This window comes from Anastrepha obliqua, chromosome 1, assembly GCF_027943255.1.
Source record: "Anastrepha obliqua isolate idAnaObli1 chromosome 1, idAnaObli1_1.0, whole genome shotgun sequence".
Taxonomy (NCBI): domain Eukaryota; kingdom Metazoa; phylum Arthropoda; class Insecta; order Diptera; family Tephritidae; genus Anastrepha; species Anastrepha obliqua.
This window is the reverse complement of record NC_072892.1, coordinates 129,591,373-129,735,551: the sequence shown is the minus strand read 5'-3', so window position 1 is coordinate 129,735,551 and position 144,179 is coordinate 129,591,373. Positions and strand designations below refer to the sequence as shown.

The window sequence follows — 144,179 nt, the reverse complement described above, 5'->3', positions numbered from 1 at the left end:
TGACACTCAATCCAGCGAGTGAGTAGAGAGCGCCAAATGAACCAGGACCAAAAATCACGTCATTTTCAGAGAAAGAGGTGCTCTCGGTTTTTATGGATTACAACGTTATTGTACACCTAAAATATTTTCCAAAAGATCAGACAGTTAATAAATATCATTATTTTTGCATTCTGCGACGTTTACGTGAAGCAATTCGCCAGAAAAAGAAAGGATTTGTGAGAAAGCAACTCGTGGAGTTGAACCATAAAAACGCACAGTCGCGCCATTATTATCCGTGAATTTTTGCCCAGAACGAAATGAATACTAGCCATCGAATACACCTGATTTGGCTCTCTGAGATTTTTTTTTTCGTTTTTTCTGTTTGATCGAGTCAAAAAAGCACTGCCGGGAACGCGTTTTAACAGCCGAAAGAAAGGGCTGGAAAAATTGAAGATGGCCGTGATGGCTGTAACGAAAGTAGGTATAGGACACTCGGTGACTATGTCCTCTACCACTCGCTGAATGTCAAGCTCAGTGCCTTTCCTTGAACACCCATCCACTCTTTCATTTACCTCCACTTCAGAGTGGCCGTGGACCAAACAAATACCGAAAATAGAGCACCAGAAATGTTTCCAGAGCTTGATGATACGCTGGCACAAGTGTGTTGCAGTTAATGGAGACTACTTTTAGGGCCACTTTTCGACTTTTCGTTATTTCTATCGCAGCTCAAAGTGCAACCAGGTTAAAGGAGATTGACCTCTGGAGGCAATCTCTCAAGGGACATGGTAGAATTTTCAGGCAGTTAACAGCGTATTTCTCCGAACTTCGAACAGATCTTTCTATCTCTAACTAGAGTTCAGGGTCATGCCAGGGCAATCTTTCCAAATAGGGAGGATTTTTTCAGGCAAATAGGATTTCTCTAAATCAGCCAATTTACCTATCTCCTTTAAGCTGCCGAATACTGCTTAGGGAACGCGGGAGCGAGGGAGATATTAACATTTTCTCCGATAGCCAAGTCGCGATCAAGGCTCTGACAATGTTATGGTGCAGATCCAAAATAGTCAACTCCTGTAAGGAGGAGATAAAATATATTAGGTGTACAGGTAACATTTCTCCGATCTGGGTTCCAGGATGTAGGAACATACAAGGAAATGAAATTGCTGAAGAGCTTGCCAAGAAGGGGACTGAATCGGCCTCAGAGACCTTCTACCCCTGGCAGCTGCTAAAGAGGAACTGCACAAATTATTTCTCGGGGAAGCCCTAATACGATATACGAAAGACTGCTCGCCATTCAATTTCCAAGCTCATAGCTGTGTTTACCGGTCACTGGACGATCGGCACACACGCGGAAAAGCTAAGGTTACCATTTAACCCATTTAACCCCTATTGCAGAAGCTTTGGGGACCTTTCAGAGAAGGAGACTGTAGAGCACTTTCTCTGTAAATGTTCGGGTTTGGCAGCTAAGGTTACCATTTAACCCATTTAACCCCCATTGCAGAAGCTGTGGGGACCTTTCAGAGAAGGAGACTGTAGAGCACTTTCTCTGTAAATGTCCGGGTTTGGCAGCTAGACGACTAAGGTCACTGAGTGATCCTTTCTAAAGGACCTAAATCCTTTCAATCTTCTCCATTATATCAACAGTTCTGGCTGGCTGTTGATATCTGTCTGTTGGAGGTCTCATAATGGTATTTAAACGGCGCTTTAGCGCTACTTGAGGAGTGCCAGACCGGCACTTCAACCACTTCACCTACCTACCTACCAATAACCAACTGCGAGAATTGTGGACATGCCAGTCGATATTCTGGCTTTGCTGAACTCAGATAAATGCTCTGCCTAAACTTGGTTTATCTGACCTTTTTTATCTATAAAGTAGCCTTCGGTTTAATATTTTAAAAATAAGTCTGAAAGAACAAAAAGGAGAGTTGCAGGGCATATTCTAAAAACATAAAACAAAATTGTTAGTTTGTGACGGAAATTTGTTAATACAACTCAAGCAAATTAAGTTACGAGCACAATTTTATTATCGGTCTTCCCAAAAGTCTCCATCTAACTATAACAAATAAAAAAATTCCTACATTTCTCATTCGATTGTAATCACGCTTGGCAATTATACGAAATTAGCCCGTTCAGCACTGCGGCTACAGCGCTTTCTTGACCCTACCAGTTGCCAACATGGAACTATCTGGTCACTGTCTGTCTGGCGGCAACATATTCATGATGAATGATGTCGTAGACAAAAAATGCCTTCAGTAGCGACCTGGGCTTCGTTGGCCGCTCACCATCCTTTTTCAACAACTGCTGACTTTGTTTCTCATCTCCAGTGGCTACCCAAGTCATACAATTTCTCGTCGCTCTGATCCTTACAGATCGATTTCAACGCTCCTCGACTTCAAATTTCAACCGAAACTAAAGGACGGTGGCCTTTTTCCAGACACTTACAAGCTGGCAGTGTTGCTTGTTCCCGAGTTAAAACAAAATTTCCAGAGCTTTAATTGTCACACCTCGTATATTCAGCCACGCTATGCGCAATGCGCTGATTTATTTTGCATATAAAGTTTTGATGATGGTCTCTATAAAGTACTAGAATATTTTTCTGTTTTAGCATTTTGCTTGTAATGAGCAAATATGTATGAATGTATACTTAGACATATACAATAAAATAATATCTATCTTATTTCATATCTGCTTTCTAACTAAAAACCCCTTTTGTAAGAGCATTAAATATAAACAGACAAAAAATGAAACAAAGGAAAATTTTACAAAACAAAATAGCAAAGAAGTCTTAAAAAATAAAAAAACGCTGCAGTAGACAGGTAATTCAATGATACTCTAACCTTATGCTTCTGTTGCGCGCAATCTTTTTCGGCTTACAAAAAATCTTTCGTTCAATAGCTACTAGCGGCCTAACAGGTTGGTTGTAAAGTATGAAAGCAAAAATAAAAAAGTGTGAAATTTTAAATGAAATTTATTGTTTTATTCGATATAATCTCCCTCTTAAATAAATAAAATAAAAAAAAAATCAGCAATCGGCTGTTTCAGAGCGGCACAATCCTTCTGAGCAACTCTCATACGAATATGTGCCATGTAAGCTCCAATACTCGTTCATCAGAAATGTCTATGGTATCAGCAATTTCCGACTAAATCAAAATAATTTGTAGCTTTGTTGCACTTTACGTGGTTCATCTCCAACGTTTCTACCGTCACGTTTATATTCTAAAACCCATCGAGACACAGTTGGAAATGATGAAGCAAATTATTTAAAGACTTTCACCGTTTCTTACGAATATCTGTTGTTGATAACTCTTCTAAAGCCAAGAATTTTATCACTAGGCGATATTAGATCCTTTCCATTGCAAATACATAATACACTGACCCGCCACCTTCAAGTAACTCGTAATTCTTTTTTGCCAAGTTTTCTTTTTAAGAGTGTTATTACTGTACTTTTTTTGTTTATTCTTGGCTTGGCTAACTCGACTTGCTAACTGCATTTATTATTGTGCGGTTAAAACGCAATCGCAATCGCGATATCGTTTGAAGATTTTAATGAAATTTTTACGTCCACTGTTTTGTTCAAGAGATCACTGAAAGTTGCTCAGTCTGCATTGTGATTATGCGGCATTTTACACAAAGTGTGCTGTGAAAGGCTTTGGGGTGTCAGCGAAATTGGTGAGTGGTCAAATGATAACTGGAAGCATGATTTAATTTTCATTGGTCCACTGTGAAATTATTTAAAAATAAGAAAGTCAATTACCTATGAATTGGCAATTATTTTCTTTTATTCCGTCAAGTAAATCTTTGTCTTGAAATTTTTTCTCTTATAGCGGTCGCCCCTCGACAGGCATGGGCAAACCTCCGAGTGTATTTCTGCCATGAATTTGTCTTAAATTTTGTGTTTTGACGGGATTTCGTGTGCCAATTTCTTGAAAATGTTACAGAAAGCCTATGGCGAGTGTGCTTAATCAAAACACGAAAAACACGGATCTAGGATAATGGATATAAGGCTTTTGCAGAGGGCCGAGAAGTCGTGGAAGATTTGCCCCAATCTGGTCGCCCATCAACGTCGTCAACGGATGAAAATGTCGACCAAAACTAAAAGTCAAGGAAATGATGCTGGAAACCATCATTTGGGCATGAGACGTGTGGCTGCGCGACTCGTTCCAAGAGTGTTGAATTTCTTTCAAAAAATGCATCAGAAGAATGTGGCTGAAGACTTGCTTGAGGAAGTGAATTCAGACCCAAGGTTTATCCAGCGCATCATAACAGGTGATAAGTCGTGGGTATATAAGTTTGACATGCAAACCAGTGAACAGGCGGCTGAATGGCGCTATCCACGTGAGCCGAGACACAAAAAACCACGACAAAGTCTGTCAAACGTGAAAGCTCGTTTTCTTTGATTATCATGGTGTTGTGCCCTCGGAATTCATGGTCCGAATGGAAACGGACCAATTTGTGGAAAAAAAACTCAGGAACTTGCACCATGATAACGCACCGCCTCACAAGGCTCATATTGTGAACACTTTTTGACCAAAAACTCGACAAATCGACAAATATCATCGAAAAATCACCGTATTCACCGGTGGTAGTCACAGGGGACTTTTTCCTTTTCCCAAAACTTAAATTGCCACGCCGTGGACGCCGCTTTGAGTCGATAGACGCCATTAAGGAGAATTCGCTGAAGGAGCTGAAGAAGAGCTCTTCAAATGTGTTTAAAAGGAGCTTTGATGACTGGACTAAGCGTTCGCAAATGTGTGTTGCTTCGAATGGAGCCTATTTTGAAGACGACAAAATAAATTTTAATGATTAAACAATTATTTTGCGTTTTATTGAACAATTTCCGGTATTTTTTTACAGAATGTATATATAGCCAACAATTACAACAAATTTATAGCAAACATTCATGAATTTTAAGCAATTATTTTCCGTGAACGTAGCCTGTCTAATTTCTGACGGTGGTGGGGTCTTCGACGAAAAAGAAAGCATAGGCACTGAGGTGTATAGAGCGTCAACTACTCCTCTTCGCCAACGAACACGGTTATGTGCTAGCGACCCCACTTCGTTCCATGTTAGGCCGATAGATTTCATTTCTGCGAGCGTCGCTACGTAGTGCGCCAATTCCTCGACCGGCTGGCTGAAAAGATTCCAGCGCAGAGCCTGTTTAGCAACGTTGTCGTCGTTCTTTCTGAACGTGTAGCCGATCTACTGCCATTTCCTTTGCCGTCCTTCGGTTGCTATACCGCTTTCCTCAACAAATCCACATTGGTTATTGTTCGCAGCCAGAAAACTCGTGTGAAGCGCCGAAGGCTGCGGTTAATAAATGTTTGCAATCGTTTCGTGATCGTCGCAGTTACTTTCGAAGTGGTGCAGCTATACAGAAGCACTGAGTTAACATTGGAGTTGAATATGCGCAGCTTTTGGCGAAGATCGAGGCTCCTGTTTTACCATATTGAAAGGAAGGCGTGCTTTGCTTTGCTAATTCTTCATTCAACATCTGCTTCAGAACCATCGTCTGCAGTAGCCATGCAGCCAAGGTAGCAAAATTTGTCAACGTTTTTAAACTTCTGCGCAACCACTACCAACGGCTTCGGTACAGTATCATTAAGGTATAGTGACTCAAAGGCCTTTTCAAAGTTGATAAATAGTAGGTTTTGAATTAAATCCGACGCACTGCTCGATGGTAATCCTGAGTGTAACACATGGCAACAAAAAAAAAAAAAAAATCTGCGGCAATAATTTTGTTAATGGTTTTCATTAGCACTTGTATTATATATATTGAGTATGAAATGACATTTTTTGAATTGACTCTGGTTCTTGAGATAAACGCAAAATTAAAAATTACTAAAAAAAATTGAAGTGCCCTTCTACAGTTGCACTAATTTGATTAAACCTAACAACGGTTTCGTTATCTGTTTGCATATTTAGGTACAACACTTTCACTTATTTGCTGTTAGACTCAGAAGTTATCAGTTAGTGTCATTTTTCAGTTTTAAAGAAATTGTTGTCTCGAAAATATGAGTTCGTCACGAAAACCTTGTGTTAACGATTGCAACAGTTTTTGTTATATATGTGGAAAATTTTGTTCGCAAAAGCAAAGAAAACAGATCACAGAGTTTGTGAAAACAACCTACCAAGCATACTTTGGGATAAAGTATGTACAAAATAATAAATATTGGGTGCCCAATATTGTGTGTAAGTCTTGTGTAGAATCTTTGCGATACTGAAGCCAAGGAGGACGTAAAGGGTTTCAATTCGGAGTACCGATGATGTGGAATGAGCCAACGAATCATTTTAATGACTGTTAATATATTTCTGTGCAGTAAAAGTGAAAGGTACAAACCGTTTTAAGAAACGGAATTGGGTTTATCCTAATATTAAATCAGTTAGACCCCCAGTATTGCACAGTGACAATTTACCAATTCCTGTGTTTACAGGTACATCTTCTGCTAACTGTAATGACATTGAAATGTTAGAGAATTCTGACAATCAAGCAAGCAGCAGTGAAAGCGAGTTCGAAGAAAGTAGTTGTATGAAACAAGGATTTTCGCAAGCAGAGCTTAGCGAATTGGTTCGTGATTTAAATTTATCAAAAAAATCTGCCGAAATTCTTGCTTCAAGACTAAAAGAAAAACAATGTCTTCAACCTGGCGTTACCATCACATTCTTTAGGACCAGAGAGCAAGAACTTCTTCCTTTCTTTCAAGAAGAATACAAGCTTGTATTTTGTAACAATGTTTCTGGTCTGTTAAATTGTATGGGGCATCCTGAATATAATCCTGAACAGTGGAGATTTTTTATAGATAGCTCAAAAAGAAGTCTGAAATGTGTATTGCTGCACAATGGAAATAAATTTGCTTCGGTTCCAATTGGTCATTCAACGAAACTGAAAGAAGAATACCAAAATATTAAAATTGTTTTAGAAAAGATTTCATACGCACAACATCAATGGTCAGTATGTGTGGACTTAAAGATGGTGAATTTTTTATTAGGTCAGCAAGGTGGGTATACTAAATACCCCTGTTTCATATGTCTATGGGATAGTCGCGCAAAAAAAGAACATTGGACTAGAAAGGTTTGGCCATTGAGAGAAAATATGGAAGTAGAAAAAGCAAATGTGGTTCATGAACCACTGATAAGCCGAGAAAATATTCTTCTTCCACCACTTCACATCAAGCTTGGGCTAATGAAACAGTTTATCAATGCCCTTGATAAGACCGGTGACTTTTAAATATGTGTGTCAAAAATTTCCGTCTTTAAGTATGGAAAAATTAAAAGCAGGTGTCTTTGATGGGCCGCAGATCCGTACTCTTATAAAAGACATTGAATTTATAAACCATATGTCACAAATTGAATCTAAAGCATGGCTAAGCTTTGTCTTAGTAGTCAAAAATTTTTTGGGGAATCATAAGGCACCAGATTACCAAAAACTAGTTGATGAAATGCTTCGAAATTTCTGCAGTTTAGGAGCTAATATGAGCATTAAATTGCATTTCATAGCCATTTGGACAAATTCCCGAAAAACTTGGGCGATTATAGTGAGGAACAGGGAGAACGGTTCCACCAGGATATAAAAATAATGGAAGAAAGGTACCAAGGTCGATGGGACTGCCACATGATGGCAGACTACTGCTGGACCTTATTAAGGAATTTTCCTAAGCAAAACCATAACAGAAAAGCCAACAGAAAAACTTTTTTGTAATGTTTTTAAATTATTTAAGTTAACTGCAAATATATATTTTTGTTTTTGTATAATTTTTCATGAAATATATTAATAAAAATATTTTTTTTAGTGCATATTGGTATTTTAATACTGTTTTTTTCAGTGAAATAGATAATAGGCTTTATCTCAAAAACTAGAGTCAATTTGAGAAATTTAAAATTTTTCTAGTATTCAGCACACTAGTCTCACACAGAATTGACTTAAACCAACCCTGCCGCAAAATGACTGTTCCCCAGTGTAATTATTTGGTCGGCACAAGAGAACCCACTGCAAAAACCAGCCTGGCAGGAGTTGATTGATGCTTCTAGATGGTATTTTAACTGGTTTAGGATTATTCAGGCTATGAGCTTTACTATCATAGGAAGCATACAGATACCCCTCCAATTGTATTAGTTTTTAACATCGCCTTTTTAGCAAGCTTTACTATGATGGCCTTTTTCTATTCTCGCGGGAATGATTCTTTCCCCCATACAGATGTTATTATAGGAGACACAATTCCCCCAGAGATCAGCAGTTATACAATTTATAACGACCGCCCTTCTATTCGGAAGTTGTTGGTTTTTTTCCTTGTTCACTCTTCTCGGGAGCATAGGGCCCTCGACAACACTCTTCCATCTTGCACGGTTCTGTGCTATGCACCGTCCCATGAGATGTTGGCATCTGTTAGTTCGCGCAGCATCGACCTTCGCCAAGTGTTTTTTGGTCGACCTCTGCTCCCTTGCGGGCTCCAGTCAAGTGCCATCCTCGTGCTGCTATCTGGTGGTTTTCTCAGTGTGTGAGCTATCCATCGCCTCTTTCTGCGTTTGATTTGCCGTAGAAAGGGTTCCTCGTTCGTTAATCTCCACAGTGCATCGTTACTAATGCTGTTTGAGCAGAATATTCTGCACATGATGCGGAGGCATTTGTTGATGAAGGACTCTAGCCTCTGAGATGTTTTTATCCTCGAGTTCATTTCGACGGTATTGCTACATTGTTAAGCACAGCCGAGAAGTGCTCTTTCCACCGCCTTATTTGTTCTTCTTCGGTGGTTTCGCTTGTTTCTCTTATGGGATGCAACAATGCTTCTGTCAACATCCTTTTGAGTAACCTTGAAGAGCGTGCGGTGGTCACCCTCATCCAACAATGAGAGGCATAAAAAGGTCGAACAAGTTTATGAACCGATGATATTCAGAGTGAATTAAAAATCCCCTTCCTCTCACACCAGTTATGCTTAAGCTTGAATGGAATGTTACAAGCGTAAGGAGGCTTCAAACCACCCCAAGAGTAGGCATTTTTTTTAATTTTAGCCGAACATGATTGTGTATCTACTCATAATTACTGGTGAACTTTTCTGGAATACGATATCCTAATATTTTAGCCTCATTTGATTTCGTTATTGTGTGGAACCTTACCTTTTTTTTTTTTAAATAGTAAGCACAAATTTTAATTTCATTTGAATTAAAGTTTTACTTAATCGTACATATAAAAGACGAATTTGGAGCAAAGGTTTAGTGTTTTGCTCTCGTTTTACAGTTGCTTATTTTTTTCGCTGTTTGATTTAAATGAAAATTACATTTTAGCCAAAGGTCGGCGACTGCATGGCGCGCATTCATTTGTCCTTGCCGTATATCCACAAACAACTTTACCCCACACTTACGCCCAGGTACACACCCGCAGTCATTGACTTACAGTTATTATATCGTATTCACTGCCCCTTCTTACATTGTGTTGGGTTGCTTTGCATTAATCCGTTCTTCCAACGATTCTAGCGCGAATTCAGAGAAGTTCAAAAATTCATTTTAGCTACCACATTTCAAATGATTTTAATAATTTTTTTTTACTAATATATTTAACATCAGTAGCTTATTTTGCTTGCTGTGTACGTATGAGTTGGTTCTTGTTTTATTCGCGAGTGTGCTTGACTTGCAACAGTTTCCCACAAGTTCATTGTCTCCCCTAACGAAATGAAATGTAGTAATGAAAATGTCAAGGGAAAACTCATCAAAAAATGTAATAAATTTTTGAAAGCTCGAAATGCGTAAAGAACTTAAGATGTTGATGCATTGAAAAGTCAACGTTTCTTCATCTGTCACTGGCGTAGTAACGAGTTTGTAGATTTATTTTTGGAAAAAGGAGAAAAATAATGATAGATTTTACCTGATGGTATGGAGCGTGAAAGCTTAACTGGGAAAATTTTCCTATATGGCCGTTGTTTGGTGGAGGGAAAGACAGCGTGACACTGGGGCATGAACTGACATTTCCGAAAATGTTACGCCTAACCAACTAGGCTCCTTATAAGTCACTCCGAGTTCCTTAGAATAAAAGCCGAATTTCCCAATTTTCACTCACGTTTTCACTTGTTTTGAAACACTTGAAATTTATCTGAAATATACTCGTTGTTTGAAAAGTCCGTCAGAGAGATGGCTCTATTGGCGGGTACTGAGGTTGTGACTACTTGGAAGAGCACATACCAAATTTCAGTTAGATCTGTATATTTCCTTGTATTTGGCATTCGTTTGAATCGAGAAAGTCGAGTGATTCTCCTCGTCCATCACGCAAATGCACCAGCTGACACCTCAGCAGTTGTGGTCGAAAAAGTAGTGGAAATAGATTACAACTCGTTTCACATCCCTCCTGATGTCCAGACTTGACTCTCTCAGATCCCTCGGACTACTATTTGTTCGCCAATTTGAAGAAATTGCTGGCGGGAAAAATATTTTATTCAAACGAAGAGGTGATTGCAGAAACAAAAAGCTATTTTTCAGACTTGGGCAAAACCTATTATTCGAAAGGTATCAATAGCGTTTGAAGAAGTGTGCAAGCCTAAAAGGAGAATAGAAAGGGTTTATCCCAAACAATGAAGTAGTTTTTATTTTTGAATGCAGATTTCGAACGACCCTTGTATATGGGACTTTACGGTGTGCCATCCCACCGAAACCCGACGAAGTACAACGACAAGGTGGATATCACCTTCAACGGTTGTACTTCGTCGGTTCCGAAGAGATGCGCGAGCTACTTTAGATGGCAATTTATTCTGCATCCTCCGGCCGAAAGATCCAAACGTAGTGCTACCAGACGGCTGCACAAACTGACATACAACAATGCGGCACTTGCTTCCTCCAGCGATGAAGTTCAGGGGGCCATCAATCACATGAAACCATCTAAAGCCATTGGCCCTGACGGACTAAACATGTTGATTCTGAAAAAGCTGGGTCCATTGGGAGTAGAATACCTCACCAAGGTCTTCAATTTGTCTATGGCCACTCTCATCATTCCTGATAAGTGTAAATTGGGGAGAGTGGTCCCACTACTGAAGTCTGGGAAACCCACCAACCAATAGGAGACCTATCGTCCGATAACTCTCCTTTCCCCAGTAGTGAAGACTCTTGAAGCCCTTCAACTCCCACTCTTTACGAAATACCTGACCCCAGTCTCACACCAGCATGGTCTCCGAAGAGTACATAGCACCTCCACGGCACTCACCGTCATTAACACCCGGGTAAATCGCGGACTTAACCAAAACCGCCCCTGCAAGAAGACTGTCCTATTAGCATTAGATCTAAAAAAGGCTTTCGATATAGTCAGCCACGCAACGCTACTAGATGACATTTTACAGTCGACACTCCCGCCAGGGCTGAAGAGGTGGACCGCGAACTACCTGAGTGGTCGTCATTCGTCGGTGTTATTTCGAGATAAAGCATCCAAACAGAGGAAAATAAAACAAGGATTTCCGAAGGGTGGTATTCTTTCACCCTTGATTTTCCATTTCTAAATCTCGAAGTTCTCCCAGCCCCCAGAGGGAGTCTCCCTAATCTTCTACCCCGACGACTGCACGATAATGGCGTCGGGCAATGACATTGATGGCCTATGCTCCAAGGTAAACGACTACCTCGCCCGCCTTTCTCGCTTCTTCACTGCGAGGAACTTACAACTTTCCCCCACTAAATCCACGGCGACCCTCTTCACCACCTGGACAAAGGAGCTCAAGGTGCAACTTGAGGTAAAAGTCGACGACACTCCAATTCCGACGGTTAACAACCCCAAAATATTGGGAGTTACCTTTGACAGCTTGCTCTCCTTCTCAGCGCATACAACCGCTATTGCAAGCAAAGTACAGGATCGCAACAAGGTCCTCAAGTCGCTTGCCGGCAGCACTTGGGACAAAGACAAGGAAATGTTGCCGTCGACTTTCAAGGCAATAGACCAAGCGGTTCTAAAAACCGCAGGCCTCACCCATGCAGACACCTGCTTGAGCCCGAGCCACCTCCTAGGCACGTCAGGAGGCATTTCTTCAATTACGCGGACGAGATCCCAGACCAAGCAGACAGACAGCTACTGGATCGGACAGTGTACAGACTGACCATAAACAACATTCATCGGGAGACCATTACCACATTCTTAAGCTCCCGACCCTCGACCCCCGAATGTCGTTATCGGAGTCCAACCACCACCAATCGCAGACGAAGAGCTCCAACTTACCCGAGAGTCCCGCGTAACCTTGGCACAACAACGTTCTGGATACTGCAGCAGGTTAAATTCCTACTTATTCAGAATCGACCCGACATACCAAACATATATCCACATTCCCCATCAAACCCACTGATCTAACACCCCTCTCCCTCTGGACCCAAGCTGTCGAAACAGCTAGTTTCCTGGGCCTACCGTTAGATGAGCTAGACGAAGACGACCGGTGATTACACAGGGCAAAGTTACTGCTACAACAACAACAGCTACAGCGGTCGATCAAATAACCAGGAAAAAATACATCTACAATAATTGTTCCGCATGGCATGAAATTATAATGCAAACTCGCATGTGATTGCTCATCGCAAATGGAGATGTGGGATTAGATGGAGATACGTCGATCAAAAAAGCACATTCAAATTAGATTAAGATTTAAAAAGTTACAATTAAGGGATTTAGTTAATAAAACTATATATTTAAGCAAAAAAAATACTTTATACAACTCCCTATTCTTAAATATATTCCATACATTCCAGAGCATTTACTATTAGAAAAGGTGGAGGCATGAATTAAAATTCACTCGAAAAGCACCAACTTCGAACCAATCGATTTCCGGTAGGGCAATTTCAATCACACCAAAGTAGTTCACGTATTCCCGTAATCACACACCAGCTGTCCCCATTTATCTGCATCAATGTTGCTATTGTATGATTGTGAGGATGGGGAGAATGTGCGACCGTTGTATATTTTTTTGACGGTAAACAAGTATTTATAAATAACTACAAATGTTACACCCTCCCATGCGGCCCATTTGGGGACTTATTGCCATTGTTGTTACAGATTTGTAATAAACACACAGCGGTGAACCAACAATCGTTTGCTCTAATTGGGCAATTTTATTGTCATATGTAGCGAAACTAATTTTGCTTTACAAACACAGAAAATAATTCAGTCAAGTGGTGAATGCGATGCCAGAAAATTCTAGCATTACACTGTGGAACAAATTCAGGTTAGCAAAAGTTAGGTCCATTCTGAGAGTGGCGGGTGAAAATAGAGGCGAAATTAGAAGACCCGTATCGCGGCGTTTGTTTATGTTAGTTCGAATTTTTTTTTAATCGGCCTTCGAAGTTTGCAGTCAAATGCCGATTTTCAGTATATTGTTTATATGGTTTTTTGGCTATAACTCGTCGACTAATTGATATTTTTTCAATCTGTAAAAGCCAAATTATTGCTAGAGACCTGTGCAATAATTACAATTTTTGAAAAAATTGATTTCGAAAATTTTTATGGTACTTATGAGGCAAAATGTTGGAAAAATTATTTTTTTTTCATGTTTTTTGAAAATATTTTCAACAAAACTAAGTCTTTTTTACATTTTGTGTGGTCTATAATATGCTTCTCAGTTTCTTAAATAAATGTAATTTGAAAAAAAATTGTCTTAGTCGACAATTTGCGCTTTAGGCATACAGTCATAATACAAAACTTGCGTTTTTTGAGCTTAATATTAATTTATTTCTCATTTTTTATTTACCAATTTTGTTCAGTGTTGGTTTTGAAGAAACATAGAAAAAGAAAATATAAAAATATGGAAAAAATATAATTTTGAAATGTTAATAATGAAAAGTTTTAAGTAGAAAAATAAAATAAATTAAATTAATAATTTGGCCAGCTGCCGTTTAGCAGGCGGCTGTGGATCAACATCACTGCTCTCTCTAATGTCTTGGTCATCGTCATCATCATCAGAGAGATCGATTATTTCGTCCAACAGATATTCTGGATTTTCATCTGTGTCTTCCCCTTCTTCCTCTGTTTCCTCGTCTTCCTCTTCTTCAAAGGTGTTTTTATACCACCAACAAATTTCAGCGAGTATCGCATCTGGAGATTTCTTTCCTCTGTACCTGAAACGAAAATAGTTTTCAATCGTTAACATGTTTAAATTGTGCACTCTGACCAAGATATTAGAAAAATCTAGGAATTCAAAATATGCACACTCTATAGTTACCTTATTTCAAATGGAAGCGCAGTTTGGTGATGACGTTCGCCTTGCTCATCAGATTCAGTTGGCAACTGTTGAACGAGTTTTTCAAGATGCTGATGCAAGAGATGAATTTTGTATGACATATTAACCCCAATTTCAGCGAAAGCTGCCAACATGTTTGCAACAGATTGCCTGTAGTTTTCTTCACGTTCTTTACCCAAAAGTCCTTTGATGACTGCTTTCAATGCGAGCCATCCATTTAATTCTCGGTCTGTCAGAACTTGCTCAAAATCTTGACGACTCATTAGTTTCCGTATGTCGGGACCATTAACAACCCCTTCCTGAATTTTGGCCTTACTTAGTCTTGGGAAAATATCTTTCAAGCGGTTGAATACTGCTGGTCTTTTTGCGATACATTTCAAAAAATTTTTAGCAATGCCAAGTTTAATGTGGAGCAACGGCAACAAAATTTTCATTTCAGGAACAAGACTTTCGTGTAGCCTATTGTCATTAGGCCATTTTCGCCCAATTCGACTACTCCAGTTATGTTGTTTGTACTGGTTTCTTCCTTTAATACCTTCTCCGTATCGTGAATCCCAATCGCACAAAAAACACGGATATTTTGGACGGCCAGATGCTGTTAAGCCTGTAATCAAGGAAACTACTTTGAGGTCGCAGCAAATGCGCCATTGGTGTTCGTTATATTCGACTACTTCCAGAATGTCTTTCAATTTATCGAAAGTTTCACTAGTGTCAGTGCTATACGCAATCGGAACAGAAGGCATTCTATTTGTCTTGTGCAAAAGCACAACTTTTAAGCTGATTAGTGAACTATCGATAAAGAGACGCCAATCATCTTTTTTATAGGTTAACCCTATCGCCTCCATTAACTTTTCAATATCGTTGCAATAAGCGAAATTTTTTGCATCATTGACATTGAAGAACTTTTGTAACTCTTTTTGGCGTTTTCGATATGCTGTTACTTTTGTACCTTTCGTCAGCAAATTATTTCCTTTCAAAAATGACGCCAGTCGTTCTGATTTTTTCTGAGTCAAACACAAATTTGCAACAATTCCATCCAATTGGTTTTGTGTTATTAGGATTGGGTCCTTTGATGTTTTATTTGATGTACCTTCACCAGGGTTGAATTCTGAGGAGAAATCCATGGGTGTGGCAGGGGTGGTTGTAGTACTGATACCTGTTTGAAGATCAGTACTTCGGTATGTTGGTACTGGAACGAATTCTGAGTGCGGTAATGGTAATTGGACACTTGACACTGCTACATAAGTTTTATTCTTTGTTTTCCTTCTATTCAAAGTTTTATTGTAGTTGGTACATCCATAGCAATTTTCTTCTTGATGTGGGCTATTATCTGACCAAATCATTGGTACACCAAAAGGCATAGCCTTCTTCTTTTCACTTTTCCATTGCATAAGAATTGAATAGCAATTAAAGCAAACTTTTTTAGGGGCATAGTTTACGTCATTGATAAACTCTTGCGAGAAATATTGTCTATAGATTTCCAAAAAAGAATCAGTCACATTGCCGCATTTTTCATCGCTTACTATGAAACGTCCACAAATATTACAAAAATGGTTCATTTTACATGTTGGTTCCGACATTTTTAATACAATATATATTATAGATTGTTTTTTTTTGTTAATTTTATGAAACTGATACACTTAACTTAAATCACTCAATAAATGAAATAGGTTCCAAAAGAATGAATAGCAAATTTTATCACGACCGAGCGAAAATTAAAAGACATCAGCTTCGGCTGAGTTTCGAGTCTTAACTGAATCTTTATTTTTAAAATTAGTTCGCATGCAACACAAATGTTTACAAATATTATTTTAATAGCTATTGATTGTTCCTGGAAATTCCCTTTCTTAATTGTATTCTGGGAATTTCCTTTTCCTTAATTATTTTTGGAGCATGCTTTCTTCTCGGAAAATCCCTTTTTTAATCCATACTTAGCATTTCCTTTTCTTTAATTGTTTTTGGAATGTTCCTAATTCTTGAAACTTCTCTTTTTAATTACTTCTACCGAAATCGATATTTATTTAATGGTTTTGGGGATTTTTAATTACTATGTGTTTACTAGGAATTTTGGGTTTTTTTACATTAGTTTTATGTAATGAATGTGTGTATATCGCACAAATTTTCGACTGATACTATATTTTTTTCCATGATATTTATGTCATGGATTGAAAACTATATTTTAGATAAGAAAAAAAGCGAAAAAAATGAGTTGCTTGCCAGATATTAAGAAATAATAAGGAAAACGTTAATTTTTCGAACATTTTGTGACTTTCGTCAAAGTAGCTGCCAAAGTATTTAATCCCGTAATTCTCTTTTCAAATTACATTTATTGAAGAAACTGAAAAGCATATTATAGACCACACAAAATGTAAAAAAGACTTAGTTTTGTTGAAAATATTTTCAAAAAACATGAAAAAAAAATAATTTTTCCAACATTTTGCCTCATAAGTACCATAAAAATTTTCGAAATCAATTTTTTCAAAAATTGTAATTATTGCACAGGTCTCTAGCAATAATTTGGCTTTTACAGATTGAAAAAATATCAATTAGTCGACGAGTTATAGCCAAAAAACCATATAAACAATATACTGAAAATCGGCATTTGACTGCAAACTTCGAAGGCCGATTAAAAAAAAATTCGAACTAACATAAACAAACGCCGCGATACGGGTCTTCTAATTTCGCCTCTATTTTCACCCGCCACTCTCAGAATGGACCTAACTTTTGCTAACCTGAATTTGTTCCACAGTGTTATCGCAATGTTTCTGTGGTAACCCAACATATAACCAAATTATGCGCAATTTATTTGCGGGAATATCGATTGAAAGGTCACGAAAAAAAGTCCTTACACAATCGACTATTGAACTTTCACTAACTGCTTAATTAAAACTTACAACTGCAGTCATTAAATTGCGGTTGAACAATAGAGATGAGCGAGAGAGTCGGGCGAAAGAGATGGCGAAATATTCCCTAAGTGGAAATGTTACTAAATTTTGTGTGAAATTAACTTTAGCTAGTTCAGAATTAAGTTAAAGCTTTGTGAAGGGAAAAATAGCAATTTTAATGTAATAATGAAAGTAAAAATATAGCAGATAATAAAGGAAATTGTACTATAGCAGCTGATTTTTAATCGCACCGTTAGTTCTGTTGTAGAAGAAAGCGAAGCGAAAGGGTTTGAAATATCCCTCTCATCAAGATATCAGCCAGCATACTCGAGTTCCGCTACCGGATCACAGTAGAGAATTCTAGTTTTGGAATTGAACGTAGAATCTTCTTAGCCAAGGTAGGCTAATTTAAGCTAGCAAGGAAATTCTCAAATTCCAACTTCAATGTACAGTATGTGTCAGAAGAAAATAACCGTTGTTTTTCTTGTAACTGCAAAACATATAATATTTCTGCTTTTTACTGCGTAATAGTCCCACTGAAGGACTACGACGCCGTTCGAAACTTTCCCGTAAACGCAACCAAACAAAAACCAAGTACGCGAAGCGTTTTGAGGCGGTAATTTTATGCATGCATTCGAAAGGGTCGAAATTATCTTGCGCCGTGGCTGCAAAAGTGATTAAAAAATCAAAAACGTTTGTTGTGATGTGGAATCAGCAGTATAAGGTGTACAAAAATGTTGTTGACTTTTCCGGGCGCGGCTTGAAGCGAGTGGCGACAAAAAAGCAGGATAAAGTGATCGCCCAACTTTTTAAGCGGGACCCTTCTTTTTGACTACGCCAAACACAATCAAATAAAAAGGGAATCGATGTGAGTATCAACACTATCGAACGTCGACTGAAGGAGGCAAATATATCCTACCGAACATCATCAAAGCCTGCTCTCAGAAAAACACATTGAGAAACAACAAAACAAGAAAATGACGTCACAGTATTGGGCTGGCTTTCACAGTCCCTAGACGTCAAGCCCATTGAACATGTGTGGGGAACTATGAAAACGCATCTTGCCGGAAGGCCAGCCCAGGATTTGAAGTAACTCGTGCGTTAAGTTCGCAAAATCGAGTCCTGGTTGTTGACGAACTACGCAGAAAAGCTGGTTCAAAGCATGCCGAGAAGATGCCAGGCTATACTCGACAACGGCCTATTGAGTAATTGCGACTCGTAATTTTGATATTTTCTTTGACACTTCATGAATAATCGCGGTTCCTTTTTTCTGACACAAACTGTATCATTTAATATCCTACAGAAGAACGTCTGGAGTCCATAGCAGAAATTCAACAATTAAACTGGAGACCGATTCGGAAATCATTTTTAACTACTATTTTAAAGGTTCAAAAACATTGGCAAACAGACTACGTGCATTCAAGCTAAGTTTCACTATTTTTCAGCACCCTTTTTACGCGTAAGAAATCATCAATTCAAAAGTTATCCTGTACCGCACAAGTAGAACAAAAAAACCACGAGTAGTTTTTCCACACCCTCAGCCTTTTGCACTCTACATTCTCTCAAATGCTTTACTATCACAGGTGATAAGTGAGGAATTGAAAAATATTGTTGGCAATATTTCAGTCGCAAGTCGTTTAAATTTAGAGATTCCGCACACTTTTTGAGTAGAAGTTATAGTATATTAATATATGTATTTTGACATTTTAAATTTGGTAGTCAATGTGTGAATAATAAGCAGATACAAATATTTTTTTTTCTTTTTATCGAAATGTTTAAAAAAGTCAATTTTGTTACGACAAAAGAGTGAGATTCCAAGTTTTAGGTGAGGAAAGGAAGACTCAAGTTGGTATTGCCAATTTGGTGGGATGTTCGCGGTGCGTAGTTAAGTGTTTTATTGAGCGATTTGCAGAGACAAAATTCCTCCATAACAAATAAAAAAGTGGAAGAAAACGCCTCTTTAATGTACGAGAAGACCGTAAACTTATGCGCAAGTCTGTCAAGGATCTCTTCTAACCTTGCAGCTGCCCTTTCGGAGGAATTATAAAATCCTTAAGGAAACAGTAAGATGGAGGCTTCTGGAAGCAGATTTAAAAGAATGCAAAGCCTGAAAGAAGTCTTGGATTTCAGAAAAAAAGTCAGAAAAGCATTTAGAATAGGCTCTCCGATACAACATTTTACGAAGGAAGATTGGTCGAATGTTCTGTAGTCTATTGAATCGGACTTTGAGGGAGGCTTAATATACGTCATTTAAAAATACAACATTTAAAAATATCAACAACCATAGATAGCATTTCACCCTAGTCAAAATTCGAAGACATAAAACTAATCTTATAAAACGATTTTGTTTCTTTTTCTACAGGTATTTGGAACACCTGGTGTGACATTCGTGAGGCGACGGATTGGCAAGGAATACCATCCAAGGAATACCACCCAGATCCGCATGGGGGAGGCAGCATTATGATCTGCCACTGTATGGCAGCTGATGAGATCGGCGAAATGTCGGGAAGCAGGGACAGTCAAAAGTACATAATTGTATTCGGAATTGCTTTCGTTAACGCGCATTTTCGGCAACACTAATTTAGATGGAACTCAATTCCAACAACACAAGCCCCTTGCTACAAATCAGCGGCTACGGTGCGTTGGCTTAGAGACATTGTTTTGTTATATTGGCCTCACAATTTCCAGATCTAAGCCCCATAGACCACAATTGGACTATTCGTCAAACGCAAGATAAAGGAATATAGCATATCCTCGCAAACAGTCCGGAAAAATGCTTTAAGGGGGAACGCTACTGTGGGGGGTCAAGAAATAGTCGATTTTTGGGCATTTTTTTGTAAGTAGGAATGATTATTCGAGGATCGGATAGAAGGCAATTTATTATACATATATGTATTACACTATGTTGATGTAAATTTTTATTAAAAAATATTGAAAATTGACAAATTTATGTAAATAAACCTAATGAGTTAAAAAAAATAACGTCATCTGTTGGCAGCGATACAGCAATGAATAATCATCTGAAATCAAAAAACCAACAAGTTACAATATTGGCTATCGTTGTACGTAGCCGTTTCTTTTTTTTTCATTTCGATGTGTGTTTTTCACCATTTTTTTGATACAACGATAGCCAATATTGTAAATTGTTGGTTTTTTGATTTCAGATGATTATTCATTGCTACTTTTTTGCTATTATTTGTACATGAAGTCGCTCGTGCAAGTAATGACAATCATTTTGAACCCAGAATCATTAAAGTCGGTTCATTTTATGAGCATTAAAAAAATATAATGAAAAAAATCGATTTTGAGTCGAAAAACAAAAGTGCCGATAAATCTTGAAAAAAATTTTTTTCGCGTGAACAAAATAATACGTGTCTCATTATTTTGACCAGAGAGCAACATATTTGAGTTAATATTAAGTGATATTTTTTCATCGTCCCATAAAGAAGGAAATTGGCAAAAGAAAAAAAACTACGAATATCATTGATTAATAAAACAAAAAGCAAGAGACCCTATATATTATACTTCCTTGAGGTACACCAGAGGATGCAGGAGCCGACAAGGCGCCATCAATAGAAACTACATAATGCCTATTACATAAGTAAGATCACAGCCAATCTCGAAAAGCTGAGTGAAAGCCCAGAAATAAAAGCTTATCTTTTCAAATTGTACGAGTATGCGACACGTATGCGTACGCTTTTAAAAAATCAGTATAGATACAGTCCACATGATGCCCTGCTGAGAAAACCGTAATACAGTATTCAGTCAAAACGGACAAATTGGAAACCGTAGACCTACCTACCACAAAACCATGCTGATATAGTGATATAACACTTTTAGTTACAAAATACATATTTTCTTTGACAATATTCTGAAATATTTTAGAGACTGACGAGAGCTTCAAGATTGGTCTGTAATTACGGATATCATTTTTTTCCACTTTTAAAAATTAGAGTCACAACTGTCGTTTTCCAGTCGTCAATAAAGACACCAGAAGCCAACGATTTATTAAAAATGAACTTGAGAGGCAAAGCAAGAGCTGAACAATGTTTTAAAAGAGCAACTGAGAGACCATCCGCATCCGTTTTTGTGGAGGGTTTTAGAGTTAAAGTACCCTTCTCAACATCTTCCAAAGACCAGTTGAAATACCCAAAGTTAAGATACGAGGCAGCATCCACAGGAAAGACCCAGTCTGAACCAAGTGGTCACTAATTTACCATCCAGAAAAACAGCAGATGGAACGCCAGAAGTGGACTTCTTAAATGTGATGTATTGCCAAGAAAACATCGGACTGGATTTGATGTTGTTTTCCACACTTAAAATATAATTATTATATGGAAATTTATTTAAGCAACTATATTTTTTAACTGGAAAGAAAAAACTTATGGTCATGACAGTCTACTATTGCGACAAACTCAGTTAACCTCGATAAGAACTGACTACATCGTCCAGACGGTAACGTTCAAATTGAATTTTGCCACTCTCTTTCCATCTAATGAGGAATGTAATAAGGGATTCTCACTAAATAACTTCGACACTACAGTCCACACAGACGGCTCTAAAATGGATTGTGGTGTTGGAGCTGGTATATATTCTCATAGACTTAAAATTGAAAAATCCGTGCGTCTCCCCAATGCCTGCAGTGTCTTCCAGGCGAAAGTATTGGCAATTGGGGAAGCTTGTAGGCTACTAATCGGAGATTTCGCTCTTAAGGGCAAGATCGCTATTCCTTTGGATAGCCAAGCTGCAATCCAAGCACTGGATTCAGCTACAATAACCTCTATGATGGTGGAACAAAGTAGGAATAGCATTTCCACCTTGTGCGAAAACCATAATGTTACCTTAATGTGGGTCTCAGGAATATTGAAGGTAACGAAAAAGCTGATGAACTGGTAAGAGGGGGATCTGCCATGAATAACGCTCTTGCAGAATCGGTATTCACACCATTAGATGCAGTCAAGAGTACAATTTCCCAAAAATACCTCCGAATTGCGGAATTTGCACAAACAAACGTCACCATTGACAAACAGGAAATGACGGGACGCCTGGGCACTCACGGCAGTCATAACTGGCTTTTAAGGTTCCTTAACCGCACAGACTGGATGTAGTCTTGCTGTAAATAACTGTTAAACAAGTTGGTAACGAGGATGTGGCAACAAAATGGTTCGGAAGCGCTAGTAGGATTCTGGATGAATCACCACTCTAACCAACCAACCAACAACTATTTAAGTCACATGAAAAACCAATAGTCAGGTAATTCAGAACAAAAGAGTTTGACTGCAGGGATTTTAGAGAATGTGAAATGCAACTAATCTGAGCGTTTAATGTTTATTTATAGTAAATATGAACCGCAGCTATTTTCAATTCTGAACTATGCGAATATTTATATATATTATCCTGTGTGTGTGTGTGTATATTTTTGATGACATCCACAGGTAAGTTAGAGCTTCACCCCACAATCCCCTCCGCTCACAATGATGCCTTCATTCACCTCTTTCACACGCAAAATCAATGAGGGTCATGAAATCGTTTGGGTGTGGCACAGGGCTATGTTGCGTTGTCGAATGCGCATTTTATAACGCGTGTGTGTGTGCGCGAGCAGAAAATGATATTCGTCTGTTGCAACGTGCAACGTAGTACACAATTTAATCTTATTTAAGTTGTCGTACATAAGTTTAATGGATTTTTTTTTTTTCATAGGGTGGACTTTCACGCCAAAGTCGATTCACGGCATCCATTCACCATTGTAAGCTCACAACAAAGTACATATGTATGTATAGTAGGGACACAGTACAACACATACACATACATATACATTTACTTATACTATTTTTTCAGTGCAACATTTCTCAGAAAAAAAAACGAAAGAAATTATAATGTAAGGACTGCGAAAATGCATTGTGGGAAACATGAAAAGGGCTGTTCGCCATTGTCAATTCTCTCCCAGTATATACATATGTATGTCTATACATATACACACACATAAGTATACATTTCTGATTTCGCATGCACACTGAATTCGGCGTTGAAGTGCAGATGCAGATCACTGGAATGGTGGTCATTTACCTCATAATCAAATATTAGCAAGTGGCAAAAATAGCAGAGTACGTTACACTAAAAAATTAATATTAAATTTCAATTTTAAATAATTTGTTTGATGATATTTTTTTATGAGGAGCTTTTTCATGGCCGAAATACACTCGGAGGCTTCCCATTGTCTGCCGAGGGGCGACCGCTATTAGAAACAACTTTTTCTTCATTTTGGTCTTTCATCGAGATTCAAACCTACGTTCTCTCTTTCCATCTACAGTCTGATTTCCACCCGAAAAACATACCTTTTTTTCAAAAATCCGCCATTTTGTTATTTTTCCAAATAATTTTCCCATTGTAGCACCTGTCTGAATGACAAGCCTGCAGAATAATAATCAGTTTAACTTTTTCGTTTCAGATGTCCTGAAGAGCCAAAATCCTGTTGACAAGCCACCTATCTTTTTATAAGACGCTTACATTGGTGCCACACTACTACAACAAAATATGTCAAAAAAAAAATTGTATTTGATATAAATAATAACATACTATAAAATCAAAACGATCGCATTTTATTTTGTTAAAAAAAAATCCTAAAAACTATCTATAAAAAATGAGTATTTGGCCAGACTACTACCTTAAGCAGCGATACTAATAAAAATTTAATTTCCAAAACATTTTCCTAAACAAAATTTAAATAGTAAACAGTTCGCATGGGAAAAGTGTGCATTTATCCGTTTCTCCCCTCCAGGGAATTTCTATATAGATGGCTCCAGGCTAGACGATAAGGTTGGCTATGGAGTTGAACTATCCGTTCTACTACCAGACTATTGCCACGCCTATCATACAAAAGTTCTAGCTATAAAAGAAGTGGCTAAGTATCTAAATACGTAACAAAAACAACAGCAAATATATTATCGGATTTTTTTTTTTTTGTTTTTTTTTTTGTGTAAATATTTTATTTGCAATCTATCTTAATACAATGATATTCAGCAAATTAGGTCTTATAATCTAATAGCAGCGGTAGTATTTGCACAAATGCGAAATTACATATAAAATTACGATATTTGTTCAAATCTTATATCTTAAATGTATTAAATTTCATTTGTATTATACTAATGAGTTACTTATCTTCTTCTTATAGGAACTTATGTATTTTGTTTTTTATTTAGTGTTGATTAAATAATTTAATTCAGCAAAATTAGAGAAATGGCAAATCTAAGATATGATTACGCTTTAGGCGTATTGTTTCATTACTTGAGTCTAATAAGCATATAGCATTCGTATTTACATGGTTTGACAGCCGTGCAAGATATCTGTTAGAAAAGTTTGGAATTTCATTCTTTACAAATGGGATATCTAAGTCCTTGTGTATTGCTTCATTTGTGACAAACCAAGGGGCGTTAACAAGAGCACGCAAAGTTTTTGATTGGTAGCGTTGCAGGATTTCTATATTCGATTTGCTAGCAGTTCCCCAAAGCTGTATACCGTAGGTCCATACATGCTTCAAAATAGCTTTATATAGTCTTATTTTGTTTTCTAAACTAAGCTGAGATTTGCAACCAAGCAGCCACTGCATTCGCTTGGTTTTATTTTTAAGCTGCTCTTGTTTGGCCTTAATATGGGATTTCCAAGTAAGGCGTCGATCTAAATGCATTCCTAAATATGTCACTTTGGTATTCGTTGGTATTACAGCATTATTTAAAAATATTCTAGGGCAGTTATCTTTTCTTAACGTAAAGGTGACATGGGTAGACTTGTCGGAGTTAACTTTGATCCTCCATTTATCAAGCCAAATTTCTAAAATATTTAGTTGGTTTTGCAGCAAAGAGGATGCTTTTGCAGGTAAATCGCTAGTAGCTATGAAGGCTGTATCGTCAGCGTAAATAGCCACTTCCACTTCTTCTGTTATTGGCATGTCGGAAGTAAATATTGTGTATAGGACGGGGCCCAACACACTACCCTGGGGCACACCAGCGCTAATATTGTATATTTCTGAAGACGCATCTCGGTGTCTAACATAAAAGTGCCTTTCACTCAGATAGGATTTAAGGATCAAATAGAAATGTGCTGGCAGAAGTTTTTTAATTTTATATAGAAGTCCCACATGCCATACTCTGTCGAATGCCTGTTGAACATCTAAAAAAGCTGCAGAACAGTATTGCTTCCTTTCTAGCGCATCCCTAATTACATTTACAACCCTGTGGCATTGTTCTGGTGTGCCATGTCTTACCCTGAACCCAAATTGATGTTCGGGAATGATGTTGTGGTCCCCTACTACTGGTAACATTCTCTTCAAAAATATTCGTTCGAATATTTTCGAGAACGTTACAAGCAAACTATTGGGGCGGTAAAACTTAAGAAAGTTTTCGGGTTTATTTGGTTTTGGCACCATAACAACAACAGCACATTTCCATTGTGTTGGGTAGTGATTTACATTGAGAATGGCATCGTAGATTATTGTAAGGAATTCAATAGCTTTCTCAGGTAGAGCTTTAAGTACTTTGCTATCAATGCAGTCATATCCAGGAGCCTTGCAGTTATTTCGTCTAAGTTCTACCTATAAAAGAAGTGGCTAAGTATCTAAATACGTAACAAAAACAACAGCAAATATATTATCGGATATTAAATCAATAAATCCGGCTATACTAAGATCAAAGGTTGCACAGGAATGCCGGGCAGCACTAAATCATATTAGTGTCGTATTCAAGGCCAGCCTTATTTAGGCTCCAGGGCACAGAGATATTGAGGGGAATTGTAAAGCCGATGAACTAGCCAGGAAAGGTACTACTCTTCACCTGCTTAGTGATAGAATTACCGATTGGACACCTATGACCACGAACAAACTATTAACCAAAAAAAAACAACATTTCTCAAGAGGCCAGTAGATCACGGAGAGATAAAGGCACATGCGCAAGAGCTAGGTTAGACTCTGGCCGCTAATAAATAAGAAAGAGGCAAAGGAACTGATTAGCCTCTAAGGAGAGGATATTTCGAAGGCCGGGCATTAACTATTTAGCAGGATTCCTGGAGACTAGAAGTTGTCTCTCATGAATATTGTAGAAGTTGTAGAGGTAAGGAAGAAACAGTTCGTTTACAATTGTCCAGCCTTGGCAAAAATCAGAGCAGATTTTCTAGATAAAAATTGTTTCAATAATTTTACGGAACTGTCTGGCGTGTGATGGGGCCAATCCTGTTCTTGATAAGAGCGCAGAAAAGTAAATGAGGTTCCCGTGTCGCACAGTGGTATCGCAACGGACCTGTAAGGACTAAGTGAGTTGGTCGTACAGGCCGACTACCACCATAATCTAAGCTAATCTAACCTATCCGCTGCAGAATTTTAACCCTAATCCCTTATCGATGAGAAATCATGATTTTTTATGAAATCACTGAAACTACTGCAGGGTGCTTGTCTCATACCATTTGTTTATAAAAATATTATTAAAATAAAAAAATTTTAAAAATAAGATAATCAACTACAACAATTATTGGATGAAGACGCATGATGATATTTCTAAAGAGTTGGATGATGACAGATCAACCGTCTGTAAACGTTTGCACGCGATAGGAATGGTCTAGAAAGCAGATAATTGGGTGCCACACCAATCGAAGGAGAGGGATATCGAGGGACGTTTGGTGACGTGTGAGATGCTTCTTGAAGGAAAGAAAAGAAAAGGTTTTCTGCATTGCATCATAGGTAGGCATGTGAAATGGTTGAAGTGCCAGTCTGACACTCCTCAAGTAGCACTGAAGCTCCATTTTGATACCATTATGAGGCCTCCAACAGGCTGTTGATATAATGGAAAAGATTGGTGGTGCGTTAGCGCACTGCCCCGGGCTGTCGAAAAAAGGAGCACCCAATGATCTTAGTCGTCTAGCTGCCATACCCGGACATTTACAGAGAAAGTGCTCAACAGTCTCCTTCTCTGAAAGGTCCCCACAGCTTCTGCAATGGGGATTAAATGGGTTAAATGGTAGCCCCAGATTTTCCGCGGGTGTGCTGATCGTCCAGTGACCGGTAATCACAGCATTTCATCCTTACTGGCGATGAAAAATGGATCTATTATGATAACCCTAAACGTCGAATATGTTGGAGCCGGCCAGGAGAACCAGTTCCATCGACAACGAAACAAAAACTTCATGCTTCAAAGGTTATGTTGTGCATATGGTGAGATCAGAAGGGTGTCATCTATTATGAACTCCTTGAACCATCTGAAACAATCACTGGCGATAATGCGACTGCAGCTAACGCGTTTGAATCGAGCTCTCAAAGAAAAGCGGCCGGAATGGGACGGTAGACATGACACACTGATTTTACTGCATGGCAACACAAGGCCACACGTTGCTAAATCGGTCCAAAAATATTTAGAGGGACTGAATTGGGATATCTTGTCCCACCCGATGTATTCTCCAGACATTGCACCTTCGGATTACCATCTGTTCCGATCAATGCAGTTAGCCCTTATTGAAGAGCTTTTCACTTGTTACGAGAGCATCGCAAACTGGCTCAATAAATGGATCAATTCAAAAGAACTCCAATTTTTTGTCAGAGGAATCCGTATGTTGCGTGAAAGGTGGAGTAAAGTTGTAATTGTTTAAATAATTCGTAACTTTGGCTAAGAAAGGACGAACATATTCCTATACCCAATATAACAGGTGGCGCTAAAGTAATCCTCCTATCAGAAAATGCTATAAATTTTGCGATTGGCCCCTAATGTCAGTTCTGTTTTGACATTTGTGTAGTAAACACATGCGAAATACACGTTAATAAACAATGTTACGCTACACTGCTCCAGAACGCGGAATATTGCTGACTATTTATTTGACCAATAATCGGTCGGTGGCTTTGGCACAACGTGAATTTCGTCGCAGATTTCCTCGCCGTCCACCGCCTACTGGTGAAACACTGCGACGTTTAGCCGCTCGCCTCGAAAAGACTGGCACAACACGAGATGCTGCCAGGCGTGGCCCCCCGTTCTACAGAGAATATTGCTGATGTAGCCGAGGATGTCATGGAAGCGCCGTCGACATCGACTAGACGACGTGCCACGCAAATGGGTATCAGTCGACGGTCTTTACAGCGAATTTTGGTACAGGTTTTGAAGATGTTTCCGTACAAAGTCCAGACGGTGCATCAGCTGTTAGCTGCTGACCACCAATTGAGTCAAACATACTCTCAAGCCATCCTTAATCACCACCAAGAGGAAGATGATTTTTCATCAAAAATAATCATGAGTGATGAGGCCCATTTCCATCTTAGCGGGTACGTAAATAAGCAAAATTTACGCTTTTGGGGCACTGAAAATCCGCGTGTAACCCACGAAGAGCCATTACACCCGCTCAAAGTCACTGTATGGTGTGCTGTTTTCGCTGGAGGAGTCATCGGACCTTTTTTCTTCAAAGACGTCGCGGGCTAAACGGTTACTGTGAATGGTGAGCGCTCAGAGCAATGATCAATGAGTTCTTTTTGCCGCAACTTGAGGAATTGGGATTGGAAAAAATGTGGTTCCAACAGGACGGTCAACGGCACACACTGCACGTGCCACAACCGATATGCTGAAGGATGCATTTCCCGGGCGCCTAGTCTCCCGTTTTGGCGATTTGCACTGGCCAGCAAGATCGCCTGATTTGACCGTTCCAGACTTCTTTTTGTGGGGCTTTTTGAAGTCGCGGGTTTATGTCAACAAGCCTCAGACTCTTGCAGCTCTTAAAGACGATATCCGTCAAGAATGTGAGGACCTATCGCCGGAAGTTTTGGCCAAAGTGACGGAAAAAGCCATAAAAAGGGCTCAAATGGCAATCAACTGTGGCGGCGGTCATTTACATGACATCATATTCTCGACTTGATGTAAAAAAAATTAAAAGACCAAATAAAAATAATCCACAAGAAGAATCAAAGTTTTTCATTTTTTTTTTTTTAATTACAGCCAAAAAACATCGCAAGGTTACTTTTGCGCCACCTTTTATATGTAAGTACGTGCAAGTATGCACATCACCAGCTAACCGCAGAGAATTTTAATGTTAATGTTAACATTCTCTGTTAATAGTTTGAGATCTTAATTTTCGAAAGTTTTAAATCCATATGTATGTATATATTTGGCAATTGGCAAATTCGCTCTCACAATGTTTAGATGCTGTGCTGATTCTTATTTATTTTACCACAGATTTTTAGGAGAGCATCCACTCCAGAAGGGGTAATGCAGCTTTAGACCATCAAATAATCACCTCCACATTTAATCGTTGCATTCTTCTTCTTCTTCGGCATTGACAGCTTATCCGATTTCAGAAACCTTCCAGTATTTTATGTCTGCTATGTGCTATGTTAAAGCTCATGTCTATTCAGGCAAGCCTGCTTCAATTAACGCATTGGAAGACATTAAAGAATTTATATGTGAGATACCGGCCGAAACATAGGAAAGAGTATGCCAAAATTGGTCCATCCGCTTACCATTTGAGCGCAGTCGCGGTCAATATTTGCATGAAATAATCTTCAAACATTAAATTATAAGGACTGTACTATCGATTTAAATAAAAATTGCATGCATTTTTCTGAATTTTACGTGTGGTTTTTTGAAACACTTTAGTATAGCTCTTAAAAAATCACCCTTTAACTAACGACTTGAGCTTCCAGGAGACATCCAAAAATGTAATTTTCTATCGATTTGCGGATATAATCTTTCAAACAGGATCCTCGATCAGGACGAAAAAAAAAACCAGATCCAGGTGCCCAACGGAAGGTTTTAAAAAATGTGTCCAACGGAGGGCTAACATCAGTTGCTTTGACAAGCCATAAAACCAACTTAACTAAAATATGTATCTTTTTCGCAATATCACTTGGCCATCACGCAAAATTTTTGGCATGTTTTGTTTAATTTCTACACTTAATTCCAAGCATTTACGAAATTAACGGTTGGACTTTGCAAATAAGCTGTGAATATGCAAAACTGGATCTATCTGAAATTCCATCTTTCAAGAAAATCTAACAACTCTCGTGAGAACAACCCTTGTTTTATGTACCATAGAAATAAACTATTTTTGCTCGGTTTTCCATTGCAAGAAATTCATATCCCCTCTACGACACTAATTTCTCTCACGACAGACATCCACATTCTCTCATGCGGATCACGAAATTTGTCGCATTTGTCAATTCACAAAAATTTTGCGTTTTACCAGGCGAACAAAACGGGGCAGTAGTTATTTGTTTACCCAATTTTGTCTTCTGCATATGTGTGCGTATGCTAAAAACTTTAATGGGGCATTGCATAGCCTGAGGCGTTATTGTGCACGCGAACAAAATGCAAACGTGTGTCTTTGCTAAATGTCAACACAGGGTGTAGCTGCATTACAGTCTGTTGCTAGCGTAGCACATGAGCGCTTACTGCGAACAGCGCCATCGGCTGGCTAATAGCATAGTGGGGAAAAATTTTGCGCAGAGGAAGTGTTAGTGATTATGTAGCGCATTTCGTTTTGAATGCAAATCTTTTAAATTAAATAATAAAATAATAATTATTTCATAAATAAATAAACGTTTATTGCTTTTAATAATTAGTTAAATGATTATTACCATTATTTATACCTTAGCATGAGTATTTTGAATAAAAGAAAAAATGCGTATGTAGGCTATCAGAATATAATTTATTATAAAATAAAATACTTTATTATAAAATAAAATTCTTTATTATAAAATAAATACTTCAAACTACTTCAAGGAAGTCCTCAACCTGGTGAAGGTGATATGTATAGTAAATTTTCTTCTTATGTGAAAATGAAAGTCAGTGTTTGCAAAATAAACATTAAAAATGACATGGCGAAATACACTGAATACAAGAATTGAACTATAACGCTGCGTTACAAAAACGAACTTTTTAACTGTCCTATGAGCCAAATATACTTTTTCGGAGAGGGGATAAAAAAATAAAAATACACGTGTATCGGCGATTTTCATGTACCCGTCAGAATTTTTTTTTTATGTATAAAATATAGAGTTCGTAGTCCACCCGTGTGAAAAACTTTGAATCAATTTTTAACCCTTTTTCCGTGATCCAATCGCGCTGAATTTCTGCAGGCAGCCTCGTGGAAATGTTTTTATTATGTAAAATTAAAAAAAAAAATTATCAATTCTCAGATTTTCTTGAATTTTTTTTTTCTAAAAAAAAAATTGTTTCTAAATTTTCGGCATAACTTGAAGGGACTCCAAATTTCTAAACAACTTATTAGCCTTTAATTTATTGTTTCATACAACTCACTCTGTGCCGTTTGTGTGTTTGTTACAGTTCCGGAAGTTCCGATCATCTGACAGTTACTACTAGGAGACGTATACTTTGACAATTGTTTTAAGTTCTGTTGCGCGAAAACGTCTTTCTGTATATTTCATCTTACGAAAAATGCAGTGCCCGAATCGAAATAACTTTTGTTACGTTTGCGGCTTATTCGCACCAAGTAAAAATTTTAAAAATATTACGAAAGCAGTGGTAAATCGTTTCAGAAAATATTCAAGACTGCTTATGTTCCTTACTTGTGGTATGCTCCGGAAGTCGTGTGCGACTATTGCTATAGAAATGTATGCAAGTTTACTGATTTTTTTTTTATATTTGTTTATTTATTTTCAACTAATATTATTAAGTACTACAATAAACAATAGTATTAGTATAGTAATGATGTGTCGTACAATGTCTCTAGACGAGCTCTCAAATACGTATATTATCTGATGTCTAGTAACTTTTCCTTAGTATTGAAATTAATTTTGTTTTAACTTACAAGTTATTAAATATTTTATATCTTTGATGCAGGGAAAAAGGGAACAAAAACGATGCATAGATTATTGTTTATAGTAAAAGGCTTAAAAGTAGTAAAAGAAGGTAGTCAGACTAGAAAAGTGGTATGAATTAGTGTTGCGTGTCATTTGTTAACCACCAACAGTTTTTAATAGTAAGGGTGGATTCGATTTTGTCGCAGCTTGAAATATATGTATCAAAACGTTTATTATTTGCATTAAGTGTTTTTGATGTGATTATTTTATTGTTCGCTCTTCTGAATATGTGATATATTATTGGCGTGTGGTTTTCGTTTTGTATAAAGCCATTTTTGTCGAGGTATAAGAAGGATTCGGCAGGTGCAAATCCATTAGAAATAGCTAGTGAGAAATAATCGTCGCTTTCGTAGTAAAACGCTCTTATTAATATGTTTTTGGTATTGTATAGGCAACGCCGGATATGTTTTCTTATTAAATTTATAATATGACAATCAATTCTGGGCACTTTCGCTGTGTTATAAAGCTTTGAGTTCGAGATGTATTTGGTATAGTTACTATTTTGTGATCTATATAAGGAAGTACATGATCGGAGTATTCTTCTCTCAAGCTTCCTTAGTCGTTCCATATATGACGGTGAAATGTTGTACCAAATTGAGCAACCATCAACAATTTGGCTACCACGTACGGAGCACTGCAGTGAACTAACTGTGCTACTTGTGCGTAACTTTTACTCAAACTAAAGGGTACCAATACTTTCGCCGCAACAAAATTCGCTACGCTAATGTAGAATCGGTTATTCCAGCGGTTCTGTACTCACCAGAAGAACGTATAGCGGCTTCAATGGAAATTTTTGATGATGTTCCCGAATTAAGGGATGGAGAACCAACAGTAGCATCAACAATGCTATCAACATTTCTTGCATCGAATGCGAGATGCGGGGAACCAGAAGTATCGGAATTTGTACCAACACCCAGTGAACTTGGGACTGCAGTGCCGCATTTAGTAACGCAAGCCGACTTCAATGACCTTGTACGTTTGCGTTTTAAAGAACAAGACATTACGCATATGCTTGGCGAATACTGTTGGTCTACTCATATTTGTCGCGATACTGACACAAATGCTTACAAACTCAAAAATAAAAGACCTAAGTTTCTTTAAAAGCATTAAAACTTTTAATGTAACAATTTTTAATTTTAATATAATAAAATTAATAAAAAAATTCCGGGTTTTATATCTCTATTGTAATGCGGAGTGAAATACCTTTCTTTTGATACCCACATCGGCATATCTCATACATTTTATTTTTAAATTTCGAACAGGTGGCAACCCTGTGAAACATTGTAAGTGGCAACACCTAGGTGAAAAGTCTAGAAATGTGATGCACTACCTGTGTGCCCAATTTCATTCAAGTCCGTTAAGCTAATCCTGAGATCGTGTGGCTATACAGATATGCATACAAGTTATGTATTATCGGCGAATGGTACTAAACAAACTACCAAAAAACTTATATGTGACTGCTCACAAATCAGAGGATAAATAAAATAAAAAAAATTGTTTCACGAAATGCGGCTTTTCTCTAACGAACTTTTTTGATTCAAGTGAGTATAATAGATAAGTTACAAGAATTGCTCGTTTAAAGTTATAAAATTCAAACAAAAAAAATTGTGACGTGTACATGAAAATCGCCGATACACGTGTATTTTTTTTTTTATCCCCTTTCCGAAAAAGTATATTTGGTTCATGGGACAGAATGTGTGTAACGCGGTGTAATATTTCGAAGAGTGTTGGCCTTTATTTTAATATTTTTACTTATTTGCACACAAAATAAAAATTTAGTTTAAGAACTTTTTATACACCTATACAAAATTCTAGTAAAATGTATTACGTTGACTGACAGTAAAATTTATTTGGTTTTTTTTTTTTTTTTAATATTTTATTCAAATTCAGCCTAAACCCACTTTGTAGGAGTTGACTGAATAAATTTTTCAGCTTTTTTTTGGATTAAATGTATTTTTAGCTACAGTTACGAACAGAAGTAAGTATACACCGGATACGTTTTCAATTTTCCCCCAATCGATGCCTTCAAACAACCTAAGTTATAACAAAATTGTATTTTATTTATATGAATGAAATACAAAAATCATATTTAATCCAAAAAATGGCAAAACTTTAAAAAAGGAACAAAATTATAGCTTTTTATATTAAACTTTATAAAAATGCATGTCTCAAAAGTAAGTATACAGTTCATCATATTATTAATTTGTGAAATCAAAAACATAATTAAAACCAAATCCTAGTATTTGGTAGGATAACCACTAGACTCTACAATCGCTTTAAGTCGTGATGGCATTGATTTCACCAAGTTTTCAGTTACAGCTGGTGGTATTTTATTCTATTCCTCTTGAAGGACGTTTTTCAGTTGTTCCTTATTTCTAATCGGATGTTTCCGGTCGATTTTCCGGTTGAAATGTTCGATTGGGTTGGTATCCGGGGACCGTGGCGGTGTTTTCCGCTATTTTCGTACATGGTATAACAGCCACTCTCGTACAATGTTGGATGTGTGCTTGGGGTGATTATCCTGCTGGAAGATATATTATTTCATATATAATAATCAAAATAATTAATATTTAAATATTTAAATAACCATATCGGTCCATAATATTTTCGATAAATACCAAGTTTCCATCACCGTTCGCAGCCATACATCCCCAAACCATCACAGAGTCCCCTCCATGCTTCACAGTGCCGGTCATATTGTTTGGATCCAATTCCGCTTACACTCATCAAAAAATATGACTTGGTTCCAAAACGTTTGGTCATATTATTCATGATTTCCGTTTACTCCGATTGAAATCCGTTTACTCCGATTGACACTACTCACGAATGGCTTTTTCCTAACACTGCGCCCAGCAGTATGCAAAACCCGGCGAATAGTTTGGGTGCTAAAGTGTTTTCTAGTCTCATTTTCAACTTCAGATTTCAATTTGGGGGCACTTATTTTGGGGTTTGTCCTGATTTTCCGTGCGACCAAGCTTTTTTATTATTTTTGAAATGCTCAGCGAAAAAACAAAAATTGTAAAAAATCAACTAGAATTTTCGGCCACTGAGAACTTGCACGTTGTCAATAAAAAGTTTCAAGTTTTTGGAAATTTCTTACATTTTTGCGAATTTTGTACATCTTTTATAGCTTATATATTATATAATGTATATTATTTTTGTTGTAGAATATACTATACTTTACTTATAAAACCATAAAAATTGAAAAAAAAAAATTAATACACCAAACAAAAAATTTTAAAACTTGGCAATTCTTCGTACTGAAATTATTTCATGTTGTCGCCATCTCTTAGTGCCGTAACATTGCATATTTCGATCTTAGTCCTTGAACGGTAGCCAAATTTCGTCGACGATTGAATTGGTTTTGTTATCCGAGGCTGGTTGTTTGTTGATTCGTTAGCATATTGCGTTTTAGGTAAGAAGGTTGCTATCTTCCTACCCTAGCTAGGTGATAGTTGAACTATCCGCACCTCCAAGCAGGTGTTTGTCTGTTTTGGTTCGCGAGTGGTATTTTATTCCCCACTTACCCTGCATAATGCAGAGCCTTCCCCTATCCAGCGCCTGGGGACGCGTCCGATAAGAGGCAGACAACTCCACACGCAGGAACAGTTACAAACAACGGGACTTTAAATCAACATAGGAAAGACAAAAGCATTTAACTTGAATTGCTCCCCATCAAATTCTTTAAAAGTGGCTATATGGCTGTACAACGTGGAAGGTCACCGCAACGATCACAAGGCGTCTCCAAACGCTCGATCTATATCGAACACCGATTTACGGATGAGGGCCACACCCTGAGAAAGAGTGACGAAAACATCGCCAAAAAGGCCTGCGGTGGAACCCCTTCCAATGGACAAGACGCAGTGCAGGCAGACCACGAACCATCTGGCACCGCTCAACGGAGGCGGAAATGAGGCCCGTAAATGAGACCTGGAACAAACTGAGAGCTCTTGCGCAAAACCGTGTTCGATGGTGACGAGGAATTGTTGACGCCCTTTGCTCCAACTAGGAGTTAGAGGATCCAATATATAAATTTTCTAAAGTGTCCCGGTTTCTAGTGATCTCGACATTTCAATAAAAGGCCTAAGAACTCGCTTACCAAAGAAACATAATACATAATAAAACTAGCGAAGCGGGCGAGGGTACGCTAGTACATAATAAAAAGCAATCAATTCCAGCCGATGATACGGTAATAGCTATCTCGGGTAAACACTTTCCAACATTTTGTGGTCTTCTACAAAAATCGCTGCCACTTTGGTGTCATAGTCGAGGGCTGGGAGCAAATCCACAGAAAATGGATCTGATAACCTGTAACAGAAGGTGCAAGACATCTGTTCTTAAACAAATATTCCTAGCGAGAAAAACTCTCAGAGTAAAGGAATCGGCTAAATATCTAGCCCTGGTGCCGAATAGGAACTTAGCTTGGGACTCACTGTTGCAGATAGGGTACACAAAGCAACAACAGCGGTATACTCCTGCAGCAGCTCAAGTGGGAAAATGGGAAATGGAACCCTGAATAATATATTGGCTCTTTATTGCCGTAGTTAGTTCAATCTTCTCCTATGGCATTGTAGTGAAGAGAGAAGGGAGTGAACATTAAAAGAGTTGACAAGGTCCGAAATCTTGAATCTGTTCTTATAACCGGTACACCATCGAAACCGATATTTCAGAGCTCACTGGTATGATGGACTATGCACTCCCGCCTCCCATTACTACCACAACGTTCATGACCCAGCTACCCTCAAGGAAAGAGTCGGAAAAGGACATTGTAAAACAGTGCGAGTCCATCCATGTATAAGTGCACAGATCACTCAAATCTCAAAGCCAGGATGTACGTAGGCATATATATTCCGTCTGAGGATCTACTTAAATTTTCGGCTACACGACTATTGCAGTGTTTCTAATGGTGAACTGATAGCAATAATTAAGACCGAGATACTGGTACAGTGTGATGCGATACCAGGAAATAATATGGATATTCTCACTGACATCCTGGCAGGGCGCATTCATTAAAGGTGGCGGCACTAGACCAACAACAACGAATATGACGACATTTCATTCATTTTATGCTGACTTCCGAACGGACACGGCGAGAGAAAGAAAAAAAAAACAAATCGGCTGATTTACTGATACCACCTCACTCACGAAGCAGTCGACAACCTCTAAGGTAGCCATGAAATGCCGCACGTCTCTTAACGACACGGCAGAGTTGTTACGCGAGACTCCGCACTACACTTCTTAACGAGAAAATGCAAATGAAATTGTAATTACGCATAGCGAAGGAAAGATGGCGTAATTAATCCAACTTCCGAAGCGCCCAACAATTGCGGCCGACGTTCAATGCTAAAAACACAACATCCCTATACCAAAATGAGCATCGCATTGTCTTATAGGCAGACATGCTCAAAAGCTAGTCGTGCAAACTCATGACTTATGCAGAAACTATCTAAGCCAAGAAAAAATTCAGACGTCCAAATGAGGCGGTAACATCAGAAATTATCAAAAAAATCTACAAAACCATTTTGAATGATCGAAAAGTGGAGTTGTGAGAGTTAGCTGACATCGTGGAGATATGAAAAGAAAGAATTGGGTCTATTGTATGAGCATTTGACTATGAGAAATCTCCGTTCAAAATGGGTGCCGTGTTTGCTCACTGTTTGGTTTCATCAAGACAACGCACCGTGTCACAAGTCAATCAAAACAATTGCAAAACTGCATGAATTGAACTTCGAATTACTCCCACATTCACCGTATTCGCCAGATTTGGCTTCCAGCGACTACTGGCTGTTCGCAGGCCTAAAAATGCTCACCGGTAAGAAATTTCACTCGAATGCAGAGGTTACTGCTGAAACTGAGGCCTTTTTTGAGGCAAAAGATAAATCGTTCTACAAAAGTGTTAATGAAATATTTTCAGCGGCGCTGGAATGATTGCGTTTTTCTTGCTGAAAATTACAACGATGAATAAAGCTAGTCAACGTTTTTTCTTTGTTAAGCCCAGGACTTTTCATCGCATATGTTATGCTATTAAAACACCAACAGCAACAATCACAGCTGCACTTACATTATCATACCGACCTGGATTTAAATCTCTCTCACTTCACAATAACAACAAAAAAAGGGTTAACTCGAAAATAAAATATTTATTATCATTTAAATTTAATGGCACTTAAAATATATTAAATATTTTATATTACTCTCTTTTACTTACATCGCTATTTGTATATGTGTATGTATATATGTTTGTATATGTGGTATTTTCTGATATTGTATAAGATGCATTCAATCAACTTAATTTTCAAACTATCAGGGATATGAGACAGGTTTATTCCATTCTTTTCTCAGATTTTAATGGTTGTTTGAAGTTATTTGGGGTTAATAAAGTTATCTAAATTTTTAAAGAACAGTAAGTAAACAGCAAACATCTAAAAAATTTTGAAACATTTTTTGAAAATATTAATGAATTTAGAAGTACATAGATACAAAGGTTAAAAACTTTTTTAGCGGCTACACAAAAGGGCATTACACTTTGCGCTACATTTGCTAAGGAACAATACAGTATTGTGAAAGTCATAAGCGGGTTTTTCAGCTGAGTCATCTATAACTCGAAAGTAAATATATTTAAATTACAATAACTACACAACATATTATTTGGGGTAATAATTAGATTGAGACAGACGCAGGATTTGATTAAAAATATTTCAAACTTGGGAATAAAGTTCAATATTTTATATTTATTAATTGCTAAAAAATGAGTACTCGAAACATGTCTGTCCAGCATCTAAAGAACTTTTTTTGTAATCATATTTCTTAAACCCTATCGGAAGATTTATAATTTTTGCATATGACGTGTCAATAATATTTGACACTTTTGAGCTAAACAGCTGAACAGACAAGCAATGGAGGACGTGAAGGTCAAAGTAAAGATTTTCATCGCTCAATTTTTTTTTGTACTTGGTAAAAAAATTATTCAAAAACAAATTTGGATGAATAATTTTGCGCCACCATATAACCGCCACTTTTGTTTCGCAAAATCTTCACATCTATATCTTTCTATATACAATTTGGGCTTACATTTTTTATTGGCTGTTTGGCCGGCCCTGCTGTGCCTCTTGATGTTTTTCAACACATGGAGAGACCTACAGTTTTACGCTGCCTCCGCTGGTTTTTAAGAGGAGTTTTTTCTTGGCAGCAATACTCTCAGAGGTTTGCCATTGCTTGCCGAGGAGCGACCGCTATTAGAAAAATTTGCTCTATCATTTGATGCTTCATGACCAGGGTTTCGAACCTGTGCACCCATTCGGCGGCGACGTTCAATACAAGTTAAAAAAAGGAAATAACTGCAAAGTGTGTGTCTCAGCGATATCTCAGAATACGAAGGAGTTTCTACTAATGGGATAATAGAAAATTTTCTAAGGATGTATGGTCCCTCTCATTTATTACTGGGCATCTATGGTATACCTACTATGGGCGCTCTAATACGATACATCTCAAAAGATATATCGGTTGCGTAGACCGTTCACGACAATAGATCGTATACCCATTGCCAAGAGTAAGAAATATCGTATAATCTGTTAAATTCAGACTGTAACAGCTAATTCGCCAAATTTACTTTGATGTCGATGAAACGGGAAACAATGAAATCCGCGGAATAGCAACATTTGCATACTCAATATTTTCTAAAAAAAAATATTTTTCTTTTTTTTGTAATATTTGCAATAAATTTTGAATTTTTTTAAATTTAATTTTTTTAACCTTGTCGAATTTATTTTTTTTTTCGGTACATTTGCATTCCGCTCAGACTTAATTTTTATTTAGGCACCAGCATTAACACCGCTAACAATGTCAGCCAACGTAAAGGGTTAAATTTCAAGGACCGATGTTGAATGTGAACCACACTTAAACGTCAAGTTTTTTCCTGCATTTCATTTGACAGTTTTTCAGACTAACTCAATTTGAACCATGGAAAGATACACAATCGAGCAACGCGTTAGAGTTATTCAGGCTTATTATGAAAACGGGCGTTCAAATCAAAATGCATATCGCGCACTTCGTGATTTTTTCGGTAAATTTAATTGTACAAAAGTTTGAGCAAACCGGGTCTGTAGGAGATGAGAAAACACCAGTGCATGCTCGTACAGCTCGTACTGCAGAAAATATTTCTGCTGTTCGCGATAGTGTGGTTGAAGTGCCGTCCACCTCAACTCGTCGTCGTTCCCAACAATTGCACCTCTCACGTTCGTCGTTGATGAACATTATACATAAGGACTTGCATTTACACGCTTACAAGGTGCAATTGACTCAAGAACACAAGGCACATTTTCACCTCAGTGGATTCGGCAATAAGCAGAATTGCTGCATTTGGGCGAATGATAATCCAAGAGTGATTGCCTAAAAACCAATGCCCCCACAAAGAGTGACTGTTTAGTGCGGTTAATGGGCCGGCCTTTTTCCAAAATGAGGCCGGTCAGGCAGTTACTGTGAATAGTGTGCGCTATCGTGAGATGAAAACGAACTTTTTATGGCCCGAATCGGAAGATATGGACATGGACGATATGTGGTTTCAACAGGACGGTGCCACTTGTCAGACAGCTAACGAAACAATGACTCTTTTGCGCGAAAAATTTGATGGCCGAATAATCTCACGTCGCGGCGATTTCAATTGACCGCCAAGATCATGTGATTTAACACCGTTGTACTTCTTTCTTTGGGGTTATTTGAAAGAAATGGTGTACATCGATAAGCCAGCAACAATTCAAGAGCTAAAGGATGAGATAATTCAGCACATTAACGGTATAGAACCTCAATTATGCCTCAGCGTCATCGAAAATTTGGACCATCGGATCGAGGTGTGCCGCCGAGGCCGCGGCGGTCATTTGGCCAATATTTTGTTCTATGTGTAATTAAGCCATATCAGTATTATCATAATAAAGAGAAATGACAATAATTTCCTAAAGAACTTGTAGTTTATTGAAAATCAACACCGGCCCTTGAAACTTAACCACCCTTTAGAATCTCTCTTGCAAACAACTGCTACTTTGGACCCAGTAAGCAAATGAATAGTAAAGTACTCTCTCGACGAACAAAACTAACACTCTACAAGGCTCTCATCATGCCCGTCCTAATGTATGGCGCAGAAGCGTGGACGATGACAACATCTGATGAAGCGACGCTTGGAGTGTTTGAGAGAAAGATTCTGCGCAAAATTTTAGACCTTTGCAGACGATGGACTTATCGTATGCGATGAAAAAATGAGCAGTACGAGTTTTACGACGGTATAAACATAGTGCAGCGAATAAATCCAGCGGCTACCTTCGCTGGGTCATTTCGCGCGAATGGAAACAAACGCTCCGGCTGTGAAAGTATTCGATGCGGTACCAGCTGGTGGCAGCAGAGGAAGAGGAAGGCCTCCTCTGCGTTGGAAAGAGCAGGTGGAGAAGGACTTGGCTTCACTTGGTGTTTCCAACTGGTTAGCACGAGAAAGAAACGACTGGCGCGCTTTGTTAAACTCGCCCAAAATCGCTTAAGCGGTTATCACCTCAATCAAGAAGAAGAAAAAGAATGGTTTAGACTGACTTAATAACAAAAATTGCAATTCAGCAAGAATTGTGGCCAAAATTAGAGAGTTCAAAAATTTAAATTAATTAAATTCAAATAATCAAAAGTGGCTTCCGTTTTGGGCACCCAATTTGATGGCTGATTAGTATTTAATTTAATTTCTATAATAGATTCTTCACAATCATTTACTCAATTATCCACTTCCAGTAAGCGTCCAACACTAGTTGAATATTGTGAGCTGAAAAACAATCCAAATGATTGGATTACAGCCAGGAATTGGATTCCCTTTAGAATTGGAAATAACTTGCTTAGTTCATGCACAATACTGTATCCATGCATATACTGACCCTCGTTAATTTTTAGTAAAAAACTACGGACAAATTAGTTGTATAGAGTTAAACATTAGGGACGATTTTCAAATATGAAAACGAAGTTGCTATAATACGAGCTACATCTGCGCATATGTATGTATGTACGTTTGAATGGGATTATATGTGTGTATGTATGTATGTAAATATTCACTAACACATACAAAATGCAAATACGAATGCGTTAACAAGTGTTAATAACAATTACAAATATAATTATCGTATAAAATTTTAAATAATAAAAGCAAATATCGTAGCGGTTCGGATCGTAAAGGACGTTCGTTATCGAAGTCAACACTTCATTGTTTCGAGCACATTTCGAGTATCGTATTCTGCCAAATTTCCTATATACATATGTATGTATGTATCTGTGTATGCATACGTATATGTATTTATTCACGTAAATGCTTTCATCGTGCGCGCTTCTAATTTCTGCAAACTGGTCCACCCCTCTTTTGGCGCTGCTAAAATAACGTGACGCGTGTCTTGCCTTGGGGCGCTGAAGTCAAAAATGCGTGACACGAACTCGCCGCTGTGTAGCCATTAGCTAGAACTATAAATCGGTTATGGGTCCAGCAACGCTTAGTTTGGTTGGCGTCTGTGCTACACTACCAACGCTGTTGACCGAGACGATCGTATGGGCCTTATGTTGTTTCTGCTGAGGCTGTATAATCAACGTAGATGATGATGGTGGAGAGATAAGAGTGGTAGTGGTGGTAGTGGTGCAAGGGTTAATATTATATGCGCCGCCAACAAAACGATTTACAATACCAAAACCTTCACCAACACTTGCTCCAGTACCAGTACCAGTAGCAGTAGCAGTACCGTTTGTTAGGCTATATGCAACCGACCCAGATGGATGGATGGATGTACTTGTATTGTTGGTCGTAGCGGAATTGGCTTGGATGGAATTCAAGCGTTGTGTTCTTACCATATTCTCAAGCCTAAAATGAGAGCAAGTAAGAGAATACGAAAAAATACGAGTGAGCCACAAACGTACAAACAAAATGATTACAATGTTAGGCGCTACAAGTTATGTTGCATGGAAATGTTTGAGAGTAAGAGCAAACAGTGAACCCAGATATGATGAGGTGAGATAAGTGTAAATGAGAGTGGTGAGTAAGAGTGGTGAGTAACACTACGTATGCATGTGTGTACATACACATGGATAAGAAAGTTTGTAATTTTATGTATGTATGTATGTTTGTGATTAAATGGTTGGTAAAGGAGGGGCATATTTTTTTGTTGTTTTTAGTAAATATTGTTATTGATTTGATTGTGAGTGTGTGCGTTTATTTTTTAGTGTTTCATTGAAAATCAAATAAAAGCTTTAAGAAAATTTGTTTAAACACAGCAATAAGATACATATGTATGTATGTATGTACTTATAATAAAAGAACAAAATATTTACAGAATTAAAATATGTATATAAGAAAATATAATCTTTACTGAAATTATGTAATAACTTAAGCAACTAAATGGATTTGCGGATTCTCAAAGTATATAAAACGTTTGTTTAATGCGAATTTCGCCTACCCTTCAAATATCTATGGTCGTCTATATATAAATTACTTAAGGCTTAAGCCACAACCACAGTTTAAAGAAGATGTGTTCTGGAGCTTTATAAAAGTTATTTCGCCAATAATTAGATAATTTGATTATTGAATTTTCACTTGTTTGGGAATTTTTTAAAATACTAATTTGGGGAAAAAGAATATTTTCTCGGTAGATGACTATAGTGATAGATTTTTCGCAATCCTATCGATCAAACAATTTAGATTTGGTGCCCGTTGTTAAGGTGACATTTCACACTAAAAAAATTCTTTTGCTGTTCATTGTTTGTTCCATTCAGTTTTTGATGTTAAAGAAAATGTCGATAAAATCACAGAAATAATCGAAATTGACCAGCATTTTAGTAATCGTAGCATAGCCCAGGAGATAAAGGTCGACCATAAAACAGTTTTAAACCATTTGCACAAAAAAAGGGATTTTTTTTCACAAACTAATATATGTATGTATGTAAGTACGTTGCTTTTCCTTGCATAGTTTATAGATTCACCGCATTTAACGCTTTCAGCAAGATAAATAACATCACGACGCTTTTTTAATCAAAATTTTAATTTATAGTAGTTTTTGATTTTTATTTCGTGCGAACCAACGAGGATAAATAAATATATTCGATTCGGGTTTATATCTTGTCAAGGTTTTTTTAACTCCAGCAACATTCGCTTTACGCTGCGACAAAAACAACATAGCAATTGATGATAAAAACTCGAAATATCATAATAAAGTCTGCTCACATGCTTGTTTAATATTTTTTTTTTATTTGAAAAGTTAAACAGTAAACTTTGAGAATCCACAAACCTAAAAAAATTCTGTACGAAAACGAAACCTGCATTAGTTTAAGGCCAGTTGTACTAGAAATAAAACGCTTACATGGCGCGTTATCAATAAACACTGAAATACCTAGAAACATTTTTCATTCGTCGTTACAGTAGCCAACGGTTGTAGATATTTCTATAATCATAGAATTCTAATTGGGAGCCTCGTCGAAAATAGGAGTCGAATGATTCTTTAACCCACTCACACATACTTGTACGTATGCATATATATATATATATACATGCATATATATACATACATATGTATGTGTGTGTGTGTTCTTTTGCTTAAAATGCTCGTTAATGTAGATCACTCATTCAATTTGGAACTTCATTCGTTCGCAAATTCATTATTTTCTTCCAAGGTTCCAAAAAAACTGCCCATCAAATATTTTCCCAAATATTACAATAATAATTCTATACTGTAGTGTAAATACTGGCATACGTCTAATTTGCTGTTGACTGCATTAAACGCTCGACAAATAATAACAAAATTATGATATAATATAATAAAACTGTTAAAAAACTAAAAATAATTTAAACAAAAACCGCCAATGATAGAATTTGTGTAAATGGTAGCTAATGCTAAGCTAAATTTTGTTTTTGTGCCGCACAACATTTCGCTAATTTGTATTCAAGCTTTTAAACCCACGCAATAACACGAATATCGGCCTCCTTACGAGCTGCTACCGCATCCTGTAGTTCCTGCTGTAGCTCCTGCGTCGACAAATTGCTCTGACCGTCAACATCTTTATCACCATCAACTGCATCAACAGGCTGTACAACATCGCCTGTAGTAGTTTCGCCATTTCGCTTCGAACCACCAACAACATTTGGCACCCTTCTGCCCTTCTTTCTTCGTTGTTTCACCTCCTCCTCCTCCTTCTCGGTTGGCGTTGATATCAATGCGAAATTAGGCGGTGACATGATTTGTTGCTGATTAGACGCTGCGGCGGCATTACCATTGGGCAAAGGTGTTACTGTACAAATGCCTATTCCACTGGCACCATTGTTACGTACACCAACGCTAACACCACCACCACCACCACCAACACCACTACCCGCTCCTACGCTACCGCCACCATCCGAACTGGAGAATGAGCTGCGCAATTCTGCTGCTGCACGCCTATCACTTACGGTCACCATATCTGCGGCACAAGTTCCGGGCGTTTCGACGATATGCAAGCGCTCACCCTGCTCATCCACTGTCAGCGCTGCGGTTGGCGGTTGATGGTGTATGGTGCCGTAGTGAAGATTCATCGATTGTGAGCGTCGTGTTGAGGCTGTGGGGAAGGATTTGCGTTGTGTGCGCAGTGTTTCATTCTCATAAATCACATCGGGTGTGTTGCGCTGATTGAAGAGGCTCGTCAGCATTTGGCGCATATATTTGTTCTCCGCCTCGAGATGTGTGATACGTTTGTTGGACTCCTTGCGATCGGCGCGCAAATGATGAACTTGAGACTGAGTAGTAGAGGGAAAAGGGTGTTAATTTTAAAGAGAAGGCCATGAAAAGAGGGTGTTTAACTTTACCTTCAGATCTTCAATGTCGCGCATCATGCGTAAGTTGCTCTCATTAAATGACCACTGGCGTTCCTCGACCATCGCTTTTACCCTGGAATGTATGAGCATAGACATGTGTGTGTAATAACGGGTGTTGTTAAATTTCAAAAACTAGTTATAAGGCATTATCTAGTAGTTATATGTGTTATCTACTTCATATAGCAAACTGAAAAGCCTAGATGTTCTTTAGAGACAAGTTAAACAATGACCCTGCGAAAGTCAATGGGAAATCAAGTTCATCCAAAAAGGTGCACATCGATCAAGATATAGTCTCGTTGGATCAATGATATTATTAAAGTTTCTATGCACTTCGAATGTGAATGTCAAATTTATTAAGTTCATCGTATATTTTCGAAAAAATATTTAGGTTAGAATCCAATACCGACCGCCAAATTGGAAAAGTCTACGAAAATGATAAAAGAAGGATCATTGCTGTCGGATATATATTATCAAGGATGGCAGATACCAAGACAAAAATAAAAATTCTTATTCAGAATTGTTTCTATAAAAACTATTAACACCTTCAAACTATTCGTCCGAAGTAGCTATAAACGACCGAAGTAGCAAGCTGCGGTTGAATTTTACTAAGGAACATATAATATATAACATGATAAAATTTGGTGGTATGATGTCGTTTCTCTAGATGAGAACAGTAGTGACGGAAAAGTCATGGTTTGGCGGAAGCCCAATGAGTAGCTGAAATCAAGTGATGGTTTGAGAGTGTATTTCATCCAAAGGCACCGGTTTAGTTTTAGACTAGACATAGACACGATTATGAATTAAAAAATATATTCGAATATATTGAGGTAAAATTTGAAATAGTCAGCAGAGCGAATGGACATTATACATAGTTTTAAACTGTACCAAGATTATGACCCTAAGCATAAAGCCCATATTGCGCAAGAACGGCTGCTCTATAATCGGCCAAAAGTTATTGCTACCCCTCCCCAATAACTCGATCTAAACCCAACAGAAAACTTGTGAAACGAGTTGGAGCGGAGTGTGGGACAGAGGCCAGTTTCTTCGCCCAGGGAGCTAAAAGAAATATTACAGAAAAAAGGGCAAAAATAGGGCCAGATTATAGTATACTAAAAACAACGGATTTGTACTAAATATTAATTCTGTTAATTTAAGTATTATTTTTGTATAATTATTTTGTTACCGTATTCCAAAACCGATTATAAATGTTGCATGAATTTTTTACTATTTTGTGTTTTTTTGTCCTATTTCGTTCATGGCAATTACATTTTTTTAACTATTGCCAAATTCCAGAGTCCGGCACTCGAAGTGTAAAAAGGACATAAATTTAGTTTGGAAGATTGCTTTAATCAATTCAAAGTAAAAAATGTGTGAAAATAATACAAAATTAAAAATCGATTTACTTTTGCGCGATATGACCATATTTTGTCTTGAGACGGTCCAGAAACGAATGGCGAGCTACCCGAATGTGACTTGCAGGTATTTTGGCTCACTCGCGGGCAACGGCTTTTTTCAGCGCCTCAAGACTGGTGAAGTTTTAGTTCGAACCTTGCTCTCCAAAAAGGCCCAAAGAGAATAATCCATCGGATTCGCGTCTGGTAAATTTGGGAGCCATTGTGTGGACGTTATGAAGTTCAGAACGTTGTTTTTTTCATTCTTGGTTCACTCGAGCTTTGTGAGACGGTGCCGAGTCCTCTTGAAACGTCCATGATCTGCCACCGAAATGTTTGTCTGCCCACGGCTTTAAAGAAACCTCTAGAATTCGTTCCCGATAATATTTCGCATTTACCTTGACGCCAGGCTTGATGAAGAGAATTGGAGAGCGCCCATCTGCAGTTACAGCGGCCCAAACCATTACTTGTGGCGCGTGCTGCCAACTGGTGGCCAATCGATATCTCAAATTCTCGTATGAACGATCGGTCAAATAAACTCTATCGTTTTGGGAGTTTATGAATTGCTCAATTTGAAAAATTGTTTGGTCAAAAAACACAATGCTCGGAAATTGACCGATTTCGGCCAAGCGTTGACTTCTTACTGCTTTGGTGTGAGATCGAGCACCTTTTGGATCTTTTAAAGCTGGATTTTGAGATCATTTTTCAGTATGGGGCAGATACTACGGTCAGAAATTTTCACTTCTTTCGCCATTTGATTGACACTTCCTAGGGGATTTCACTCAAGTCGCTTCTTCATTTTTTGAACCATTTCATGTGACGTTGCAATCTTTTGATGACCACCTCCATGACGTTTCGCGATGTTACCAGTATCGTTGCAACGAGTAATGGTGCGATAAAAAAGAACTTTATTTACTTTAAGGTGCTCGAACTCACGAAAAATCGCTGGTTATGATTTTCCAGCCAAATATAATACAATCACACTATTACGTTTGAAATCCGTTATTGATTTTCTTTTTTCATGTTTACTCTCGGCAAAATGCTTCCGCGCGCTTGTAAACAATACTCTGAACTGTCATTTAGCCAACTAACAGATAGCTGATGCCTGTGGATCAGCTGCGCGAACGGTCTGAAGTTGGTTACACTTCGAGTGCCGGACCCTATATAAGGTCCTACGCATTTCCCCCACTTTTTTATTATTTTATTTTTTTTTTTTTTAATTTAAATTAATCGAGGTGCCTTCGTTCGAATTCAAAAGTATTCCGCTTCTATTGGTTTCGCTTCACTCACCGATTTAGTAGCGCATCTTCGCGCACGCGTGCTGCTTCCTTCACTTCGCGCACCACATCAGTCATCATGCCGGGCGTGTAGGCGCCTACAATTATGCAATATTAAAGGGATTTAACAGAAATTTGCAAACAAAAAAGACATAAAATTATAGAGATACATATACGAGAGTGTTGCAAATGTTTTATGAGAACTAAACCACAAAAATTTCAAAATACTTAAACGAAAAAGCCAAAAATGTTTTCGAAAACTAAAATATAAAAATCATAAACATTACATTGGACAACATACCTGAATGATACGTTGGCGCTGGACTTTGCATACCACCAAATCCACCGCCAAATACCATGGGCTGACTGTGTGTACTTAATCCACTCAAGCTATCTCTACGGTGTCTCAAACCCCAATTGGGTGCGTGCTTTAAAGCTTCAATATCAACTAAAGAGTATTTTTGGTTTTATGGTGTTGTTGTTTTTTTATATTTTTTTCATTGTTTTAAAGAGCGATTCAAACGAGAGAGAGAGATAAGAACAAAAAGGGAAGACATAGAAATTATAATACAAATACAAATACAAATAAAAAAAGTGTACAAAAGTAGGTAAATACGAGACTACGAAGTACTAAATGATATTTCCTAATACAAATACTAATACTTATACAAATACAAATACATTGACTAGAGGATCGAAAACAATAAAAATAAATAATATATATTAAAAAATAGCTACAGTGAATAAAATTAAGAAAACGCTGTTTAACACTGCAGTTAATTGATAATTAGGCGCAAAACAAATAAGTGCATTTACTTGCACGCTCCGTACGTAGTTGAGCTGAATACTGCTTAGCAAACTAATGAGCTGTGAAAGTGCAAAAGATATACAGTAAATGTACGTATGTATGTATGTATGTGTGTAAACACAAATGTAATATATTTAAGCAAATAGTAATTACTGCTTCTAAATAAATATTTACAAAGTGTTCACTTTAGTCTCTAAGTAGGTAGATCGGAAACTGTGTGCAGGTAGAGGCCGGTGTGGGTGGATCGAAAAAATGAAACTATTAAAAGAATACAGCAGATTGTGCATTTCACGGGCCGCTATTTAGTGGGAGATCTTATGTGGTTGACTATTTGTGATGACGACCGAACAGTGACTGAATTACAGTGGTGTTAACCGCTTCATGGTGCTGATGACGTTCATCAGGTCTTTAAGGGGTAGTCAGAATTTAAGTGTAGTCAGAATTTTGGGATTTTTGCATTTTCTTAAAGTATAATCTCTTAAAAATATTGTGTGGAAATTTGAAGTGAATCCGATAAGTACTTTACGAGTTATTCAACAATTAACAAAGGGCGCTCGGGTGCTCCGGAGGCAACAGCAAATCGATATTTTGGAAGCTGCTATGACGGCTGAAGAACTGTTATATGGCCCAGGAATAGATAATAATTAAATAAATCGTATTTTTCCCCCCTTGGCAAGACTCAGTCTTGTGTTGGTTACGTTAATCTGTTTTCGATTTCTGATTAGCCTGCCGGATATAAATCGATAACAAAGCTTTAAGTGCGTTTTTCTAAAACTATGCTTTTTGAAGTGGTAATCACTGTAACTTAAAAACCGCTAGGTAGATTTCAATAAATGTAAACTGCTTTTGAAAAACATAAAAAAACTCGTGCTTGACCAAAGGATTTTTTTTCAAAATTTAGATTTTTTTTAATTTTATTTTAATTTTTAAAATAACAATTAATTGTCGGTTTTTTTTCTCGAAAATCCGAAAAATATTACCTGCGGCCGACATATTGTTAATTTTGAAGAAAAAAGTTTCAATCAGGCTCAAGATTATCTATTAATAAAACTAATTTATTTTGTCCGATTGATTTTAGATGAATTTCCAAGGGCTTTTGATGATCACCGCAAGAGACTTCTGGAGAAACGGGCTCCACACAAACAGCGATAACTTCTTAATATCAAAGCCCGTTATATCAGCGGTGTAGCAAAGAAGTAATAGCCAATATGTCTAAATCTTAGACCCGCGAAAGCAGGGGAGATGTCAATCATCTACTTTCGCGGGGAAGCCACCTCGCGGGGAAACCACTGACTTGTCTTACCAGCTCATCCGCCTCGCAGTTTCCTGCGTTTTCACCATGATCAGGTACTCAGATAAGCCTTGAATAATTCGGTTGCAATCGAACGTAAAGTCCGGCATTCCCCGACCAGTTTCGAGTGTACCATCATCGAGCGCAGGGATGCTCCAACGAACACAACCGCGGCTTAAGAGCAGCTTGGCTATTAGAAAGCCCTACAGAAAAAAATCTAGAACCTTTAAAATTCAAAGAGCGAGGAGGTCGTCCCAAATCACTAATTTTCGGCCCCCAACGCGTTTCACAAACTTACGCTTCAAGAAATTCATTGTAGTAGCTGCCATTCCGCCTACATTTAACTCCTGAGATGGGCAGCGATAACACATATTTGGATTATTGGCAAAGCAATCTCTTACCGCTTCAAGAACTACAAGAACTTCGTTGCGAAGGAGGTACAATGGAACGCTGTCAATTGGCTACAAGCGCGTACTCAAAGGGATTCTTCGTCAAACTACGAAATGTTTTGTCTGAAGGCGGCAAGTTTGGTCTCATACTTCATACGATAAGCAGACACAGTTTTCACGATTGAACGATTGCTTCCAATGTGAAGCCCTACAACTTCTTTCATACCTAAATGGCAGAATTATTTAATGTTAAAACCATCGAGGGTCTGGATGGCACACCCTGTAAATGTGAGATAACTTCACTAAGCCGTTTAAAGAAGTTGGAACACATCAATGAAATGAAAATGAATATTTTATAAAAAAAACTCCGATTTTTTCATGTTTGCACCTATTTAAAAGATTATAATAAATAACGTACCTCTATTCGCATAATATTTCCGCTTTTATAGAACCTTTTACAAAAATTTAAACCAAGCTAGAAATTTGTGCAACCTGATTTGAGCAAGTTACGACTATTTTTTCATGTCGACTTATGAGTCACGTCATATAAGGTGGCGCAAAATTAATCACTCTATCGGAAGATGTTACAATTTTTGCAAATAACGTTGTACGTCAATCTTACATATTTGACTTTTGTGAAATAGACAGCTGCAGTATACAAACAGTCGAGCAACGGAGCACTGGATGATTAATTTTGAACCACCTTGTCCTTAATTTATTGATCTGAACCCTCACGCTTATGTTTTTACTAATACATGTAAAATTTTAATAGTCGTTCGAAAAATATTTAAATACTAAGTTGTTCAATAAAATTTACGGTGCGATAAAAAAACACAATTTTATAGTTCGAAATGCACTTCATTATTCAGTATAGTTTTCCTGAACTTCAATACACTTGTTCCAACGAGATTCCAATTTGTGAGTTTTATCCCTGAAGTGCGAATCAGGAAGGGCTGCAAAATACGCTGCTACAGGTGTACTTCTAATTCATCACGAAGGTCTGGAAACAGACGGAAGACGCTAGGAGCCAAATTTGGTAAATACGGTGAATGCTCCAACAATTCGAACATTAATTCATGGTTTTTAGCCATTGTCAAAATGATCTTGCGAGACGGTGCATTGTCCTGTTGAAAAATAATTTTTTTCTTTTGCAAATTGGGCATATTTTCACGATTTTTTTCCTTCAGTTGGACTCAAAGGTTACAATAATATTCAGAATTCATTGTTTTACCAGTTTGCAAGTAATCCAAAAACAAAATTACTTTCGCATCACAAAAAACGGATGCTAACACTTTCTTGACCGATTTCTGCGCACGAACTCGTTTCGGAGACGAAGAACCAGGTTATTTAGCCTCTTGTTTTGATATAGGATCATGGTGACAGACCCAAGTCTCAACCATAGTGATGAATCGACGCACAAAATCCACTTAATCCTTTCGAAAACACTCTGAATGTTGCCGAGAAAGTCGCATTCGAATGTGTTTTTGTTCCATTGTTAGCGAATGCGGCACACACCCAATACTTCAGTCAAAATATTGCTTACAGTACCCAATGAGATCTCGTGGGCTTCTATGATACTACATAAATCTCCTTCAGTCACTCGACGATTTTCCCAATGCGATATCCTATATCTTTTCTACGATTTCTGGTGTTGTTGCAGTTCTTCGACGTCCTAGACGTGGGTCGTCTTCAAGGCTGTTTGAATTCAGCAACCCATCTTTCTGCTGTGCTAATTGAAGCTAATTGAAGACGAAAAGTCCTCATACACTTTCAAAATTCGTTTAAAAATGTCCGTTGTTTGTAATCCTCCCAAAAAGAAAAATTCAATCACTGCACGACATTTGATTTTTTTCCATTGTAGAAAATACTGTGACACATCGGTACTAAACGGCTTGTAAACAAAGAATGGATTGACAGATTGAAATGAAACTTCACTTACGTTCATATGAAGAGTTTACCAACATAACAAAAAAATATTTTGGCTAATAGCAACGCCCACTCTTATCGAATCACAAAACTTATTGAATAACCTAGTAATATAAAAATGCGCTAATACACAAAAGGAATGTAACAAAGTGAGAACAGAGAAAAATAAACGATGTTTTTACTACTCCACTCAAATAAATGTCCACGACATTCAAAGTTTAATATCCAAGTTTGATTGTAAATAAATATCTGTGTCTGTTTCTAGGTGCACTGCATGTACACAAGTATGTACACTAAGCTAAAAAAAGATTCCAACAAAATAATGTAGTTACGAGCAATTAAGTGCGCATAATTAGAAACTCTCAAGGTAAGGCTGTGGCACAATTAAATCAAAAGTAATAATAAATAAAATTTAACATTAAACATACAAATATACAAATAAAATTTAAAAACATTGCTGTGAATACTACAGAGCTAAAACTTCCTGCACACATATGCATACATATACATATGCACATATGCACCTATGTGTTTAAATATATCCACATTAAACACTCACCCTTTGTTTCGTGTAGATTTCGACAAATTTTCGTATTCGTTTCATGTAATAAATTGATTTGTTCCATCAATGCAGCGAAGAATTTATTATTCTCCAAGTCGCTGGGCATCTGATTGCGCCGATCGGGCGTATTTTGGCCACTCACTTTGGAATCATTATCGGATGGATTTAACAGACAAGGGTCGCTGAAGCGGAAGCTAGTGGAAAATATACGCAAATCAATAAATGTTTTTGTTTTTCTCGTCACCATTACTGTCACTTGAGTACACACCCGCGACTAATGTTGGGATTACTGCCGCTACCATCGAGCACATCTGTTGAGTTATTCTCCATCTCCGACGAACCACCCATCATATTCACAATGGGCGGTAGACTGGCAAAATCTTGTCCATCGCTTTGTTGATAGTAACCGCCGGGTGCAGGTCCCATGCCACTATGCGGGAACATCATGGCATACCGGTTGTTGTATTGGGAGTGTTTCACGTAATTTGGCACATTCTGGAGGAGTGAAAAATATGTTGGAAATTAGAATCTCAAAAATTGTGGGTAATCAATATGTTTAATGCATTTAAAGGGTTTTCCAATCAGAGGTATTATTTTGATATTTAAAGAAAAATGGTATTTTTTAATATAAATGATCGGGCGTTTACTTCATTATAAAGAGGAAGGTATGCCGTTAATAGTGGAAAATAACATCAGCAAATGACCACCACGACCTCGCTTACAGGACAATATCCTTTTAATGAAATTTTCCATAACCGAATTGCAATGTGGCTGCCCTATGTCCTCGATAGCCTCACAAATTCAATCTTTGAGGTCTTGAATCGACCCTGGGCTGTTGGCGTAAGCCTTCTCTTTTACGTGGCCTCAAAGAAAAAAGTCACAAGGTGTTACATCGCAAGATCTCGGTGGCCAATTGTGATCAGCTCTTCGAGAGATAACACGGTCCGGAAACTTTTCCCGTAAAAGATCAATGGTTTCGTTGCTTGTGTGGCACGTAGCGCCGTCTTGTTGAAAATAAACATTGTCCAGATCAATACCATCCAATTCCGGTCATAAAAAATCGTTAATTATCTCTACTGTTTAACACCTAACACTTGTTATTGGAAAACCCTTTACTTTGTTTTTTACTTGATGTTACCTCTAAATTTATTCTACGTCGAAAAAAATCTCGAAAAAAGTCTCCTGTTTTATATATTTTGTGGTTAATATTTACCCGTGCCGCCAATGCTTTGAAAATTAGCATTGAATTTGTATAAAGAAAAATGCACCCTCACTTTCTTTCTCTTTTAATTTCCCTTCACAAACGTCCAACAAATAACACTTTATTAAAAAAAATGTTTTTCATTTTTTTATAGTGACCCTGAGCACTCCCCAGAAAGAAGCTAAATTTTTTTTTGCAAGAAAAGTTAAAAGTAAAAAAAAACCAAAATTAAATAAAAATTATAACAAATTTTTTTGGTATTGTATTTTTAATAGTTTTGGTAAATATTAAATACAAAATAAATAAAAAAATAACTATGCAACAAATTTTAAGGAAAATTTATTTAAGAAAAAATTCTAATACACTCCGTGATTTCAATTTTTTCCTTAACCCTTTGCCGCATATGGGCTAATATATGGTATTCAAGTTTTGTTTCAATTTTATTTCGAAATTAAGTGTTAAAATATTTCAAACTATTTTGATCCATCAAATGCACATTTAGCAATAATAAAAAGCAAAATATTGTCTATCATTTTATGACATTTTCGAAATAACCTCACTTTTGTGCAAGAGCGTGAAAAAGCAGAATTTAAGTGCGAATGCTTCATTTACAAAAAACTATAACAGAGTAAAAGGTAAGTACTTATGACAAAAAAAATTTTCATGAATTCGATATACTCATCTTTCTCGTTGGATAATAATTTTTCCGCTTTTTCACTATTTTCTATACTTTACAACTAGTTTTTATAAATGGTTCCGTAAAAAAAAAACACAAAAATATAAAACTTGTTCGGTATTTTTTTTTTAATATGTCTTATGGATAATTAAATAGAGCTTTTTCCACCATGAAACATTTTTTTCAACGCTTTATTAATTCCTGCAGCAAAGGGTTAAAACCCTTTTGAATAAAAACTGTAAAGCACATAATTTTTTTACACTCTGTAGTAATATTTATTAAAAGTGAAATAAATAAAAATACGGAATGTAAACTTGCAGTATTAAAAAAAAATTACTTAAATTCAAAATTTGAATCAGAAACCTCTTCTAAAAAAGAATCAAAAAACTCATTGAAAATGTGTGTAACATAAACTAATAGGTAGTCCAACCTCCAGAATTATTTAGCACTTCAAATATTCAGTTTAATATCGAACCATTGACATTTTGAAATTCCGAAAAAAGAATTTTATACCATTCTTCCATGACGACATTACTCTTCCCCCGTCTGAAACCTTACATCGTATACTCGTTCGGTCGCACATCCGGGGATCGTGATGGTCACCCTTAAACTTAAATTTGTATTACCTGAAAGCAATTTTTTGCGGAGCGTGTCAGATCTATGGCAGTTTTATCTTTCTGAAATAAGACCCTAGCTTTTGGCCCTCCATAAAGTTAATCAAGACTTCGTACAAGAAATGTGTGTAACCCTCTGAGTTCATACATTGGGAAATTTCGCACATGAGTGCCTTCTTGTGGTAACCGAGACCAGTCTAAACTATCAAAAAACCATTGTATTTCAAGATGTTTTAGGTGTTTCTACCTCTACTGAAGTTAAAATTTGCATTAAATATAATAAATGAGTTTTTGTTTCGAATATTGAAATATTAGCATGAAGCGTTGTTGACAAGAAGGAGGGGTATAATTTGGATGTCAGTATAAGTAAATATGTATTAAATCAAAATGAAATGTTTATTACAGTGTCAGTCTAGTTATTTAATAGCCAAACGTCGTAAAGTCGTTTTTAACTACAAAGTGGAACAAAAATAATCACCCTATCGGAAGACTTATACGTAAATCATATTTGCCACTTGTGAACTAGGCAGCTGCACTATAAAAAGAGACAAGCAATGGAGTGCCTGACCGCCAGAATGAAGGTTTCTATCAATCAGAATATTTTTGTTTATTTAGTCAAAAATTATTCAGAAAAAAAATTGGATGATTAATTGTGCGCTATCTTGTACTTCGCTACTTTAAAATACTATTTCATATGCGAACAAAGGTAGGCATTTTCCAACTTCAAACAGTGTTTGTCAAAATATTTTAATTTTTTTTAAATTAATCTTTTTATTCATGCTTTATAGAGCATTTTTAAATTTATTAAAATAGTTTTTTTAATTATTAAATTAAATTAATAGTTTTTTTAAGTTTAATATTAACACTCTTCTGAACTTGAATAGGTTTTTTCCAAATGTATAATATTTTCATTTTTTAACCTATTTCTTCATTTAAAGGTAAACAAAAATTTCACTTATCACTTATGCAACTTTTTTAAATATAAAATTAATTAATCTTTTTTTCTAATTGTACTATGGCGCTTACACCCTTTTTGGGTGTACGCGAGGAGGTTTTTCATGGTATAAATGCACTCGAAGGTTTACCATTACATGCAGAAGGACGGCCGCTATTAGAAGAAACACTTTCTAAATATTCGGTGTTTCGTGACCGGGGTTTTGAACCCATGCACTTCCGAATGGTAGTCTACACCGGCCAGAGCGGTCGAATACTATGATATAGCGAAGGGTTGTTGTGTTGATACTTATTGAGTTATTAAGGCGTATTCATTGCTCGCAAATAGATTATTTTAGGCTAAGTATTGTAAGGTTGATAGGCATTGAAAAGGACAGAAAGTACAAATAAACTGTTTATAAAAGATAATAATATAATAGACAATAAATTTAGAAATTTTAAGACTCTAGTAATAAGAGCAGTTCGGGCGCAAAGACACTTTGAGCGACCAACATAGAAAAACTCTATGAAGAGCTCTGGCCGAAATATTAAAGAAAATCCTCTCAAGGAGCACCGGACCGTCAACAGCACCATGAATCCAATCAAAAATGAAAGACAAAGATAGGATTGTTCTGCAACGATTTTAATTTAATCAATAAACATCGCGCTTTATAGGTAAGGATAGGATCCGAAAAGTGTAAATTAAGCACGCGAAATGTGAGAATATTTTCTGAATTTGCTCAATTCTAGCAGCATGGCAAGTAAATATAATACGGAGACGAAATGAAGGATGCATACTCAAGTCTGGAACGTACAAACGCTGTATACAAAAGCTTCAGTGTTTAAGGGACGGAGAAATCGGAGCTATGACGCCTAAAAAAGCAAGCATGGCGTAAGATTTGGTAATAATAAAATTTATATGACTTGCAAAAGTAAGCTTCGAATCAAATATTACACCAGGTGTGAATAACAGTGAGACGTTTAGAAACATTTTTTGGAAACATTTATTTATGTTCAGCGGTAGACGATTATTGTATGCCAGTTACTGACTTTATCTAAATTAATTTGCATCAATTTAGCATCGAGAAAGCTATTGATTGCCGAATAAATCTTAAAGTCATCTGCATGAAGCAGGAATCTTGCTGACGAGAAGCAAGAGCAAATATCATATCAATACTAACTTGCGGAAGCACAGAGCAAGCAACGAAGAGAAGAGGCCTAACATTGTCGACGACAACCAATCAATGGCGATTGAGCAAATAAGATGTGATCCAACTCACGAAGACATAGTGGTAGCCAATGCGTATATGCTAATTTTTTTATTAATATTATATGGGAAACCCGATCAAAAGCCTTAGAGAAGTCGGTATAAATAGTGGCAACCGGGTACCCTGATTGGCACTCTGCTGCTCCGGACGCACCTTGTTCTTGACGGGAAAAAGCAATTTATCCTGGATGATGTATTCAAAGAAAAAGAAATAGTCCTATAGTTGCTAATATCCTTTTCATTATCGCTCTTGAAAATAGGAGAAATGAAAGTCAATCTCCAGCAATAGAAGTACCCGAAGCTAGTGATTTGTTGAAGATTAACAACAGAAGTTATACAAAGAAATCACACGACTGGAACGAAATCACAAACAAACCATCAACATCAGTTTGTGAGGAGGGTTCAAATCGAGTATTGCCACTTAATAATAAAAGTAAATTAAATAAATACTCACTCGTTGAAAGCCTTGGCTGAAGGGTCCACTGCCAGCGCCCGAGTAGCCGCTGGAAAACGGCATTGGGCCAGCCGGCAACCCGAATTGTTGTTGACGGGAATGTTGGTGTTGCTGCTGCTGCGTGGAGTGTTGTTGTTGTGCATAAGAAAACTGCGACTGTTGGTTTGCGTTGTTCAAACTGTTATTGGATAAATATGCCTGATTCTGTTGCTGGTGTTGCTGTTGCTGGCTATGTTGGTGCTGATGTCGCTGTTGCATTTGTTGTTGTATGAATTTTTGTGGATTCGTCACATTACCACGATCTGCAACACCAACACCGCCACCACCGCCAGTTCCTGTTGGTGTTGGATTATAATCTAAAAATTCAGAGGAGGAAGATAGCTGCGTATTGGAGGCATCCTTGAGGCATGTCTCCAGCCAAGCGTCCAAGTGGTCCTTCATATAACCATCACCATGGCCGTGACCCTGACCGCCACTCGGTACAGTTGCCGTGCGTGATTTAAGCTTTTTGCGTTTGTTCGATTCATTCATAGCTGTGTAGGAGAAGAGTTGGAAAGAGAGAGAGAGAGAGAGAGAGAGGAAGGTATTGAATTAATGGCAATCGCACTTTGGAGTTTCTAAACTTTTCTATTGCATGCAAGTCTGTATAAAAGTGTGTAAATTTGTGCAATATTTGGTATTCAGGGAGTGCAATCGAGTGTGGCGAAAATTATGTAATCGCAATTAAAAGTGTTTAGCATTGAATTGAGGCTAACAAAGCAGTGTTCGCTCAATGCCAGTATTGATACCAGCGGCTTAAAAATAATGGATGATGTGATTTGCTAGCAATGATGTCATGAATGGATCATAGTGAATATTTTTTTTTTTTTTTTTTATTTTAATTTTTATATTTGTAAAAAAATGTGAGTAATGCGTCTTTTTATTTTTATGTTATTTATTTTTCCTGCTGTAATGCCTGTTGCGCTTAAGACAAAAGCTCATATGCAATACGTCTAAAATATTAATAAGTGCCATTCATTCATAAAACTTAAGCCTATAAAACATGAGTTCCATTGACGAGCGTGTGTAGCCGCATTCCCAACGCCTGCGCTATTTTTGTCACATCTATTCGCGCTCGAATTACATTTTCCATGTCTGAAAGAAAGCCGTCACTTTGAAGATTTTACGGTAATGCAAACATATGACTCATTTCAAATTTAATTTTAAAATAGACTGAGCGAATGGTTTTACTAAAAATAATCGAACGAATTGAAGAAGGGTTGAAGAAATTAGTGACACTTTGAAGGCAATGTGGACAAGTAATAAGCGAGCATACAAATGTATGTTATATGTCATAATATATTTCGAAGGCACGCAAGAGGAGCCATTAAATGTAGCTGAATAACAATTACAGCGGATTTACAGATCTTATTAAATTTTTAAGATTTCAGAATTATGATGTTCTGAATTGGTTGGAAATAGAGGTGTGAGAGCCGAGATCCCGAGATACCGAAGTCTCCAAGTCATGGGATCTCGGTGCACCTAATTCTCTTTTTACACGATAGATTCTTTTTTCCTTGTTCACAAGGACAAGGTAGCAAGACTCGTCTTGCGTTCGTTTCGTTAATATATTTCATTTCTGACAGGGTAGGTGATTAGCCTGCCGCTACTAGTCCTAAATAGCCTTCTTACTGTTTGGAGCGCCATCTGTGTGTCACATTTTTCTACCAGATGGATCACACAGATGGTTGAGAGCTTCGCTAAAGCGGTGTGTTTGCGCTATTACCGCGGCTGTCCGCTTCCTCTTGCTGACGCCACTGATGTAATGTGTAACTGTTTGTTTTTCCTTGTTTTTGCTTGTTTTAGCAGCCACAATGGAAATAATGCGCTGACTATTGTAAGGACGGAAAGAAATTTTAGAAGAAACTAGGAAAGTAGGTAAATTTGGAAAAGTTGGAGGACCGTGTTTTACTTGGGATTCGAACATACAACCTCTGGGATGGCAAGCTAGTGCACTTACGCTAGACTACCGAGGCCGCACGATAGATACGTAACCGAAAAATTCATGTAAAAGGAGAATTACGTGAAAACATTACTTGTAAATTTTTTACAGATCACTTCAGAATTTATTTCGTGCTAACACATCTTAATTCATTAAATATATTATAAGAAATAAATTATTAAACGGCGAGAATGAAATCTACCGAGTCTTAGACTCTTTTCCTGAGACTAATTTAAAGGCTTCGTGCACGCGTCGAAAAATCTCACTCAAGAAAAAGTCATTAAATATTGAAAATCGTGTTAAAACAAAACAATTAGTATAAGAAAATTTTTTTTTCTTTTATCAAGTTCTGAAAATTCCAGCTGGTATTAATCCCGAGATCCCGAAAAGTGTTTAATATCGAATTGAAATAAAAACTTCTAAATTTCCAAGAAACTGGTTTTAATTTGAAGAAATTGAAAGAATGAAACAGCATCGATTGGTTTCCTTTCCCTAAAGCATAGAACTAAGTTCGCATTTCACGTGAAATGGCTGTCAAAATCCATACAAATGGCATTGTTGTGAAATATGCGTGAAATTTCATATGTATTTCACGGCAAAGTAGCACTCAGTTCACGTCGTGAAAATACCACATAACATGCCAGCAACATTTGTTTACCCCTTTGTAAACTACAAATGTCACTTAAAATTGAGCGAAAACTTAGTGAAGTGACGAAAAAGAAGGTTTTCAGAAAATGTTGCATAATTTATAAAATCCAACTACACAAAGTTTCTTAAACCAAAAAACTTACAATTTATCAGGCGCGCTAATCAAATAAGTTGAAATGATGGAGGTAAGAGTGATCGCCGCAAAAAAACCATTTGCCGTCCGGAGTTGGCTTGAAAGTGTAAATCCCTCCATTTGTAGAACAACATCAAGACGCATGCCACAAATAGGAGAAGGAGCTCGGTTAAACACCCAAAGAGCAAGTAAGTGCCAATTATACAGCTTTATTTATGTATGTACATATATACTTAGTCCTGTCATAAGTTCTGTTACAAGTTAAATCCGTTAAAGATATGAACTTATAATACTCTTTTTTATAAAGTTAGTTTTATTCAAATATGTTAATATTCAAAATGGTCACCATTTGCTTTTACACAAGCTTTCTAACGATTAGGCCGCAGCACGCACAGCTTCCATAGATATTGGCGTCATAGCTCGAACCAGAGATTGTTTGAGACTCTCCAAACTTCTGTGAGGTCTTCAGCAGGTCATGTTCTCCAATTGTGATCACAACCTGTAGTCCAATGGATTCACATTTGGACTTCCAGACGGCCCATCTTCTGCGGCTGGGAACCCAGAAATATTGTTTTTAGCCACTGCTGGGTGGTTTTTGTCTTATGGGCTGGAACGGAATCTGGCTGGAAGATCTAACACTCTCCGTTGAAGGGAGTACTGCTCAACTGCTTCACCACGCCTTCGAAGACATCCTCCTGGTCTGTGAAAAGAATATTTTTATAGCCGTTGACCGCATGCCACCGAAGAAGCTGCTTGCATCTGTCGAGTCTAATTTTCTTCAAGCGCGTTGTCAAAAGATAACCAGTTGAGCGACGGAAGGCCACACTTCTGTAATGCAATCACTGCACTGCGATTTTCCTTCGCTCCCCACTCCATTGTTAATAAGTGAAATATGCCACGAAACTGAGGAAAATTTATGGTAGACAATGCATAAGAACAAAAGCAAAAATTTCTGCGAATTTGTTCTCGCCGTGTGCATTGTAAAATTTGTCACAGAATTTATGGCAAGACTAAGAAAGGGTTTTCCAATAAGAGGTGTTATTCCCGTAAAAGATCAATGGTTTTGTTGGTTGTATGGCACGTAGCGCCCTCTTGTTGAAAATAAACGTTGTCCAGATTAATACTATCCAATTCCGGCCATAAAAAATCGTTAATCATCTCTCGATCGCGCAATCCATTCACCGTAACTGTTGCTCCAGTTTCATTTTTGAAAAAGTAAGGTCCAATGACTCCGGCGGACCATAAACCGCAACAAACAGTCACACGTTGAGGATAGAGAGGCTTTTCAAGAATAACTCTTGGAAGGTGGAAATGGGCCTCATCACTCAAGATGATTTTTGTACGACCCAGTACAGCAAAGACACGACGTTATTGATGATCATCCGGCTCGAGTTAACTGGACTTTATAAGCCCTAAGACCCAAATCTTTATGCAAAATACAGTGTAATGACGTTTGTGAATTGCCTAATTCCAAAGAATGACGAGGAATGGACAAACCTGGGTTTTCTTCAACACTTTCGGCTACAACAGCAATATTTTCGGCTGTTCTCGAGCGATGTCAACGAGTTTTATTCTTCACATCACTAAATTGTCCCAACAACTCGAACTTTTTCACCAATTTCTGTATTGTGGTCCGAGTTTTACGAACCGTCTCTGCCAAATTGTCACCATTTTTATAGTGAATTTTAATAACTTCAATGCGTTGCTTAAGCGTTGTTTATATCGTTCCATGTTTATTAATGGCGTAGTTTCTTCTTGGTAAATATCAAAAAATGGCAGCTTCAAAAGTGACATCTACCGAAATAGTGGGTTATTCAAAATAACACCTGTTATTGGAAAACCCTTTATATTAGTTGCTTGATTTATTCGCCACATTCTAACGCTTGGCGAAAATAAGAGGCCAATTTTCAAATTCGGTGAGAGCAAAGTAACGGTACCACGATAGGCACCACCTCATTATCCTCTCCAATGTGCATGTATATATGTACGTATGTATGTATGTAGATGAAAATATTGTTTTTTTCCTTTCAAGTTTAAAAATATTTTCAAATTACGTGCCCTAAAATGAAAACTTTTATCACGACCCAAATTTCTCATGACAGGAGGTGACAAACACTAATTACTAATAGTAGAGTTACTGAGATATTTTAGTGTCATTTGTTTTCAAACACATTTCTAAGAAAGTGAAATTAAATATAAAAACTTGTGTTTAAACTTATTTTTTTGTTTTTTTTTTTATTTATATTATTATAAAATTTTTTTAAGCTTTTGAGTGACAATATGTAATAACCAGTACTTCAACTCAAGTTCCAAATATATATTGTATATGGTACATATGTATGTACATATGTATAGAAATAAGTTGAATGCGACGAATCAATGAGTCACGAATTCCTGCGACGCTTTTTTCTCACCACCTTAAGGTCAAAAGCTGGTAAAGCCAGTTTTACTACACAAATGCAGCCAATACAACTGACTCATCGAAAAAATGTATATGGTAAATCCCTAACAAAAACAAATCCAAAGAAAAATTAGTAAATATTTATGATTTGGCTAGTCTAAACCAAAACTAGGTAGACCGAGCTTGAATGCACAGAATGAAAGCGTTAAATGTTTACGTTTTAAGTTTTTGTCGCATAAACCTGATCTTTTACCTGATAACTAAATATAACAACAAAAGGAAATTCAAGTAAAACAAATCTAATCAAGTTTTATGAGCGTCCGCAGCCTCTGCTTCCTTCTGGCAAATTAGGTATGCAGTTCGACCATTTTTTGTATTCTGGCAAAAAATTATTTAATATCTAAAGAAATGTTCCCAATTTTGTGAAATTTTCGATTATTGAGTTCAATTATTATGGGCGCGCCAATTTGTAGGCAAAATCAAAACCAAGCAAAACTAGTTACGTATGTACGTATGTATGTATGTATCCATGTATCCATGTGTATGGTATGTAACATTGTTTTTATTGTTCATTAGTCTGCCTAATTTGTAAGCATTATTCCATGACATATTGCCGCTTACCAGCTGGTTGATAGCCCAGTTACCGGTATTGGCATTCGATACCACAACTAAGTATCGCATTTCTCACGTCAATTTCCAATTCTCATTTTGTTTTTGCCTAGTGTATTTCTAGCCAAATTAGCTGCTGAACAAACCAAAGCATTTCCTCTATTTTCACTGTGCGCTCTGTACATACGAGTATTATTTGTTTGGGGGCAGCGCGCAAAAATAATCGCTAATTACCTACCAGCTGCGCTATGTTTACACTGATCGCTAAACGCTTTGATAATTGTGGTGATTTGATTTGTAATTGACTGAAGTGAATCGGATTTGTTTACCCACCAGGTATCGATATTTGTAGGAATAAACAGTTAAATAAGCGGCGAACTCAATGCTTAAATGAAATTAAAATAATAATGAGGGGCGAAACCATTAAATGAATATGTAAACATTAGGGTAATCGGGCGTGCGAAAAACTGTCTTTAATTACATTCACGCGCTGTTCAAATCGTGACAGAAATGCCGGTGTTCAGGACTGGTTGTGGAAACTAATTCTAAGGGGTTTTGCAAAGGCTATTTTTTTTTTGGCCATTTAAAATGCACAGGAAACTATAGCATTGATAGTTCAATCACAATTATGTAGTTAAATGTCCAGGATCTCTATTGAAAAATGATACAAAGCATTCCGTTACATCTAATTTCGTGATAGAATACATAAAAGTGGGTTTAATCCACGATATAAGTATATTCTATAAAGGCTGATCAATTTAGAGCTATCAGATTTTGCATTGAAATAAAACAACGAAAATTTAAATTGTTTGGGAAATCTTTATTATTTTTGTGTAGAACCCTTCATGGCATCTACTTTTTGAAGATATTCTCTCAAATGTAGGCCGGAACTGAGTTTCGAGATAAATAAGTTTAAAATTTGAGATACAGAAGCGGGCGGACCGCTCTCTACCTAGTTAATGGGCTGTAGAATCTATAATAATGGGAGTTTCCGTTTGAAAATTTCCCACACTATATTCTTAAAATACTATACTTTCCAAATATCGAAAAAACAAAAATCGATTTTTTTTAATTTTTAGACCACCGGATCCCCTTAAGTGTTTACCCATAGGTGAGCAGATTGTGGTGGTGATGGAAGTGTTGTCTGACACAGCTCATTACAATTAGCACAAAAGATGCCATGTTGATACACCACTTGTAGAATCACTGTATTTTATTAGCCGAACCATCTTGATTTGACTATGAATCAGCCTATGTCCTATATTTTCTTTTCTACAATTCCTTTGAAGTTAACCATCGATGATTCCCGCAACATTCTATGTCATACAGCATCCAGACTTGGGCACTCAGACAGATGTGAGAGACCGTGCCCTCAGATTCTTCTTAAATGAGTAGCTCTTGTGGATGATTCCCTGTCCACACCACGCCATTTAGCGTCATCTGATTCATGCAAATGACTAAAATCATCTAATAATAATAAAATAGTGCATTTATTTTAACTGCCCCTTACATTTCTACCTCCTTTGTGTATACTGCCTACTAAGTGCACTTACTTTAGTTGTTCCTTCACACCAAATTTCAGTCAGCTATGACTTTTGTTTATAGCTCACAGGTATGACCAACTAAAAATGGTACGTCTATGCACAGTGCCACGCCTCTTTTCATGTACGGTGTTATGGAAATGAGTGTCCTGGAAACACTCTATAGAATTTTTCAAGTAAAAGCTGATATATTTAACTGCGGTCAACTTTCTTCTTCTTCTTAATAGGCACGATAATCGCTTACGCGATTTTAGCCGCCAGTTGGACACACCAAGTGAAGCCAAGTCCTTCTCCACCTGATCTTTCTAAGAGGAGGCCTTTCTCTTCCTCTGCTACCACCATCTGGTATCGCATCGCATACTTTCAAAGCCGGAGTATTTGTATCCTTTCGGACGACATGATCCGGCGTAGCCGCTGGATCTTTATTCGCTGCGCTAAGCCTATGTCGTCGTAAAGCTCATACAGCTCATCATTCCATCGTCTGCGATATTCGTGCAAAAGTCCAAAAATCTTGCGCAGAATCTTTCTCTCAAACACACCAAGCGTCGCTTCATCGGATATTGTCATCGTCCACGCTTCTGCGCCTTACGTTAGGATGGACATGTTGAGAGCCTTGTAGAGTGTTAGATTTGTTTGTCGAGAGTGTCCGATTTTCTGGTGTATTTTATAAGGGAACACTTATCGGGTTTCTTAGCATAGTTATCGGTTTTTCAAACCTGGTATTTTTGATCGACAATATTGCATTTTAGACTCACTCCGATGTATTTTTTTTCACGAGGCTGAAGGCCCCTTAACCAAAGCTGCGTTATTATATATTTATGTTATATACGTTTCATAAATAAATAATTAAATAAAATAATCACTCGATCACCCTAATGCAAATATACATTTAGATGTGGGTATGTGAGTGTTAGCTTACGTCGACGCTTGAACTTGTGTCAGTAAACAAATTGAATTTGAAAATCAATAAAGAAACGAAGCGGACGTAAATTGAACGATTTATAGAAAATTGCATCAATAAGCCAGTTTTGTGTAGAGAATTGCAACTTCCTTAGTTGCTTTTGGTTACGCAACTCCCTTTTAGCTTCGAAACGAAATTTTGTACCGAGTTTCAAAGTTCGAACATTTCATGAAGTTGTCATGAGTTCCACGTGCAAGTCTTAAACACACCTTTTAGGGATGGGGAATTACTATTAATTGCTTAGCAATTTTCCGGATAGTATCGTTAAGAAAATTTGCCGAATGAAAATTATGTTATGATAACTCGTCTTGAACGATTTTAAATGAATTTTATTACATTCGGTCAATAGGTTTTTAATTCAAATAATTATATTTAATTCTCTCTTCCTTAATTAATTATATTCATGTAAAATGTTAACAAAAATTATTTTTATAGTTTACACAGCCATACAAATTATTTAAATTTTTTATAAATATGTACATATATATGTATATGTACATAATGGCGTTTACACCGTTTTAGGGTATTTGGCCGAGCTCCTCCTCCTATTTGTGGCGTGCGTCTAGATGTAATGAAGGGACCTACACTTTTGGCCGACTCCGAGCGGCTAAGCTTTTTGAGCTTAAGGAGCCTTTTCATAGCAGAAATACACTCGGAGGTTTGCCATATCTATTAGAGTTCAAGCGCTCATCCTTTGGCAGGCAAGATGGAACTCTGAACGGTACGGTAGATGGACAGCGAGCCTAATACGTGATCTAAAAAGTGGGTAGAAAGAAAGCACGGTGCGGTTAACTATTACCTCACACAGTTTTTGTGGGTACTTCCGCAAGTATTTGTGGCGAATGCGAAAAGTGAGCCTACCAAACTGCATATATGGAGGTACTGAGAATGATGATGCGGAGCAAAACTTCTTTAAATGCGAGAGGTAGAACGTAGAGAGAACAGGTCTGCAACGAGCTATTGGTGTATTTACACCTGAAGAAATAATCGAGGATATGATAATAGAGGAAGAAAAGTTCGTTGAGGATATTATCCGAAAAAGAATCGAGAAATGGATTGGGTATAGGTTTTTCAAAACAGGCGACCCTGGACGCAGGTTGAGTAAGTAAGTGGATGTGTCCTTCTTAGGACCAAGACCCTCTACCTCGAAGCAATGCGGAAGCAGTCCCGGGGTGAAAGGAAAAATCCCAGAGAAGAGGAGGGATATTTTTAGTCGAATCACCACACACGTAGTTGCCACGGTTACTATAATATATGGTGCGAAGGCATTTTAAACCCAACCTCACCGCAAAAAAAAAAAAAAAAAATTAGAAAAACCTTTTAATTCATTTTGGTGTTTCACGGAGATTCGAACCAACGCACGCCGAATTCCGAATGGTAGTCACGCACCAACCCATTCGGCTACGGCGGCCGCCAATGGCCGGTGATATCCTACTCAAATATCGTACGTAGGTAATTTATTATTATGTGATTACTTTTTAATCGCTCAATTGGCGCTACTGTAAGGCCTTCATGTAATAGCGGATGTAAGCCAATTCACTCACGCGAAAGCAATGAAAAAATATTGCATAAGACCGGGCTGCACATGATTGCGACATGGGATGCCAAAGCCACTTCAATACAGACCCACTGCCATCATTTCCATCATTATTGCCGTTATTGTCAGTTATCGATTGTATTAGCACAATTAGCAATTAATTAAAATTACTGTTTTTACTCATCCACATACCTGCGTACATACCTACATATCTAAGTGCAAATGTACGGGCCACGAGCTTCCACTGATGTCTAATCTAAATTGCATTTGGTCGTCAACAAATTACGATTGCAATTCAGGTTGCCAAACGACTGCGATGAAAATCGATTGAAAATTAACTATTTGAAAACTAGGTTTGACGTTTAACAAACGTAATAATGAAGAGAAAAAAAATAAAGATTAAAATACGAATGGAAAAATTTTACAAAACACCGCAATAGTCATTTATCTTCAATTCGATGGGTACTCAATACAGTGGGCGCCTAAACGGGCCACTGGCTGCGCTGATGAGTGCTTGCGTGTGTATGTTTGTGTGCATGAAATGAAGTGTATATGTGTATGTGTGTAGGTAAATATTATTGAATTTATGTGCCAATTTGTATATTTACATACATGCAAACAAATTTCAAGTACTATACGCACACACACACACACCTTTACATTTGGCTTAGTAGTCAAGTGATTTAAGCGTATAGATGAATTTGTGGGTGAGTGGCATCACCTGCACGCTCGGAAGTTCAAATGGCGCATATTCGTGAGGCAATTCAATTGGAAGATAACAAATTTAATTGGCCATTTCGCATTATTAACAATAGACTTAAGCACTTGAATGAATGGAAAAAATGTGCAGCTCCCCACCATGGACACGAAACGGTTAATTCGATAAGGAGTTGTAAAAATTTGATAAATGTACATACACACATACATACATATGTATGCAGTAGGAAGTGGTTATGGCACGCAATGAGAGTGGCAGATCAAAGTAGGAGGCATCGCATGCGATTCGCCAATAATGTCAAATGCTTTTTATTAATTCCGAAAATTACGCCAAATGCATGCACTTCTGCTTTAATGGCAAATATTTTCAATAGCAAATTTAATAATTACGCCTTTCAATCGCAAATATTTAGCTAATGCTAATATATGCACGCATACATACACACATACAGCTGTGTTCAAAAATATAGTAGTGCAACACCTCACAACATTCATATTCATTTTTCTATATGTTAAACATTCCAAATTAATCGGGTTTTCATATATTTCTAAGAATAGTACACAAAGAAGAGACTAGTGAAAAGATACGGTTAGTTTTCCATTGGTTTGTGTAATTTTTTGACGACTTTTGCGAAGTGCACCGAAAAGTGGCTGTTCATTATAGTAGTGGTTACATTAAAGGAAAAACAAAACTGAATAACTTCATTCAAAAATGATTTTTTGAGTTCTTCATACTCAATACAGTCTAATATTTTGTTGCATAGTCTTTAATAACGGCTTCGCGTCGGCAGGACATGGAATCGATAAGTTTGAGACAACGCTTCAAGGGGATTTGAGACCATGCTTCCTGAACCACTTGCCAAAGCTAAGCTTTGTTTGAAGCATTTGCAGTCGACACAACCCGCTTAACATCTCCCCATAAGTTTTCGATCGGATTAAGATCTGGGGACTGAGGTGACCATAACATAAGATCGATCTTTTCGGAAGCAAACCAATCTTTCACAAGTTTGCTCGTATGTTTCGGATCGTTGTCCTGTTTAAATATATATTTTATAATCATTTCCCAACTGGCATATATTTTGCAATATGTCTACATAAACATGTCTATCCATAATGTTATTTATCATATAGATATGGCCAACGCTATTGTAAGAAAAGCAATCCCATATCATTATACTTAGGCCACTATGCTTAACTGTCTTCTTTGTGTACCTAGGATTATATTCGGTGTTTGGTGGACGTCCTACATACTGCCTAGAGCCTGTTCCACCAAATAAAGCAATTTTGCTTTCGTCTGTCCACAATATGTTTTCGGTTATGGTATGTATTTAAATTTTGCTCAATTAGACGATGACGGACTGTAAACGTCACTGACCGAGAGATTAAATTCATTTTTGATAACTTTAGATGATGCTGACGTGCTTATCTTGCTAAAGCGCACAATTCGTCTATCTTCGACAGCGGTTGTTTGGTGTTTTCTACCCCGATTTTCTGGATTTTTTTATAATGAATCGCATTAAATATAATTGTAGGTGTGCAGCCAACAATATTTTCAATTTCCTTGTACGTTTTGCCTTTTGCTCTTAAGCTAAGTATCAAATCTCTTTTCTCAGCCGTGCAAATCTTTCCTCTGCCCACTAGAATAAAAAAATGTTACAAACCCAATAAAAATCATTTACCGAAACATTAATTACTACATTACACTTACTATTGAAGTTTTTTGTTTTACTAATAAATTGTTATAATTGGTTTGCATTTACTCACGCCAAATACTACTATAATTATGAACAGGCACTTTTGGGTGCATTTCGCAGAAGTCAGCAAAAGCTTACCCAAACCAATGCAAAACTAAGGGGATTTAATCGCTATTCTCTTCTTTGCATCCTATTCTTAGAACAAGTGTTCATTTAACATTGTTTAACATGTCGAAAAATGAATAAGAATGTTGTGAGGCGCTGCACTACTTTATTTTTGAACACAGCTGTACATACATATGCACCTTGTGGCTTAGCGAATGTGAATGCAGATAATTTCTACAATCATTTTGACTTTCTCGCACAATTGCCATGGGATTGACATACTCAGACTGCTGCGTATGACGCTAATGAGCAGAAGAAAGTTGTGTGACAACATGAATGAATGTGAAGCTATGCAGTTAACTGTCATTGAATGGAGACTATGCTTGTGCCCGTACGTGTTTAGGTGAACTATTCTCTGTCAACAAGAAAACATACTTTTACAAACATTTGAGAAAAGCTTGTGAACGATATGAGTTGGGGTTTAAGTTAGTGAAAAAAATATCAATTTTTCGAAAATTTTATTTTCCACAACTTTCCACACATAACAACATGTCAGTCCACCACCTCACAAGTCAATATACTACAGCGCGAGCCACGCAAATTCGGGATCCCCAATCTACAAGATCTACTCAGTACTGTCAATGAAATAAACATAAATATTTTTCCAAATTTTTAAAAAGGAAAAATATTTGATATGAAATATGACACGCCAGTTCAACTAATATTTACTTAAGAATATTAGGAGGAGTCCTATCTGAGCACTGTCTTATAGGAAGGAGGGATACCATATGTATAGGAGAGGAAAAAACAGTTGAACACCTTTTATGTAGGTGCAGGGCTCCGTGTAGAAGAAGGTTGGATTTGCTCGGAATCGCTTTTCTGAACAGCATCGCGGATGTTGCATATATAAAATGATCTAGAGCTTAGTTAGAAAGTCCACAGTATAGTTCAAAGATGACCAAGTGAAGTAAGGATCGGATAGTTAAGGTGGTATCACAAAGGACCTCTATTTGATCTAAGTGCATCGTGGGAGAGCCACTTTACCTAACCTAGCAGTTTTACTTACGAATTCGCGAAAAATCCTATGAAATTTCCCATTATTAAATTTTGTGGAAAAATTTTGTCTAACAACGTTAAAAAAATTAAATTAAATAAACAAAAAAAGTGTTAATTATAATAATTTATTAGTTTTTCATCTATCCACAATTTATATCAACTATAGACAAATACTCTCCGCGGCCGCTGTAGCCGAATGAGTTTGTGCGTGACTACGATTCGTTCGAATCTCTGTGCATGAAAAACCAAAATGAAGAAAAAGTTTTTCTCGCTCCTCGACATGCAATGACAAACCTCCGATGCGTTTCTACCATGAAAAGCTCCTCATATAGTATATACTTGTATATAAGAATAATACAATTAAATAATATAATATTCGAAAATATGTTCAAATCGTTCTGTAATACAAATAACACACTCAAATTTAAATCGAGTTATCAAACTACGAACTGAGAATTGATGTTAAGACTGTGATTAGACGTGCTTTAACAGTGCAAATTTGCAGTCTCTACGTAACAGAACTTTTTTAACATCGTCTGTAGGTGTAGATGTGGGGTAATTTTATTTGTTTTTGCAGTAAAATAGCAACTCTATTTACATTACGTTTGGTCAACCATTTTGAGAGTGGTGTTATTTTAGTATTTTCTCGTTCACGTAAGACATATTTTACGAAAATGTTAGAGTATTGTATCAAAATGGGTCCAAAGAAGAAAAATGCTCTTTGGACTGTATTTACCAAAGCATATTTTTGTGACATCGCTGTTTTCATTCGATGCAACGCATAATATCGATGTCAAGTTTCGAATAGATGCTTTTGAAGTGAAAACTTCTTTAGAATCGTTACGAGTGATTTGAGACTCGATGAAACGAAAAAGCGACACTCTTGGCTACGAAGCGTTATATGTTGATATACGTATATGTGTGTGGCTGCGTACTGCTGAGCCACGCTAGTATAGTGAGTATTGTAGTATGTATACTACACTGCCTATTACTTGCTTTGGTGTTTAGTTCAAGCGTCGTACGTATGTATGTTTGTATGTTTGCTAGTACGTATGTGTGCGCGCGTGCGTATTACGGAGCCACGGTGAGCGAGAAGGCATTATGTATACCTATACTACACTACCTAATACTTGCTTAGACGAAGCGTCCTACGAATGTTTGTGTGTATGTTAGTACGTCTGTGTAATATACGCGTTACGACGCTCATAATAGCAACCGCAATTATGCCGAAAAATAATGCAGAAAAGTGTCGACAGAAAAAAAAACAAAAAGAAAATAAAACTAAAAACCAGATTGAGCAATGGAAAAACAGTTTTAATTGTGGCAATTTATATTTCACCGAATCAATCAATAAATAGCATCACGGAATTCATTCACGAAAATTTAATAAAGTATACACCAGAAGTATCGCGGATACTTGGAAAAGATTACGATAAAGTTCCAATGATTTTAATTGGCGATTTTAACGTAAATTTTGCATTAGACACAGCGGTTCCTTTAATTGACTTTCTCAATACAACATTCAATTTAAAAATGTGTAACAATCGCACTGAATCGACAACACGATCAAAAACAACAATTGACGCGGTATTTCAAAGATATGTTGACAACATCGAAACCAAAGCATTTGCATCATATTTTAGCTATCATAAGCAACTCGTATCATTTGATGAAATTGAAAACATTGAAGATGAATAATTATCAAATGAAGAAAATAAAATATGAACTTTATAGCAATATTATAATGAACCTATAATTATCCCGCTCCTAATGGCGGCCGCCGTAGCCGAATGGGTTGGTGCGTGATCACCATTCGGAATTCACTGAGAGGTCGTTGGTTCGAATCTCGGTGAAAGCAAAATTAATAAAAAAAAAAACATTTTTCTAATAGCGGTCGCCCCTCGGCAGGCAATGGCAAACCTCCGAGTGTATTTCTGCCATGAAAAAGCTCCTCATAAAAATATCTGCCGTTCGGAGTCGGCTTGAAAACTGTAGGTCCCTCCATTTGTGGAACAACACCAAGACGCACACCACAAATAGGAGGAGGAGCTCGGCCAAACACCTAACAGAAGTGTACGCGCCATTTTTTTTTTTTTTTTTTAATGCTGCTTTCGTCTCATTCTCTCGCAGTTTGTTTTACGGAAGGTTTAACTTCTATCGCGTCTAACCGTTAGACTGGTATTTTTTTTTTTAATGTACATTCCTAGTTCATTCTTTAACAAAATCAGTAGGCATCAAAATTCCAAATTTTGCATGAAATCCAAAAAAATTCATCAAATATTCATCAAGATTTCGAATTTTTTTAACACAATTTTTAGAAATCTTTTAAGGGGAACGCCACTGTGGGGTGTCAAAAAATAGTCGATTTTTGGGAATTTTTTTGTAGGTAGGAATGATTATTTGAGGATCGGATAAAAGGCAATTTATTACATATGTATTACACTATGTTTATGTAAATTTTTATTAAAAAATATTGAAAATTGACAAATTTATGTGAATAAACGTAATTAGTTAAAAAAATGACGTAATCTGGTGGCAGCGATACAGCAATGAATAATCATCTGAAATCAAAAAACCAAACATTTTATTAATCTACACAATAGTGGCTATCGTTGCACGTAGTTGTAGTTTTTTTTTTTTTGACAAAATGGTGGTGATTTGAATTTCGATGTGTGTTTTTCACCATTTTTTTTTTATTTTCAACAGGCCCAAAAAATAGTTATTTTCAAAATTTTCAAAATCGGCTACGTACAACGATAGTCAATGCGATAACAAAAATTTTGAAAACAATAAAATTAAAATCGGTTCATTAGACTTCGAGCAATCGTTGCCACCGTATAAAAAAAAAAAGACGTTTCGAGAAAAACGCGCTTGAAATAAAGCATCGTATCATAAGCGGGACGGGACCGAACCGACGGGCGCTCACTTAAAAGCACATAGAATCGGGAATAAAGCGAATTTCGCTTTAAAATTTTTACCACATTTTCTTGAGTAGTTATACTAACAATTTATGCAAAAAAAATCGATTTTTTTGAACTTTAACAGTGGCGTTCCCCCTTAAGTATACAGTTTAATGGCTCATTTAACTTTAGTATAACAAAATTGAAGTTTAAAGTACCTCAAAAATTGCATTACTTTATATAAATTTTTTTTCTTACATTGTTATTATAAAATTTTCCACCATATAAAAAATGTGTTTCTAAAGTTCGGTCCGGTCCGAATTCACTCTTCCTTACTTGTTTTTTCGTGTTTTGGTTAGCATCTTATGCTGTCTTATGCTTATAGTTACCAGAGATTTACATCCCTCAGACTACTCAGCAGCTCCCCTTAATCTGTGTCTCTGTGCACTTAGAACGTACAAACTGCATTTATGTTAAGTTAAGTTATAGGTAAATACATACATACGTACAAACATCGCTCATCGGGTAACGTGCAGAAATGAATTTGAACTCAGTCCATTTGTTGTTATTATACTCAAATGTAAGTATACACTTGCATGTAAATACATATGTATGTGTTTGTTAGCTCTCAGCTACTTCACACTTATCTCAATTATTAGTTATGGAAATTAATTGGTTGTCCGACCGTTAGACTTTGTGACATCGTCGTAGTTCGATGTTAAAAGCGTTTATCTCCGTAGCTTTTTGGAAGTAGTTACTCAAACAACAAACGTTTAATTTTCGGTTTGCGTGTTTGTTCATATGCGCAGTTGACGTATTTGCATGTCACGCGGCATCAGCGTCACTCGTTCGTTAAATTCCATGTGAACATTTCTCTTATCTGCTTTAATCGGCAATGGAGACAATAGAGCCAACAAATACCAAAAAAAAAACGAAATTGTCGAAGCAACAATAATAATTTAGGGGAGTAACAACTATCTTTCTACATTCATATGTAAGCACATACATACCTACATGAGACTCGATAGCAAGTGATATCTGGTCGTTTAAACATTTAATTTTGGTTTGTGGGAAGTCGTATGTAGATGAGTTCGGAAAAAAATTAATTGAAATTGAATACAGCTGCATACGATAATAAATTATTATAAATAATAACTTATCAAGTTCTAGGCGCAATCAAGGTGCAATTTGAGTAGCTGCTTTGCATAAAAGTAGAAAGAAAAACTTGTTTATTCCCTGTAACCGCTTCAACTGATTAACGTAAAATGAACTCTTGAGTCGCAAGGAAAACTTATGTCGCACTTAGCTGGAGATTTTTAAATTTACTTTGCTGAAAAATGCAAACATTGTAGAGTCTTAAACGTAAAGAATAGTTCCAAAAATGTATAGAATAAATAAAGAACTGAGTAGGATTTATGTTTCCACATCATACAAAGATTTAGAGAATACAGAATTATGACTCAACGGAATTTAGGCAGTTTAGAATTAAATATCACATTTTCTCCAGAATTTGTACCCAAAAGAATATTGTAAAGCAAAATTTGGAATGGCGCCTTTTTTTCGCATCATCCACGGTTTAGAGAATACAGAAAGAGGGGTATAGCGTGGTACCGCTACTCAGTTCTCAGCTATTTTTAGAAAATAATTTGTAAACTAGACTTAGTTTTCGAATTTCGCTTAAATTTTCTTTATTTATAAACAGCTCAACATTAACACACTTTCCAGTTATAGCTCATCTAAAGTTAAGTCACGACAAAACTACTTTCAAAATTCTATTTAAACCCACGCAAACTTGCAACCCATAAGAAGAGTGATCGACATTTTTTTTGCACTTAAGGTATGAAGCAACATCCATTAGACATTGCAATTTTGTCTGTAGAACTTGTGAAATTACTATGCGTCCTTATACTCTGTAGCATAAAAAAGGCACGAGAAAAAAGTAGCGGCACACACTCTGTAGATATATTATAAAGCGTTTTTCAGTAAGAGCGCTTCAACTTTTTGAAGTGAAAACTTCTTTAGAATCGTTGGGAGTGATTTGAGGAAAAGTGAAACGAAAAAAGCGACCAACTTGGCTACGAAGCGTTATATTATATGTTGATATAAAAGTAGCGACGAACTAAATAAAAATAACTTTTATTTTTTCTTGTGATTTGAACCAAGGATTTTGGATCGGAAGCTCACATTGCTAGTCGCTCGGCTACCGCGTCATGCTGTAGGTGCTGGCCTAAAAGTTATTTAGTTACGGAGCGTTATATTATATGTTGATATAAATAATTTTTGTGAGCGTGTAATTCTCAAAAGTTTTATTAGGTTTATTATTTAAAATGTATTGACTAGGTAGTGTGGTTATCAGCTTAACATCTGATAGATCCTCCATCGGAGGACAATAAATGTTAAACTGATTTTTGGAAATGGGCGGAGTGTTTTATGGGCTTGCTCCTTCTCTGCCACGGGTTGACCCGGTATTGCAGTACCGCCGGGATTTCGGCTTTGAATAAATACAAGAAAAAATATACTAATACATTTTGCTTTGGTGGGAAGAGCCATAAATTTTTATATGAATACATGTAGACGAAAATGGAATTTTTTTTTTTGAAATTTGCATTGTAGGACATTTCTGATTATTTATTGAACAGTTTTTTGGTTTAGATACTGAAAGTCAGTTTAAGTGAATCGGTATAAATATTTCGTACATTAATTTTTGTGAGCGTGTAAATTCTCAAAAGGCTTATTAGAAAATCTATTGAAGTAGGTAGTGTGGTATCTGTTCCTATCAGCTTAACATCTGATAGATCCTCCATCGGAGGACAACAAATGTTAAACTAATTTTTGGAAATTCGCGGAGTGTTTTATGGGCTTGCTCCGCCTCTGCCACGGGTTGACCCGGTATTGCAGTACCGCCGGGATTTCAGCCTTGAATAAATACAAGAAAAAATATACTAATACATTTAGCTTTGGTGGGAAGAGCCATAAATTTTTATATGAATACATGTAGACGAAAATGGAATTTTTTTTTTTTGAAATTTGCATTGTAGGACATTTCTGATTATTTATTGAAAACAGTTTTTTGGCTTTTCTATTTTTGGTTTAGATACTGAAAGTCAGTTTAAGTGAATCGGTATAAATATTTCGTACATTAATTTTTGAAGTGAAAACTTCTTTAGAATCGTTGGGAGTGATTTGGGAAAAAGTGAAACGAATTACATATAAACGTAGCGACGAACTAAATAACTTTTAGGCCAACACCGACAGTATGGCGCGATTGCCGAGCGGCTAGCAATGTGAGCTTCCGATCCAAAATTCTTGGTTCGAATCACAAGAAATAAAATTTTTTTTTTTTTTGAAATTTGCATTGTAGGACATTTCTGATTATTTATTGAAAACAGTTTTTTGGATTTCAGCCTTGAATAAATACAAGAAAAAATATACTAATACATTTAGCTTTGGTGGGAAGAGACATAAATTTTTATATGAATACAAGTAGACGAAAATGGAAGAAATTTGTAAGTCTGTTTCTTCGGTCCGTTTGGGCATTTTTTTGACAACATCGAAACCAAAGCATTTGTATCATATTTTATCTATCATAAGCCACTCGTATCATTTGTTGAAATTGAAAACATTGAGGATGAATAATGATAAAATGAAGAAAATAAAATATGAACTTTATAGCAATATTATAATGAACCTATAATTATCCCGCTCCTAATGCTGCTTTCGTCTTATTCTCTCTCAGTTTGTTTTACGGAAGGTTTCACTTCTATCAAGTCTAACCGTTAGACTGGTATTATTTTTTTAATAAAACACAAACGGTTTGACTTTTTTAACTAATTTTTTTTTTATTATCGAGTTTGAACATATGAAATTCGATTTCTTTTGCATGACCACCGCGTGCACGTTTTACGAAGTCCAATCGTTGAACCCAATTTTCGACCACTCTTTTGCATAAATCGGCCGAAATTCTAGCAATTTCGCGTTCAATATTGGCTCTGAGCTCACAAATCGTCGCCGGCTTGTTACTGTAAACCAATGACTTCACATAACCCCAAAGAAAATAGTCTAGAGGCGTCAAATCACACGAGCGCGGCGGCCATTCGACCGGTCCATTTCTGGAAATAATGCGCTCATCGAACTTACTCTTCAACAAATCAATTGTAGCGTGTGCTGTGTGGCTTGTGGCCCATCCTGTTGAAACCACATGTCGTCTAAGTCCATACCATTCAATTGCGGCCAAAAATAATCGTTTATCATGTCGCGGTATCGATTTCCATTCACAGTAACGTGGCGATCGTTCCCGTCAACGAAAAAATATGGGCCAATTACGCCGCCGGCATGTAAACCGCACCAAACAGTGATTTTTTCGGGATGCAACGGTGCCTCATGAATCACGTGTGGATTGCTTTCTGCCCAGTAACGCATATTTTGCTTGTTGACAAAGCCATTGAGCCAAAAGTGAGCTTCATCTTGAAGATGATTTTTTGGAAAAAATCTGGATCTGGTAGCACCAACAGAACGATTATTTTCATAAAAAATTTGCACAATTTGCAATCGTTGCTCAAGTGTGTAGCGTTCCATGATGAAATGTATACTAATGAAGTTTACAAATGACAAGCGAAAAATAAAAAAATATTGCGTCGTTCGCATTCCCTATCGGAAAAAAGTTGAAGCGCACCTATTGAAAAACGCTATATATAGTGAAGAGAGGTGTCCACTCAAAAGAGAGTAATTTCTTCCCATACATAAGATTTGGTGTAGAAAAAAATTTCCGCTCAAGGGAGATGTGCGACTAATAGAGCTGTCCGTTAGGAGAGGTTATACTGTATTTTGATATTCTGAAAATAGGTTTGGGTGTTGCTTAAGTATATTGTATGTCGCTAGAATTGATTTTGGTATTTCTTTAACAAAAATTATGAATGTGTAGTACGATGGCCACATTCGTCAAAATTGTAGAGGAGATCTCTGAACCGATTCAGACAGAGTATATCTCTCCCTCTCTCTCAAGTTACTTGATATTGAAGAAAAAAGTTCGATCTGCAAACATATAACTCATAGGCTGAAAAGTCTCGGGCCTCACACAGAGATGACACTAGTTTTATTGCATTCACCTCTTTTTCAGTTAGTACTAACCTTAAAAAGATAGATGTTAAAACTTCATGATATTCCATTCAATAGTTCGTGAGTTAATGCCGTGAATTCGTGCAAAAAGTAACGCTACTTTTATAATTTTCAAAACAATGGATCAAAAAGAATTTCGTGTTTTTATTTTACACTGCTTCTTATTGGGAAATATACCGTTCAAGCAAAGCAATGGCTTGAAAAGTATTATGGGGATTCCGCTCCTTCAAAAACAACAATAAAACGATGGTTTACTGACTTCAACGTAGAGATGTGGTCGTAGAGACACCGACGATACACAATGCAGTGGAAGTCCAAATGAGACGGCAACACCAGAAAACGTCAAAAAAATCTACAAAATAATTTTGAGTGATCGAAAAGTGAAGTTACGTGAGTTAGCTGACATCGTAAAGATATCAAAAGAAGGTCTTGGCTTTATATTGCATGGGGATTTGACTATGAAAAAGCTCTGTTTAAAGTGAGTGCCGCGTTTGCTCACTGTTTCATCAAGATAACGCACCGAGTCACAAGTCAATCACAACAATGGCAAAACTGTATGAATTGAATTTCGAATTGCTCCCACATCCTCGCCTTCGCCAGATTTGGCTGCCAGCGACTACTGTCTGTCCGCAGAGCTAAAAAATGCTCGCCGGTAAGAAATTTCGCTCAAATGAAGAGGTTACCGCTGAAACTGAGGCCTTTTTCGAGGCCAAAGATAAATCGTTCTACAGAAGTGGAACATTTTCTTTTTTAGGCCCGGGTCTTTTGAGCCCATGTGTTACTTGTATTTAGAACAGCATTTATTAGGAACCAATGGCGACGACAACAAAGCGACTGCCTAGTGCTCTTGCAGCGGCGGTGAAATGTTAAGCCACCCAACAGCAAGCATTCTAGTTTCTGAACTGGTATTTAATGGAGAACTAATGCTATAAGTAGTCCGAGAGGGACGAGAATTGTACCGGTTGCAAAAGGACCAATTACCAACAAAGACCAACTGCCTACATACAGTGGATCACAGCTAATTTAATGCAGCGCATATAATCAATTCTAAAGCCGCATAACAACAAAACTAAGCGAAGTATTATGGAGATTTTGGTAGATTTGTAAAGAGAAACAATTAAACAAAGTATCTCAATTTATTGAGAAAATATAAAATTTAAATAGCCGACAAAAAATACTGCTCAATTCACAGCTTATTTAATGCACGCGCTTATGATTTTCAAAATATTTAAGTAAAACATCATTTTGAGCTTTTATAATACTTAGCTCCCCGCTTTACATGATGTTCGTCAACTTTACGTCAGAAGGCATTCGGCACCATCAAACGAGACTCAATATAGCTGGCGCGAGTAAAAAGGGAGTTCCCGCTCAACAGAGCCTTTTACGCAGTGCTTCACAACGCAACATCAGCGACCCATTCACCATCAACTCTGGCGTAAGGCAAAGTTGTCCACTGTCGCCCCGTCTGAGCTAATAGACCCTGCGCAAAAAGGCATCGTATGGAGTTTCAGCTGACATCTTGAGCACTTGGACTTCGCGGTTGACCACTGCCACCTCTCTCACAAGCTCACTGTTCGACTGGAGGTCAACATCGCCAAGTCGAAGGCCATGAAAGTCAACCACAATACAGCAAGACATATAATGGTTGACGGGTGTCCACTGGATTTATTGAAAGCTTCTGCTACCCCGGCTACAATATCACGATAGACGGCGGAGCAGATAAAGAAGCCAACTGCAGCCTAAACAAAGCAACGGCGGCATTCGGGCGAATGCATACAGTATGGGCGAGTTCGCAAATCCCCTGGCGCTCCAAAACTTCGAATATTCAGCTCACATATGAAGTCTATATTGTTGTACGGAAGTGAAACATGGCTGGTCTCACACAGAGGCTACAATCTTTCGTCAACAAATGCCTCCGCCTCGTCTGTAGAATATTCTACGACAATGCAACAATGCGTTGTGGAGAGCAACAAATGAGGAGCCCATCCTAGGTAAGACAAACGAAACGCAGAAAGTGGTGATGGATAGGTCACACGCTTAGAAAACCTCCAGATAGCATCACAAGAATGGCACTGGATTGGAACCCGCAAGGGAGCACAGGTCGCGGTCAGCCTCCAGTCACTTGGCGAAGGTCGACGTTGCGCGAATTATCAGATGCCGACATGACATGGGATGGCGCAGAAACAGCAGCCCAGAACCGCAGAATCGAGTACGATGGAAGAGTCTTGTCGAGGCTTTATGCTTCCGAGCAGGGTGGGCAAGGATATAAAAAAATTATAATTTTTGTTATACGCAACAGTCTTTAGCCAATTTCGTAGTGATGACAACAGTTTTTGAGTAAGATCAGGCGAAATATTCATCTTTATTTTTTATAATAGGCTACAAATTTTAAATCGAAAATCGTGGGCAAATGTATTTTAGTCAGGATTGGACAATACCCATTGCGTGCTTTAGACAGTTATTTTGATAAAATCGGAAATTTGATTTTATGCACAGATTCTTGGCACTTTGCCACAAATTATCCATCCGAATATACAGGTACTAAACATTTTTCTATTTCTACTTTAATAAGCGTCAATCTCCCGATACTAGCAGTTGCGTTACAGGCCCAGACCATGACGCTGCCACTGCCAAGTTTCATCGTCGACCTCATGGTTTTTTTTTTTTTTATTAGCTCCAAAGAATATGTTCCCAAGTCTGCAGAGAGCTAAAATTTAATTACTTTCATAGATGGATCGAAATTACGGGGGTCGAAAACTGTGCTTTGACAACGTCCAGCACTAGCAACAGAACGAGAACCATTTATATTTCCCAGAACTTTGTCATACAAAATTCATCAATTATTTAGTATATCGCAAAGAAAAGGAACGCAAGCTGGTGCTGGTTGCAAGTTCTCTAGACCCAAGAACTAATCGCTTTTCTTGCAGGGTAAATATCCGCACAAAGCACTTCCCTTTATTGCTATCAGCTTTGATGGTGATTCGTGCGAGTTGAGGCGAAATATCTTTTCTGCAAAATAAGAAATCTAATAAACATTCAACTACTTATGTATGTATGTATATATGTATGTATGTATGTATGATATGTAAAAGCACACTTCGCGTTGCGATTATTTATTAATAGTAACAGAAATGTTATTTCATTTCCATTTTCCATTTCATTAATGGCATTTTAAGATTTATGCCGCACTGAAAAGATGGTGTCAGTGTTGTTAGTCTTCTTGTTTTGTTAGTGCTGCGTATATGTGCCCATGCTTATTATATATATGTATGTATGCATGTATCTGCTCATAAACGTTTTCAGATCGTTATTTTCTTCGCTTTATTCTGTTATAACTTGACTTGCTTTTCCGTTGCACGCCGCAAACGGCCGGCTAGCTGACCATTTCAAGTGCTGTTAGTCGCATGTAGTCGTAGAGGAACCATTATAATCTGCAACAATTATCTACATACAGACATACATGTGTCTACATAGATACCCCATCCTATTCGATTCATTGGCACTACTTCATATGCGAGTTTTTCTTTGCAGAACTGAAAGCACCACTTACTAGTTGGAGAGCGCGTAAAATAAGTGATAAAAAAACTTTATTTCCTGGCGGATATTTTTTCGCTTTCTTTTTGGATCAGATATGTACAGCTTTGTTCAAAAAATGTATAGAAAACATTATAATTTCTATCCATGCTTGCATATGTCCAAATACTATTTGTTCAGAAAGCGCCCGTATTTTCTAATTTAAGATATTGTTAAAAATAGTTTTTTTTGTTATTTGTTTGTTATTTATCGTATCTATCACGATTGACCTTTTAGATATTGTCTGCGCAACTGCTTTGTGAGCAAGTCATTACTTTGTTGAGCAAAAGGTCTGTCTGAAATCTTGTGTTTCCAATAAAATTTCATTAGTAAAAACGTTGAAAATGTTAACGGTGCACCGTGTCAGATTTTAAAAAGTACCCACACAAAGAGTTTAAAGTGTTAATGATCGATTTCATTCCAGTTGTTCATTTACCCATCATCCTTCATGATTTTGAGAGTAAAATACTTGAAAAATTTGTACAATTACGCCGAACCAAGGCTAACATAGCGCATCGTTTCGGAATTAAGTAATCTAAAGGGTGGTTAAGTTTCAAGGGCCGGTGTTGATTTTGAATAAAATATAATTTTTTTAAGAAATTATTATCATTTCTCTCTACTGTAATAATATTGGTATGGCTCAATTACGTATGGAGCAAAATATCGGCCAAATGGCCGCCGCGGCCTCGGCGGCACACCTCCATCCGATGGTCCAAATTTTCAATGACGCTGAAGCATAATTGAGGTTCTATGCCGTTAATGTGCCGAATTATCTCATCCTTTAGCTCTTGAATTGTTGCTGGCTTATCGACGTACATCTTTTCTTTCAAATAACCCCAAAGAAAGAAGTCCAACGGTGGCAAATCACAAGATCTTGGCGGCCAATTGACATCGCCGCGACGTGAGATTATTCGGTCATCAAATTTTTCGCGCAAAAGAGCCATTGTTTCGTTAGCTGTGTGACAAGTGGCACCGTCCTGTTGAAACCACATATCGTCCACATCCTTATCTCCCAATTCGGGCCATAAAAAGTTCATTATCATCTCACGATAACGAACACTGTCTGACCGGCCCCATTTTGAAAAAAATACGGACCAATTATGCCGCCCACTGAGGTGAAAATGTGTCTCATCACTGAAGATGATTTTCTGCGAAATTCAAACGCCCGTTTTCATAATAAGCCTGAATAACTTTAACGCGTTGCAACGTCGAGCAACGCGATTGTGTATCTTTCCACGGTTCAAATTGAGTTAGTCTGAAATTGAAAAATTTCAAATGAAGTACAGAAAAACATTTGACGTTTAGATGTGGTTCAAATTCAACATCGGCCCTTGAAATTTAACCACCCTGGTTATTGAATATAAATTTAAACTCGAAAAATACATAAAATTTAAAGGGTTCTTAGTTCAATTCTTACGCAAACACAACCTTTTATAATACCTGTCACTATTTTTCATTGGTTCTATTTAAATTTAATTCACTAACCCAGGCTTTTCCAACATGGCATCTACTACTATCGAGATCCTATGCATTGAGACGAAGTTATATAATATTATGCAATATGTGCATATGTGTATGTACATATGTATGTATGTATGTATATGAATGTTGCTTGAAGAAGGAAGCGCATACTTATGTGTATGTAATTTAATATTTTCAACTAAAATTCATGTGGTGCATTAAATTTTTATGCATTTCCTTTGTAATATAAACCTCACAAATAAAAGCGACGATAATTACTTGGGCGCCGAAGACACTCACTAATGTGAACAGCAAGAAAGCAGAAGCGACTACAATGACTATTTTTTTACCACACCATTGAGGCAACAAAATGAGTACGTTCAACAGGGAGCACCACAACAGGAGGGGAAACCAGACCAGACAACAAACAACAAACAACTAACAGCCGAGACTACCACTACAGCAGTCTTAAAAAAAAGTGAGCAGATGTTCGACACAATTAGGTGCAAACCAACAAATAGCAAATAAATACATAAATCACATTTCCACACATTTCAGCTGGGTGCGTTCAAGTAAGGACTAATAACATTTTGCTATTCAGGGATTGTCAGGCACAAACAAGTCCCGTTAAATAATAGCGAATGTAGCGCAATTCATTATTTAATTTAGTTTTCGCCCTTTAATACACTTTTATCACAAATATACGGCAGTCCATTTAGACTGACTCATTTTTGTACATACATACATACATGTGTATGCTTGTATGTGCGTATACTTACATGCCAAGAATGGCAACGTGCTTACATGCGAGGTGTGACTTTTAAATAACGAGAGTGGAGAAGTACGCCAGAGATGGCCAGCTGTTTAGCGAAAAGCCTTCTCTTTGAAATGTTGTACCTCTCTCACTTCTATAAACAAAAGAGTATCCTCGTAGCTTTTGCCGCATTACTGTTGATTTTTTATTTTTATTTTTTTTTTATTTCACATACAACTTTGAGAAATCGCACCTTCACTTTATACTTAAAGGTCAAACAATTAGTCAACATTATCGTCACTTTCTTGCTGATCTCCGTGAAAATGTAAAAAAAAATATATTCTGTTAAGCTTAAGGCCATAGCAGCCATAGCTTTTACCTAGGCTATAATTTTAAAATTATTAAACTTAGGTTCAAAACTAAATAAATAAATTGTAGGGGCGACTAAAATTGCAATTTGGGTATTTTTGAAAGAAAATCCTGTTCTGTTCAACTCCTGTAAGGATTCTGAGGATCCCTCGCCAATCAATTTCCAAACTCATAACAGTGGCCACTGCGCAGAAGCTTGGACTCCCGTACAACTCCCATTGCAGAAGCTGTTGGGATCCGGCAGAGAAAGAGACTGTTGAACACTTCCTTTGCAAATGTGCGGATTTAGCGACTAGGCGCTTCAGGTTGCTTAGGGATAGCCTCAGGCAGTTCGCGAGCCTTGATCCTTTTTCTCTCCTCCACTACATCAACAGTACTGGATGGCTGTAAATGGTTCTCCTCCCTTTAGTTTTGTAATTTTTCGCAGGTGGGGGTCTACATGATGGTATTAAAACGGTTATCATGGCACTCTTGCCATCTAACTTACCTACCTACATCCATATATTGAAGTTGTACTTATTGAGAGCAGATTAACAGTCGATTCTGAGTGGTACAAAACCATTTGTTTGCCAGAAGTTTCGGAAAATTAAGGAAAACCAACCGCCGAAGATGAATTATCTTTCACGAATCAGCCACAATGCGAGCTGCCACATATCGACTCACAAAAGATAGTTTTTGAGCAGTCAAAAGACAAATGAATGGCGCATTAATTTTACAGCCATGATTTGGAACCGAATGATTTTTTTGTTAAACGCCTGTTTGAGCTTTTAAACAGCTCGTTTTGGCGGTACGCACTTCTGAGTGGCAAAAGTGCTTTGCAAAATAATTCAAGAGGATGCACAAGTGTATTGTCTTCCAATAGGAACATTTTGAAAAACAGTAAAGCCATTCCCATTATTATAGCATCTGATAGTGTTTTCACTATTGTGCGCAATTTATAAAAGGCAATCCTCGTATTAGTAGTAATAATCGCAAATTATTTTCTTGGCCATCCGTATATGATTTAGTTGAGAGGTTTTCGAAGGCTAATTTTAAAATTATTTAAATAGCACTAAGTAGTCTGTGAGGATATATTTAAAGGAAAGCTAAAATAACTTTTTTATACATCATTTTAAGCCTGAATGCTTCTCTTATTGTTTTTAAAGCAAGTTTAGCCAGGCAAGTAAAATTTTCTTTTCCTTTCCCTTTTTAGCATTTCGTTCGATTGTAAATGTTTTTGCGCAATAAAACTTAGGAAGTAATGGTTTTAAAAACCAATTTCAGGTACTTTTGCAAAAAATTAAAAGTCTTAGCTACAAGAGCAGTACCTGCACTGGCATTTATGTAAATAAGTCAACCGTGGCGAGTCAACCATATCCGATGAGAACTCAGCTATAAGCTTTCACCAATGCGATTTTAAGTCATTTTTTACAGATAGACGCAGCATTCATTGAGACAAACAACGGACGGCCCCTACGAAGGATGATAGAATATGAGATTTAGCCATCCAAAATTTGAGAGTGACTTCGGTTGCCACGTCCATTGTACACCGGTATTGATATTGATATTTCATTATTAGACTTGACGGAAGTGGTGTTTTCACTGTTGAGATTCCTAATTACTGCCAAAACGCTGTTGTCAATATTGCGTTTTTCGAGAATTTTAATTACACCTTTAAGCAAAACCCTATAAAATACCTTTGTCAGATCGGTTTTTTATATTCAATAACTTTTTCGACGAGGCCCAAGATAAAAATGGCATCTATGTACTGTCGGTCTGTTCCGTCTGAATCTTTGTTGCTCTTCTGCAATGCCAGTTTCTGCGTATAGTCAGCTAATATTTTAGCAAGAATTTTTTTGTCGATATTCTATTATTTCTAATGTTATCATAAAAATTGTAATGTGGCATAGCAGCCCCGCCAATAAGCTCAAGCAAAAGGACAAAGCACTCACACCATCATACGCTTGACTGCCTGTCAAACTCACACCAAAGGTGTCTGGCAAAGAATGGGAAGAAGAAGAGTGTGTTTACTTGTCCCTCATTTTGCAGCCCGCTCATCTCACACGTATTCTTGCGCTCGTCTAATCAGTTGTTGTTTAAACACCAAGAAAGTATCACGAGCATTGGCTGCTTTGATTTTTTCGCATACCCCCAACACAATTTCAGTTTTTATGGACTTTTGTTGTAAATCGTTGTCATAATGCCTGTCACTCAATGCATCAGCTAATTCCTTCAAACTCGCTGAGAGCCGAGTAACGGTTTGATGTTGGTTACCCCTTTGCATTCCGTATATCGTAGTAGGTACACTGACTAAGTGAATAATACATGTATATCTTCTTCTTCCATCTATTAATATAATAGATCTGTCGAGTATTAAAACGTTGATATTCGTGCGATAGACTTGATTGTAAGGTTAAAAATATCAGAATTCTCCTCATAGAAGCGATCATTTCAAGTAGTAGTGTTGCTATGTCTGCCACCCTTTCTCTTCAATACGTCTAAAAACATTTACTAGGTCAGCGTAGTAAGCTAATTGATCTCTGCTAAAACTTAACTTACTGTAAGCGCTTAAAATTGTCAAAAATGAGATCCAATCCACAAATCCCAGATTAAAGCTAAAGCTTTGAAATGGCACATATACATATGCACACATTTTGACGAAGCACCAACAGATTGCAATGATTACAACTTTCAACGCAACCATAGCATAAAATGTTTTGCACAAAAACCAGCCGACCAATTGGCATAGGTTAACTCTCTCTTTTTCGCGTATCAGCGAGATAACGTGTAAATGGTACACAATAAAACGACTTTAGCAATTTAAGGAAGCTTGATTAATTCCTCATAAATGGGAATTGCAATAATTCACAATTTACTGATGCATTCCGGTTCTGCAGCAGCTGCAAGAAAATTGCCACCAGTTACACGCAAGTGTCGGAGCTGTCGCATAACACGTAGAACGTGTTGGCATGTCGCTTGAAATCGGTTTTTGTTGGTGGATTTCGTCTACTCTAAACTGTGTTGTGACCTAAAAGTAAATGCATAGTGCGAATAGTGGAGATTAATTTTTGAAAGTTTTGCGATGAATTGCTAATTGAGATACTATGAAAGTATATTACTTTTGACAGCTTTTAAGCGATTTTTTTTTAAATATATCCACATACTTACTTATATATAAGTATAGTAATAGTGAATTTTGTTACTTGAAGAATAGAACAGAACATAAAATATAGAAGTATAGAGGGTTACCAAAGTCATCCTATTTCTTCTTCTCTTGATTGGCGCGATAACCGCTTATGCGAGTTTAACAAAGCGCGCCGCCAGTCGTGTCATAACCGGCGTCAGGTGGAAACACCAAGTGAAGACAAGTGCTTCTCCCCCTGATTTTTCCAACGCAGAAGAGGCCTTCCCCTTCCTCTACTATCACCAGCTGGTATCGCATCGAATATTTTCAGAGTTGAAGCGTTTGTATCCATTCGGACGACATGACCCAGCCAGCGTAGCCGCTGGATCTGTATTCGCTGCGCTATGTCGTCGAAAAGTTCATACCGTCGCCAACGTGCAAATCACTCAGTCAAAATTGACAGTACGAAGGCAACATAAAGTAAAAAAGACGAAACTGATTAAAGTTATAATCCTGAAATTTCGCGTCTTTCGTGTGATAATGAAGCTGAAGTTAATTTCCATGCATAGTTTGGTCTACTTTTTCAGTCGTGAATTTACCGCTCTCATCATCCCGCTCTAAGTGAATTTGGCAGCATCGCTGTTTGTGTGACGTCACACTTGTGCACTTTATTCTTGTTCGCTTTTTCACATTTCTCACACACAACTGCACAGTGTGGCGTCACGCCTCTCTGGTAGCCACAATTTAGCATTCTCTCATTCTTGCACTTAACTCTTGTCTTAGTTTAGTTGGAAATCAGAGATAAACTTGCACTAAAAACTGAATGGAGGGACCTACAGTTTCAAGCCGACTCCGAACGGCAGATATTTTTTATGAGGAGCTTTTCATGTCAGAAATACACTCGGAGGTTTGCCGTTGCCTGCCGAGGGGCGACCGCTATTAGGGGCGACCGCATAGAAAAAACTGAATTCCGAATGGTAGTCACGCACCAACCCATTCGGTTTCGGCGGTCGCACCTCTTCTTATGCCATTAGAAACCTTAAATGTGGTCATTTAAAAGAGACTATTTCTTGAAGAGGGCTTACGCCTATACTACTATCCTCAGGTCCTCATTTTCTTTAGCCAACCATATTTTTCATACTAACAACATTCCTCCTTTTTGGTGACACATTGAATGTACCACTGATTTTTTTTTCTAATTTAAAGCTACCGAAACTGTAATTTAAAAAAGAAACTGTAATATTAAACAAAAGAATGTTAAAAAAGGTCGCTATAAGAAGATTTTAGGGTCAGTGAAAATTTGTTGATTCTTATAAAATTTGATATTTTGAAAGTGTAAGTTTAATTTTTTGCTCCTCTTAAGGTTATGCAAGAATTCTAAATTTTCTTCTCTTAACACTTCGGTAGCGAGAGAGAGATTTGACTAAAGCTAAATAAAACTGAGTGAATTATTGAACTAATTTAAAAAAATGTAGTTTTTACAAAATTATAAACATTACATTTTAATAAGAACAGGCTAGCAAAATTTCATGAAGAAAGAACTCAAACTGCGAGACTAAATAACAAAAAAAATACTAAAGTAAGTTACGAAAATGGTAATCTGGCCATACTAGTCACCAATAGTGCTAATATGACGTCACGCATTGCCCAACTCGCTGAGAGCAAAGTATTTTTCTTTTCGTCATGTATTCTTGCGTTCGTTCAGCCAATCTTTGGACAAACTACAAGCAAGTAATAGTGCCCACACTTACCGACGTATCCTAGTCCCTCACCGCAGCCCCAATGCTGGAAACAGTCTCCGACGTACGTAGTCCCTTACCGCAGCCCTTAGAGTACACAAAATTGAGCAAAACGTATCCCGTAGAGAATAACTGCGTTCTTTTAATTACATATTTACACAATAATTCGGTTTATGTGTGTTTGTGTTCAGTTGTATCTACACAATGTTGCCATTGATATTTTTGCATACACACTTTATCACACATCCGCGATATCAGTTACAATTTTTCATTGTTTAATAAACCAAAACCAAAAAGCAACAAATGCAAATAGTTCATTTATCTATAAATAACATTATTTTAACAAAAATTAAAATTTTTCTAAGTTTATTTTGTAATTGATTTCGAAATGTACTGTTTGGCAACACGGTGGGTGAGAGAGCAATCAGCTGAGTTTTCAAAAACCCTGCGATAAAATCTACGATACGGAAGGGAAGTCATTTTTCATTTACATGGGGCTCTCATTAGTTTGATCGTAACAGCTGACAGAGGACTGCGTTTATGTCGGTGAGTGTGCATGCACGTTGACTGCGTTGATTTTCTTCGAATAGCATCCACACGGTCTCAGTTTTCCCGACTTCTGTCGTAAATAAACTGCGGTCATAACCATGGGTACGTAAGCAAATCACCTGTTTCCTTCCAAATCTCTGTGAGCCGGTTGATGGTCTGATGTTGACCCCACCTCTGCAGTTATTTTGGGCTCGTTACGCAGTTAAATAACATATCTCTCCCTCTCTCTCTCTCTCGAAGAACGAAAGCTACACTCTCTGAGTCTCTCATCACGCGCTCACCTTATATGGCACAGAAACGTGAGCACTGCCGAGAAGAGAAGAGATGTTGTTAGGAGTATATGAAAGGCAAGAAGAAGATGGAACACTAAATGCGCAAGCTTTTTAAAAACACGAATATGGGCATGTTGTTTATGCGGAAAGGCCCTTCGTTTGGGCATCTCTGGATGGAAATTGAAAGCAGGGGTACTTGAAAAACAAGAAATGCAGTAGAAGGACCAAGCTAAGAGGCTTTTCTTTTTGCACTTGGCTTGAATAAATGACGCATTTTCGCAAAGAGTGAGACACTTATTATTACTGTTATTATTATTTATTTTGAAATTTAGAGACCAAATAAATAGAAAAAAAATGAAATCAACTGCTCTACTGATACCGCCTGTTGAATGTGCCTTGGCTCAAATCAAAAAACGCTTGTGCCACGTAAGAAGAAGAGAAGGATAAGAGTTTTAATTTCGAGAAAATCGAATTTATTGTTACTGCTTTAATTTCCGCAACGAATGCATTTCTCCACATTTCTTTACAAACGCGGGCTAGCAATTTTTGTTGTTGTAATTTCTGTAATAAAATCGAAATATTATCGCTATGTTTTAATTTAATGTTTATTTATTTTCATTCAATTTTAACAAACAGCAATCCGGCATGAAATTGGTAGCTCCTCAACTACACTTTTCGCACAACAAGCGTTTGATTAATGTTTTAAGCAAGCGGTTTTTTAATATATGTATCTACACGTGTGTGCGTATGTGTGTATTTCTATTATTTTGGCTGCAATACCCCGTATGGGGTGCAAACACTCAAACATGGACTGTGTGATAGAAAAGAGAAAATCGAAATTGATATATGAGGAAAAAAATACGTTAATTGTTGTTAACTTGACGCTATTTAGGCGTGCACAAGCACGCAAAGATTACAGCCAAGATTGTTTGACGCTGTGGAAAGCAATAGAAAAAATGAAATGATTGAAAAAAAGCAGTAATACATAACTGAAAATAAAAATGAAAAATTAAAAAAAAATGTATTTGAAGCACTTGGAGACGTAAAAAAGTGAGTGGCACTCAACGCAGTTGCACCCGGCAAAAGTGATGGTTATAAGAGTGGCAACAACACCATCTTCATCAACAGCAACATCAGCACGAGCACAGACATCGGCTTCTTCTTCCTCTTTTTCTTCCACGCCATCAACTTCAGCCATCAACGTCAACTTTATTGCAAACACTATCGCCCGCCATCATCAATGCCGGTGGTGAAGAGTATCCTCACTCAAAGACACATTTTAATATTCACATTTATTCAGCCACACATTGTCAGCTACCACTTAAGTATACCAGACGAGTACAAAGCGGACATCGAGCTGTAGCCTCTATTAGCTAGCAGTGCAGCCATTCACTTGCTTTGCGAGCGCGCTGTTGCAGATATGCATCGCTGCCTTGTGATGACGCCGCGGCAAGTGTGCAATATTTTGCTGCAAGTTCTAGCTGCGAGAGAAGTCGTGTGAAATGGGAGTTTATAGAAACTGGTATCGTTGCTTGTTCTTGCATTAATGGCCTAGAACGTGAACGAGCGTTGAATATGGAATGGAGGTTGGCGTTGTTGTGTGTGTTGCATTTCTAAGCGTAAGAGTTGTTGTTATTGTGTTAGTGGTTGTGCGGCTATATGCTGTTGTACCCACTTACATACATACGTGTAACGTTGCATGCCCATAACGACTTTGTTGAAGCGGTGTCGCCACAAAGTGGCTACAAAATCCACGCACGCCACTTTGTCTTTCTCACTGTGCCACTGCTGATTCAACCATAAAAATTGGCGGCGGTGTATGTGCACTGGCCATGGCCGTGTGCAACGGACCCATACGTTCACATCTGGACGCACACGAGCACATTTGAGCGCATACCACCCGTAATTTACTAATTTATATACCTACATACAGTTGTAGAGAATGGCACATTTGCATATTTATTGCTGTTACAAGTGGTATTTGATTGCGAGCTGTGAATGCCAAGCGCGGGTAGTTACTTACAGTCGAATGCACATACAGTGGCGTGCACAAAATCAGGATAGGCTATAACTAAAATATTACAAGGTCTGGCAGGCTTAAAATTCAGTGGCTAAGCTAGTTTTCGATAGAAATGCACATATTCTGCGTATTTTCAATTGACAAACTGAAAACAACAAACAAAAAAAATTATTCAAAATGCCAAAAAAAATGCAGTTGCTTGAGAGAAATGTGAGAATGCGTACCAAAATGCAAGAAGAGCAAATTATACAAACAACGCACGAATAAATTGCGAATTTCCCCTACAACGGTATTTTATTCATTGTTTATTTATTTTTACGTCACATTCAGAACTACTCTGTCATTTTTAATTTTAGTTAGGCGGCGTCCTGCCAGCAATCCAAAGATGATAGATTGCCAGGTTTGGAGATCCAAAGCAAAATTGTGAGAATAACTTCAGGTGTTGACCCCATGCAGTCTAGCTGTGCTGGCTGAACTGGTTTTGCTTGGCTTTGAAAACTTGTAGGGCCAAATTGGCTCTTTGAACGCTGTCATAACAACCAGATATTTCGTAAAAAGAAAAAGGAAACTGAGCTGTTAACTATATTCGCTAGCCTGTATTTTCAAAAGATTCAGTCTTTTGTTGTTTTCGCATTATCACTCGTCTGCCTGCTAAAATTCGTACACATAAATAATTTCGCAAGTAGAACTCCGCCCGATTCGAAGTTTTTTACTGCTACTCCAACTACAGAGCGCACTTAAAATTTTGTTTGACTACTCTGTACTCTGAGCTGCTAGCAGTAACGAATCGTCTTTATCTTCGTCTTCCCCTATGACCGCAACATAAAATTGAGAAACGAAGCTCAACCAAATCAAAATGAAAGATAGAGGTGTTCAAGTCCTAATGTCAAAAGCGCTGACAGTAGAACATTGAGCTATTTGAGCGGCCGCCGTAGCCAAATGGGTTGGTGCGTGACTACCATTCGGAATTCAGAGAGCACGTAGGTTCGAATCTCGGTGAAACACGGAAAAGAAAGTAAAGAAGAAAAGAGGTTGTTCCGCGCTCTCGCTTGCAGTTGAAGGAAGGTAACGACGCATAAGCAAGATAACGACGAATGAGCAAGATAACGACACATTTTTTCGTGCGTGCAGCCGGCTAAATCGAATTATAAGACGTCAAAAAAATATTTCTGCCATGAAGGAGCTCGTCATAAAAAATATCTACCGTTCGGAGTCGGCTTAAAACTGTAAATCCCTCCATTTGTGGAACAACATCAAGACGCATGCCACAAATAGGAGGATGAGAATCGGCCAAACACCCAAAACGCGTGCAAGCGCCAATTATATATTTATATATGTATATAAAAACGTCGCTGTACATCAGGCGCTTCAAGCAAAGCTGCCATTTGGACTCATTTCATATAGGTATTTCAGTATTGTTCTATTAATTTTTTACAGTTAACGAAGCCAAACAAGCAACCTAGTCACATGAGCGAAAATTGTTTTAATTTATTTCGTAAATCACCAATAAAATCTCAGTTTTTTCATAAACAAGGCACCGTCACAACCTCCACGAGGTAACAGAATCAGCTGACTCCTTCAAAATGGCTGAGAGCCAATTAACAGTCTGATTACAAAATTGCCGCAGTATGTGCAAGTATTTCTGACTGTAACGCAACACTTGGACAAACAAGAAAGAGAACGCCATAATACGATAAATGCGCTCGCCAATAACAATAAAAATGAGAAACAATAAAATGAGCACAAGAGTGCAATTATTTCGTCAGCAAACCAGCTGATTTAGTCAAATTCACTGAGTTCAGAATAGCATTCTTCTTGGATTTTTTGTTCGCATTTTAACATTTCCTTCAAGCAACTGCACCAGAGTGACGTGACGCCACTCTGTTCGACACCAATCTTGTATTCTATTAATCTTGGCCACTCTTTGTATTCTCGCCACCATGGGTATCCCCCAAGTGTGTTTATAATGGAGCAGAGCTGTGAACAAAGACTAATAATTTCAGTCAACGATTTTTTTCGCTCCGATGGACATGAACCCAGAGCCTTTATAAGTGAAATTTTATTCAAAACTTCAAACTTTGTGCAGAATTTGTAAATAATTACAAATTTTAATTGAAATTTTAAGTTTCTTAATGAAAATTTAAATAATGAATTGAAAGTTTAAAGTGATCTTAAATTTCTTTGTACTTTTTTCCATGCTTTACATGAAAAAATGCGCACGACCATCTAGACTCTAGAGAAAAGACAGCATAAAAAACATTGTGAATATTGGTAAAAATCATTGTATGAACGGATTTGTAACTCACTGTAGTGATACCCAGTGTTAGCATGGATAGTTTATTTTATGTTTTTTCTTTCATACAGAGTTTGGATAATTTAAGTAGGCTGCTAATTTTTTGGTCTGCCACACTTTCTGATGTTGAAAATGATGTAGAACCAGAGCAGTTTATTCATATCTTGCTAAGTGCAGCCCAAACGCAGAGTAGATGTTTCAGATTTCAATGATGCAAAAATTATAAAATATAACTTAAAAAACAGCGCGCAACTAATATGGAATATATATATAATATATATTTTTGAATTTCGCTACCTTTTAACTGATAAATTTATGATAATTATTTTCAAATAAAGAACTTACAGTTTGCTTTTCTACGTTACTATCAATCGTTTTTTATGTGAAATGAGTTTACTGTGAAGTATAGTCCTTTGTGAAGTACAGTTTGTGAAGTTTTCCTTACATTTTTAATAAAATGCAATCAGTCGTCTCGATTTTAATTCACACACATTCTCAAAATTTTGCGGTTAATTAATTACAGATTAAGAAACTCACCGAGATTAAGAAACTCACCGAATTTCTGGCTATCATCATTAATAGGCTGTGCAAAAAATTTGCACACGGGGCCCTCTGTATTTTTAACAAATTGATAAATTGCGCTTGAAGCAAGGTGGATTTAATAAGGTGACAGCATTCACCCAGCTGAATTTTTCGCCGTAGGGATGGCTTACGTCAAAATGATATGCTTTGTTTGTATGTATTGGTATGTTTACATTCGTATGTTTACATTTGCTTGCTGATTTTGACATGATGCTTGCACCAAACGCAACAACAAATACATGTAGGGTTTTACTTATATGTGTTTGCTGTCACCTGTAATAAATTCGCCTTGGCTTGAAGACAGCAAAAACGTTTCGTTTTCTGTATCACTCATTTTTTCGACTTGCTTCCCCTACACAATAAAATCGCACTGAGATCTACATTTTTGCTGCAGCTCCGATATAAGCACCACATCAAACAGAATTCGCTGCTCCACAGTTAGACGCTGCTCTCTGCGCTCTTACCTCCTACATAAACATACCCTAAGACAGGCTGGGGGCGAATGATTCGGTAATGCTTTGCTCTATTATGGCCTTTGTAATCTGGCTCAGACGAACATCAAACGGAAACAGACGAACGTCAGACGAAGCTATTCACAGATAAATAGTCATGCACTTAAGGATACTAATGCGTCCTGCCCTGTCATTATGCCAAACTTCAGGCATTTTTAAAAAATTTGCTCCAAGTAAAAAATGATTTGTCAGAAAAAGGAACACTAAAAAATCATTTGTTTTATATTGAATTAAATTAGAATGAAATAATCAAAACATTCGCATGTAAAAAAGTAATTAAACGAAAGTGGCAATTTCATAAGTGTCCGAATTTTTATGTCCGCAACTGTATGTGCATATGTACAAATATTTATGCACTTTCAAATAGAATTAGTGATTATTGCATTAAACTTTCAGTGCGGGTCTCGGTTATTTGTATTGCATTTGAATTTCGAGTGTCAAAAGGGGGGCCACTTCATCTGGCACTACCAAAATTGTGCGTCCATGCTTTCAAAAGCGACATAAGAAAATATATTGGCTCTTCACACGAAAATTCACTTCATTACTTCGACAAGCACTGAAAAATGCATAGAAGGGGTGTAGAGGCTAAGGCTAATGCTTTGATCTTATCTACTATGTGGGAGGGGTAATATGGGCAAATGAAATGTGACTTCCACCTTAATGACCAGTTGTTGTTGTAGCAGCTTATCAAATGGCCAGTTTAATAGTTTGCTGGGTATGTTCTTATTTGTATGGCATTTTTATTCCGCTATGTACTATTTTATGACCATTAAACAAGGATGAAAGATACCAGGTTTGCTCGTTAGGTATGGTGAAAAATTGAAAATTGAGGTATGGTGAAAAAAATGGATTCTACATCATTCTTTTTGTGCTTCACAAAATTTAGTTTTAGCTTAGTGAAAATAAAACGAATGACGTCGGAATGTCTGTCAAAGTCGCTCAGAGCCGAGTAACGGTCTGCTAGGTAGTACACCTCTAAAAATCTTTTCGCCATGACTAGTAAGTATTCTAAAAGGTATTTTTCATAAGTTTAGGGGTATAGGTAAATTCAAACAAAAAAAAAAGATGCAATATACTGAAGACTTTTTAATTTCACACATTGATGATTGAAAATTATATCGGGTATGAGAATAACCATCGAGCGGATTAACATGTTAAAATTTGATTTGCAAAAAATTGTGCAGAGACATAAAGTGGTATGACCTTGCAGGGCAATATGCAGGCTCATTTATGCAGATAATTTTTCCACTGAATATACAGCGACTCACAGCTTATTTGATGCAGCTAAAAAAAACTATTAAAATATCAAATATATTTTATCGTACGAGGGGTGCCTTTTATATGTCGGGATTAGAGAACAAAAACAAATTTGAATCATCGAAAATCACTTTATTGTTTTTCAAAATATTCTCCATGAAGATCTATACACTTTTGCATGCGTTTGAACCAATTGTCGAAGCACTTTTGCCACTCTGAATGAGGTACCTCCAAAACATGCATTCTGAATGCCGCAACCGCTTCTTCAGGTGTCGAAAAACGTTGACCTCTCAATTTGTTTTTTACCTACGGGAATAAAAAGAAGTCATTCGGTGCCGAGTCAGGACAATACGGCGGATGACCCATTAATTCGGGTCTGGGTGCTCAAAAATGCAGTTGTTTGAGTCGATGTGTGAGAGCTCGCATTGTCCTGGTGAAGAGTGATCCGTCTTTGGCGATTGGTTTTCCTAATTTCTTGGAAGACAACTGGCAAACAAATGATTGTGTACCACTCAGAATTTACTGTTCTGCGTTGTTCTAGTGGTATGGTTGCGACATGTCCAGTTTTTCCGAAAAAACAGGCGACCATTTGCTTGGAAGTGCTTCGTGCGCGAACAACATTTGTTGGATTTGCTGTTTACTTTCGGGCTCATACGTGTAAATCCATGATTCATCACCTGTCACAATGTCATAGACGTGTTTCGAAGCCCCGCGATCGTATTTTTTGAGCATTTCCTTCGACCAATCGACACTAGCCTTTTTTTGAGCGGTTGACAAATTGTGTGGGATCCAACGCGAACAAATTTTTTTGACAGTCAAATGTTTATGCAATATTGAATGTATGCTAGTCCCACTAATGCCTAAGATTGTCTCAATCTCACGATAGGTCACATGACGATCTTGCAATATCAGTTCGGGCACAGCATCAATGGTTTTCGGAACAACAACTGATTTCGGACGACCTTCACGAAATTCGTCTTGGAGTGAACTACGACCACGATTGAATTCACCATACCATCGATAAACACTGGTCCTTGATGGAGCTTCATCGCCAAAAAATTAATTAAGTTCATCCATGCAATGTTGCTGAGTTAATCCACCTCGAAATTTAATTTTTAATTTAATTCCATTTTTTGACCGAGATGAATCTTTTAAGTTACTGGAAACAACACAAATAGCGCTGGTATTTCAAAACGTTCTGAGTACGTAAAAGTCAAAAAATGTCAAACTTTGCGATACAGCTGTCAGTTGCCAGATTGCAACACCAGGGTTGCCAAATCCCGAAATATAAAAGGCACCCCTCGTATTTCCATTACAGAAAAAAATCTTTTCTTTTTTTATTATTGAATAACATATTTTGTTTAATAAAAAAAAATACAAAAACGTTTCTTCATAAGAAATATATTGCAAATTAAAAGAATTCTGTCACAGTTCTGAGGTCACAGCTTAAATGATGCACTAAATTAAAAGTATTCAAAAAACATACAGACATTAATATTTCGATTTCATGATTCCGGCTAATACTTAGTGGGGTATCCCTTTTGATTCAGAACAGTTTTTAATCGGGTTTAAATCGGTTCACAGGTTCTACAATTTTGCTGAATAATCGAAACTAATTTTATCCCATTCTTCCTGTAGTGCCCATTTCAGATCAGAGGCATTAGAAATATCGTGGCTTCTTATTTTATTTTCCAGCACTGGACACAAATTCTCAATAACGTTGAGATCTGGACTCTGTGCAGGTGTCTGTACTACATGTGGGCAGTTCCATATAAGCCAAGTTTTTACAATACCAGACATATGCTTGGGGTCATTGTTTTGGTAGAACCTAAATGAATACCTAAAGCCCATTTTATCCGCCCACTTTGTACTAAATTATCTTTTAACAGATCCAGATACATCTCTTTATTCATGTTTCCTTCGATAAATGTTAAATTTCCGACGCCTGAATAGGACATGCAACCCCATACCATCACACTGCCCCCGCCGTGTTTAACTGTAAAGCACAAATTATATGGTTGAAGCGGGGTGTTTGGTTTTCTCCAAACGCAGGACTTCCCATCAGACCTGAAAAGGTTAAATTTGCTTTCATATGCAAAAACAACGGACTTCCAGGAAAATGTCTTTGTTCAAATGTTGTTTGCAAAACTCTATTCTTTATTTTCTATTATGAGCATTAATCAACGGCTTATTTCGGGCAGTCCTTCCATGAAAATTTTCTTCGCGCAGAACTCTACGAACAGTTCAGGGTTACAGATCTTGCCTAAGTATTTTTGACTTCGTTCGTTAATTTTGGAGCGCTTAAATCTGGGTTTTCTTTAACTTTGCGAACAATCCACCTCTTATCTGCATCATTAAATATTTTATTTTCCATCCTGTTTTCGTGGCGAAACCTTTCTATTGTGTGCTGGACAGTTGAGGAACTAATAGCAACAATTTCTGCAATTTTTCGTTGGCTTTTGCCCTCTCCCTTTTTTTAAGTGAGGTCCGTTCTGCCATTTTATAACATTTTAATTTTTTAACTTTTATTTACAAAAATTTTTTGAGAATAACTTAAGGCTGAATAGAAAAAAAACATTTCATCGTTATTGCATTCTCAGAGAAAATATAAAATACACTGCATCATTTAAGCTGTGAGGATATTTGATAAGAAAACTATTTGTTTCTATATTTTTTCAGCAAGCTTTGCTTTTGTTTTTGTTCTTTCTGCAGTGGTAAACAGTACACACTAGGGCGGGTCTAGGGATCAAAATAAGAAACTTTGCCGAAGGAACCATACCTCTAAAACGAATTCTGATGTCCCCCAATTTAAAAATATCACCATTTTTGGGCTTTACATGAAAAAATCAGCTAAATGGCTATGTTTTTTTCTTTATTTTTATTTATTTATAATAATATTTATTATTTATTTATAATAACATCTATTTTTTCTCTTAAGAAATTTATTTAGTCAGAATATATGTAAATGAAAAAATTAATTTAAGTGAGTTATAGAAAAGAAACTAAAAAGTTCGACCCAAATTGGGAGACATCAGAATTCGTTTTAGAGGTATGGTTCCTTCGGCAAAGTTTCTTATTTTGATCCCTAGAATATAATTTTCACAGAGCAATGGGCGTTTTTTTTGCCTCCCCACAAATCGACCCGGCCTAGTACACACATATCTCATTACAAGTCGTATACATTTTTTTATTAAATTTAATAAACATCGAGTCATTTTCTTTTTTCTAAAAAAGTATTACCTGCATCAAATAAGCTGTGAGTCACTGTAAATGTCCGAGTTCTTTTTTGTCATGTATCATATTTGGCTAAGTTTTTATTGAATTTTGTTTATGTTTTTTGTAGTTTTGAAAAATACGCTTGAAGAAAGAAAATAAATGTGGCACATGAACGCATTAGATTTGCATTTTAATATATATTTTTTGATTTAAAGCCATATCACTTGGGTCTCCGAGTTTTTTATTGGGCCACTGTATTTCTGCAATCGTTTGCACGCTTTCCCATCTATCCCTACATACACCACCAGCTATTGTACGATACACTGCATTTTAAGAATTTTTCTGCCATTTTCTCGAACGCTTTATTATTTTTCTTACAATTTCTAATTGAATAACTGGACTGCCAGAAACTAAAGAAATGTTGAGCTTCGGACCAAATATCAAGCATTATAACCCTCATGCCAAGATAGTCACTCTCACCGAAGGGTATTTAACGAAATTGCTGCTATTAACTTAAAATGGCCGTAAGCAAATTGAAAATGTCTCTACTTACAAAAATATGCAACTATGCAACTTTGTGTGTGAATGTGGATGTGGGCATAACTGCATAACTATAAGTACTTACCACGCTGATTGTTATTTGTTGCTGTAGTGCTGCCATTATTGCCAATATTTGAATTTGAATTCGATGAATTGCTGTAGAAATGATTGGTGTTGTTTGTGTGACTATTCGAGTTTCTATGGGACGGTGTCAGCGGTGAGCCCAGGCCATTGTCAACATCAGCACCAGCAATGTTGCCGGTGTCGGTGCCAGTGCCGCTGGCGGTTGCAACGTGACCAGCAACTTCGTTGGCGGTTGTGGTGTTTGTATTGATGTCAGCTTGTATTGTTGTTGTCATTGTTGTTATTACTTGCGCGTTGGCGCGCTCTCAACGAGGCAGGCAGGCAGGCGTAGTGTGTTATTTGCGATCCGCAGTTGCTGCTTGCTGTTGTTTGTTATTTGTTATGGGTTGCGTTGTGTTGTGTTTTTGAACGGCAACGTTCAACACCCTTATTTCTACAAAGTGTTGCCCTCACTGGCAATTGCTTGAGCTCGTAGTTGATTGCGCCTTTGGCGGTAGCAAAGACCAGGAAAAAATTGTTAGCCCAAAGTTGGCAAAAGAGTTTATAGACGAACGAAACAAAGTTGGGACCGTGGCGAGTTGCAGCTGTAGAGTAACATTACCTTTAATTTGTTGCACTTTTTATTTTTTGTTGTAATTAGTTATTAGTTAACCTTTTATTTTGTTGCTTTGCTTGTTTTATGGCGTTGCAGCGGCCATTCGAATTGCGCGCTCAAATAGCGCTTGATTGTTGTTGTTGGTGCTGTTTTTTCACAGGTTCAGCGTTGCAAACGTTTTGACAGCTGCTACAGTTGTTACCAGTGTTGATTTTACCGTTGTCGTTACTGTGGCATTTGTATGCTCTATAATTCTTTTTTATGACTGGTCGTTTATGCTTTTGGCACAAAATTTTCTTAGTTTATTGTTTTTTACCTTTCAATAAACAAATTTCACTTTCCACTTTAATTTGATGTTTACCCTGAAATTAATGCATGAAAAATTTTAGTAGATAAACAAATGATGAAAAATATAGCAATGTTTTGTGCAACGCGAAGAAAAGTTTGAGTAACGGTCTTGGTTGAAAAATATGTATTTATGGGATAACAAGGTATAAATATATATATATATATATATATATACTAGGTCGTTCAGAAAGTTTTGCGGTTCGAGAGGACAAACACAATTTTATGGTTTGAAATACACTTTATTATGCAGTATAGCTCGGCAAACACTGTTTTCGCATTTTCATGGATGGATCCAGCACCAAACACGGCTCCGGCTCTGGGGTCTACTGGAATCCAGCAGGACGAAAATGCACTTTGCTCTTGGAATGCATGCATCTGTGTTTCAAGCGGAGGTGTATGCTGTTCAAGAAGCGATGAACTTTGTTGTGGAAAACAAAGATCTATATGTGTCTGCAGCGAAAGCCAAGCCGCGCTAATGGCTTTAGACTGCCCCTAACCATATCAGCTCTGACTCCATAGCTAGGATGGGCTCTGAAGCCAACTTCTTTGGGCCAGAGCCCGTTCTGCCACACCCTTCTGCAGCCATCAAAGACACGGTTAGCAAATGTGTTACTACAACCCACAAGTGAGCTTGGCAGGCTGAGAGAGGCTGCAGACCGACTGTCGCAAATCCTCCTGCCATTCAGCAGAAGGGACTGCAGACAGCTAGTTGGACTGTAAGCATCTCAGACAGTGTACTCTGCCCAGCTTGTGAAGAGGAGGATAAGACGCTGGACCACTTTCTGTGCGTCTGCCCCGCCTTCGCTCGAATCAGTCTTGAGGTATTTGGCACTGATGTGTTAAGAAGCGACCACCTTGGCTTCTTGGCACCACAAGATCTACTCAGAGTTCTTCGGAGATAGGGTAGATTTAAAGAAAATGCAGTATAGTCTCCCTCGACATCAGTGCTCTTGTTCCGACGAGACTCCAATTTATCAGTTCCATCGCTGTAGCGAGAATCTTGAAGAGCTGCAAAGTACGAAAACGCTTCCACAGCTGTAATACCCTCGTCATTTCACGGAAAAGGCTTTCCACGCATGCATTTTTTTTAAGTCTGGCAACAGATGGAAGTCGCTAGGGGCCAAGATTGGTGAATATATTGGGTGATCCAACACTTCGAACTTTAATTCATAGATTTTAGCCATTGCCAAAATGCTTTTGTGACAAATGCTCAAATACTCCTTATGAAAAATAATTTTTTTCTCTTGCAAACTGGGTCTTTTTTCACGATTTTTTTCCTTCAGTTAGTCTAAAGAGAGGCTACAATAATATTCAGAATTTATTGTTTTACCAGTTTGCAAGTAATCCACAAACAAAATTACTTTCGCATCACAAAAAGAGGATGCTAACACTTTCTTGTCACATTTTGGACACCAACTTGTTTCGTCGTCGAAGAACCAGATTCAATACGCTCTTAGCCTTTTGTTTTAATTTAGGATTATGGAGATGAACCCAAGTCTCATCCACAGTGATGAATCGACGCACACAATCCACTTTGTCCTTTCTAAAATGCTCTAAATGTTGCCGAGAAAGTTGCATTCAAACGTGTTTAGCGAATAGGGCATTCATTGTGCACACAGCTCTCTGAAATCCAATACTTCAGTCAAAATATTGCCTACACTGCACAATGAGATGCCTAGGCCTTCTACAAAATCTCTTTCCGTCCCTCGACGTTTTTGCAATACGATACCCTATATTTTTTTCTACGACTTCCGGCGTTGTTGTTGTTATTGTAGCAGCATACTAAACCCTGTCAGTGTAGTGTAGATTACCGGTCGTCTTCGTCTAGCTCATGTTAGGGTAGGTCCAGGAAACTTGCTGTTTCGACAGATGTGAGCCGTGTTAGATGAGTGTGTTTGTTGCGACATATGAAAAGGTGGTTAGTATCGTGCTGAGTGCCTTCATATGCTGGACATATGTTTAGTATATCGAGGTCAATTCTGGATAGGTAGGAGTTTAACCTGCTGCATTATTAAGAACGTAATTGTGCTGTTGCTGTTTTTGGACGCCCTAGACGTGGATCATCTTCAAGGCTTGCACGACAACCACGTTTGAATTCAGCAACCCAGCTTTCTGCTGCACTAATTGATGGCAAATAGTCCTTACACACTTTCAACATTCGTTCATAAATTTCCTTCCAAAAATAAAAATTCAATCACTGCCCGATATTTGATTTTTTTCCACTGCAGAAAATATTGTGACACGTCGATACTAAATGTATTGAATGAATTTACAGATTGAAATGAAGCTCATTGGAGAGTGTGGCAACATAACGAAAAAAAAAAACATTTGGGTAGTAGCAGCGCCCTCTCTTTTAAACAACCTAGTACATATTATATGCCTTCTTGTGTACACCCCGTTGCAAAATTATAAGCCCACCACTTTTTTAATAAAAATAACAGTTTTTACTACAACAAAAAAAATAAAAAAAATGTTTTCAATCCCTCACAAAACAGTCCACAACCTCTAAAGTAGAGTTCTGCTCATTGAGACTAGCGAGACTTCGCACCAAATTGACTGATGAGTACGCAGATAATAACCTAGACATACTCTTACAGGCTTGTATGCTACTTATTTTTTAGAAAAGTGTAAGAGCAGCGAATGAAAAATGGCGTAATGAACCCAACTGCATAATCGCCTGCCAATTGTGGCCGACTCTCTGAACCGAATCTCTGATTTCCGTTATAAGTACCCAATAGGCAGAGAGGCCCACAAGATGGATGTGAAAACACATGACTTCTGCAAAAGCTGTCTGAAGAAGAAGAGGATGAGACGTTCTGTATCATTGTGCAACATGGTGAAAAGTTATATCAAACCCTATCCAATATTAGACCGTTAGCCGAGACCGTGCTGGCGAATCACCCCTGTCACGTGTTTTTCACCATAATTATTAGCCAAATATAAGACCTCTTTTATTTGCCACTACCTCACATCTCTATGATCGATTAGCTTGACGAAAAATTAGCATGCGAAAGCAACAACAAAGTTATCGAGCAAGTTTCGCCGCTGGCGAGTATGGCTATAGCTCATTAGGCTGGTATACCGCACAAATTAGAAATAGAAATCTCAGGGTTATTTATATATTTTAGCTATGTAGCATTTATTGCTGCTTTAAGCTTGAAAGTCTGAATGTATTCTATAGTGGACAACTGCCATAACCTCACCTAGTCTACTACAACAAAAACCATATAACGCAAAGTCTTAAACTTTGTACAAAAATTTTAAACATTTCATCAAAACTTTGAACTTTTCAGCGAGAATTTTTAGAGTTTTTCTGGGTATGCAGTTTTATAGCGCACTGAATGAATTTTAAAGTAACAAAGCGCAATGCGAGGTCTTAGAGTGGTATGCTGCCTCCGAAAGACAGATGGTTTTTTATGAGGATCTTTTTCATAGCGCAGGTTTGTCATTGATTGCGGAGGGAGGACCGATGTTTGAAAAATCGAATTCCGGTACCAGATGAATGTTAGTCAAGCAGAAACGCAGACGCCTACAGCGCTTAAAAGGCTGTTCACAAAAACCACTTTCCAAAAAGATTTCATAGAAAAGTAGATTTATTTTTTTTTTTTTTTTGAAGTGAAACTTCTTAGACGTCGATGGACGAGCGAGAATGGAGAGTAAAATTTCAAGGCCATGCAATGTTTTGGGCATTTTCGTTACGTGAGAGAGAAAAAAGATATAACGTAGAGGAAAAGGAGAGAGAGAGAGCTATACCTTATATATCTCTTAAATACACTTTAGGCTATTTTTCCTAAATTTTTCCTTGTGGTTGCTAATTTCTAGTGAGAAATAACACTGCCTACTTTTTGGCGCTTGTTTGTTGGTGCAAACTTGTAGGAAATATATTTTTGGTGCCTACTTTTTGGCATTATATTTCATTTGTCCCTACTGTTTGGGACGTTTTCTGGTCCCAATTTTTTGGCGTTTTTGTTTTGGTGCCTCCTTTTTAGGCGCTTATTTCCGTTTCCTGGCTATTGCTTATGCATACTATAAAGTGCTATCCATTCCGGCATAGGATTGATTGCTATTGCCTTACGGTAATTTGTGCCGTTGCTACGATCCTGGAATCGCTGCGTTTGTGCGGGTGATAACCGCCCGGAGTAGTGCCCGTTGTTGCCGCGGTTTGTGTCCGACGTTTACCTATACCGTTCGACCCTTCTCCGTTTTTTGTAAATTTTGTTTATTTGTATTTTCTGCAAATGTTGTGTGCAGTCCATAAGTTCGTGCGTATTTTACCCATAATTTCACTTGTGTACGATTTTTGCATACAAAAAATTACTCGCGGAATATAACGGAACTATTTATATTTTCTTTGATATATTGTGCATTCAACAAGTGATTTTAATCGCGGATAGAAGCACGTGTTGTTAAAAAATCAAATGGAATCCTCGAACGCGTATAAGAGGCATATTTTGTATTTTTTTTATAAAAAAGGTAAAAATACAACAGCTGCTGCTGCAGAAATAAACACTGTTCAGGGAGAGGAGTGAGTGTTAAAACTGCGCAAAAGTAGGTTTCAAAATTCCGAAGTGGTAACTGCGACGTGGAGGATGCTCCGCGCGCTGGTCGTCTCGAAGTCTTTAATTCCGACGCCTTGCTCGAACTCGTGGAAGCTGAGCCAAATTTGATAGTCGATATGATAGCTCAGAGGTTAAATTCATCGCATGGAACAGTTCACAGGCACCTGGTTCAGTTGGGAAAGGTTTCAAAGCTGGGAAAATGAGTTCCGCATAGACTTTCCGTCGCCAACCTTCAGCAGAGAGTGATTGTGTGTTCTCAGCTGCTGCAACGGCTTGAAAATGAAAGTTTTTTGAACGGTATCGTCACAGGTGATGAAAAATGGGTCCTTCACAATAATCCTGTGCGCAGACGCCAATGGTTAGATAAAGATGAAACACCACAACCGACCCCTAGAGATGGCCTTCACCCCAAGAAGATTCTCCTGTCTATTTGATGGGATATGACCGGTATTGTTTATTATGAACTTCTGGAACCAAACCAGACGATAACTGCTGATTATTATTCCCATCAGCTATCAAACCTGAATGAGGCACTTAAAAAAAATCGACCATCTTTAGTGAATATACGCAAAGTTTTGTTTCACCACGACAACGCAAGACCTCATACCGCAAGGCAAACATTAGGCAAGCTGAACGAGCTCGGATGGGAGCTAATGCCACATCCACCATACTCTCCGGATATTGCACCTCGTGATTATCACCTTTTCGGGGATTTCAATCCCATATGAGTAACAAGAACTACTCCTCAAAAGAAGCTATAAAAAGAGATATCGAAGCGTATTTCGGTTCCAAGGACAAACAATTTTTTGAGCAGGGGATTAAAAATTTGACTCAACATTGGGAAGACATTGTAAAAATGAAGGAAAATATATTATTGATTAATAAATACTTTAAACATCCTTTTTTGTAATTTTGAAACCACCTTTAAAAAACGCACCAACTTATGGACTGACCTGATAGATATATATTCTTTCTCTATCTCTCTCTGTCATTCTCTCTCGGGTCTCTCCCTTTTTCTTTGTCTGCCTTGAAAGTTTCACTTCTGTTATGTGTACTACGCTACACGCACTTTTCTTTATTAATAAAAAAAAGCAAATACCACTTTCGAAGAGACTTTTTTTTATTTAAAAATAAAATTTTTTTTTGTTATTTAAAAAACCATTTTTCTGCTCCTGTTTTTGGCAACCGCCTTTTGAAAAAGCTTTGTTTTTTTATAGTTTTCAGTTTCATGGCCAAAATGGAATTCAAACACGAACTCACCGACTGGTAGTCATGCACAAATTCACTCGCCTACGACGGCCGGACTTTTGCAAAACTTTATACTGCACCTGAATATACATAAATATGTATGTATGTATGTATTTATATTAATATTCATAGCGTGCACACATACATACGATTATACACAAGATTTTCATTACGTCAAACGCGATGTGCAATGGATCGGTGGTCGATTAAGTGTTTCGCTATGGTATTGTTTATTCTAGCAGTGAATGAGGCGACCAACACCTGGCGGCGACCAAATGTAAACAAATGTAACGCTAGAAGCTTATTGACGCCCTATAAACAAATTACAAACTCAGCTAAATTAAATGTGAGTACTCGTTTTGAGGAAGACTCGAAAAGAACAGCAGCGAAGAAAGGTTCAATAAACCTTAACAAGTGCGGGCCAAACGGCAACAAACAAATTGCCATGCAAGACACGTCCAATACCATGACAATAGGCAAACAACCATAGATGGCAGACAGCTCCTGAAACACGAGTGAATAGATTTATTTCCAATCGTAGATATAAAGCAAAAATGTAGTACAGCTCGGAGTGAGAGTGTGAGTGTAAGCGTGCAATTTTAAACAAATGCGTATGCACACATACATACATCCATATATACACATGTCAGTCCAAATGTCCATCAACGAGTTCTTGAGCCGATTAATTTAAAACAAAAGTGGCCGAAGGTGAGCGTTGTTAGGATTTTTTAACTGTAGTTGTAATTTTGAATGAAAGTAGCAACGTCACTACGAATTAAGCATTTAAACGATTACTCGGCTTAATGCGAGTTCAAGGCGTTTAAGTTAATTTTATGTTGCAAAAGCGAAAATGAAATAAAAAATATAATAAAAATACAAAATAGAAAAACAAAACAACGGATGGGAAAGGTGAGATTTTAGTATACAATTATGTGTATGTATGTATATGAGCCACATCTTCCGGGTCCATGATTATCTACTTTTGTTAGTATTGTAATTTAATAGCGACGCGCGAAAGTTCGAGCGTGAAGTGTAAACTTTGAAATTAAAGGGTATCAATGCTGGCTGTGGTGGGTTTTTCGAAACGCCACACGGCGGTGTTTATTGCTGCACGCCGTTTTGTTGCAGTTTGTAGTTTTAAGTGATGGTGCAGGCCGAAATTGCTACTTTTCATTGTTTGCTAGTGGAATTAGTAGGTGCTGGTCGCAATCTGTGGATTGTGGTTTTACGAGAAATATTGACTGTGCGAGCTTAGAGGTTGGGGTACGATTACATTTCCTCAGGCACGAAATACAGGGTGGGCCATATATCGTTTGCTAATTTCATAGATATCTACCTATCTATCTATTTCACAGGCCAGCACGGCTTTATGAAAGCTAGATCTACTGTTTCAAATCTTGCAGTGTTCTCTGAATATTGTATATCATCTTAAAAAAAAAAAACTCAAGTTGACACTGTTTACACAGACTTACACAGCATTTGATAAGGTTGATCACAGGGTTTTAATTTCCTAATTGAGTGCTATAGGATTCCCTTCCACTCTTTTAAAATGGATCAAATCCTATCTTTCCTCTCGGAAATGTGTCGTCAACGTTAATGGAGCGTCACCTATTTCTTTTATTGCGTCCTCTGGTGTACCCCAGCGTGGTATACTGGGTCCCTTAATGTAATAATTTTTGTTAATGACATTTGTAGTTGTTTTAATAACGCAAACTTTCTCTTGTATGCCGATGATTTAAAGATATACTCGGGGATTGCAAGTACAGTGAACTCTTTAAACCTTCAATTTGATTTAGATAGCATTGTTGATTGGTGTGAAAGAAATAAGTTAAATTTAAATATATGCAAGTATTTTTATGTTTCTTATTCTAGATCTTGTTCTCTTATACCCACTTCCTATCACATCTGTAGATCTAGTTTATCCAATCGAAGTGAAATTATTGATCTTGGTATCGTATTTGATTCTAAATTCTCTTTTGAAAGACATTTATATTACACAATTTCAAAGTCTTATTCCGTACTTGCATTTATTCGACGTTTTAGTTCGGACTTTGTTGATCCATATACTCTAACGTTATTATATACGTCTCTGGTGCGTTCGAAGTTGGAATACAATGCTTGTCATATTATACAGTAGGCTTAAACGTGTCCAGAAAGCTTTTGTGCGTTATCCTTTGCGTTCTTTAAATTTCACTGATCCAATTCCATCCTATAAAAGTCGGTGCGTTCTCATAAATCTAAAATCAGTAGATATTATAAAGACTCTCTTCTCCATTATTTTCCTTTCTGATTTAATAAATAGGGCTATTGACTCCCCATTGCTACTCGAGAAAGTCAATTTTAATATTCCGCAGAGAAGTTTACGGAATCATGATTCTTTTCTGGTTAGGGCTGTTAAAAACTAATTATGCTTCCAATGCTTCGATTTCTAGAACTCTGGGAGAATTGAATTCGCTTTCACCTAATACTGGCCTGGATTTTTCTTCCACAAAGAACCACTTCAAATTGGTACTAAACGAATTGTTGAACTAAATTATTTATTAACTAATAATCTTCCTCTGTAAATTATAAGAAATGTTATCTATTTCTTCCATTTACTACAATTGAAATTAGTTATTCTAAGTTTAATTTTACTTTGACTAAATTATTTAGCATTTTTCTAATTTAATTTTTCAATGAAAAAGCTCCTCATAAGAATATCTGCCGTTCGGAGTCGGCTTGAAACTGTAGGTCCCTCCATTTGTGGAACAACATCAAGACGCACACCACAAATAGGAGGAGGAGCTCGGCCAAAAATCCAAAAACGGTGTACGCGCCAATTATATATATATATATATAAATTATTTAGCATTAATCTTTTTTTCATAGTCTGTATGAAATACTGTATTTTTTAGACTATTAATTGAATAAATAAAAATAGGAAAGTTTCACGTTTTGTTTATACGCAAAACGACTACCAAAGAACTCCTATTAATTTGATGGTTAATTTATTGAGTTTCAAGAAGTGTTTTGTTAGTTTAATGCACCTCAACAGACCTATTAAAAATAATCAGCAGCTCTTAATTGCACTGGCACAGTCCGGTACTGCTGCAGCATTCCTAAAATCTTTTAGTTTTCTTTTTTTTCTTTGAGCGCTTTAAGCCATAAGAGTAGATATGCCCGTACACCTTGAAGAATGCTTCACTTATTTATTTTATTTTTTTTATGTTTTTAATTTTTTTTATATTATATTATTTTTTTAATTTTTTATTTATTTTTTAATCTGTTTTTTTTTTTACACTCCTTCAACTTACAGCTTCACTTTATGCATTCGCCACTTACACGTAATTCGTATAATGAGCCAAAACAATGTGGCAGGCATGCACCACACTGAAGCACTTCCCAAGCTTCCCAAGAAGAAACCCTTCACGCCATGATCGTGCCATTTGTGGCATCTGTATACGTATGCATATGTGCATGTACATATGTATGCACATATATTTAAAATGGTTAATATGCGCTTGCAACACACACACACATCCATGCAAATGAATGAATGAATGAGCTAAAAATTGTATAGGAATGAGAATTCTGTAAAGCGGAGAAAAGCCGAAATGAGCAGGAGCAGCATGCATTGTATGTTATGTATGTATGTATATGCATATCTATGTATGTGTATATGCCTGTAATGCTAAAAAAAGGGAAAATCGTTATGCTTTTGTTTGGCTTAAGTGTCTGCACTTTTATATATATTTTTTTTTCCTTTTTTTATTGAATACACGCACGCGCCTCTGTACCCCAGAGCTCAACGTATTAATGTCAACTTAGTGGCAGCAGACGTGCGCCCAGCCAATACCGGTGCGACCGCATTCTTTAGCGGATTTCCGAGATTTGCACTTGAGGCAATGCAAAGATTTCGCCGACAAGCAAGAATTGCACATTCAGATGTTTAATAAAAATAGAAGAAATAAATAAATACAACACAGTTGCAAGAAAAAATGCCATGCCACAAAAAACGAAACGAAAAAGGAAAAAAAAAATGCATAAATTAAAATAAGAAAATCAAGTTGGCTTAGTGGGTACTGCAGTTATTTTAGTAAAAGTGAAAATCTGTGCAGATTCCTGTGGTGGAAAAAATCAAGAAAATTCACATTCGTGTGCCAGCAAAAGCTATTCAACAGTCACTTTTTCTACGCATATTCCCATGGATTGTGAAAAATAACTTATACATACATATATATATATATATGTGTAAGTGTATTATAATATAAATTTGTATCAAACTTGATATTTTTATATGTGATTTTAAACCAGCGCATTTGTTTACCTTTCGAGTTAACTGCTTGTGGAAAAAGGAATTAAGAAGGCACGGCACATATAGCATCGCACAGTAGGAGCTTTGGTGCCCCTCACCATTCTTTACGACTACAATTATGTATATGCATATATAATATATACATGACTTACATACCTACACTCCGCTAGAAATAAATAAATTCAACACAAACTAGTTTTACAATGGAACTCCCGACACCGCACTGCAGTCACGCTATCGCCCACATCTACAAGTATAGATAGGCAGGTAAGCATATACAGTAGAGCGAGCATATATAGCATTCACATACATATGTATGTATGTATGTGTATATAGCAACTGATCCAATGCCAAATTCGCGCAGTCACTTTATTCGTAACAAAACATTTGGTAAGAGCAACAAAAGGCAGCACTTTACTTTGCGCATATCAAGTGTCTTACAGAAGATACTTGCTAAATGAAATACTAGCAGTACACACAAGTCATATATACATATGTCCATATATGCGAGCACTACATGCACATAAAATACTTCTCATACATATTTATTTTAGCACATACATATTTATAGAGTAATATGTAGCGCGAAATGTAGATGAAAGTGAATTTTTCTTCACCACGCCACACAACAGCAAGACTGGAGAAGGGGAATGATGCTGCTCGTATACAGTGTAACATTAGAATAGTATTTCTCATTTTACAGCAAAATATAATATGAATTGTGAAAATTCAAAAATTAAGCTTTGTCTTACTCGTGACTAGAATGGACTGTTATTGCACTGTCGGAATTACCGGCGCAGTTAATTCTGATTAAAATTGTACTGTAACAGACGGTTGTTACGCGGATTAGTGAACAGCTGATTTCTTTATTGGATACTTTTGTCAGTAAAAGGTGGACTCCAGACAGCAAATATGGATATTAGCTGCCTTATATAGGGTGATCAATCATGAGGTGCTTTTTTCAATAGTTAAAAAAAAACAAAAATGTAAATTATGTTCAAAACCTTTATTTATCATTTGAAAGGACATTCTTTGACATTTACTTTTTGAATATGACTTCATTCAAATGTTGGCCGCAACTACGCTTAAGGTGGTCCATTCTGAAGGTCCAATTTTCAATCACTCGTTCGAGCATTTCGTGAATAACACGCGTAATGTTGGCTTCCAGAGCTTCAATCGTAACTGGTTTATCAGCCGTTGTTTTCTCTGGGTGTAAAGGTAGCTCTTGAACCTGTTTTGGTTGCTCTTCATCCCAAATACGGCAATTTTGCTTATTGACGTAACCATTGAGCCAGAATTGCGCCTCATCGCTGAACAAAATTTTGCTCGAAAACAGCGGATCTTCTTCAAACGCTGATTTTCATAATACAGTTGAACAATTTGTAGACGTCGTTGCGGTGTGAGTCTTTCCATGATGAAATGCCAAACGCTGTTCAACAAATCCACGATGACAGTTTGCCACAACTCGCGCGCGATCTGTAAAAAAAACGCAAATGAAAAAAACTCCTGTTAATTGATCACCCTATACTAAAGAATAATTCTGTATTTAAAAAAAAAAAAATCTTAAATTACGATTTCTCAAACTGCATACTAAACTGATACTGCATACTGATACTAAAAAATAATAATTTATAAAAAACATTTTAAATTGCAATTTCGCGAACTGTTCCGTAATGTCAAAACGACTCATGTAATTTCAAACTGTAATGTAATTTCGTATTTTTTGATCTTCTATTTAAAAGTTTGATTATTTTCCATTCACAATAGATATTAACTGTCATTTTTCGGCAATGTTGCAATCGAAAATTCCCAAAATCCGCTTAAATTATAAGAATTAACGCACCTTTCTGGTCTATAATTTCGAAAAAATCGATTTTTTTTCATGTTATGATAGTTTATACTTTCAAAAATATACTTGCAAATTTTTATATTCAAATTCGTTGTAGTTTCCTTGAAAACGAGATCGGTTTGGAGTACGACGCCCAGGTATAAGCGCGTTAACCCTGTTTTTCTCGAAACTATGTTTTCCGAGTTGGCGCTGGTAATTTCTCAAAAAGTACTGAACCGATTGATTTGAATAATTTAATATGGAATAGACTTGTGGCTCTCGCGGGTAGCAGAATTATAATTTTATAATAAATTTTACTATTTTTTTTAAGAGTGAGAACGTGCAAAAAATCCTTGTTTTTTGTTTTCGAATAAACAGATAAAATATCTAGAAAAATTTTTTTTTGTAGTTCTGCTACCCACATATCTCCTGAATAACCGACCGAATTTCTTTTTTTTTAGACGTATCGGAGCACCCCTATCAGTTACGCCAATGGCATGTGTTACGTCAGGGGAAGCAATTTTTTTATTATTGTCATTGAAAAAAAAATTTTTTATTCGTTTTTTTCTTTTTGTAAAGAAAAAATTGATCCAAATAAAAACGATTTTCAATTGATACCTTCAATTTTCAAGTCTCTAGACCAGAAAGGTGCCTTAAGTCTAGAAGTTGATTCGGATTAGTTGCTCTTAATTCCTGAGATAATTCCGAATTATAGTATGTCGTGATTATATTGACATCATCGGCCTTAACAACCACGCTGTTAGTTCTGCCTTCTCCAAACTGGATAAAGAAGCTAAGCGAGTGGGTCTGGTGGAGAACATGGACAAGACCTCCAGTCATCAAACAAACAGTTGGCGCACTGGCGTATCGGCACAAACGTCACTGTTGACAGTTATGATTTCGACTTCGTTTATTTAGGAACCAACATTAACACCGATAACAATGTCAGCCTTGAAATCCAACGTAGAATCTCTCTTGCCAAAAAGTGCAACTTTGGACTAATTAGGTAATTGAGTAGTAAAGTCCTTTCTCGACGAACAAAACTAACACTCTACAAGGCTCTCATCATGCCAACGTATGGCGCAGAAGCTTGGACGATGACAACATCCGATGAAGCGACGCTTGGAGTGTTTGAGAAACAGATTCTGCGGAAGATATTTGGACCTTTGCACGTTGGCAACGGCAAATACCTCAGGCGATGGAACGCTGAGCTGGATGAGCTGGGTCATGTCGTCCGAATGGATACAAACGCTCCGGCTCTGAAAGTATTCGATGCGATACCAGCTGGTGGTAGCAGAGGAAGAGGAAGGCCTCCTTTGCGTTGGAAAGATCAGGTGGAGATGGACTTGGCTTCACTTGGTGTGTCCAAGTGGCGCCGGTTAGCACGAGAAAAAAACGACTGGCGCGGTTTGTTAAACTCGGCCAAAATCGCGTCAATGAAGAAGAAGAACAAGAGTTTTTATTTCTTGTTATGAGAACTAAAGAAACCGAGGAGTTCAAATACTGTTTAACGACTAACTTTATTAAGAATGATAAGAATGACAAAAAGAGAAATACAAGTACAGGGTTGCAAGTATGCATGATTGAAATATTTACTACGAACTACTTTGTCTCCGCAACACCTCCTCTCAAAGTAGAGAGTTTATTCTTCTGAACTGAATTCGACAAGACCCAAATGCGATGTACACATACTGTGCTTCATGTGTGTTAAACCCTTGGTGAGAATATCCGCTGGCATTTGCTGTGTTGACATATACTCTAGTACGATCATTTTAGTTTGTACGCAGTCTCGGATGAAATGATGACGTATGTCAATATGCTTTGTTCGAGGGTGGAAATTTGAAGATACAGCCAATTTCTGTGCACTCTGGTTATCGTTAAATAACTTGACGCTGTCACAATTAATTCCCACTTCATGTAAGGCAGCTTTCAAATATAAAGCTTCTTTAGTCGCCTCAGTTATCGCTATGTATTCCGCTTCTGTTCAAAACGATGGAGGTGCATTTGCATGTTTCATCATGCACCTGGCCATCTCAACGAGAGTTCTGTTCTTACGCTCCGCGATACCATTTTGTTGTGGAGTGTATGGTGCCGTAAGGCGACGTTTGATTCCGCACTCACTTAAAAAATTGTCAAATTCTTCATTACAGTATTCGCGACCGTTGTCGGATTGCAACGCTTTAATTTTCTTGCCCGTAAATGTTTCAACTTTTGCTTTATATTGTTTGAAAACTTTCAAAACATCCGATTTGTTTTTTATAAAAAATATTTCACACCATCTGGACTTTTCGTCGATAAAAGTTACGAAATATTTCGCACCGCCATTCGACGCATGTCTCATTGGCCCGCACACGTCACTATGCACAATCTCGAGTAAATCGTTTACTCTAGTCGCATCCGATTTCTTAAAAACAGTACGCACTTGCTTTTTCTTTATATAAAGTACGTTATTGTCCACTTTATTGTCCTCTTTCGATTTTCGAGACTCGTATTCTTCGAGTATTTTCACACGAAGCACCTCTGGCTTCGGTAATTCGTCTCGCGTTTCTACCGCGCACCTAAACGTTTCATACGACGCCGGCAAACTATACAACAACAAAATTGCCAACAGCTCATCGCCTATTGCGACGCCTATTTCTTTTAATTTTGCGACTGCGTCGAAAAATGCGTTGAGGTGTTCTCGAACCTTCTCGTCTTCTGCCATGCGCGACAATGCTACGCGCTTGAGTAGGGTCGCTTTTCTGGCTGGTCCCTTGGATTGGAATGTCGATTCCAACCTCAACCAAACCTCACGTGCACTGCTGCACTCTGAAATGATACCAAGCTCTGTTGGTGATATCGCCCACGTGATGTCTGCTGATGCCTTTTGATCAGCAATTTTCCACTCACTAAGCGTATTTTCATTGTCAGGCTTCGCGGCAGAGCCATCTACATAATTCCACAGGTCGTTTTTAATTAAAATTGCACGCATTTGCAATTTCCACGAATCATAGTTTTCCGCGTTTAGCGGTTCGATCCGCACAACACCGGCCATTCTTAACGTTCGCTTATTTTTCTTTATTACAAAACAAAACTTAAATTTTTCTTTTTTAACTTTTCACAGTCGTTTACTTATACTTGGGCGCTGGGCCCATAACCTAAAGAAACCGAGGAGTTCAAATACTGTTTAACGACTAACATTATTAAGAATGATAAGAATGACAAAAAGAGAAATACAAGTACAGGGTTGCAAGTATGCATGATTGAAATATTTACTACGAACTACTTTGTCTCCGCAACAAGAACCATTGCCTTGAGTGGCAAAGGATTTAGGCTCATTACCCTACCTTCAATTATATTTTAATTTTTGTCTTCAAAAGATACTAAAGCCTTTACAGTAGTAATGAGAATTTGGAAACTACTGAATAGCAAGAATTTTTTCTAAGCGCCGTACTAACAAAATACGGGGGGCAGCTGAGGAGACTGTAATCAACAGCCTGTACTACGTTAATATGTATACGAAGTTAGACACGTGTGACAGTCCTACAGATGAGACTTATTAACATGGCACGCGGGGTACTGTGTCTGCCATGGTGAAAAAAATTGGGAAGGTGTGGCTCTCATCGAGTTTCAACGAATTGATTTGCTGATTTGCTAACCTAATCGAGGCTATGACAGCGGTTTGTTTAGGGCAGAAGTCGGCAAAAACTGAGGTTGTGTTGGTGATATACGAAGAAAATCAATGCAGCCAGTATTGATGTCACTTCGTTGCCGTCTGCACAACGACTGATTGAACGAGTGTATGAATATGTGGGGAATGAGCGGACAGAATTTTGCTGCCGAGTCCCAGATGACGTGGTAGCCGAAATTACTTCAACAATTTTGTTTCGGTTGGACAAACCTTGTAATCCATTATCGTTGGTTTCTTCAGGATGCAAGGGATGCCTTAGAAGCTGTGAGATTTACAGAAATTGAGCATCCATTATACAGTCCACAGCTAATCCCAATTGGCCTTTTCTGTTTTTTTTTCAAATTTTCAAAAAGTAATGAGCATTTTCGGATGACAGTGAGTTGAAGCTGAACATAGAAAACCATTTTGTATAGAAACCTAAAGAAAAAATGTTCAGTGTTATGAAGGCATGATCAAGAGGGAATACACAGGAAATTGAAAAAATATAAAACAATTTCGTTCATTAAGTGCCTTCGGGCGTAAAGTTATTAGGCATTCTTGGTATAAATATAAGTATATGAGCAATGCCCACCTGATCACTCTTCGTGACATTGGTATTTACGCTTAAGTCTAGCGGATAGTCTCATCAATCTCCCAATCCACTCAGCTGTATTTTTTAAAAGCGCAAACGTCACTAAATATCGTCACGAAAATGGGCTATCCGCTGACCCAACGAAAACTATAAGACCGAGATTGCATGAATTCCGTTGCTCCGCACTAAGTGGCGGTACAATTTAGGTAATATATATTCCGAAGTAAACTATTTGTGTACTAATTTCGCTTCACAACTGAAGAGACCTGCTCTAAAATATTTATAAAAAATGGTATAAGAAGTGGTATTTGAACCAAGTAACTGTTTTTTCTAATAGCTGTCGCCCCTCGGCAGGCAAACCTCCGAGTGTATTTCTGCCATGAAAAAGCTCCTCACAAAAACACCATTTGCCGTTCGGATTCGGCTTAAAACTGTAGGTCCCTCCATTTGCGGAACAATATCAAAACGCACACCACAAATAGAAGGAGAAGCTCGGCCAAACACCTAACCGAAGTGTGCACGCCAATTATAATTTTTATTATTTAAAGAATCAGGTCCCTTCTCGACGAGTAAAAACCAGACTCAGTCTCCAAATAACGTCCAATATATGTATGCATGTTCCGTTCCAAAGAAAGAGCTTAAATGACGTTGAAACGCTGAGCTGAGTGAGTTGAATGAGCTTTACGTAGATTTCTGCATAGCCAAATGACTAAATTCCGGCGGCTAGCAAGGATGAGCTGCAATACCTTAAGCTTTAATTACAATCAGAATGAGGTCGTAAAACTCTGAAACTCTTTCAGCGTACTTAAAATGCGAAATCATACAATTTATGGAGATTGAAAAGGAAGTACAAGGTATATACCTATGAAATGAGACTTTCAGCTATTAGTCCATAGATGTCGCTAGGAGTATTTTTAAACCTTCCCCAATGTCTTGTATTATTCGTCTGTCATCTTTGAACAATATTCAGTTCATTGTTTGTTACGTTTCATACAATAAAGCATTTTTGTCGCTCTTAAAAATGTCGAATTTCGTGCCTTCAAACTACGATTTGCGGACATCGTTGACAAACGAAAAACCACTTGTGAAATGCTTCTCTCCCGGTTCAAAAGGAAGTCTTTTCTGCATCGAATCGTTACGGGTGATGAAAGCTGGGTGTATTTGTCCAATCCCAAGCGTAAACGATCGTATGGTCCGCCCGGCCACAAGCCAAAAACAACGGCCAAACCAAATCGCTTCGGCCGCCAGGCAATGCTGTGTGTTTTCTTGGATCAGCGTGGTATGATTTGGTACGAGCTTTTAAAACCAGGTGAAACAGTTGACGGTGCACGCTACCAACGACAATTGGCCGATTTGAACAGCGCTATACACCGAAAACGACCAGAATATGCCGATCGGCGTCACAAAGTAATTTTTCTTGATGACAATGCACCGCCACATCGAACAAGAGCGACCCGGGAATTGGTGGAGACGTACGATTGAGAACCGCTGGTGTATGCGGCTTACTCACCAGACTTGGAGCCTTCCGATTATCATTTGTTTGCATCGATGGACCACGCACTTTCCGAGCAGCGCTTCGATTCTCACGAAGAAGCCAAAAATGGCTCGATGATTGGTTTGCGGCCAAAGACGGCCAAGTTTTTTGGCGCGGCATACACAAATTGCCTGAGAGATGGGAAAAATGTGTCGCTAGCGATGGCTAATATTTTTAAGATTAAATTTGTAACCATTTTTTGTTAATAAACTTACCTGGTATACAGAACACATACTCAGTAAATAAATTGAAACATTTTATTTTATTTAAGAAATCCATTTCTTTAATCAATTTAAAGTTATATCTCACGGAATTCAAGCAGTTAGTGGAATTTCCAATTTACTTTTGGCTTCTAATAAATTAAGCAATAGCTTTTGATTAAACAAAGTATTTTTATACCGTCTATTCTTCTTCAAATCAGCGCGACAAAATATGGTTTATCTGATAGAATAAAATGCACGTTAAGCAATATTCGTTTCCAAACAAAAACAAATATTCTTCCTACCACTAATCTTATCGCGCGGGTTGAAATTTGAAAAAAAAAATGTTGAGGTCATTATTAGATAACTAAACGCAAACATTTTTACTCCGAATTGCTTTTACCTTCACAGCATTAAATATAGAATTTAAATCAAACTAATAAACCTGAGAAATCTCAATAACGCACTTTCAAACTTTTCCCAAGGCCTTTGGCTTTTTCTCCCACTTCAAGCCATCTCCAAATATACCTGTACGCATGTAGCTGCAGTAATACCTCGGTAGCAAGCTCCAAGCTAGTTATAATAAAATTATTGCCAGAGTTCTTAGATCCGGCATTCCAAAATTCGGGGCGACGTGTTCCTGCTTTCAAGGGCGCGGATAAACTAACACGAATTTTGTTGACTCAGAGCCTATCCAACAGAAGATGTTATATTTCAGCAATACGGGCATCCTGATACGAAGCATACGGCGAAAATTGTTCAAGAGTTGATAGAAAAACCAGGACTTGCAGCTTTAGAATGGCCAGCTCAGAGTCCTGATTTTAACCCTATTAAAAATGTATGAGCTAATCTAAAGAAACGGCTAGGGTCTTAGAAAATGGTCCGAAAGAACATTGTCGAACTATGATCAAAAACTATGATACATGTATATAAATACCATCATTAAGGCTAAAGGTCTGTAAACAAAATATTAATATTATATTAAGTTTTATGTAATAGAAGTTATCGCCGAGCAAAACTGACTAAATAGAATTTTTTGTTATTTTTGTAACATATCTTTTATTTCTATTGGGAGGTTGAATTAGTTTTAAAGGTTTTTTTCGAAGATTTGGGGCTTTATTGTGAAAAAACGGTACAAAATATTTTATTCGAAGTATTGGCCATCGCTAGCTACAACTTTCGCCCATCTTTCGGGCAATTTCCGGATGCCGTTTCTCCAAAATTCTGGCCGCTGCTTGGCTATCCATGACTCAACCCATATTTTGGTAGCCTCGTACGAGAAGAACCGCTGGTCCGCCAAATCGAGACTCATATGCCGGAACAAATGATAATCGGAGGGAGCTATGTCTGGACTATACGGCGGGTGGGGTAACACTTCCCAGCCAAGCGTTCCAAGGTATTTTTTGACAGGTTGAGCAACATGCGGCCGAGCGTTGTCATGTTGCAAAATAACCTTGTCGTGCCTTTTTACCGTTTCCGGCCGTTTTTCTTTCAATGCCCGGCTTAAACGCATCAATTGCAGTCGGTAACGATCCCCCGTGGTTGTTTCGCCCGGTTGGAGCAGCTCAAAATATACGACGCCGACCTGATCCCACCAAATGCAGAGCATGATTTTCTTGCCGTGAATATTCTGCTTGGCCGTCGACGTTGATGCGTGGCCGGGCAAACCCATGATTTTTTGCGTTTTGGGTCATCGTAGTGGATCCATTTTTCGTCGCCAGTCACCACCCGATACAAAAAACCCTTCCGATTTTGTCGCTCGATTAGCAATTCGCACGTAAAAAATCGCTGTTCGACGTCGCGCAGCTTCAACTCGTACGGGACCCAATGTCCTTGGATCATTCCCATCGCTTTTAGACGCTTGCAAACGGTTGATTTATCAACGCCCAATGATTCAGCAAGCTCTTCTTGGGTTTGGCACGAGTCCTCGTTTACCAATTCCCCCAATTCCGCGTCCTCGAACTTTTTGGGCTGGCCAAGACGCTCCTTGTCTTCGGTGTGAAAATCACCACTTTTGAATCGTCGAAACCAGTACTCACATGTTGAAATCGACGGAGTATGGTCTGGGTAGGCCTCCTGCAGCAATTCACGGGCTTGGGCTGTATTTTTTTTCAAATTGAAGCAGAAAAGCAAAGCTTCCCGCAAATTGCGTTTCGACGGCACGAAAGTTGACATACTCGGAGCACGAAAACACTGCGTTGTTTTTACTTCAGCGAAATGACAGATACTGATAAACAAAGCCTAGGGATGAGGCTTTGTCATGAATATATATTCAGTATTGCCAACGCGATAAAGTGATAAATAGCGCCATCTGTGTGTCACCTTTAAAACTAATTCAATCTCCCAATAAATATTTTATAAACTTGAATAAATACGAGGTTATATTTCAGCAATATTTCTTAATAAATGAAACATTTAATCGCGAATAAACTAAAAAGAAGAAAGGCGAATTTTTTTTTCTGTCTTCTACTTCTGTCCAAAATATAAGCATTCCGGCATCATTCCAGAACATGCCAGAAGGTTAGGACTCCCATACTACGCTTAACACAAAGGAAGAGAAAGCAATCACACACCTCATATGTGAGTGTGAAGACTTAGACAGAAGGAGGCTTCGCGCTCTTGGTACTGCATTCTCAACTTAGAGAAGCGGATACAGCACATCTAAAACCAACGAAGCTTTGCTCGCCTATAAAAGGTATAGAATGGTTTAAAAAGGAACCCATAGTGTGCGGATAAGTTCCAGTGGTATCACAATAGGTCTACAACAGGTCTAAGTGTGTCATTACGACATCCACCATACCTACCTACCTACCTACCATCATTCAAGAACTAAATGACGGCCTATCTGGAACCCACCTGCAGGGTGATGCGATAAATTTGACCCAAAATCACCTATCTTGATCGTCTGTCTATAAGTTGGGTGAACGACGAAATAGAACAGTATTGACTGTACATGGAATAAGAAAATGCTTCCAATTCCGTATTTTACCACAGCTTTTCCTTCACGCTAAATCTCCTTTGTATGCGTAACGAACCAAGAATTAGCGAGCATTTATAACAGCCGACGTTTCAGAAAGCACTTTTAGGGGTGTTTCGCAAGAGAACACAACTCTTTTAATCCAAGAATATCACTTAACGCACCATGCAAAGCGACAGCCTCCAAACCTTAACTTAACCTTACATATCGAACCATTTTTTGGCTTCTTTATAGGAATGGAAGTATAGCTTAACCAGTAGTTGATTGACAGCTACTTAATTGACAGTTTTTGACCGGATTTAAATACGTGCCGTTACTGTGATGTAGAACCTACTGTCGACGGAGATCCCCGCTGTCGCTTTCCAGTAGGTTAGGTTAGGTTGACCTGGCTGGCTGAAAGCCATCACATAGACCTATTGATCCTTAGTGTTACCATATGGAGCTAGACCCTTACGTTTCTTTGTAGTAGAATCTAAGTAAGCTCTGAAGCTCTAACCTCGAGAGACATTCTAACTTCTTATATTGTAGAGCTCCTAAATATTTCATTCGGGTTCTAGCTAATGCAGGGCAAGAACATAGAAGGTGTTCTAGAGTTTCCCTTTCTTGTATGCGTGTGCCGTTAACAAATTGTGACCTGTCAGTATACCTACGATATTTCTGCTGTTCTTTCTAGACAGGGCTAGTACGAATCTACCTCCTGACTATCCGTATTTTCATGTCCGCAGCGATGCCATTGTATACTGTATTTAAAGGTTTCAGTATGTCGTTTTATTGTTCGAATTGTCTGTAAACAGCGTTTTTGGCAATCTCATCTACAATTTCATTTCCTGCAATGCCCTTATGTCTGGGTACCCAATAGATATGCAACCGTCTGTCTGCGGCTAATCTCTTTATGGCTTCCCTGCTTTTTAGAACATTTAGAAATTTCCTATGAGTTTATTGCTTTTATCGCAGCCTGGCTGTCAACATATATATTTACTTTGGAGTTGCTTGATGTCTTTGCGAATGCTATTTCCGCTGCCTTACCTACAGCAAAGACTTCCGCTTGAAAGATACTACAATGGTCAGGAAGCTTAAATGGCTGCCTGATGCCTAGCTCTGCGCAATAGATCCCTGCCCCTACTCCGTCTAACATTTTCGAGCCATCAGTAAATATAAAGATTATTATTAAGAGTATTTGTGTTAGGTTTTATTCCTTTTTTCCATCCCTCTTATTCTATTATTGTTAGGAATTTCTTCACCCAATTGCATTTCGGAGTCATATAGTCCGTTGGGACCCTATAACTAATGCCTATTGAGCTATGTCCGAATGTTCTACAGATAAATTCGCCTGTCGCGCTGACTCTTACGGCGGATTTAGCTGCTAGGCATAGGTAGTTCGCAATGTACCTGTTGTGCAGTGTGCACCAAAGAAGTTGAATACTTTCCATAAGCTTTTTACATATCGGTTTTCTTAGCGCACCACCACACCAGAGCACTGTATAGTAATTTTGGCTTTACTATAGCTGAGTAGCACCAATACATTATAGCAGGAGATAGACCCCATGTAACTCCCAGCATCTTTTTACATGCGTATAATGCGTTGCTGGCCTTTTTCTTCCAGTAAAGTGATAATAAAATCATATTCGTACGAAAAAATATGAATTCTACAATATAAATTATGGATATATGTAAGTTTAGGTACCGAAATCCCTCAAACGTCGAAAGTTGTACCTATAACTTTTAAGTGACTTCATACCTATTATACAAATATACATACATATACACACCATTCGACTACCAGTATAGCAGCCACTTTCGAGTGACTTTACATCCAAACAAATTTATATTTTGTAAGCATTTGTTTTAGAAAATCGGTGGCATAAATTTGGAGCAAATCTGTGCACACAGAAAAAATACGAACAGTAATAACGATGACCTTGGAACACATAGCCTCAAACACAAATAATTATTCACATCAAAAATTAATATGTATTACCACATTTCGTATTGAGTTTAGGCCAATTCATCACCCTGCATTAATGGAAACAGTAGCCAACATAAAACTTGTAACGAAGTGAAAAGTGATCTGCACAATCACATTGAAAGTTCAAGTCCGCCGAATTTCAACAAATTTACCAAAGCAAAAATGTTGGGCCCGAGAAACAAAAGATAAATATTATGCCACTTGGGAAATTGAAAGGAAAAATTATAAAATGTCAAAGTTGTTGGTCGCAAATTTCTTGAAGAATTATAAAAGGACTTTGGATGTGTGAAGTAGAGAACCGGTTTCAGTGAAAGAAAAACGCTGTCTGGAACACATCAGTGTGCAAAATCTATTCAAAAATAGTGACAACATTATGAAAAATTCATAAAAGATGGCGGTACCGAAATCTTCGCCGACGACTGAAACATATGGATTTAAAAACGTCTCCATTAGGCGAAGCAAATCAATTTTAAGACTAGACTTACGAGTGTTGATTATATAACTATTATTACTGAAGCGAGACAATTTGACTCATAATTCAAAATTGAAGTTTTTTTTCAAAAAAACCGTTCGAACTAAATTGAAATAAAAAATATATGATTAAAAAAAACAATTTTTTGTATATAAGCTCTGTTTTTGAGATACAAAATTGCTATAAAGGCCCATACTTCGGATTTTGTCACCGTCCCTTCCTTATTCAAGACTCTACGAGCTTCAAGTTCGGTGCATGATTGTACATATATGTATTTGTCATCATGCCTTCGTCAATTATCAATTTGAAATCACTTCTTACCGAACAAAGCTTTTGATTGCCTTTTAGGATAGGCAGTTGGGCCCAAGACCGCTTTGAAACACGGTATAATCTGCTAATCTACCTACATCTCTTCCTTCTTTCAAGGTTTTCCATAAAGTCCCATCACCTGCTGTCAACCTACAAAGAGTCCTCGGGTCTTGGACAACACAAATCGCTGTTGGCAACCGCAAATTTGAAGTGGTGAAGAACTTTGTTTAATTAGGAATCAGTGTAAACAGCCAGAACGACGTCAGTTTAGATAACGAAAGATAACTCTTGCCAGCAGGTGTTACCTTCAGTAGGCAATTGAGAAGTAGAGCCTTCTCTCGAATAACGAAAACAACGCTATACAAAACCCTAATCATCCCTGTCCTTGTATATGGTGCAAAAGCTTGGACGATGACAACAACTGATGAGAGAGCACTGGGAGCGTTTGAGAGAAAAATTCTCCGAAAAATCGTTAGTCCTCTTCGCGTTACTGAGAATGAGTTCCGTATCCGATGGAAAAACGAGCTGTATCAGCTATACCGAGATGTGGATATAGGGAACCAAGCTGCGCTGGTTTGGCCATGTCTCGAGGATGAACGAAAGTGCTCCGGCACCGCAGTCCTTCGAGAGGGAATCCACTGGTGGACGACGAAGAAGAGGAAGATCCAATCTCCGATGGGGAGATCAAGGGAGGCACCACCTGGCAGCACTCGGTGTCACCAACTGGCGCCAGCAAGCAGCGAACCGAGCTACGGTTGTAGTGCCAACTAACTAAGTACAGTGGTCACACAATTTATTCGTACGCCCTGCATAGTACGTAAAAAACTTTAGCTTTGTAAGAATGTGCGCAAATTCGGCAAAAAAATGGCAAATCGTATTCTACGGTGCAAAGTGTTATTGCTAATTACGTTAATACTGGTAAATTGGAAGCTAATCACCACCAAGTCGGAAGGCGAAAAATATTGACTCCACATGAGGAACGCAACAAAGTAGCATAAGTCAAAAAAACCCCACGTTACTATGCCGAAATATTCAAGAGTCTTTGCATAAAAACGTAACCCCACAAACAGACCGTAGTTGTCTGCAAAATGCTGGTTATCATAGCAGAGTGGCACGCCGCAAGCCCTACATTTCAGATATTAACAGAAAGAAGAGATTGGAGTTCGCCAAACGCCATATAAATGAGGAAAACGCAATATTCAGTGATGAGTCGAAATTTAATGTTTTCGGAGCAGATGACTCTCCAAAAGCTTGGCGAAAAGAAAATACAGAACAGAATGAAAAAAATCATATTCCTACCGTTAGGGATGGAGGAGGAAATGCAGTATTTTGGGGGTGCATATATGCATCTGGAGTAGGAAAAATGGTGTTCATTGATGACAAAATGGACAAACATCTGTATTTAAACATTTTGAAGAAAAATTTACATGATAGTTCCGTTAAACTTGGACTGAATGGTAGAGGGTTCTTGTTCCAACAAGGCAATGACCCAAAACACTAACCTTATCTCGTGCAAGAATGGTTAATTTAATACTGTAAGGAGCGGCCGCCGTAGCCGAATGGGTTGGTGCGTGACTACCATTCGCAATTCATAGAGAGAACGTAGGTTAGAATCCCAGTGAAACAGAAAAATTAAGAAAAACATTTTTCTAATAGCGGTCGCCCCTTGGCAGGCAATGGCAAACCTCCGAGTGTATTTCTGCTATGAAAAAGCTACTCATAAAAATATCTGACGTTCGGAGTTGGCTTAAAACTGTAGGTCCCTCCATTTGTGGAACAACATCAAGACGCACACCACGAATAGAAGGAGGAGCGCGGCCAAACACCCAAAATATAATATAAGGAGCTATATACATATATATAAGGAGCTTAAGACTGCTCCTCAATCACCGGATCTGAACCCAATTGAGCATGTTTAGGAGCTCTTAGAGAAGGGAATCAGAAAGGACAAAATAATGTTATAAGAGCTAAAATTGGCCCAAAAAAGTACTTAATAATAGTTTTTTCTATTATTTTTTTAATAAAATATTCTTTGATGGCTACGTACGAATAATATTTTTGCATAAAATTGTGCCGAATTTCGTTATTGCCTTAAAATCTCTAATTCCAGAAATGAGTTAGGAAGTTTTTGTTCCTTAAATATTGAATAAAAATGTTATTTTTTACGAATATATCCAAATTTTTTTTCTTTTGTATAAATCGTGGTGTATCTGTTAATAAACTGTAAGTGTACGAATAAATTGTGTGACCACTGTAAGTATTATTGTTCATTAAACTAGTATACAAAAGGCTTTGGAAACTTATCGCGTGAAGTAATAAAATCATCATTGAACCGAAAAAATTTGTAGTCAGCTAAAAACCGTTAACGAATGACACAATTTTGACTGGCGTGAAAAGTGAGGCGTTACGGTCAGCAAAAAGCAAATCGCTGGTAATAGTAAACGCAGACGAAACAGCGAATTCTGCAATCGCAAGCGCGTAACCACTGAAAGACTGTATGATTGAGCGATTTTGAAGCCTCAGCTGATTTAAAATAGAGCAGCACAAATAATAAAATGAGTGAAAAAAACTAATTGCCAATGAGCGTAGAATAAAAGCATAAAAAGCGACAAATTAACGTATAAAAAGCGACAAATAAACGTACAAATACAATAAAACACATATTAAGCAACAACAATAACAACAACAACAAGCGAAAGGTAAGTCAAATCGGCAAATTTGTTTACATTGCGCTGTTGATGTCACAGAAAGTGTACCAAAGGGCAAAGCAGAGAAAAAGGAAGCACCAACAACAACTACAACTGAGCAATACTATAAAGACACGCGCGAGATATCAAGCGAAAAAGAATTAACTAAAATCAAGAAAATATTTTTAAATACTTGTATATAAGAGCATACACACATACGCACACAAATATGCACGTATAACAAAGCAAGAATTAGCGTGGCTATGGTGTAGGAAGCTTGTGTGAAACTTTCTAACGTATAAACTAAAAAAAAACAAGCGTTTTACGAGAAGAAAGACACATCGAAAACCAGTGGCAAGCAACAACAAAGAAGTTTTCGAGTTTCGTGACAATGGTCAATGGCGTTTGATGAAAACAGTGGAAGGGCTTTTAAATTTGATGTTCTCATTGTTGTTGTCTTTTATTTTCTCTTCAGAGGCGCACCTTGATTATGCTGATGATACTTCTAAATTAGCAGAAGCGAACGCGATGAAGAAAGTGGTTCACATACTCGAACCGTTAGCACATAAATGTACATAAACACACATATGCGCATACATACATACATACATACATACATATGAATATATTTAAACTACTAAAGGCATCCGCCAAGGGGTGGGACTGCTTTGAAAGAATATGTGCACATACATACGTACACACATACATACTTGTGTATATTTACTTAATTGACTTTGCTCCGCTACTGATAGGCGCTACACTCCATACGCTCACTTGTCATCAAATAAATCCAGCGAAGCCACGCCAAAGACAACAGCAGCGGTAGCGTTAATGATTAACGTGCGGCGTTTATTGACCCGGCATAGGAAGCCGCTGGCTATAAAACAAGGAAATAACTATGCATACATACCGACATAGATGTGAATGAATTTTCCCATCTACATAACATTGTGTGCATGTATGTATGTGTTTTTATTGTCTATTTGCTCTCCTCTTATTCCTTATTTTGCTCCCCTCTTACTATTTTCCGTAGACGCTGTTCGACGCACTGTTCAATTTTGCTGCTTTGATACCGTCAGAGTAGATAATGCCGAGTACTCCAACAGTATTTTAAGGTACTTGAAAAATCAAAATAATCAGAAGCAAAAAGAGAAAGAAGCAGTGAAGCCTGAATCAGATAAGAGTGGAAAAGCCAAACTATCAAGAATATAAATTTAAATATGTAAATATATATGTATGTATGTATGCCGGTATGTTTAAAGTTGCGAACACGAAAATAGTAGTACAAAAAAATATTATTTTTTTTCAAACAAATTTTAACAACTTTACTATTTCGAAATATCATTCTATTTTTTAACTGAACACATCTATAGCATCAATTCTATAATGAAAAAAAAATTGTATAACAAAAAATTGAAATTCAGGGTTAACTTAAAAATAGCAGTGCTCATAAACGATGATCTATTTAGAGGTATCAGATTTTAAATTGAAATAAAACAACGGAAATTCAAATTGGGCAATCTTTATTATTTTTGTGTAGAACCATTTATGGCATTTATTTTCTAAAGATAATCCCTTTCTAATGTTGGCCGCAACTGCTCCTGCCACCCGTAATTCGGCCATCCGTAAGCACCAATTTCGAATGACTCGCTGCCAGACTAAAGCTTTTTTCACAAAACTGAGTCTCTACAGTATGGAGTAACTAGAGTATGTTTTTATAAAGGGTGATCAACTTAGGGGCATGGATTTTAAAATGAAAAAAACAACGAAAATTCTTTATTCTTTTTATCTAAAACCATTCATGACATTTATTTTTTAAAGATAATCCCTTTCAAATGTTGCAAGCAACTGCGCCATAATCCGTGAGCCCGTGCCGCCATACAAACTATTTTAGACACGTCAGTTGATGAAACATCACGCCACATGCCAGCTGTCTCGCCAGCATGTCTTCTTGTGAAGTCCCAATCGAATCTGTGGGCATGAAACACCAAATGATAGAAAAAGAAAGGCAATTGCAAAAGCATCTCATAAAAAGTCATCTACCGTTCAGAGGCGGCATAAAACTGTCCAGAAAAGCGATTCCGAGCAAATCCAACCTTCTTCTACACGGAGCCCTGCACCCACATAAAAGGTGTTCAACTGTCTCTTTCTCTTCTACATCCTGACAGCTTCTGCAAATGTCCAAATATGGTGCCCCAATTCTACTGGTATGCCTTTCTCTAAGACAATGCCCAGATAGGACTCCTACTAATATTCTTAAGTCTTTTTCTTTTCTATTAAATTTAAATAGACTGTTAGTGTAACCCATATTCCAACCTGGCCATGTTTGGCTACTAATGCTACAGACATGCAACTGTTTCTAGCGATTGTTGGCAATACTTAAGGTGTATCTCTCTATTTGCAGCTTACATGTTGCCAAGGGCCTAAGTATATCAACTTTGTCTTGAGAAATTTGGACCGTAGCGCCGAGTCTAACTAACTCATCCGCCTTACAGTTATCCTCAATGTTACTTTGGCCCAACACCAAGAGTAGACATATAAAACTGTAGGTTCTTCCATTTGCGGAAAACTATCAAGATACACACCACAAATAGGAAAAGGACTTAGACCAAAGAACGTTTTCTATTTTTTTATTTTTAAATTTTGGTGAGTGTCATACATATATTTTTTATGTTTTGACTATATCGTCCCCTTAGTATTAAAATAGCCTATAAATTTTTTGATGTTTTGAGAAAATGAATTTCAAACTTTTTGTCGAAAGTAGCTCTCACTCAAATCTCGTTATGTCTGTAAATATTTATTATTTTTTGACTGACGTTTTGACCCACTTTGTGGAACTAGAATTTGACAAAATTTTGACCACATATAAAATCGACGATGGAGAATCCAAAAATTCAATAAAAAAATAATAGCCTATGAGCATGCGAAAGACTGCACTAGAGAACAAAGAAAGCAAATTCTGAAATTGACAGCAGATGGAAGATCCTACACAGAAATAAAAAATATTCTTTCATGTTCAGCAAAAATTATTTCAAATGCAATCAAAAACTTCCCAGCAAGACAATCGCGGAATTGTGAGGTGCTTCAAATAGAATCTCATGAAGTCAGCCACACAAATTAAAGAAGAGGTGAACTTAAATGTTTCTGACATGACTGTGCGTGGAAAATTACTAAAAGCTGGCTTGGGAGACACACTATCACTGCAGAGTCTTTGGGGTCTGATACCTGTTGTGGTCCTATGGATATACACAGCACGGACAGCGACGGACCATTGTTTAGTCCACACTGCGGGAAGTACATATACAGGCTGCAAAGAAGTGCCATGATACAACCTCTGGCGATGCTCTAAATGCATGCTTGATTTGCTCCCCTTGGATCTTAAGATACAACAGAAAGCAATAAAAGCAATGTGTAGACTTCATAAATATGGTTTCTGACACAAAGACGGAACTTCGGGACACAGTGAAATCTTTAAGTTGTTATCTGAGTCGTATCCACTTAAATACGACCTGATACCTATAGCTTCATTTGGAAGAAAATTTGATGTCAGAGGCAATCCAGAATGTATTTAGGGAGGGTTGATGGATGTTTTCTTTACCAATGGGTCCAAGAATGAAATAAAGTCTGAAGCCGGATAAGTATCACTATGCTATGGGGGAAATGACAATTGTTTCTCAAAGAGAAATTTTTGCCGTCCTGAAAGTAGACGAATGGATAATCAAGAGGAGATGGAGCAGAAAACAGATTGGTGTTCAAGGAAACGAAGTTGCCGATGAATGTGCCTGTCTTGCTTGGAGGAGGCGAATAGCACTGAGTATTTTCTCTGTGAGTGTCCTGCCTTTGCTAGAGCAATGCTACGAATTTTCGGTTCCGATATCGTGAGAATGAGTAATGTTCGTTCTCTAAAACTGGAGGATATTTACAGATTTGCCAAAGAATCTGGAAAATTCTCACAGGACTATCTATCTTTGTGTCTGTCTCTAATATTTTCTATCTCTTTCTCTGATACTTTTCTCCTTCCCTCCTTGACTATCTACCCTCTTTCCAGAGCTCTAAATACAATGGGCTTTTTAGCCTGAGTGTTTTAGGAGCCACCAAATCACTTGGTGCTCTTTGGCTCGACCTATTCAAATTTCAAAAATTTTCACTAAAACATGCATAAGCAGCCTACGAATAAAGCCACTCCTGACACCAAAACAAGATTCGTATGGATGTACATACATAAGTTTAGTTTTCTAATTTTTAACTTTACTCTTTCATTTTTCTTGAAAAGCGAATCAATATAAATTTTTCAACTCGGTTGGGGTCACTTTTTTTCTTTTTTCCTAATCTAAAGAGTGCTTTTTCAGCACCCAACCATCACCGGAGATTTTGTGCCCCCAACATCGCTCCTCCACAGCTGAGTCGCCCTTGTATTTATGCTGCATGCACGTACTCACTTACATTACACATACATACATACATATAAACAACGTAATTTGGTCAGTGAGGGCAGATGTTGCGGGTGGATGAGCAGATATGTATTTAGATTTAGATGTCTGAGATTCAGTCCAATTCGTAGACAAAATAAAATGGCAACAATGTCCGAAGCAGATGCATGCTCGTATTTAAGTATGTATTAGCATAGGCCTGCCATTTAATTGAGTATATGTATGTATATATGGGTGAATGTATATAAAACCAAAGCAGAATGTATAAATCGATGTTGAATTTCGTTTTATTTGGCATTCGTTGCTTTTGTATTTAGCCATTTGGAAATGCCAAAGATTGGCCATCAACGCACACGTTTTTACTAAAAACCTATGCTTGTATGTACCATATTTATGTATGTATATTTCTCTGATCATATTTTTTGAATGAAGTGAGGTCAATTTTGCAATCAATTATCATCGATTTATTGAGCCCACGACAATTTTTTCACATGCAGCACCGCATAGAGCCAAGGCAACCCGCAGCGTGAACTGAAGTGTTGAAGGCCTGTTCTTACCTTATTGGTTGTTATCTGGTATTCAGTGATGCGGTAGCCAGTAATTGAAAATTCCATTCAACAGCAGTGTAGGTTCTTTCACTTCACTAAGTACAACACAAAAATTTACGCTTCACAGCTGCACCGACCGCCACATAGAGAAGAAGAAGCACATCTCCAAACAAGATTTTTGTTTTAAAATTTGCTTATATTTTTTGCTTCTACAGATATTCGCACAGAGATCTGCATCACTTGCTTTGTGCTTCTTATTTAACACAACACACGCACGCACATACTTAAATACTTATTTATTTTTACGTATTTCGTTTTGCACTTTGTGTGCTAATTGATTTGTTTGCATTTGCACACTTTTCCAGCCACTATTCTTACCTCGATAATCACAAAATACAAAACAAAACACAAAGCATTTCTAGAATTTTTTTCTTTACGGAATATCTTTTTATGTTATTTTATATATATTATAATTCGATTTCTATTAAACTTTTGAACATGAAACACTATTGGAAAAACGCTTTTTTTATTTAGTGGGTGTGAATAAAATGCCAATGCAGAGCCGTTAACTTGGAAAAATCACCCGCAGCGCTGTTTAAACGTTACCAGCAGCGAATTAGCACTCAACTAACGTTCGACTAAATTCCACAAACAATGCGCATACGAAAATCACTCAAAATAAATTTCCCACACATAAGCTGAAGGGAATATTTTTGCCAGCTAATGCAACTCTGGGCAACAGCTGTTGCTTTGTTGGTGTTGCCACTGGTGAAGGGGTAATATTATGCCTAAATATGAAATTAGACCAATTGGGCGGATTAGACGGAAGAGAGAGATTTTGAGACGGAAATGGATTGTGGCGGTATTATTGATGAGCAAAATACAAAAAATTCACGCATACATTTAGCCATTACATTTTCAAGCTACGTTGTTTTAATTATGCAGAAAGCTCTTGCAAATAATAATAAAAAGTAAATACAGTAGACTCGGGGTTGAGGGAACTAATTCGTGCAAGGGCTGTTCCCCTCAACCCAGACTTTCCCTTCAATTGGGATTATAAATATTTTATTTATTTAAAGAAGTCCAATATAGTACTTTGTTTATTCTTAGCTTCCAGTGATTTTTTCACTGTAATATCCCTGATATTGTTAAGAAAAATGATGTGTTCGAGCGAGTTGGTATTGTGGATTGCTTTGTCAAAAATTTTAATGGCTTATTTTTATTATGGCTTATCTTTACTTCGTCATGCTCTTCCTCATCCTCATCAGATGCCTCAACAGGTTGATTAACATCATCGATAACGCCCTCAGTACCATTAGCGCAATTGTCATCTTTTCCGTCCATATTCTTAGTTCGTTGACACTTAGGTTTGACTGAAATAAAAAAATTATGGCATGTTAAGTGCACGTGTAACTGTAATGATTGTTTACCTGTGGAAATGCAGTTTCAGTTAAATTAAGTAATTGTTCAAATTCGGAATGTTGTTGTGCAACTATCTGCTGTCTTAAAACACTGAGAGGCACATTATCCTCGATACACTCATCATTGTCTATCGGATGTTTATAGTCAAGTAATGGACACCAGCATTTTTAATAACGTCGGCATCGACTTTTTGCCATGCTTGGCTCAAAAGGCAAATGGCATCTTTCAAAGTAATTTTTTTTAAAAAGTCGGCTATTTCGACTTTACGTATTTGTTCTATAGTGCAACCTGGTTAACCTTATTAAATTCTGGTTCATCGGCTGGAGAAGGGGTGTTACATTTGGTGGCATATATAAAACGAAAATTGAACCACATTCTGTTTTTAATAACTCTTGTTTTGGATGGCACGGTACATTATCTAAGATCAAAACAGCTTTGACTGGTAGACCCTCATGTATTAGGAATGTGGTAACCTAAAAAACAAAAAAAAATTTATTTAGTTCAATTTATTATTTACATATGTTATGATTTATTAATTTAATTTGCCTCTGGTACAAAGGAATTGTGGTACCATTCTTCGAAAATGTCCGCAGTCATCCATGCTCTTTTTGAGCACCTGTAGTTCAACGGAAGCTGAAAATTTCTGAATGATCGTGGTTTTTTGGCTTGACATATTACTAAAGGCTTTAATTTGTGTTTGCCAATTGCATTAGTGCACACTAAAACTGTGACTCGCGCCTTTTCACTTTTTCTTCCGCACGCATTTTTTTCATTTGAGCTAACGTATGTTTTGTCTGCCAGTAATTTCCAAAAATAATCCAGTTTCGTCAGCATTGTAAACCTAGTTTTCATCCAACTGTAAATCAATTTTTAGTCGCCAAAATTTTGCCTTGAATGCTGGCACTGTTTCTTGATCAGAAGACAGTATTTCACCGTAAATTTTCAACAATCTAATTCCAAATCTAGCCTTGAATCCATTTAGCCAGCCTGAACTTGCGTTAAAGCCACTTCCATTTCCAAAAATTTTTGCATGCACTTCTTTAGCTTTTTCTTTAATAAGGTTTCCAGATATTGGAATATATCGACTTCTTTGAGTGATGAACCATTTATATAGCTTAGTTTCTATATTAGCAAACTCACCCTTCTTCAGATACTTCCGTTTAATGCTGCACGCTGTAGATGCTTTTACAATCTTTCTTTTGCCATTTTTTATACGTGATATGGTCGATTTGGTAACACCATATTGATAAGCTAATGATTTTAATGTAAAGCCTTTATCGAGCTTTTGTATAATTCCAGATTTTGTTTTGAGGGGTAAAAATCTACACAATATACATATATGTATGTATGTATATACCAATCATATACGCATTCTAACATAACTGTAAAATAACTGAAATTGCATAAAAATGTTGAGGTTCCTTCTACTCGGTACTTATTAGATTGAAGGTTCCCTCTACAGAGTACTCAATGAAAGAATTTTTGTGGTCCCCTCAACCGAGTAGTTCCCTCAATCAATGGCTCCCTCAACCGCGAGTCTACTGTATAGTATATAAGTATACATACCGTCTTTTTCCGAAAATAAGGCATCCCCCGAAAATAATGTATCAAAAAGAATTCGTTAAAAAATACTGTTGATTCATTAAGTATAAGTAATTACATTTTTAGTTTTCCTAATACTCGTATTGCAGAGAAACGTTTGAAACAAAATATTCCGAGAAATGAATTGTTTACCTCTACAGTTCGTTTCAAATTAATTCTTGGAACTTATCTTAAAACTACAGCATAAGGCAGCAGTCTATGTACATATATTGAGCGTCTGTGCAGGGGTACAATGTTCATTCATTTCAGTCTTGTAAGTCTTATTATTTCCTCATAGGTAATTTTATTTAAAAATAAAGTGAATAATCCCCCCTTAAAATGAGTAAAAATCGAAAGAGCTATCCCGTCGAGTACAAAAAGGGAATCATGGAAGACTCCAGGGGTGTACAGACTACGATTACCTGTGTCAAGTGGAGGCATCGTCACACTGATTGGACAATTTCCTTAAACGATATGAACTGTCTCTAAGGAGATCAACAAGCTGGAAGACAATGAAATCGTTAAGCGTGCACTTCCGTTTAAGCTCTTTGTTGATGGCATCGATTTTTCGAAATACCAACTCTCCAACATGATTGCTATGGGTGAGGCCGCGGTATTCCTAGGCCATGGAGCTCAAACTACAGTTCACTACAAGGCTTCTTCATCAGTTTACGTTCCTTCTACCGGTTACGATAGTGCACGTGTTACCTGTGTTACCTGTATTTTGGCGTTTCGTCTAGATAACAAGAAAGTATAGCCATTTTTAATCACTAAAGGTACAAAAAAAAAACAGATTCAATGTGTTTCAGGAATTTATGTCATTGAAAGGGAAAAAGCCTGGTGCACCTAAGCAGTTATATGAAAGTGGCTTGATTTTATGCTGCCACCACTGTAGAGGGGTCAGAATAGAGGTTTACTAGTTTGGGATTCAGCCAGTACTCACCGCGCTAATGACATGAAAAACTTTCTTGCTGTGAGGAAGATTGATCAAATAATGATTCCGGCAGGAATGACTGGTTACCTCCAGACACTTGACATTGCAATAAACAAGCCATTCAAGGATCATTTGCGAATGGAAATCATTGAGTATATTGTAAATAGAATGGTGAGAAATCATTGAGGTAATTTTGTAAAACCAGGCTTACAAGAAGTTGTGAATTGGGTAAAAAAATTTAGGGGACAAAATAACTGATAATGATGTTTTCAATGCACTATGAAGGGACTACTTAGACAAGAAGTATTCATTTAATGATTCATTTAACCACAGCTATATCGCACATGAGATTCGGACCAATGCTTCAACAGGAAATGAATTTGGAAGAAAATAAGAATATAATTCAGAATTTAATGACGATGTTCCAGAAGAAGATGGCATGACTGTAATTGAATAAATTTAAATTTCTTTATTCTGTGTAAAATAAATATTAAATAAAAATATATATATATGTACTTCTATTTTTGCCCTCCCCCGAAAATAAACCCTAGCGCGTATTTGGACCAAAAAAGAAAGTAAGACAGTGTCTTATTTTCGGGAAAAGACGGTGGTGTCTACAAAAAAAAATTACTCGACATCGTCCATGATTCAATTCAACTAAATTCAAAGTTTGTTCACATGTGCCATTCAATTTTTGACACTCCTTTACAAAAGGTTATATTCAAGGAAGTGAAGAAAGTGGAAAAAATTAAATCCTTTTTGGTAAAAATCGTAGCAAAAAAGTATTTTTTACTTAAATGGAAACGAACTGCGAGCGGTTTAAAAGCAAATTTTTAATTAATATTTGAATGTAAATAATAGTAGATTAGATTATATTAGATTTGTGGGTGATGGACCAAGTCCAGGTACTCAGTCAGTAGACCATTGTACTACACCTGGATAGATTTCAGTAGAAAGAATAGAGATAGGAAAGATAAAAAGTGGGAAGTAAGACGGATAATTTAGTTTGAGGTCACTCTTCCACAAATCTCTTAGATTCATTGATGAATCTTAAGAGATCTGGAAGAGGAAGAGTATGAACTTTATCCATACTTATATTACTTATATACTTATATATATACCGTATATTGCAGCCCAATATCCTGAGCCTGATTCTCGAAAACACCGGACAGCTACAGAGAAAATGCTCTGCAGTGGTGTCATCCTCAAGGCATATCGATTGGGCTGTCTACGACCCCCATTGTAGCCAAATGCTGACCACAGACGGTGTGCCCTGTGATTACACCCATCAGTACTCTCAGGTCCTTTCTGCTGAGTTTTAGGAGAAAGGTCGCTGTTTTCCTGTTTAGTTCTTTCACAAAGCACTTGGCTACTCTGCACGAGTTCAACTCAGACCAACGTCCTCTATGGGTAGACCTCATGAAGTCGTCAATCCATAGTTGAATCGATGAGGAATTGACACCTAGAAAGGGTTCAGGGCCTAGTGGCATACTTGCAGAGCCTTCATTTGCTAATTTATCAGCTAACTCGTCCCCTGTAATACCACAACGTCCAGGCATCCAAATAAGACTAACTTTGTTGAGTTTTGCAACACTGTTCAGTTTTGTCTTGCATTCATCGACTAACTTCGAAGAGCTGCGTGGGTTAGCAAGGGCTTTCAGAACAGTTTGGCTGTCACTACAAATTCCAATGCTGTTGCCTCGACCCCTTTTTCTCAATTAGCCAATACGCCACATTCAAGATGGCATAGACTTCCGTAAGGAGTCCCATCTGGCCATCTGTCCTGTAGCATAGGAGTACTTAGTGTTTTAGTCTAAGTGGAACATAAGCATGCGCAAGACATGCCGTAAAGATTATTTTCAAAGCCTTCATTAGTTGTTCTCCGCCCCGCTTGAGCATGATTGGGTAAATGCCATCGGGTCCTGGGGACTTAAAGTTTTCGAATGACGATAAGGCGAACCTTATCGTTTCCTCGTTTACTATCCTGGATGAAATATATCAATCACGTTTGCTGGTAATTATACTGACATGATCAGATTGAGCGATAGAGCTTTGACCAACAACATTCCTGGAGCCAGGGAAATGTGTTGAAAAGAGAACATCGTATACTTCTGATTTTGAATCCGTATAAGTACCATCTGGTTTGAGCAGTGAATCTAGCCTAGCCGTCCGGTCTCTTTGGAGGGCTTTGCATAACCTCGCTGAACTCTTCCGTTCCTCCAGTTCACTGCAGAAGGTTCAATAAGAGTCCAATTTAGATGATCTAATTTTCCTCTTATATTCCTTCCTCAGCTTTCGCTGCCTACCTTCCAACTGAGTTTTATGAGCTCTGTTAAGAAGTTTCCTGGAAGTTTTCCGAAGTTTCGAGAGTTCGGCGTTCCACCAAGGGACTATCTTACCCTCTCTTACCCTACGTTCCGTGCACACCTTATTATAACATTCGATCAAATTTCGTGGCTGTATGTGGCAATGAGTTTGTGGCTTCTTCAATCGCAGTTATTGTTTGGAGTTTGGGAACATCACGGATTTCCTCTTTAGCGAGATTCTCATATCGTGTCCAATCCGCTTTTCGAGGGTTCCGGCCTGCAGGAGTCGAGATTGTCTCGGCCGTAAGCCTGAACTCTATATAACGATGGTCCGACAGGGAATTTTTATCGAATACTTTCCAACCAGTGATATGATCTGATATTTTATCGTTAGATAATGTCATATCAATCACTTCCTGTCTTCTGCTGGTCACAAAAGTCGGGTTGGTGCCAACGTTCTGGATAACCAAGCGAGATGACAGAATGAAGTCTATGAGTTTATACCCCCTGAAGTTACATTTTGTGCTACCCCAGAGTGTGTTCTGTGAATTTGCGTCACATCCCACAATTAGGTGGGAAGTCATGCTTCATTATTACCTTTTAAAGAAAAGTGCAGCTGAAACGTGTCGTATATTAAACAATATTTACGGTAATCATGCTCCATCAAATACAACTTGTAAAAAGTGGTTTCGACACTTCCAAAGTGGCAATTTCGACCTGAGTGATAGAAAATCGCGAAGTGACACCGAAAAAATTCGAAGATGCTCCACTACAACAATTACTGAATAAAGACGTATGTCGAACCCTTGATGATATGTCGAAAGAGTTGGATGTTGAGAGATCATCCGTCGGTAAACGTTTCCACGCGATGGGAATGGTCCAGAAAGCACGTAACTGGGTGCCACATCAATTGAAGGAGAGGGATATCGAGGGACGTTTGGTGACGTGTGAGCTGCTTCTTGAACGGCAGAAAAGAAAATGTTTTCTACATCGCATAGTCACCGGCGATGAAAAATGGATCTAAACGTCGAATTTGTTGGAGGCTGCTATGTGAATCAGTTCCATTGACAACGAAAAAAATATTCATGCTTGAAAGGTTATGTTGTGCATCTGGTGGGGTTAGAAGGGTGTCATCTATTATGAACTCTTTAAACCATCTGAAACCATCACTGGCGATCGTAACCGACTGCAACTAATGCATTTGAATCGAGCTCTCAAAGAAAAACGGCCGGAATGAGACGGTAGACGGTAGTCATGACAAACTGATTTTGCTGTATGACAACGCAAGGCCAAATGCTGCTAAATCGGTCTAGAAATATTTAGAGCGACTGAATTGGGAAATCTTGCCACACCCGCCGTATTCCCCAGACATTGCACCTTCGGATTACCATATGTTCCGATCAATGCAGTCATCCTTTATTGGATAGCGGTTCACTTCTTACGAGAGTCAAGTCAAAAGAACTCGAATTTTTCGTCAGAGAATGCTGCCTGAAAGATGAAGTAAAGTTGTAGCTTCAAATGGCACATATCAGGTCAGCCCATAAGTTAATGCGTATTTTACCCATAATTTTACTTTTGTACGATTTTTGCTTACAAAAAAGTATGCGCGGAATATAACGAAACTATCTATATTTTCTTTGATATATTGTGCATTCAACAAGTGATTTTAGTCGCGGATAGAAGCACGTGTTGTTAAAAAATAATATGGAATCCTCGAACGCGTATAAGAGGCATATTTTGTATTTTTTTATAAAAGTGGTAAAAATGCAACAATTGCTGCTGCACAAATAAACACTGTTCACGGAGAGGATACCGTGAGTGTAAGGACTGCGCAAAAGTGGTTTTCAAAATTCCGAAGTAGTAACAGCGACGTGGAGAATGTCCCGCGAGCTGGTCGTCATGAAGTCTTTAGCTCCGACGCCTTGCTCGAACTCGTGGAAGCCGAGCCAAATTTGATAGTCGATATGATAGCTCAGAGGTTAAATTCATCGCATGGAACAGTTCACAAGCACCCGATTCAGTTGGGAAAAGTTTTAAAGTTGGGAAAATGGGTTCCGCATTGACTTTCCGTCGCCAACCATCAGCAGAGAGTGAATGTGTGTTCTCAGCTGCGTCACTGGTGATGAAAAATGGGTCCTTTACAATAATCCTGTGCGAAAACGCCAATGGTTAGGTAAAGATGAAACACCACAACCGACCCCTAGAGATGGCCTTCACAACCAAGAAGATTCTCCTGTCTATTTGGTGGGATATGAACGGTATTGTTTATTATGAACTTCTGGCACCAAACCAGACGAAAACTGCTGATTACACAGGTCAACAACGTTTTGTTCTAGGAAAGTGTAGGGTCATTTTCGAAGTAGTTTTTTGCGTAGAATCCGAATCCGGAGTTTAAATTGCACTATCACGTCAGGATTTTGAGATATCCTAACCTAAAAGTGCAAAAACGTTGTTTTTGCCCATTTTTGAGGTTATGTAGCTACGCAGATTTTACTCTTCATAATAAAGTAAACATAGTATTTTAAAGTATAAGTCTTCCTCTTTTAAATGCCGTTGAGTTTGCTTAAATATCTTTATTTTTCACTGAGATATCGCATTTTGAAGTTTCCGCAAAAAATTACTTCGGAAATGACACTACACTTTTATAGAACATTCCGAACCCATTTTTTTGCAGACCTGTGTTATTATTCCCATCAGCTATCAAGCACTTAAAAAAATCGACCGTCTTTAATGAATAGACGCAAAGTTTTGTTTCACCACGACAACGCAAGACCTCATACCGCAAGCCAAACATTAGGCAAGCTGACGAGCCCGGATGGGAGCTAATGCCGCATCCACCATACTCTCCGGATATTGCACCTTGTGATTCTCACCTTTTCCGTGGACTTCAATCCCATATGAGTAACAAGAACTACTCCTCAAAAGAAGCTATAAAAAGAGATATCGAAGCGTATTTTGGCTCCAAGGAAAACAATTTTTTGAGCAGGGAATTAAAAATTTGTCTCAACGTTGGGATGACATTGTAAATAATGAAGGAAAATATATTATTGATTAATAAATACTTTAAACATAATTTTTATTAATTTTAAAACCACCTTTAAAAAACGCACGAACTTATGGACTGACCTGATACTTCACATAATTTCGTGTATTATTTAAGTGTTTAAATAATTCGTAACTTTTGCTAAGAAAGCACGGAAACTTATTTCATACCCAATATATTTTTTCGATATTCAAGTCAGCCATGAAAAATTTACTGCTCCTAGTAGCTACAATAAAAATACTTTTTTGTGTTTGTAAAACGATTATATCAACTGAAAACTTGTTTCATAATATATTTTTTACGGTCCAACATTTTCGTTTACATATACATATATTTATTTATTTATTCATAGGTATATACAACAATTACAAACGTACACTTACATACATTCATCTAGATCAAACAGGATTTTTTAATACACATAGT

General features: G+C 37.4%; 1 protein-coding gene and 2 pseudogenes across 4 annotated transcripts; 2 read left to right on the top strand and 1 right to left on the bottom strand.

Moving 5' to 3' along the window:
• Positions 1–41,357: 41,357 nt before the first annotated feature.
• LOC129236094 (uncharacterized) lies at positions 41,358–135,078 on the bottom strand. Of its 4 annotated transcripts, XM_054870300.1 has the most exons (11): positions 134,846–135,078; positions 102,884–103,188; positions 102,233–102,815; positions 58,510–59,042; positions 53,633–53,859; positions 53,362–53,558; positions 48,690–48,836; positions 48,402–48,486; positions 45,712–45,793; positions 44,834–45,642; positions 41,358–42,744 (listed from the first exon to the last, which is right to left on the bottom strand). In XM_054870300.1, exons 3-11 carry the CDS (start codon positions 102,504–102,506, stop codon positions 42,354–42,356), a joined length of 2,745 nt encoding a protein of 914 aa, XP_054726275.1. In that variant the 5' UTR covers positions 102,507–102,815; positions 102,884–103,188; positions 134,846–135,078; the 3' UTR covers positions 41,358–42,353. The 4 variants fall into 4 exon arrangements, with proteins under 4 accessions (XP_054726275.1, XP_054726273.1, XP_054726274.1 ...); XM_054870298.1 differs by having other exon boundaries at positions 102,233–103,188; XM_054870299.1 differs by lacking the exon at positions 134,846–135,078 and adding an exon at positions 130,400–130,466 and having other exon boundaries at positions 102,233–103,188.
• Positions 77,110–77,293, top strand: LOC129236551 (U2 spliceosomal RNA; annotated as a pseudogene).
• Positions 77,532–77,717, top strand: LOC129236497 (U2 spliceosomal RNA; annotated as a pseudogene).
• Positions 135,079–144,179: the final 9,101 nt, after the last annotated feature.

Coding starts and splice junctions, on each gene's coding strand:
- LOC129236094 (XM_054870298.1), bottom strand. CDS start 102,506: ATGACAACAACAATACAAGCTGACATCAATACAAACACCACAACCGCC. Junction 45,794..48,401: donor GAAGATGCGCTACTAAATCG/GTGAGTGAAGCG, acceptor CATACATTCCAG/GGTAAAAGCGATGGTCGAGG. Junction 45,643..45,711: donor GCGACATTGAAGATCTGAAG/GTAAAGTTAAAC, acceptor TCTACTACTCAG/TCTCAAGTTCATCATTTGCG.